The 130,317-nt window shown below is 49.3% G+C and overlaps 4 protein-coding genes and 1 pseudogene across 4 annotated transcripts; 2 read left to right on the plus strand and 3 right to left on the minus strand.

Moving 5' to 3' along the window:
* The first annotated feature begins 1,948 nt into the window (after positions 1-1,948).
* On the plus strand, positions 1,949-10,859 carry SSC4D (scavenger receptor cysteine rich family member with 4 domains). The gene is made up of 10 exons (XM_090276852.1): positions 1,949-2,111; positions 3,581-3,616; positions 3,863-4,168; positions 4,843-4,920; positions 5,702-6,016; positions 7,100-7,177; positions 7,735-7,809; positions 7,926-8,237; positions 9,147-9,224; positions 9,822-10,859. The coding sequence occupies exons 1-10, from the start codon at positions 1,949-1,951 to the stop codon at positions 10,136-10,138; spliced, it is 1,758 nt and encodes a 585-aa protein (XP_090132978.1). The 3' UTR covers positions 10,139-10,859.
* A 23,149-nt stretch (positions 10,860-34,008) lies between these two features.
* Positions 34,009-56,019, plus strand: YWHAG (tyrosine 3-monooxygenase/tryptophan 5-monooxygenase activation protein gamma). Its single transcript, XM_090276853.1, has 2 exons — positions 34,009-34,315; positions 52,628-56,019. Exons 1-2 carry the CDS (start codon positions 34,229-34,231, stop codon positions 53,282-53,284), a joined length of 744 nt encoding a protein of 247 aa, XP_090132979.1. The 5' UTR covers positions 34,009-34,228; the 3' UTR covers positions 53,285-56,019.
* LOC150009068 (large ribosomal subunit protein eL31 pseudogene) lies at positions 43,023-43,397 on the minus strand (annotated as a pseudogene).
* Positions 56,020-69,176: 13,157 nt separating the features above from the next.
* On the minus strand, positions 69,177-70,498 carry HSPB1 (heat shock protein family B (small) member 1). The gene is made up of 3 exons (XM_090279111.1): positions 70,048-70,498; positions 69,583-69,646; positions 69,177-69,489 (listed from the first exon to the last, which is right to left on the minus strand). Exons 1-3 carry the CDS (start codon positions 70,412-70,414, stop codon positions 69,300-69,302), a joined length of 621 nt encoding a protein of 206 aa, XP_090135237.1. The 5' UTR covers positions 70,415-70,498; the 3' UTR covers positions 69,177-69,299.
* Positions 70,499-79,825: 9,327 nt separating this feature from the next.
* SRRM3 (serine/arginine repetitive matrix 3) lies at positions 79,826-112,132 on the minus strand. The gene is made up of 14 exons (XM_090276854.1): positions 111,868-112,132; positions 105,651-105,752; positions 98,507-98,635; positions 98,332-98,409; positions 97,842-97,871; positions 97,326-97,388; positions 97,170-97,205; positions 95,454-95,504; positions 94,853-94,954; positions 94,330-94,507; positions 83,837-84,183; positions 83,249-83,473; positions 83,007-83,144; positions 79,826-81,210 (listed from the first exon to the last, which is right to left on the minus strand). The coding sequence occupies exons 1-14, from the start codon at positions 112,098-112,100 to the stop codon at positions 80,979-80,981; spliced, it is 1,944 nt and encodes a 647-aa protein (XP_090132980.1). The 5' UTR covers positions 112,101-112,132; the 3' UTR covers positions 79,826-80,978.
* Between the last annotated feature and the right edge of the window lie 18,185 nt (positions 112,133-130,317).

The raw sequence follows: 130,317 nt of genomic DNA on the forward strand, positions 1-130,317 counted from the left end.
CCATCAGACTGCTTCATTTCATGATTCTGCAGCAGCACTAAACTTCATCCAGTCATTCAATAAATATTTCCTGAGTACCCACCCTGGGCCAGGTGCTACTATTAAATAAGATCTGGTTCCTACCACCAAGGACTCACCATCTAGATGGGGAGATAGTAATAGTAAATAATAGCTACTAACTCATGGTGGGTTAGGCACTAGGCTAAACCTTTTATAAACGTTAGCTTATTTAACCTTGCAATAACTGTAAGAGGTAAGTGTATTACTAACCCCATTTTACAGATGAGGCTTACTTAGCAAGGCGAGGTCACACAGCTTGTAGTTGGTGGAGCTGATGCTTCTAACCATTGTGTTATGCTGCCTGCCGTGCACTTAAAGGGGCAGTTCAGGGCAAAAGGGGCACTAATAAAGGGTGCAGAGGGAGCAGGAGTGCTTTAGAAAGCCAAGTTCAAAGAGGGCAAGGAACAGTTAAGCCTTGCTTTGACCAAGGTTTCCAGGGAGTGAGGCAGGAGCAGGCTTGGGACCAAGTTTGGAGCTGGAGGTAGGCAGGCTCCAAGAGGCCCAGTGGGAGCTCTTGGGCCAGCCAGGACTTGAGGTCAGTGGGGACCAGGATCATGGGTTCTTCTCCCTCACCCTGGGCAGGGTGGCAGGGGATACAGTGCAGAGACTTGAATATTCCCGGTCAGGTTCCCTGGAAGCTGTGTGTCCCCGTACTCACATAGTAAGGGCTGACCTGACCTGCGGGCCAGCATCCCAGCAGCCTGAGAGTTTGGTGGCCTGAGGCCCAGGAAGCAGGGGTTGGGGGTTGGGGAGAGGCAGGCCCAGATCACTAGGGATCCCCTCAGCAAAGATTGGACAGTGACTCCCCCTCCTCACATCTCTCAACTCCCATCTCCCAGCTGTCTGCAGGCCAGGCAAAGGGAAGACAAAAGCTGATTATTCCACTGGGGGCTGTCCTGGGCTCCATGAATGGGGTATTGAAAATCCCATGCCCACATCCAGATAAGTTTTCATCCTCTCCACATCCAGACTCTTTATATGCCAGGGCCAAGGCACAGCCAGGAGGAGACAGGGTGGGAAGTGCTGTGAGGGGCACCCATGTCCTTGTACTCTCAATATAGCCCAAACAGAACCATCCCCTAAGCCAGCAAACTCCCCTGCCCCATTTAGTCTGTGAGGAAAGGGGGCACGAGAGTGCTTCTGGGATGCTGGTTACAGTGTGACTATTCACTGAGTTCCACATTTGAGTACTTTTTTATTTGTGTATTTCAATCCAAATTTTAACAACGACAACAAAAAATCCTCAAGGGGTTCCCATCCCAAAAAGGCAGAGCATCCCAAACAGCATTTACTGTCCCAGCCCTTTACCATCTTTGTGTATTTGTGAGTCATGGGAACTATATTTCCTTGATGTTTTTTATTTAAATTGACTCATTTCTTCTGATTTAAATTAATTGAAGAGTAACTTTATATTGTTCTAATAAACAGAAAATCAGGATTATTTGCCATAGATAAAAGGCATTTTTTAAAAAGCAATGAAAATAAAACAATATATGTTCATCTATCTCCCCCTAAATTTATGTGCATTACCCCTATGGCACGAACACCAGTCCTTGGGATGCACTGCCCTGGAGGATGAACTCAGCCCTGGGCACAGCTGCGTGGCCTGTCTGGGCTTGGGCCTAGGCAGCCCTCCAACCTCACCTCCCACCATTCGCTCTCACATGCTCTCTGCTCCAGCCTGACCTAACTCCTCGTTAGCTCCCATCTGTGCTCCCTTCCTTCTCATCTCCCAGCTGTTGCTCCTGCTGCCTCCACTCAGAATGCCAAATCCAAGTGAAAATGTCACTTTCCCCTGAAGCTCTCACTAGGCCCTTCCAGCTGAAAGAAGTGATTTGGGATTTCTAATTCCAGATGTTCCTGCTGTGACTTCTCCATCAGCTCCACGATGGAACCATCAGAAAGGCCACTGACTGACTGGACACACAAGGAAGCAGAAATTCAAATTGGTCCCCAACCAGATCAGAGCATGGGGTGGAGGCCTGGAGACAGGAGTACAGCCCCTGCACCCATCCCCCCAGCCCTATCCTTCCTCCTCCTCTTGCCACTGGGTGAGTGCTGTCCCCCTAACCCCCAACCATTTCTGTTTCTGGCTCTATTTTCCCAGCTCTAAAATTATGGTGGGAGGTGGTTTGTAAGTGAGGTGGTTTCCAATATTCTTTCCAGCTCTGACATTTGTCCAGGATTGATGACAGCTACGGGTCTGAGTTGGGGAAATGGAGGGCTCAGTGCTAGAGGTGAGGGACCAATGTACAGAGAGTATGGGCAGTTAGGGGCCATTGGAAACAGGGAAGGAGGGAGTGGGGGTGGGCTTATCAATGGCTGTTGGAAAGGTAGCTGGTAGAATAGATGGAATCAAGTGACCTAGGGACCATTCTAACTTAAAAAAGAAGAAACCAAGTCTCAGTTTCTTCATCTGTAAAATGGGTACCTTAGTACATGTCTCTGAGAATTGTTGTAACGATTCTCTGAGACAATGTATGTGAAAGTGTCTAAACAATACTCTGTGCAGAAGTGGGCTATTATGGAGTTTTCAATTTCCCATGCTAGGCCAGTTTCCTTGTTTCTGCCCCACCTGCCAAGCCATGTATACTCAGAATTGTATGGTGAAAAAGAGTGTGGTTATTTTGGTTGGAATACCAGTTCTACCATTTGTTGTATGACCTTGAGCAAGTTGCCTAACCTCACTAAGCCTGAAGTTTCCCCATCTGCAAAATCCTACCTATCTTATAAGTTGTCCTAATGATTAAGTGAACCAGGCCACATAAAGCAGTGAGCACAGTGCCTGACATGTACATACATGAGAGCTGATGCAGATGGACTCATCTAGGTAAAGCTTTTGGAACAATCATAATGAATCTCAAAACTAGTTTGCACACTTAAGGCAGAACTACCGAGCATCTGCTGAGTAACAGGCTCTGGGCAACACCGAGGTGAGACAGGCATGGCCACATCACCGGGCAGAATGCCTGGAAAGGGGCATGTATATGATGCCCAGGGATTCAGAGGGAGTAGAGAGCACTTAGAGCTGAGAGCTCCAGGAAAGCTTTCTGAAGGAGAGGGCTCCAAGCTGGGTCTTGAAGTCTCTAAAGAACTATAATGAGCAGCATTGGCCAGAACTATTCAAGCAGAAGAGACTGCATGATTAAAGTCCTGCAGACAAGATTGATGGCATATTAAAGAAGTAAGGTGAGACTGGTCAGGAGATATGAGAAGGCTTTGTAGAGGAAGTTCAGTGGCTGGGACTCCTATAAGAAATGGGGAGTCTTTGAGAAATTTAGCAGTGGAGTGGGATAAGCAAATCTGTATCTTAGGCAGATCTCTCTGGGGTGGTCCATGGACCAATGGGAAAGGGGTGAAGCAAGGAGACCAACTGGAACAGTCAGGGAAAGAGAAGATGAGAATAGTGAAGAGGAGGGAGATAATGGTAAGGACCATGGTGGGAGGGGAGGCTGTACTCCCAGGGCCAGGCAGCAAAGGGAGGGGGGGAGGGGCCAATGCTCTCCTCACTCTGTTTCAGCCAGTGCCCTACAGCCCACCCCACTGCCCTTTCCAGGTAGGTGCCCCTACTCCTTCCTCCCCCACCCCTGTCCTGACCCCAGGAACTCAGATGTTCAGACAGAAGACCTCCATTATTTGAGACGCCCCCAAAGGGATTGTGCCTGTCTCCCCGTTTTATAGAAAGTGAGAAATAAGACCTAAAAGGGACTGTTCCCAAGGCTCCCATAACTTCATGGAAAGGTGGGCCTCCTGTAGGTTGGACCCAGGGATCCCCCTGGTGCCAGCTCAACCCTCTCCACAGAACTGAGGCTGGTGGGGGGTCCAAGCCGCTGCCGGGGTCGCCTGGAGGTCCTGCACAGTGGCTCCTGGGGCAGCGTCTGTGACGATGACTGGGACGTGGTAGACGCCAATGTGGTATGTCGTCAGCTGGGCTGCGGCCTGGCGCTGCCTGTGCCGCGGCCCCTTGCCTTTGGCCAGGGCCGAGGCCCAATCCTGCTGGACAACGTGGACTGCCGCGGGCAGGAAGCTGCTCTGAGCGAGTGCGGCAGCCGAGGCTGGGGAGTCCACAACTGCTTTCACTACGAGGATGTGGCTGTCCTGTGTGATGGTGAGCAGAGCCCTGTGACCTAGGAGGGCAGTGTCAGGCAGCAGTGCTGAAGGCTAGATAAATGAAGGGGCTTCCCAGCAGTAACACTCTTCCATGTAGAAGACTGAGGCAGTGGCTACACTGCACGGTATTGGGGAAGAGCCCCAGGCTTGCTGTCAGAAGCCCTGGGCCCTAGTGGTGCTTCTGGTTCATCGTGTGACTGTGGTCAAAACCCAGCATTACTCCTTCCATGTAGGGCTTTGGCTGTTCCAGCAAAGCCCCCTTCCCCTTTTTAAAACCAGATGACTGGGATCAACACTGGCCATAAGTCCACTTGGCATAGTTAAAGTAGAAATCACTGAGAGGCTTTGATCTTGAGAGCAGTGGTTTTAATTTTCAAGAAAATCCCCCAGAAGGTTCAGAGTGTCTGATTCTGCAGGTCTGGGTGGGGCCTGAAAACTTACCTTTCTCAAGTGATGTGATGCTGCTTAAGAACTAAAAGAATTCCTCTAGGGCTACTGCTTTCTGGATGCAGAGGGCTCTTTCACCACTCATACCCCTGGCTTTGATTCTTTGTGTGGCCAGAGACCCCGAGGAGAAGGTACCTTAGGGATCCATGCCCTTCCACTCATACACCTGTGAGTGTGAGAATGAAAAACAGACAGATCCATTTGTCCTCTTCCCTTCCTTTCCAGAGTTCTTGCCCACTCAGCCCCCAACGAAGAAAGTGTTAACCAGTATAGTGCCCCCTACAACTCCCAGGAATGGGAATGGTAAGTAAGGGCAACGTCCAGGCCCAACTCAGTCTTAGGAGAGGGACCCAGGGAACAGTCTCAGAGACCGACCCTAGACAGAAAGGGAGGGATTACGGATGGCTAAGTTTGGTCATTCCCCCTCCCCACTGTGCCCCCTGTACCCCCTCTAGCAGCTCACCTGGATAGGGAAAGAGGATTCATTCCTGTGGAACGATAAAAACAGTCAACACAGGGTTGGAGAAAGTGAGAGTTGAGCACTGGAGCTTAATCTAATGGGAAAGTCAGATATGCACAGGAATACTGATAATGATGTAGAACAAGAAAATGAAAAGTAACCCAAAAAAGGAACAGAAAAAAGGCCAGGAAGTCCAGAAGAGGAAGAGGGTCTCATCCAACAGAGACCAGGCAGGGCTTGCTGAAAGAAAAGTTGTTGGTGCTGCACCTGGGAAGGTGAGAAGGCTTTCACTGCAGCCTTAAATGCGGAAGCAACACAACCTAGCCACTTACGAGAGCCAGAGCGTGGACAAGGGCAGGGAGGGGTGCTTTTAGGCCGGAAGTGACACAGTCAAAGCCAATCTGTCCACTGATTCCACAAACCATCCCCAGTCGGGGCTGTAAGGAGACAGTGCCTTGGGAGAGAGTTAGTAGCTCCCCCAGGGTTTTAGTTCTGGAGCACCGTGCGCTGTGGGTATAGGGCAGGCCTAGGACATTGTAGAAGTGCGCTGGATTGGGAGGGGTTGGGAGGCAGAGCCCTATGGGATTTGCTCCTTGCCCCCTCCCCTGTCCCCACCCTCACCAGGTGAGGGCAGTGTGCGCCTGGTAGGGGGCGCTGGCCCGTGTCAGGGCCGAGTGGAGATCCTGCACGGCGGCCTGTGGGGAACCGTGTGTGACGATGACTGGGGACTGCCAGACGCCACCGTGGTCTGCCGCCAGCTGGGCTGTGGGGAGGCCCTGGCAGCCACCACTAACGCCTTCTTCGGCTATGGCACGGGACACATCCTGCTGGACAACGTGCACTGTGAAGGCGGCGAGCCCCGCCTGGCAGCCTGCCAGAGCCTGGGCTGGGGCGTGCACAACTGCGGCCACCACGAGGACGCCGGAGCGTTCTGCGCAGGTGCGGGCTCCGGAAGTGCGGCGGGCCGGTGGGAGGGAGCAGGCTGTGTCCTGACGCAGGAGGAGCTTAATTAAGTGGGTCTTGGGCTGGGAGGGCGTTGGTGGCTGTCTGTGTTTCCCAGAGTAATCCAGGAAGGCCCCGAAATTACTTTTAATATCGCAGATCTGCTCTAGAAGTGCCTCAGAAAACCCCAGTACTCTTTGTGGTGAGCTCCACAGCTGTGCAATACTACAGTATTGCTCTACCAATATTCCAGAATTATAGCAGTATCCCAGGAATGCCTGCGGAATTTTCGGGCATGTTTTATGTACTCTTCATGGAATACTTCAAAGTAATAGAACTCTAAAACTGTCTCAGAAATACTCCATTGTAGCCCACGTATGTCCCCAGAAGTAGTCTGCACAGCCTTCTTTAATCCTGATGCTCTTATATTTCTCCCCACCTTGCCCCTCTCCATTTGAGAGGTTTTCTGAGCAAATACGAATAGTAAGGCCAATAATGGCACTTCACAGATGGATCCCACTCTACAAGATATGAAATGTGTGCCCATGCCTCACAGCAAACCCAGGGGCCATCATTCCCAGTTTATAGATGGGAAAGTTGGGGCCCAGTGAGCCAGAGCCATACCCATGGGTGTGCAGTGAATCCTGGCAAAGTCACAACTCACCTTGCTGCAATGCCTCAGGCATGCCCCTTGCCCTTTCTAGTCCTATTTTATCTGTAAGATAGGGATAATGAGTTTCATTCTGCAAGCCTTTCAGGACTATACATGGTCCTCCTCTGTGGGCAAGACTTCTGTCTCCTATTTTGGACACACACTGGATTTCTGAGAACTTTGGAAAGAAACGAAAGCATGTGTGAGAAAGTCCTGTATAAACTGTGATGTGTACACCTGTACAACGTGAATTACAACCATTGTCAAAGTGGGGCAGGCCTCCTGGACCTCAGCTGGGGCTAAGTCCCCAGCTCTAGAAGTAAAATCTTGTCTTCTTCAGTGAAACCCTTCTATCGTCCTGACAGCCCAAGGCTGACCAGGCACTAGAACTTTAGCCTCTGACCCTGCTCCCTTCTCTCCTTCTCTAGTCCTAGGCCCCCCAACTCTCACAGCACTGCCACCCTCAGCTACAAGAGAGGACTGGGCCTTGCACACAGAGCCAGAGGGTAAGGAGCCCAGCCTGAGCCTGCTAGAATGTTAGGGGCAAGGTGGGTAGGGCTGGGAATTGAGAAAGCTGTTTGGATCCACAGGAAGGGGACCCTGACTAGAAGGCCAGAGCTTGTGGCTAGATAGTAGAGATGGGTGAGAGAACAGAGGAGCTGGTAGAGCAAGGATAAAATCCAGACCTCTGAAAAGTTCACTAAGGTGGGGAAAAGTAGTAAGAGATTTCTTCAAAGCAAATTTGGAAACTGAGAGTCCTTGTGAGAGGGTTCAGATAAAGGCAGAATTAAGGATAGAAGTACATTTGAAAATTTGGAAATTATTCCATTGGGATTGAATTTAGGATAATGCCTGGAAATAGGGTTTGGTTCATTCTGATCGTTTCCTGATTTAGGACCCCACCAAGCCAATCAACATGGTGACTCTATAAAGTTGAGGCTGAGTGTGGGGTACAGGCGTGGTACAGTTGGGAGATCTCAGTAGGGTACCCAGCGCCCTGCTGGAGGCTTGGAGGCCTCCTTGTCCTCTTCAAATGCTCCATCTAGGTGCCCTGTCTCCGCAGCTACAAGACTTGGTGCCCTGCCATCCAGAGAGACAGCACTGTTCACCACAGCCTCCTTGGCTGCGGGAAAGAAAAGTAAGTGGCAGAGCAGGGATTCCATGCGGGGGTAGGAAAGGATGGGGCTGGGGCACTGCCCGGGAGCGAGTGGCTCCAGCCCAGCCCCTCTGGCCGCGGGCCTGTGCGCCCTGCAGGCGGGCGGCTGCGGCTGGTGGGCGGCCCGGGGCCATGCCGCGGCCGCGTGGAGGTTATGTACGCCGGAGGCTGGGGCACCGTGTGCGACGATGACTGGGATTTCGCGGATGCGCGTGTGGCCTGTCGCGAAGCGGGATGCGGGCCTGCGCTGGGTGCCACGGGCCTCGGTTACTTCGGCTACGGCCGCGGCCCGGTGCTGCTGGACAATGTGGGCTGCGCCGGCACAGAAGCCCACCTGAGCGACTGCTTCCACCTGGGTTGGGGTCAGCACAACTGCGGCCACCACGAGGATGCGGGAGCACTCTGCTCAGGTAAGGTCGCCGCGGGACGGCGCACAGGGGCGAACAACCGCGCGGGCCAGGAAGTGCACCGTGGGCCGGGCTGTGCGCAAAATCATACTGCTCTGCGGGCGGGATAAAGCAGGATTGGGGAAATGGGAGGGGCCGCGCCTAGGCACCCGCCGCAGCATGGGCGCGCGCAGGTGCATACGGCGGCATGGGCGGGACAAGGCAGGATCTGGAAAATGAGCGAGTTCGCATGTAGGCACGCACTGCAGCACGGGCGGGGTGGAATCTGTTGAGTAATGGGAGGGGCTGCGCGTGAAGACCCGCCGCAGCTCTGCAACGTAGGCGGGGCCCGAGAGGACGCGCACTCCGCAAAGAGGCGGAGCCCGCCCATCAACGCACTCCGCCGCTGTGCGAGCAAGGGCGGGGCCCGGGTGTGCGATCTGCCGCAGTGAAGGGCGGGGCACGAGGTGAGCGAGCCGAGAGCAGGGATGAATGCTGAAAGTCTATAAAGGGCGGGGCCGGGGCGCTATTGCTCTTCTGAATTAAGTACCCTCAAAGCTTTAATAAAGTAAGAGTTGATCAGCTTTCGGGAGGTGTGGGAGGAATAAGTGGAAAGGAGTATTCGCAGAGTCTTACGCATTTTAAAATGCTCAATTCATTGCTTGGTGTGGGAATTAATATCTTCATCCTGGTTTGGTGCCTCGGCCACAAAGGGTAGGGTGGGTACAAAGGATTCTGCTTTGGGACTCAGGGTGCGAGAAACACAATCACCATTTCTGACCCAAGGGGCAAGGAGCAGTTCTTCTTCAAGGTCCTGTGAAGTCCTTTATCCCTAGATCAGGCTTCGCTTGATGGGTAGGAGGTGATCTGGCCTCACGGAACATGTTCCTCAATGTTACAGCCACCTCTTTTTCTTTGTCCTTGCTGATCAAGACCCAGAGGAACTAGGACTGCCAGTCCAGCAGGATGGTTCTGAGACCACCCGAGTTCCCACTCCTCGGCCCAGGGACGGTAAGTGCCCACAAGCCCTACGAGGGAGGTAGAGGCATAAGGACCAGAATCAGGGGAGGTCACAACCTGGGTTTATGAAGCTCAGAAGATTTGTACCATGTCCTGGTACCTTTGTCCTTTTGTGCTCATCTCAAGTCTCATTAATAGAGGTATGATGTCCAGAGAGAGGCAGGTGGGTTTTAAGATAGAGGAATTAGAAATTTTTAGAAACTGGACCAAAATGAGGGGATAGGGCTCCTTTTCTGAGGAGAGAAATGAAAGAATTCACTTTTTAGCTGGGAGAGTCCAGGGGGTGAAGGGAGGCAATGATAACTTAAGAGAATACAATCACAGTCTCCAGAGAGTAGTCTTGGGGCTGAGGTACTGGGACTATGAACAGAGGACTAAGGAGAGAGCAAACACGGAACCCAACATGCTCAGAGCACTCTATTTAATAATCTCATTTGTCTGCCCTTGTCCACTAGCTGCCAGGGCAGTGCTGTGTCTCAGATCAACACCCTTTGCCCCTTGACCTCCTCTACCCCATTCCCTGGGCTTGCTTGGGAGTGGCCTGGCATGAGTCAGCACCTTCTATATTTCAGCTTTGTCCCCCTACAGGGCACCTACGTCTGGCCAATGGAGCCCACCGATGCGAGGGGCGTGTAGAGCTCTTCCTAGGACAGCGGTGGGGCACTGTTTGTGATGATGCTTGGGACCTGCGGGCAGCTGGTGTCCTGTGCCACCAGCTGGGCTGTGGCCAGGCTCTGGCAGCTCCTGGAGAGGCCCACTTTGGCCCAGGCCGAGGCCCTATCCTCCTGGACAATGTCAAGTGCCGTGGGGATGAGAGTGCCCTTCTGCTCTGCTCTCATATCCGCTGGGATGCCCACAACTGTGACCACAGTGAGGATGCCAGTGTCCTGTGCCGACCGTTGTGACTCAGCCCGCTCTGCAGACTACCTTTTCTGGGAACCTACTGTGGCCTGCCCCTCTTCTTTCAGGAAGTCTTCCTCCTGTGTTAACTGCAGTTCACTCAGCCCTTCCCACCCCTTGCCTGGGAGAGAGTCTGCCCTGGTGGTGTGGTCGTGCATGGGGCAGCCTGGCTCTATCCCATCAACTTATTGTGTGACCTCATCTATTATCAACTGTTGTGGGTCCAGTTCAATGAAAACTCCCACTTTCTGCTCAGCCAAAACAGAAAATCGGGGTTGGGAATGATTTCTAACTCTCCTCTTTGGTGGGGCCCCAGTTACAACACCCCTGATCCTGCCTTCCTGGAACCTAGTCCAGGAGGTTCAGGGGCTCTCTGAAACTGCGGTATCTCCCTTCCCCCCACCCATCTTGGGATCCCCAAGAAGAGGGAAGGCAAGAGAGGCCTGCAGCTTTTACCTTAGCCTGCCTGGGGCTGTAGAAGAACCTGGGTCGTTGCCCTAGTTTGTTCCATGAGGGCTCAGACTCAGATGGTGCTCGGCTGGACAAGGGGACTGGAGGGGCCAAAGCAGGGACAGTGGCCCCTCCCTGCAGCTGGAACCAGCATCTCTGATTTATGCTGCCCCCACCACAGAGCCTCCACTTTGCAATAGCAAAGAACCATGGGGGCCTGTAGCCACCCATTCATAGGTGCCAAGTCAATAAAACATTGTCCCCCCTGTCTTTTAACTGAGGTCAGTGTTTGGGCACAAGTGCATTGTTTGTGGCAGCAGGAAAGACTCTGGTGAGGACTCTCTGGAGGCTTGAGGTTGGAGGACAGTTCAACAGCATCATCAGAGACCTCTCTGAAGGCCCATCACATCCTGGAAATGCTGACTCAGTGTCAGGCCAGGAATGGCTCTGGAGGGTCTCCTAGCTCATTCCTGCTTTCTTTTTACATATAGAGAAATCTAGGTCCTGCAAAAGGAAGGGGTCAGCTCAAAGTCACATAGCAAGGTGGTAGAATTACTAGAACAGAAAAAATTGAGAGGAGGCAGGAAAGCAGATAAGGAGGACAGGAACAGCATTGGGGCTTCCCCAGAGGCTGCTTTGGGGGCACCTTACTTGCAGTTCCAGGGGCAGAGAACTAGGGGATCCTGCCAGAGCTTCTCTCAACCCTGAGGTCTTGCCAGTAGCAACTGTCTGGCGCAAGCCTCTGCCCTCCAGCTCCAGCCCACAGGCTCTGCATTAATTTTCTATAGCCACTATACCAAAAGACCACAAACTAAGTGGCTAAAAATACAAATTGATTATCTTATAGTTCTTGAGTTCACTAGTCCGAAATGGGCTAAGTTCAAGGTGTATGCAGAGTAGTGTTCTTTCTGGAGGCTCTGGGGAAAATTCTGTTTCCTTACCTTTACCAGCTTCTAGAGGCTGCCTGCATTCCATGCCTGCTCATGACTTCCTTCCAGCCAGCAATTACATCATTCTGACTGCTGCTTCTGCCATCTCAGTCGCCTCTCCTGACTCTTCTGCCTCCCTCTTCCATCCTGTAAAGCTTCTTGTGATTATGTTAGACCCACCTGGATAATCCAGGATAAGCTCTCCATCTCAAGGTCCTTAATTTAATCACATTTGCACAATTCCTTTAGCCATGTAAAATAACATAATCAGGAGCTCCAGGGATCAGGATGTGGACATCTTTGGGGGCCATTATTTTGCCTCCCACAGGCTCTAAACCTGGGTCCTGGCTCCCAGCCAAGAGGGAGGCAGATACTTTAGCTCCAAACTCCATCTGCTCTTGGCAGTAATGGCTTTGTCTCCATTTGTTAGGGAGCTCCCTGAGACCCGCTATGTCATTTGGAGAGATGAGGGCTGAAGGAAAAAAAGAAATGAAAGTGCTTAAGAATTCAGGAAGTTGGACAGGAATGCTCTAGCCACCCCACAGCACCCCTATCTGAACTCAGATGCTGCTTAGCCTGTGGTCATAGCCACTTCAGCAATACCCACGTTTGAATATGCCTCTCCTTTGTCCTCAGAAATATCACAGCTTTCCACCCCTTGAGTCCCCTTTCCCATCTAAACAAAGTGCTGTCATCAATGATCTCTCATTTGACGTTCATAGCAGCTCTGTGAGAGAAATAGTATTGTCCCTTTTTACCAACAGGGGAAACTGAGGCTCAGAGAGGAGAAATGACTTGTCCACATTTGTACAGTGGACCTAGGACTAGAAGCTCAGATTCTTGATGCCCACTAATACTGGTCACCAACATATGCAGTTCTTCCCCTTCCTGGCACATGGTAGATTTGCATTTCCCTGCCCTCCTGAAGTGAGGCGTGGCCCTATGACATGCTTTGGCCAATGAAATTTGAGTGGAAGTGTCTCCCCAGGCAGAAGCCTTTAAGAACCCTCACACAATTGCCAAATTCCCATCCTTCAAGGTGACCGGTGACATTCCAGGTGGTGGAGGCTCCATCAACCTGTGTCCCTAAGTGAGGGCCACCTGGAGCAAAGTCTTCATCGACTCAAGATGGACATAGAGAGTGAGTGAGAAATAAATATTTGCTGTTGTAAACTACTGAGATTGGGGGTTTTTCAGAGCAGCCTAACCTAACCCATCATGACTGAGACTTTCCTCTGGGGTTACCTGAAACCTTTTTTCCAGCCAATCATTAAGACTGGTTCTTGTCACTGTTTTCTTCAGCACATTTGGCGTTCTATGTGCGAGGGCTTAGTGGGATTGGGAGCGCACAGATAGATAAGACAAGGCTTTTGCCCTTGAGAAACTTTTGGAATAATTCAACAATCAGTTGAGTACCATGTAGTCTCCTGAAATAACCTGTCCCACTGAGAATTTTGTCACCCACACCTACATCTGGGTTTCCTTGTTTAGTACCAAACACTAGCTTAAGCTAGAAACCTGGGTATTATCCCTAACAATGCCCCCAAAACTAATTAATCGTTAAATTCTATTGATTCTATTTCCCAAATCTTGCTGGAATTTGTGCACTTCTCTCCATCCCCACATTTCAGACTCCAAGCACCAGCCTGGGTACAGCAACAGTGCAGCCTGGAGAACAGACCACATTAGCCGGGCAGGGACAATATGGACTGAACAAATGGCACAATTTTTGGACACTGTTCTTTGTTCTGGGCTTGATAAAGACAGTATTGCACTTTTTTCACAGCAGGACAGACAGCAATGAGACATTGGGAACTTGGGATAACCTTCCATTTCAACCACAGTAAATCTTGCCACATCTTCCCATATGTGGGTCCCCAGAATGCTTTTCTAGTGACTCCATGAAAGGACCCCATTTCCACCAGCAACATTACCATGGCTTCTTCCCTGTTTTCCTGTCTCGTAACCCATTCCCCATACCACAAAAGTTGTCTCATTTTTATAAATCTGATGGTGCCACTCCCCTGCTGAAACCCCTTCCTGTGTTCTGCACAGTCTTCCTGTCTCCCAACCCATTCCTCATACCACAGTGAGCTAATGTTTACAAATCTGATGTGCCACTGCTCTGCTCAAACCCCTTTTATGGCCCCCCAGCGCTCTTCCTCAACCCCTTAGCTCAGTTTACAAGGTCCTGCACAGTCTGGCTCTGCCTGTGTTTTCGGCATCATCCCTCACCACTTGCTGCCAGGATCTAGCCAGGTTGAACTACTTTCAATTCCTCTAATGTCTGGGCTCTCTTCCCACCAAGCCTCTGCACATGCTGTTCTCTCTGCCTGGAATAGGCATCACCCTCTCTCCTCCTTCCCCTCAATCAACTCTTATTTAGCCTCATGTCTTGGCTTTCATTTTCTCCAGAGGCCTTCACTAATACCACTCCCTCCCTATCTGCATCCTCTACCTCCGCGGTGACAGCACTCACTCCTGCATCTCGGCAGACTACTAACTCACCTGTACCCTCCACTAACCCAGGAGGCCCTGGAGGGCTGGGGCTGGGTCTGCTGTGCCCAACTTTGTACACAGGATCTCACACACAGTAGGTGCTCAAATAATATTTGTCAAGTAGGACATAAGCAGATATTTCTGGAGCACCTGTGTGCTAGGCCAAGTGCTGAGGCTGAGCTGCCTCCAATGCCCCAGCACGGTTGGAAACTCTCTGTCCAGCAGAGGTTTCAGGACCACGGCAGAACAAATTTATCCAGGACACTGTATTTTGTCTGGGGGGAATGGAAGGTTGCTAATCTCTCTAGTGGAGAAGCACGCAGAACTTCCGTCTCCCATGCCTTTTATTTAGGAGGGAATTCAGGAGATACAAGGTCAAAACTTATGAATCATCAATAAGCTTTCAGATGCTTGGGTTACAGTTGACATTTCCTGATTATAGATATCAATATAGAGAACACAGTGACCAGTCCATGTCAGGGTCTGCTAAACATCCTGATGCCATGCTGACATCAAGTGCAAGGCTTCATACATTTTTAGCTACAGACTGTTTATAGTTAACTAAGAAATAAGAAAAGTGGACCAAGCTCTAAAGCATAATATGCATTCTTTAAACCCAATTCCCATGGGAATCCTCTGCATGGCCTTCAGTCCTATCTGCCACACAGTCTCAGTTTTCCGCTAAGACTTAAAGGCCTCCCAGGGGCGCCTGGCTCATGGCTTGCACTACAGTTCCTGAAACCATAAGGAGTGGTGCTCCACAAAGTGCCATGCTGGACTTTAGGGCTGTAGAGCAAGAAGAGATGTAGACCAGGTTCTACCTTCAAGAGAAGATTGATGATAAGCCATTAAATCAATAGCCACGAGAATTGGACCTACTGATTAGTTCTATAAAAAACATAAAGGAGCCCTGGCTGCTGTGGCTCAGTGGATTGAGTGTCGGCCTGTGAATCAAGTGTCACTGGTTGATTCCCGGTCAGGGCACATGACTAGGTGGCACGCCAGGTCCCCAGCTGGGGGTGCATGAGCAGCAACCACACATTGATGTTTCTCTCCCTCTCTTTCTCCTTTCCCCTCTCTCTAAAAGCAAACATAAAGAAGGGTGTTGTGGTAGGAATCTGGTGTGTGGGAAGGCCTCTGAGGAGGTGAGGTTTGAGCCAGGCCTCAATAGTGAGAAGGTGCTGGTCATAAACTTTTGGCCATTCCAGGTCCTTCAGTGTGGGAAGTTAGCCTGACATGCAAAAGGACCAATGAGAAGGGCATTGTGAATGGAGCAAAGAGGGTCATGCTGAGATGAGTCAGAAAAGCTGGGAAGGACCAGACCACTCAGGACTTTCTATGCCATGGGAGGAGTTTTATCTAAAGGGAATGAGAATCCATTAGAAAATGAGTAATGTAGATGCCCCAGATGTCAACCTCTTGAATACCTCCCACCTCATTCAACTTGCTGAGAGCACCTTGTCCCTTAAGACTTAATTAAAAGGACCCAGCCAAGTATCTCCTATTAAAGTAGGATTCCTAGCATCCCTACCAAAAATCTCGGGAATTCTTAGGGAGCTTAGATTCTGCTAAGCACCCCTGAGTTTTGTTGATCTCTGAATCTCCTACCTGCTTTTGCTTCCTCTGTGACTGTCCCTTTTCCTGGTCACTGACTAAACTTTCATTCCAAAATTTGAACCAATTCCATGCTGTGCATGTAGCACACTTGGCTGTTGATATGGAGCAAGGGCCCAACATGCAGCTGAAAATTTAAAATTAGAAACCCAGTTTTGTTTTGTTTTTTAATTATCCTCACCTAAGGATATTTTCTTCATTGCCTTTTTTTTTTTTTTTTTTTTTTGAGAAACATTAATTCGAGAGAGAAGCATCGATTGGTTGCCTCCCATACACACCCCAGACCAGGGATTGAACCCACAACCCAGGCATGAACCCACAACCTTTAGGCTACAGCATGACGCTCCAACCGAGCCACACTGGCCAAAACTAGATACCCTGTTTTTAAAAAGCCCTTGTGTATTCTCACACACACATGTACACACATACTCCCAGATCATTTTCACTGATTTTTCTCTACTCTAGCCGTAAGGGTTACCCCAATGCTGGGACCCTCCCTCCTTTCTACCTCATTCCTTTCTTCTCATTCCTTGTTTGCAAACCATCTGACTCCCTCATTTTTGCTCATTGCTTTTTTAAAATAACAGCTTTATTGAAATATAACTCACATACTATAAAGTTCACTTATAATTCTTTTTAAAATTTTTGAGTTTATTGGGATAACATTGGTTAATAAAATTATATAGATTTCAGAGGTATAATTCTATAATACATCATCTGTATATTGTTAAAATTTACTCTTTTAAAAGATACAATTCAGTAGATCTTTTGTATATTTGCAGGGTTGTGCAACCACCACCTTCTTAATTCCAGAACATTTCATCATCCCCACCAAAAAAAAAAAAAAAAAAAAAAACCCTCACATCCATTCCCACTCCTTCCAGCCCCTGGCAACAACTAATCTACTTTCTGTCTATGGATTTGCCTGTTCTAGACAATTCATAGACATGGAATCATGCAATATGCTGTCTTTTACATCTGACTTTTTTAGTTAGCATGTTTTCAAGGTTCATCTGGGTTATAGCAGGTATCAGTACTTCATTACTTGTATTTATTTTTTAAAGAGTTTATTTATTTTTAGAGAAAGGGAGAGAGATGGCAATGTGTGGTTGCCTCTCGCCTACCCCCAGCCAGGGACCTGGTCTGCAACCCAGGCATGTGCCCTGACTGGGAACCAAACCAGCGACCCTTTGGTTCGCAGGCTGGCGCTCAATCCACTGAGCCACATCAGCCAAGGCAGTATTTCATTACTTTTAGTGGTGAAATTATATTCCTTTGTATGGGCTTACCAAATTGTGTTATCCAGTCATCTGTTGATGGACACGGGTTGTTTCCACCTTTTGGCTACTATGAATAAGTGCTATGAATATTCCTGTACATGTATCTGTTTGAGAACCTGTTTTCAGGTCTCTTGGGTATATACCATCTAGGAGTGGAATTGCTGGGTTATATGGTAATTCTATGCTTAACATTTTGAGGAACTGCCAAACTGTTTACCACAGTGGTGCACCATTTTACAGTCCCACCTACAAGGCACAAGGGCTCCAATTCTCCACATCCTTGCCAATTCTTATTATTCCCCCATTCCAGGGGCTAAAGTTAGTGTTATGTCCTGGTTTTGGTTTCCCTAATGAGTATGTTGAATATCTTTTCTTGGCTTATTGGGTATTTTTATACCTTCTTTGGAGAAATGTCTATTCAAATCCTATGCCCATTTTTCAACTGGGTTCTTGCTAATTTCTTACGCAGAACTGTCCAACTATCTTGTCTATAGCTTAGCCTCCAGGACTACCTTTCCAAAATTGTCCTTTTTGTTTTGCTCGTCCAAGCTGACCATTCTTATTAGAATTATGCAGCCAACCCATGAAACTTAAGTCGTTTTGTTTCCCCTCCCCGTGTGTACACTGTCACAACCTGAGATCGAGGTAAAATCCTTCTCTGATTTTACACATGAGGATTGAAGGATTGACCAGGATCACACAGCTAGCTAACTAGGGGACGGGATTTACACCCCGAATGGATAAACTCCAAAAAGCCACATACTCTGCTACTAATACTAATTTGTCTCTTGACCACCTGGGAGGTGTTTGTCATTACCTCCACTGTACAGAAGGGAAACCAGGCGCAGGGAAGCGTCCGTTTTTCTGAGCCACACAGAAAGCTCGGATACTAGGAACTCCCACCTCAGTCCAGGAAGCCTCCCTCCAGCGGCACCGGCTCGGCGGCCAGTGGCGTGGACCAGGAGGAGACGATGAGGACAGCCCTTCCGGCCCAGCTGGGTCGCGCCCTCCTGCTGAGTCACGGCGGTGCTGTGAGGAGGAGCCGGGCGGGCAGGGGAGAGGAAGGCAAGCAAGTAGGAGCCCGGCGGCGTGAAAACTGAAGCTCCACCCCTGGCCCCGCGTCAGCCTCCGGATTGGAGAGACTGGAACCTAAGGCAGAAGAGCCGCCCTCTCCGCCCCTCGAACCAGCCCTCCCGGGTGCACCCCTGGGATCCTTTGGGAGAGTCCAGGGTTCCGCTATTGGAAGGGCGGGGCTGGCCCACCCCTGGGCCCCGAGCCCTGGTGCGGCCTACATGAGGACGAGAAGGAGGGGTTGGGAAGAGCTCCCAAGAGCCTGGGGTGAAGGGGACCTTTTCTAGTCTGAGCGGCCGTTCGCAGCTGAAAAAGAGCGTTTGGCCTCCCCATTCGCGCCGGGCTGGGATCTTTACTCTAGCTTTCAGAAAGGAAGATTAATCTAGAAAGAGGCCTGTTAAAATTGCAATTTTCAAAAAAAAGTGTAATTAGAAAGGGGCGGGCCGGAACATTTACAGGCATGCGCACTGGACTGAGTTTAACAACCAGCTGCGTAGAGGTACCCCAGCAAAAGCGTGGGGGTGCGGGGTCACTGAGAATGCGGCCCCTGTGGTCTCCAGAGTTGGCCCCGAGGGCCTTTGAGATGTAGTCAAGGTGGAGAGGGTGGTATCTGGATCTCGGTGGTTTGCTTCTCAAAGTCAGGCAAGGCCTGAAGTGCCCACCCCTCTCTCTGGGCCAGTCTTTCCTCTACGCGCGCGCGCGCGTACACACACACACCCCTTTTCCACCTCTGCTCCTTATGTGTCTTTATAAGTTGGAGTTTATTTCACTCTCAAAAGACTACTTTCAGTCTTTCTTCCTTTCAGTTCACTCAGCTACTCAGTATTTGAGCCCCTTCCTGTGCCAGGCAGGGGGTGAAAATGCCCATCAGGGCAAACCAGGTCTCTGCTCTTCTAGAATTTACAATCTAGCAGGAGACAGATTAATGCGTACACCAAAGCCTGGTGAGAGTTGAGATAGGAAAGAACAGAATAGAGAGCTAAATCAGGGGCAGCTTGCAGGGTTCTCTAACTAATCTGGGGGAGGGTCCATGAAAAGCTTTTGGAAGAAAATAAAGAAAGGGAAGGGAACTTGTCCTTGTTGGAGGAATAAAATAAGAATTAGCTCTAACAGATTCAAGGGAGAAGGTGGATTGAGATGAAAGGAGAGCCTTATAGGCTTAAAGATTACCGGCATTATCCTGAGGGTACTAGAAAGCAGATAGACTCTTAAGAAGCTACACCATCATCTCTCGAGACGGACGGCTGCCGACGACGACTAGAAAGCTAACTAGAAGGGGTTTTAAAAAAGATTTTATTTATTTACTTTCACACAGAGGGGAAGGGAGGGAGAGAGAAACATCAATGTCTGAGAGACACATCCATTGTTGGCCTGGCCCCCAACTGGGGACCTGGTCAGCAACCCAGGTATGTGCCCTGACCAGGAACCAAACCCGTGCTCTTTCTGTTCACAGGCTGGGGCTCAATACACTGAGCCACACCAGCCAGGGCTAACTGAAGGGTTTTAAGCAAAGGAGAAACATAATAGTATTTGAATTTTTAAGAGATTGTTCTGGGAATCCTGTAGAGAAGAGATAGCTATTAGTAGGAGAATGAGATGGAAGCAGGGAAACCAGGTTGGAGACTCGTCGTCGTCGGCAGCCGTCCGTCTGGAGAGACGATGGTGTAGCTTCTTAAGAGTCTATCTGCACCGCCGAGAATGGCTGTGCAGTCCGACTCGGGAGTGACACGGTATATGTCTCCTCCCGTGTTGAATCGACATCTTGCGATGTCGCTGGAGTGTCCTCTCCAGTGAAGCTGAAGCTACAGAGCCTGGGCAGGGTGATATGGAGGGTCTGCTGTTGCCCATGCAGCAGACCCCCCCTCTCTTCGCAGCTGAAGGGTCCAAGGGAAAGACGGAGTCAATACAGCTTGGCTTCAGGTGCGCCGCAGGAGTTGCCGGTGTTGACTACAACGTCAAACCGCCTTAGGGACTCCGGCTCCGGATTTTCTGTCGGGGTTTACTCCCTTAGCCTTTCCCCTGAAGAGGTATGCCGCAAGGCAGCGGAGGTTTTTTGGAATCAGAGTTTTCCTTCTCTGATGTGCCCTGACTGGAAGATCGAACCAGCGACACTTAGCTCGCAGGCCGACGCTCAATCCACTGAGCCAAACCAGCCAGGGCCAGTTTAGAGACTACTGCAACAATACAGGGAGAAATGATAATGGTTTGGACTTTGGTGGAGGTGGCAGAGACTTTGAAGAGACGATGAATTGCTGACCTGTCCAAAGAGGGCTCTAATGCCTCTGGAGACTTAGAGTGGCACTCCCTCCCTGGGGCCCCATTTATTTATTTGTTCATTTGTTCTCTTATTCAATAAATATTTGAGCACCATTCTGGGCCAGAAATTATGCCCAGTTTCCCAGGGAGAGGGGCTACTTCCTGACACAGTCAGGGCGTGGAAGGGAAGGGGTAATGTCTGCAAGAAGTTGGTGCAGACTTCACTGTGACCCCACAATCGCATAGAGTTTGGACATTGATGTGGGGGTTTCTATGTATTCCAGCTCTCACCAGGGCCTCACCTCATCTCTGCTGCCTGCTAGCCAGAGGTTATTATTTCTTATTGGCAGATAGAGAAACTGATGCTCAGAGAAGGGACTGACCTGCCCAAGGTCACCTACCCTGAGCTAGAGGCAAACTTGGAACCTGGATATTTGGGCTCCTACTGGCTTCTCTTCCCACTGCAGTCTGGCTGCCCACATTTGGTTGTTTCAGACTCAGAGAGCCCGTCCACCACTGTCAGGCAGGAGAAACTGCAGACAGAGGGGCGCCTGCTCTCTGCCTCTCTGTCCAGCTCCAGCCTCAAGATTGCTATATTATTAGCAACAGCCCACACTTGCGCAAAGCTGCACAGCCTCCTGCTTGCCAGGGAACTTCGCATGCTATATCTCATTTGCTCCATCTGGTCATACTGGGAATTGAAAATTATTATCCCCACTTTACAACTGAAAAGACTGAGGCTTAAAGACACAACTGTATACAAATTTGAACTCCCTTGAGGTTCAAAGACACATAACTAATATGTATCCATTGAACTCTGATGCCCTCCTACTGTGCTGGGCTTGATGGGAGACAAAGATGAATGGCATCTGGGCTCTGCTCCAAAGAGGAGACAATCTATAGGGATACAATGCATATACATTTCTGGCTCTTGTATAAGATCCCAATGTATGAGGCTTAGAGGTAGAAGTAGCTCCTAGTAAATGTCCTGAGAAGGTTTCTGGAAGAGAAAACATTTAAACTAAACTGGAGTTGAAGGCCACAGATTTAGATAAGCCAGGATAGGGTGATGGGTCCCCTCTATTTCTTCACCCAGTGTCCTGGGCTTTCCCTATCATGACGTATTACTTATCTCACCTTCTAGATTTTATGCACCTTGTAGGCACTGCACAGTTGAATGAATGAAAGGGCAAATGAGTGGCGGAGAGGCAGGATGAGACCAGTGTGCAGGTGACCTTAGTGATCAGGAGAATGTTTCAGTCCACTTGTGGAGGGCTACCACCTGGAGCAGATCCCTTGAATGGTTAGGACAGAGGAATGAAATAGATCCTTTCTTCCTTGTTGTGATAGGGCTTAACACTCAACATAAGGGTTCAGTGCTGGGGTTTGGGTGTGAGGGTAGGTAAACAGGAACCCTTAATTGGTGGGATTTTAATAATTGTGCAGCCCTGGGAGCTGGGGTCAGAACCTACTCTAATGACTCATCATCCTCAGCCCAATCTGCTTGGCCAGACTTTTAGAACTACCATCAAAGGGTGCTGGGAACAGAATCTGTCTATTCCTTCCAAGTTCTTTTTGGACCTAAAAGACATCCTTAACACCTCAGGCTATCCAGGTTCCTGTCTCTGTGGAGCAGGTGAAAATGTCAGGATCACTGACAGGTGGGAACCGAGACTGCAGGGAGCTCAGTGGCTACCAAACCTAACAGCTGGTGAAAGGCAGAGCAGGGGTTCATGCCTACAAAGCAGCCCCTCCTTGGACCTCCTGCTGCCCTTGAGGAAGTTCTCAGGAGGCATTCCTCAGCCTGCTTTGGTCAAACAGGGTTACCTGGCTGGGCTTTCTGCAGCAGGTTGTGTAAGTGGAAGAGATGGCCCCCTGCCTGGCCTGGCAGCCTCTGCCTTCCCAGAGCAGTCATCTATTTTGTACTGACTGGGTCTAGCCCAGGAGCTCCCAGGATGAGCTATGGGCACCTGGCCAGCCTGCTCTGTCTCCCTGTCTCTGTCTCAGGCAGCCTGTCTTCCCATTTGACCCTCTGGCAGATCCGTGTGTGTGTGTGTGCGTGTGTGTGTGTCTATTGGGTCTATGTCTCTGCCATTGTATGTCTGTCTCTGTCATTACCCTTTTCTCATCTGTGGATTTGTTTGTTCATTTGTTTGTTTTGTTTTGTTTTTTTGTTTTTGTCTGCCTTAGAGCATCCTGCCTACCCAGGAGTAACCTTCTTCTTCCCCTGCTCCAGGAATAAACCCAGGACATCCAGCCACACAGGAATCATGGTTGCCTCTACTCTACCTGCTGCATCTCCTCAGTCATCTGTTTGACCCACTAGATGAAAAAATTACAAAGCATGGGAATACTGAAGTTCATGCTCCAATTTGTTTAAGGCCTTGGCTACCTCTTTCCTTGTTATGAAGCTCTAATTGTCTTCATCTCACAGAGGTGGAAGTGCTACTCCAGAGATCAGAGTTAGGGGAGCAAGATGTGAGGGTGGCAGGGCCTCTGTGCCAGGTAGAACTGAAAGGTGTGAAGGTCCAAGCCACTAGCTGCCCTACAGGCTGGGCTCACCAATTTTTTCCACATACTTTGGGTCTCAGGCCTTGTAGCTCTATGAACCATCCCTTTGCTCAAACAGCCCATGGCATCCATGCATGGCATTCCTGAGGCTTTTGGCCCCTGGTTGCAGTTTGCCTCCTTTTCCAGGTCCTGCCTCACCTGGGGGGATTCCAGCATCCATAAGACATAGCATCTCCCACCAGAGCCTCTCAGGGGAACCTCCTCAAACCTGGGACTCAGCCTTGGCCCATGTCCACTTCCCAGAATTTTCTGTGGGACTTGGGGAGCCTCCCAGAACAGTGACACCTCACTCTCCTGACCCTTTGGCATTCTCATTTCCCTGATCCCCCCTCTACTTGTTCTGTGTCCCTGAGGCCTCCATCCCCTGACCTCTCCTGGATTTTATTTTCCCCACCTCACCTGTCCTTGGACAATTTTGGCAGTCACACCTTTGATATACTGGGCTCCCTGTGAGGCAGTATAGTAAGAAGCTAGGAAAATTCCTTGGCACCCTGGCTGGTATGGCTCAGTGGATTGAGTGTTGGCCTGCAAACCAAAAGGTTGCAGGTTCGATTCCCAGTATGGCCCAGGTTCCCCAGTGGAGGGTGTGTAAGAGACAACCAATCGATGTATCTCTTGCACATTGATGTTTCCCCTCCCTCTCTTTCTCCCTCTATCCCCTCTCTCTAAAAAAGTAAATAAAATCTTTTTAAAAAGAAAGAATGTTCCTTGGCAAATGCAATAGGGAAACTGAAACAGATAGCTGATCAAACTTATAGCCTGATACAGATGGTCATCTCCTTAGAGGTAACATCTAGGCCTCAGTTATATTTCAGCTGCAGGCCCAGAAAAGCAGCAGCAAAACCAGATTGGCGACACTGCAATGACTAATGACCCCTGCCCTGGCACTGACCTGTCAGTGGAGACCACAACCCTAAAAAGACATACCTGGAAAACTGATGATTATTCTGCTGAAACCCTCCCCTGAGACCTCCCTAAGATTCCCCACCTGCAAGAGAGACATAAAAACCCTCAAGATAAAGGACCCAGTGTCAGCACCTCTCCCTTCCTTCTCTTCTTCCCCCGAGGCATGCATCTCCTAAACTCTGACGGACCCCATGAGACTTGCAACCAGGGTAACAATGGGCAGTGGCAGCTTGTCCCAGGCTAACATTTCCCCCATCCCAGAACCTGTCTCCAAGGCCCCCTTTTCTCTGACTTCCCAGTGAGCTAAAGCACCTCTGCCTTGGTGCATTTCTTTCCTATAACATTTTTAGAGAACCAAAGCAGCCCAGCTTAGGCTCTCCTGTTGCTTCTTCTATGCTAAGCCCTTCCTTGTTTCACTATCCCCAGCTTTAATAAATGTACCTTCATAATCACCTGGACTCATGTTGTCAAGAATCCATACACTACTGGCTGGCCCTAGGCAGACCTGCTCCGTCCAATAACACCTGTACCCCAGTCCCTTGGCCAAAGCTAAACACTGCCTGCTCTGGGTGGTCTGACCTCCACCTGCTCAGCTCCCGGCCCCACACTATGCAGAAAACCACTGGGCCAGGCAGATGGAGGTCCTGTGGGTGTGGCCTCCAAGCCCAGCTGGTTTTCAAATGACAAGCCTTTCCGCAGTTCACTCCCCTCCCCTCCCCTACCCAGAGATTCCCTCAAACCTTCGACCTGCTCAAAGCCTCCTCCTCTCCTCTTCCCATGACTTGGCAGATGACTTCAGCTTCTCCTTCTCAGAGAAAGAGGTTCTCAGGAACCTCCCTTATTCCCACTTAGAAGTCCATCCCACCCACTTTCCATCCCAGCAGACTCCTACTCCAGGACTCCTGACCCCCACCCCACCTCAATTCATCCACGTGTCCCTTCCACCTCCCCCATCCTTACAGCCTCTCTTTGTAAAGACTTTTTCTCCTGAGCATTTAAACAACCTCCATCCTCTTTCAGACAAATAAAACTCTCCCTCTGCCCTGAGCCACCAGCAATGTCAGCTTCTCCCTCCATATCTAACCATTAAATTACCAATGAAAATAGTCATCTTCAAATCCTAATTCATTACCTCTCTACCTTCTGCCATTCTGAACTATAATTGGGATCCTCCCAAATTGCACTTACCAAGGTCAATAGAGAGACCCTAACTCGTGAAATGGCCTCCTTTTCTGTCCTTACATGAGTTTTCTGGAGGCATTAGGCACCTTGGAGCACCATGAGGACTGGATGGCCATATTCTTCTGTGATCCCTGAGTCTCATAGACTCCTGGTTTTCTTTCTTTTTAAAAATTATTTATTTTATTTATTTGTTTGTTTGTTTATTTTTAGAGAGAGGGGAAAGGAGAAAGAGAAGGAGAGAAATATTACTGTGTGGTTGCCTCTCACTCACGCCCCCAACTGGGGACCTGACATGCAACCTAATCATGTGCCCTGACTGGGAATCAAACCAACCACACTTGGCTCACAGGCTGACACTCAATCCTGGTTTTCTTAATGCAACCTCTAGGTCTCCTCCTGAGCCCCTCTTTCCTGGTTACTCCCACACTTCACCCTCTGCTCATTTATACTCTCCTCAGGCCCATGGGCCTACTCCCACTGAGAAGTCATATTTCTATGTCCAGACTCAACCTAGACATCGCACTTGGGTTTATTCTTTCACACTCATTACTTCCCAAACTGAACCTGTCATCTTTCCCGTAAACCTGCCCTATCTAGGAGAATGGAGCAGTCCCTGTCCACTCATTTGCCCAGGAGCAATGCTAATCATCTTCCTTGTCCCACAGCCACCACTGCTGCTCTAACCCAACCCTCACCATTTCTCACAGGGGCTATACAGGAACTCCCCCAAATTTCTCTCTTCCTCTGGTCTCCCATCCAATCCACCAGCTGCCCCAGCTGCCATAGCAACTGTTCTAAAATGCAAATCTGACCCCATCTCTCCCTTGCTTAAAATCACTTCTGATTAAAAAAATCTTAAGGGCAGCATCTGGTCCATTCTGAGATTCCCAATTTTAGTGCCTCTCAGGACTCGTTTGTTTACCCTCCTCTCCCCTCCCCCTAGAACCCAGGAAATCCCTGAGATGTCATAGATATCCAGGAAACCCTTACGATATCATTGTGAGATAGCCTGATCTGCACAGGATACCTGGAGTTCAGGTGATTTTAACGAAGACAAGAATGTGTAAAGGTTTTAGTATTTACCCAAATGGCTGGTGGATCATTGCTTCCTCATTTTGCAAAGGAGGGACAGAGATCCAGAGAAGATAAGTAATTTAAGGTTTTTCAGCAAGTCATTACATTCTGTTTATGTACCAGACCCCTGAATCCAGCATGGAAAGCCACAGCCTTGGGCAGTATACCCGAAAACTGCTGTCCCTCCAACTCCAGGAGGGCCTTGGCTTTGACTCATCCCCCTACAAACCACATTCCTTCCCAGTTCTATGAGTGAGTAAGTCACTCACCTCCTCCCTCTCTCCCATCTCCCATCCTCCAGTTTCATCTGCATCCTCCCACGGGAGACATTAGAAATAAACCCTGCTGTGGATAGGGAGTCAGACCTGCCTTTACTGGCTCTGAAAGGGGGCCAACGAAAGAAAAAAAGAAGAAAGAAAGAAAGAAAGAAAGAAAGAAAGAAAGAAAGAAAGAAAGAAAGAAAGAAAGAAAGAAAGAAAGAAAGAAAGAAAGAAAGAAAGAAAGAAAGAAAGAAAGAAAGAAAGAAAGAAAGAAAAGAAAAGAGAGAGAGAGAGAGAGAGAGAAAGAAAGAGAGAGAGAGAGAAAGAAAGAGAGAGAGAGAGAGAGAGAAAGAAAGAAAGAAAGAAAGAAAGAGAAAGAAAGAAAGAAAGAAAAAGAAAGAAAGAAAGAAAGAAAGAAAGAAAGAAAGAAAGAAAGAAAGAAAGAAAGAAAGAAAGAAAGAGAAAGAAAGGAAGAAAGAAAGAAAGAAAAGAAAGAAAACCTCTCCACTGAGATCATTCTTCTGGATGGTGAGATGAGAAACAGGAGACATATGAGCCTCCTCTATGACCCAGCACCTCTGCTTCCTAGCTGTGTGACCTGGACGGGTTACTTACCCTCTCTGTACCTTGAATTCCTCATCTGAAGTATGACTTCCCTGCTGCCTAAGTAGCGTGGGGCCAACATATTTGCTCTTCTGTTTTTCTCACTTATTGGCCTTTCCTTGTGATCTGAGTGTTAGTACTGAAGTGAGGACTTAGGGGAAGGAGGACTAGGTCCTGAGGCAGCCTTGATGTAGGCCCTGGTGCCCAGCCTAGATTGGGGATGGCTGTCCTGGGTTGGCAGCCAAACCTCCTCTAGTCATGCTCTTAGGCCTTGTATAACCCTCTGGGCACACATCTTTCAAGTGTATTTGTGTTGGCAGGGAGACATCAAGAGCTCAGTAATGCATGTCCTGACCATCCATCTCTTTTGTCATCTCTCCATTCCCACCAGGCATTATGGATGGAGAAAAGCACATGCTCAAATCGACTCTCTGCTCCTGGGGAAACTGTCCAATGTGGAGACAAAAGGCTTCATATATCTTCATATCTTCTGGCCTCAAATGTAAAAGACTGTTGGGGAGAAGGGTTTTCCTTTTTCTTGTAACACCAGAAGGCAAAATGAGGAACACTGGGCAGATGGGTCTGGGTATGTGAAAGCTGTCCCACAGCGGGAGGGAGACCTCAGGAAATAGTAACTGCCTGTGGTTGGAGGGGTGCTAGCCCAGGAGATGGAGAGATGGGAGTCCTCTCCTGGAGGAACAAGAGTCCTTCTGCCATCCCTTCCAATTACCAACCCCAAACTCCAGGGAGACAAGGAGGAAATCTGGCTGGCTCTGAACCTAAGAAGGCAGTTCAGGCCCTGTGCTCCTGACTCATCTGTATTCGCTCAAGGTTTGGCATGGAAGGGGTGCCTTTGGCCCCCGTCTGTCCCCAGGCTCAGAACAAAGAGTCGGGCTGAATGTCTGTGCCTACATCCCATCCACTGATACAACCTGGGCTCCTGTCTGTCTGCTGTGTCAGCACCAGCATTCCTATTATATGACCAAGTGAGATTTGAACTCTGGAAGCATTAGTGCTGAGCTGACTTGGTAGAATGGTCAACACAAGAAAATGCTAGTATCCTCACCTCTTCCAGTCGGCTCTCAAAAGGCCTCATGGACACTCTACTTCCTCTTCAGGCAAACCAGCCTGGACTCCTTCAGAGTTGCCAGGGCCTTTTGAGGTACCCTGGCAGACCACTGGTAGTGGAAGAATCCCCCAGAGACCTTTGAAAACATACAGTTCCCAGACCCCATTGCTGGAGATTCTGGCCCTATATGTTGGAACTAGGGCTCTGTATTCTAGACAAACGTCCCCCAGGTATTGGAGGACTGCGATTCACAACCAGGTTGAGAACTGCTGCTCAGTATCATCTCTGATTGGCTAGGCTTCTGGCCTGCTTATCTGCTGGTCCCTGATCCCTGATTCCTATTCCGCCCCATCCAAACTCAGCTCATGTCATCACTGGACAGTTCCAGCTGATGGAGAAATTTCTTCCTTAAAATGAGCTGAAACTGGTGGCTCTCTGCAGCCTGGAGTTCTCTAAAACCGAAAAGTACTGCTTCACTCCATGTAGTTGTAGGCTGCTACCATCCCCTTCACTGTGGGACTCCTATGAGTCATGTGCCCTCTGTTAGAGTTCCAAACATCGGAACACTTGCTTCAGACCCCTCTACCAAGTCAAGGAATACATTCATGTCACAGTCTGATTCAGAGGGCAGGGTGGAAATTTATGTTTAAGTTGCAGTGGGGAACCTGAGGTCCAGACTGGTGAAGAACTGGCTCAAGGTCACAGCTGAGTTTGGGGATTCTAGTCTAAGCTCCTCTGCCTTGGAACGCTAGTCTCTTGAGAATGTGGACAGTTTATCTCTTTGAGACAGTACCCAATTTTTTTATGAGATGGACATTCCTTTGGTGTATTAAAATTTGAAGTTGGCTCTTTATAGGGAAATATAAAGAATTTTAAATCTCTCCTTTCTCTCTCCCTCTTTCCAACCCAATCAGTTTTAGGGGATCTAAAAATCAGACCTTAGAATTAGGGAGGCTGGTTGGTGAGAGATGGTCAGCCCCATGTACTTAGAATAGAGAATGTCTGTGAGTCATTAGCCCATGTCAACAGGCTCTCTATTTTATTTTATTTTTTTAAGATTTTATTTATTTATTTTTAGAGAGAGGGGAAGGGAAGGAGAAAGAGAGGGAGAGAAACATCAATATGTGGTTGCTTCTCACGTGCTCCTAACTAGGGACCTGGCCTACAATCCAGGCGTGTGCCCTGACTGGGAATCGAACTCGTGACCCTTTGGTTCGCAGGCTGGTGCTCAATCCACTAAGGCACACCCAGGCTCTCTTTAAAAAGGTTTTTATTTATTTGTTTTAGAAAGAGGGAAAAGGAGGGAGAAAGAGAGGGAGAGAAACAGATGTGTGAGAGATACATCAATCAGTTGCCTCTTGCACACTCCCAACTGGGGGCCTGGCCTGCAACCCAGGCATGTGCTCTAACTAGGAATCGAACTGACCACCTTTTGGTTCACAGGTGGGCACTAAGTCCACTGAGCCACACCAGCCAGAGCACAACAGGCACTGTTTCAAAGTCCAGTGTCTGGATCCTCTCCAAGGTCATCCTTTCTGGCTGTGGCCCTTTTTGCTCCTGGGATCACCTACAGTTCTGCTTTCTTGAACTTTTGCCATAAACTTGGCATAGCCACTTGTTCGGGGCAAAATCTTTCAAGTCTTACTCAAGAGGTAGGACTATCACTAAGTCAATACTTTCTCGAAGCAGAGAGGCTTTTTCATTGAACAGAACTTCCCTGAGCACCTGTTCCATGCCAGGCTTGGAGCTCAGAGGTGACTCTCGTGGATCTTTGTCTTTGAGGAGTTATTTGTAAGACCCCAGGGGAAGATAGACTTATAAACATACAGGTTCAAAAAGGAAGTCTATACCCTGGAGCAGGGAGCAGTCAGTTCAACTCATAGTGTCTGAGTCTGAAAATTAGGAGATAGGAATTGAATGGGGGCGGGAGTAGATGGAGTTCTCAGCAGAAGCAACAATTTTTGAAAAGGCCTAGCGTTGGAAGATGACCTTGCGTGCTTCGGAAATGTCTGTGCCCTGTGTGCAATGCATCTGGGGAGATAAGCAAGGGCCTCAGGAAAGGCCTGAATTTCAGGCTAAGGAGCAGGGACTTCGGCCTGTATGCAAGGGGAGAACCATGCATGGCAGTGCCAAGGCAAGGGAAGGAGAAGATCAGATGTACATTTGGAAAGATCTTTCAGATCTTTTACTGGCGAGGCTGGGAAGACATTGAAGCAGAGTAGTCAAAAAGCTGTTGTTATAGGTTGGAAGAACTTAAGAAGCATCCATCCAATTCTTTAACTTGTAATCTGAGGCCCAAAATGTTAAAGTGACTTGCTCAAGGTCACCCAGCAAGATTAATAGCAAAGCCAAGGCTTCAACTTGTGGGGTCTGCCTCCCAGCGCAGGTGTTCTCCACTGCCCAAGTATCCTCAGGAACAGAGGTAGCCTACTGAGATTTCCCTTTTGTCCTTTGCCTCTGAATCTGTTGTGTGCTCTGCCCCTACTGCAACCAGCCTGCGAGGGCAGTGAGAGGGAAGTGTTCCCAAAGGACAAGGTGGGGAGCATTGCCCATCTGCTTCTGAAGCTGGAGCTACTGGTACTGCCCCTTCACCAATCAGGGAGCTTTCCTGCAGCAGGAGGAAGCCAGGAGCCAGGGGATGGGGCTGTAGTGATTTATGACTACACAGAAACAGCAGGACATTAATGTCTCTGGGTGGCCTGGTTGTCTGCCAGCTTAGCCAGAGAGGATGCTTCTAAAGGTCATGTCCTCTAACACTGGAGGTGAGGTGGATGTTTAGCCATACAGGATGCCTGCCCAATGCTCTTGTGTCAGGTCACCGGAGGGCAGGACCCCTCATTTCCTAAGCACATGCCAAGGGATAGATCCTCATCATCTGGGCAGGAAAGGGTATCCTTGCTACTGGGAGTCTAGAAGATCTGCCTGGGTTTGAATTCAGACTCCTTCGGTCACCTTTGGCTGGTCACAGAGCATCTGTGTCTCAGCTTTCTTTTCTAAAAAACAAGGATGATTCTGAGGCTCTCAATCCTTGGGACTCAACCATATTATAGGTTCTTAGGTACAGATCCCCTGTTTCCACAGCTGAAGAATGCCAATAGTTTTCCATTTCAGAAGGGGAACGTTTTGAAGCTAGAATTATGATTCATCACAGCTGGGTGGAGCACTTAGTTCCTGTTTGGTTTAATTTGTCACGTCAAAGGAGGGGAAATTGAGACCCAGAGAGGAGACAGGCCTTGCACATTGAGCTGGAGGCCAGGCAGAAGCCATAATGCTAGTTCTCCAAATCCCAGCTTCAGGTTTCTTTTAACATTGCCAGGCAGTGGCAGAGGAAGCCAGAATATTAAGCCATTTGTTTTGTATAATGTTACCATCCCTCTGAAGCAGGGATTGCTGGGCTGCTGCAGCTTTAAGCCTAGAGCAGTGGTTCTCAGCCTTCCTAATGCCATGACCCTTTAATACAGTTCCTCGTGTTGTGGTGACCCCCAACCATAACTTAAAGCATAGTGATTAATCACAAAAACAATATGTAATTATATATGTGTTTTCCGATGGTCTTAGGCGACCCCTGTGAAAGAGTCGTTCAACCCCCGGAGGGGTCGCAACCCACAGTTTGAGAACTGCTGGCCTAGAGTCTTAATAAAAAAATTAGAAGGGAAAGGACAGTAGGGCCAGCTCTGCACTGCACCATTAGAAGGAAGCCTTGATATGGAGACTACAGATATCATCACCGTTTGATATCAGAACATCCTTTCTTTGCATCTGCTTGACTTTTCCCAGATTTGACATGGATTTTTTTTTTTTTTTTTTTTTTTAATGTACATTGGACTGGTAGGGGAAGGAACTGAGGTGGAGAGGTCAGGACAGCAGCCTGAAATGTGCCAGGAAGTTCACAAGATTTAGCACTGACATATTTAATCCACATGTAGACAAGCAGGGTTGGCTGAGAAGGCTCATTCCCACAGAACTGTGATGCCCAAGTTAGAATAGTTCAGGCCTGGCCTGCAGGGAGGAAAAGAAAGGAAAAGGAAGGACTTGGAGAACAGTGTTGCATGAGACAGAAGGAAGTGAGAGGGTTTATACACTAGCAGGACTGCATTTTGCTGGGTGGTGGAGCAAGGAAAGAGGGGCTGGATCCTATGTTGGAGAAGCGGGAGGAGAGAAGCATTCTAGATTTTCTCTTCACTCAGTGTATCTCCTCTACTCCTGCCAGAGCAGTCTCCCTAAAGTGTTTTCATTTATTCATCTTTTTACTATGTTCTACATATTTACCATAGTACCAGGCACTATGCTGAGCACTGAGGAGGCAATGATGAAGAAGACAAAACACAAATCTCATTTTCTGCTCTTGTTAAAATCTTTCACAGGCTTTCTATATATTTCTGAATAAAGACTTCACTCCCTTGCCTATCATTCAGAGCTCCTCATGTTCTGGTTCCTGACTCCATCCTCAGTCCCACTATCACTCTAGGCAACAAACACCGGATTCTTTGTCTATCAATATATATGTCAGGGAAGAACCTACCTCTGAGTCCTGCTGCCTGTGCTCTCTGTCTGCTCTCAAACTCAAATCTTATGTGTCCTTTAAGGGGCTGGGTTGCAAATGTTACCAACTTCCCTAGAGAAGCTTTTCAAAGTCTCTTCTTATCCACCTCAAAATAATTTAAAATTTTTTTTAGCACTTAGCACATTCTAAATTCCTTGAGGATACTTCACACATTCTAAATTCCATGCCCTCTTCCCCAACTATCTAGCATAGAGTCTGGAATATTCCCTCAGAGAAACTCCTTTATTCTAGATTCTCAAACACAGTACTTAATATCCCCTAATTTATATTTTTACTCTTTATCACTTTCTAACATACTCTACATTCAGGGGTAGGCAAAAGTAGGTTTATAGTTGTGAAGTGTGTGAAACAGAGTTTACTCTTGTATTATTATTATTGTATTATTTATTTGTACCTACTTTTGCCCACCTGTATTTATATCTTGCCTCTTTTGGGGAGTAGGGTTTTTTTTGGGGGGGTAGGGTTGTTTTTTGGTCTTCTTTGTTGTTCACTACTGCACCCCATTGCTTAGAACAGTGCTGGAAAATTGTAGGTGCTCGATGATACCTGCTAAATAAATGAAGTAAATAAAATGTGCAATGAAAACTATAGGGTGTGTGAGCTACGTGGAATGTCAGAAAGGGAAGCACAGGAACAAGAATTTGTCAGCTTGACCTCAATGTGTATGTTTTAGGTGGAGAGGACTAGTTAACCCCAGATACAACCCAGTGTTAAGCATATAGTAGGCTCTTGGCAACAGAACTGAATCTTTAACACTCAAACCTGGAGAGGAAGAAGGGGATCCCCAGGTGTCAGCTGGTAGACAGCTGCATCCTTTCTGTAAATTAACCAGTATGCCTGGCCAATACTTGTCCTTTCAAGTTTCACCTCATCAGGTCCAAGAACATTAAGGTGGGGTTGGGGAACTGGAACCTTGTGGGGGAGGGTAACAGTTTAGTTCCCATTGTTTAGCACCGTAATTCAACCACTCCGGGGGCATCACCTGGGCAGTCTGGCTCTACACCTTTGTCTGCTACTTTATCCAGGAGACAGGGTCCAGGGCTGAGGCCCGGGCTCGCCCCTTGTAATTTCCTGGAGATTATGGGGCGGGGCAGTGAATCAGCACTCGCTCGGATTGAGGCAGCTTTAGTCCCCGCCAGGGGTCCCTAGCGGCCCCCGGCGGCAGCGAAATTAGAACCTACCCCCTTCCCTCCGTCTGAGCGCTATGACCACTGGGAGATGTAGTGTTGACCGGCCCTTTGTCCTTGATTTCTAAAATGTTCGTATCACCTCGCCGGAGGGTTAACTACAACTCCCAGGGGCCCAGGCAACAGGGGCCTGGCAGTGCGAGGGTCTGAGGAGGTAGGGGTGGGGGCGTCTGGAGAAGCTGGGGCGCAGGAACCGGGGTGAGGTGAAGAATGGGGAGCAGCGGCGAAGAAAGATACACCTAAAAGACTTCGGCCAGCTGAGTTGAGAAGGAGCCCGAGAAGCGGAAGAGCCGAGACGGAGGCTGGGCGGGGTGCGCAGGTGGGCGGGCCCTGTGCGTCACGCGGCGTGGGCGGGACCGCAGGGGGTTGTCCTCCCGCAGCACGCAAAGCAGCCGCAACCGCCCCACTCCTGGTCCCGGGGTTGCAACTCCAGCCGCAGGCTTATCGCCGCCGTAGTCTCTCGAGCTGCTCGCTTCGTGGGTCGGTCCCTCCGGCACACGGGCTCCAGCCGCGCCGCAGCTGTCTTCCGAGCCTTCAGGCTTCCCCGGTTTTCTCGCCCGGCCCTACTCAGCCCGCGAAGATGGTGGACCGTGAGCAACTGGTGCAGAAAGCCCGGCTGGCCGAGCAGGCGGAGCGCTACGACGACATGGCCGCGGCCATGAAGAACGTGAGTTTCTCTTCCCCTCCCCCCTCATAGCTCCAGCCTCTTAGCAGACGCCAGCCTTCGCTTGGACAACCCGGGGACTAATAGCCTGTCGCGACTGCAGGGTTGGCCGCCACTCCTCGCTCACTAAGCGGACGGGGACGGTCCCAATAGCGAAGAGCGACCCGGGTTATGACGCGGCCTCTCCCCGAGAGTCCCTCAGGATCGGCGGCACTGCCTCCGAGGCCCTCCCCGGCCTAGGGTTGGGGCGGAGTCTTGCAGGGCTGATCTCAGAAGCGGGGTCTCCAGACCCGCGTCTCCGGGGAAGCTGGGGACCTGAACGGGGGCCGTGCGCATCCTTTGTGCCCCACTTCCCCTCCTCCCAGCCTTGGTGTGGGGGCGGGGGAACCGCATGGATGCGGTTCCTCTTTCTCTCCCTGGTGTCTGGGCGGCGCCTTTCCCATTCACTCAGCATGTCTCCAGGTTTCCTAACTAACCCCCCCATCCCTAAACCTTCCCCGCTGCGTTTACTTACAGATCCTGTAGAACCTTCCTGGGAAAAATGTAGGCTTCCCTGAAAACCTGGGCTTAGTGGTGCAAAATCGAAAGCTTCCTCACGTTTTTCTTAACAAAAGGCTCCTCTTTCTCCATTTCCCAAAGCAAATCCTCGTGCTTTTAGGAGCGTTGTCTCTCGCTAGCGTTTTCATTGATTGTTCTCAACACGTCATCTCCATTTTTTCCTGATGTTTTGTATTGAAACGGGTAGGTATCGTCTTTAAAATAAAGGTTGTGAATTTGTCTGACTGGTTCAATTCGTGACATGCTGTTTGTTTTTAAAATACAGGAACACATCTGTTGAAATTCCTATTAAGTTGGAAAAATGTTCTCTAATCTGTTACTGCAAACAAAGCGGTGGTGGGAGGCATATCAAGTCATTCCAGAAGATTCTGCATTTGTCATATTGCAGAGAGCCTAGAGGAGGTGGAGGTTGGGAGGAGTTAGTCTAAAGGGGAAAAAGAATTTTTTTTTGTGTGTTAAGTACATCTGAGGCTTAAAACAAAAAAACTAGTGCATCCTTATGCTGATGGAAAGGGAATACTGTTCTCCAGAGTTGTCTGCAGATTCCTGCCTGTATTGCACCATTTTTTCAGTAACACTGTATTTATCTAATGGGCTGTTAACGAGTTTCATATTAGAGGAAGGGGAGGTATTGAACATTATTAAATGAAATATGGAAAATTGATCCAATTAATGATTTAGGTCTCCCACTAGCTTAATATTTAATTTCCTGCCTTATGTAACAAAGGTATTAAAATGCATCTCCAGTGTGAAGTGGTTTAAGGAGTGTACGTTGCACGTTAAATCTTTTAAATGAAGCAGTATAGGTATTACAGATTACTGAACAACTTTATGAGTTCACAAAATACTGATGCCTTCCTATTTAAGCTGGCAACATGAACAAAAAAATTATTTTTTCTTAAGAGAACTGGTTATGAAATCGGGAGCATCATTGAATTACTGTATTGCCACAGCGCTGCCTTAAGACATTTTAAAGCTCAAATGGTATAGGTTGCACTTTTAATAGTTATAAATATTGGAATTATATTTAGTTCATGTTAGTTAGACTTCTAATTTTTCCATACTTAAAGTTTCACAGAAAAGCGAGTGACCTCCCGCCCATATTCATAGCAATCCAGTGATGTCACACACAATGACACAGAGGCTGCAATGCACCTAAGGGCTGGTAGGGAGTATGCAAATGGCATTTGTCCAAGGTAATGCAGAAATTAGTAGATAAGCCAGGTAGAATTGAGCACTTCATCTTTTCGCTGGACAAGGATTGGCACAAAAAATAAGAATTTAATTTACCCTTAGACATCCAAGTCGGTAACCTCCAGATATTCCTATTTCTAGTCTTCTCATAGTGTGTGTAAGATGCATTTGTATTTTTCAACATTCATCTTGCCATGATGGAATAAAGATAGAAATTTTAAACGAGTACATTTTATGATCGTAGTGTAGGGACAGGCTGTATACTTGGGTTTATTGCATATTATTAACTTGGTACGTTTTAATAAAAACCTTTAAAAATTTATGACTTCCTAATGGGTCACTTTCAGTAAATGTTAGGGAATGAGAATCTTAAAAAACACTAGGTTCGGATTTGGAAAAGTTCTCTTGCTGTATTTATGCTTCTGCACTTTAATGGAGTCTGGAGGAAAGAACAGTTTGTAAAGTAAAGCAGATCTTTTTTCAAACCTGTTTATTGTGACTTTGAGGAAGATTTACCTTGAACCTCATTTTCCTCATCTGTAAAATGGGTTAATACCTATCTAACTTGAAAAAGTTGTGAGGATTAAATAAATGCTGGAGGTGATCAAAATGGTAACTATTTATAAAACTTTGTTTTTTCCTCTTACAAAAGTCATCGTGGAGAATTTGGAAGATACTGGAAGATACAAAGAAAATAGTCTTAGATGTTAGAGGGATTAAATTTATTTGCATTTAATGAAATTATTTTAGTAATACTGTTGGGACCTGTGTAGAGTGGTAGTTGTATCTAAGTAGCCAGGATGGCAATAACACACAGTGTTTTGAAAAGGAGGAAAAGAGGGAAGTGTGTTCCTTTAAGACAAATGTATAGTCTTGCATTTAAGGAGAGAATGAATACCTAGCTGTTTCCTACTGGTTAGACAATACTGTCTTGTTCTTTGGATTTTAATGCCTCCTGAGAAGTTAATATTCTAAGGAAGCTATTGGTACTTGCCTGGGGTTGGGGGCGGAAAAGAAGTTTCTGAGCTACTAATTTTGTTGAAGTCACTGGGTTAAGTAAGTAAATTCAGGTGTATGTGGGGGGGGGCATTGGTGGCTAGAGACTATCTTAATTATATTTAATATTTTTTCCTGGTAAGAGTCGATATACTTTTAAAATTCTTATTATCTGAAATACTCTTGTCTTTCCTACTAGCTCTTCCAGGAGGCTAGATCAATAGCCATTATCGCTAATGCAGTAATGACACCTCTGTAGATTCTTCAGAGATGGAGTTCTGCCAGCCACTATTTTAAGTCGGGTGGTTTCAGTTATTCTCTTATTTGGGGTGGAAAGAATACAGATAACGGTTTGCTTTTTATGTGTTGTCCTTCACAATGACTGCTTTTTGTAATTACTAAAAAATTGAAATAAAAGATGTTGCTAATTGTACATCCTCATTAATCCTTTGGATTAACTGCTGACCCTGGGGCGGGGGTGGATTTCATCCCTTAGTACTTGGAAGCACCTTTATTACACCAAATTCTAAATTACTAAAAAGAGTGGAGAAAATTATCTTGCTTTTATTGAGGTAAAAGTCACACAACTAACTGTTTTCAAGTGTACAATTCAGTAGCATTTAGTATGTTCACAGTGTTGTGTAACCATCCCACCTCTAGTTGAAAAAATGAGAAAAGGATATCTTTAAGAAGTGGTGATTTCAGAACATGACTGATTTCGGGCTGTGTCAATAATAGGTGCCCACAGAGCAAAGCCAGAGGTAATCAGTATCCCTTTGTCTTTGTTTTCTAACTTCTGAACCTTTTCAGCATAACTTTTGAAAAGGTACTTAGCTAGGTTTGTATTTACATTAAAAAAGAAAAAGAGCTTAAAAACCATATGCTACTCACCCAAATAAATAAGAACAATTTACCTGAAATCAGAGCAGACTATTAATATTAACTATTTGGAGATCATGGACATTTTGCTTGTGTTCTTAGGAATTATTTTCCACCCCAAGGCACACTTTGTTATAAATGATTCCCCTGCTGTGTGGCAGTAGCCACCTAGTGAACACTGCCATACTGAGAGTGGTGAGAAATTCAAGCATAGGATTCTTAACTGATGTTAAATATATTGCTTTGATGATTCTGTGGCTGCCAGAAGCTTCTCACCCCCATATCACTAGCCCTTTTATCTGGCAGGGCATTTTTCTGTATTTCTACCAGATTTCATGGATGTGAAAGAAAAACAAAGACCACTTTGTATATTTAATAGTTGGGGGGGGGGTTACATATAAACTACTATCTTTTGTCTTATTTTCTAAGCTTTGTTTCTTAGTGTTTGACCAGACATTTGAAACTAATTATTAACGGTGGGGGACTATATATGTTGTCTTTCTAAGCTACTGGTACCAGCTACCTTATGGTCTTTCCTCTCATAATCATTTTTCTGTTGTCTTCCCCAATTCCATTTTAGGTTATCAGCTATCATTTTGGTTTGCTCTCAAACCATATCTTAAAGATTTTATTAAGAGGGGAAGGGAGGGAGAAAGAGAAGGAGGAAAACATCAGTGTGTGGTTGCTTCCTGCATGCCCCCAACTGGGGACCTAAACCCACAACCCAGGCATGTGGCCTGACTGGGAATCGAACCCACAACCGATTGTTTCACAGCCCAGCGCTCATTCCACTGAGCCACAGCACCAGGTCCATATCTTTAAATTGGCACTTGTAGAGATCCTTGAAATTTTGATTTTACTAATTTATGAATTTGAATAGTTAAAATGGTGACATGAAAAGTAATCAACAAAAATTCCCAAAAGAAAACTTTTAAGATAAATGGTTAAATAACTGGTTTGGTTCCATGATTTTGCAGAAACAGTAAATACTGTATATCTTAAAGACTGCATAAGATTTTTTTTTTCCTTTTAAAAGAACTGTTAATAAAAAATTTTTTTTCTAACAACTCTTTTTTTTTTAAGTCTATTTTATTGATTATATTGTTACAGTAGTTCCAATTTTTTCCCCTTTGCTCCCCTCCGCCCAACCCCCCCCCCCCACAACAGTCCTCCCCCAAGTCCATGCCCATGGGTCGTACATACAAGCTCTCCCACTTCACCGTTTCATATATTCTTTTTAAAAAAATAATTAATTATTGTTAATAAAATCTTTAAAAAATAAAAGAACTGTTCAAGTCAAAGTCAAATATTTGTCAGCCTTTAACTTGTAAGGGTGTGTACCATAGATGTCAATTTTTCTTTACCTGAGTTGAATACTGTTAATGTGCCAGAAAGCATCAGTAGGGTTGTGAATAGGTAAACACAAATTAGTGTTTCTACAGACATAGAATTTTTAAATTTTACTTTTTAATTACAGTTTATATTTAATATTACTTTGTGCTAGTTTGGGGTATACAGCATAATGGTTAGACAATCATACTTTACAAAATGTTCCCCCCAGTATTTCCAGAATCCACCTGGCACCATAGTTATTACGATATCATTGAGTATATTTTCTGTAGTGTACTTTATTTACATCCTCAACATATATTGATATTTTTTAACATGACATTTAAAATTTTTACAAATAAACTCTTTATTCGTCTTCTTAATCTTTGGAGCAACATCTTATTTCTTGGAGAGATCTAAAGCCAGATTTAGTGAGTAGAGCCTAGGTGTAGTGTCTTTTCTTAATTCTGTTACTAGAACAGAAGTGTCAGAGCTGGGAATATTGACAGTGACATCAATGGGCAGCTGAACATGTAATGACAGTATTAGCTCAAGAGGAATCCCTTATCCGCCCGCACCCACAGCTGAACGTGAAAAGCAGCTGCAGTGGTATAGAAAAGTGAGAGAGAAGGCTCAGAGGTAACAAGACGAAGGCTTCTTAAAATGTAGGTTTGTTTTGAAAGAGGTCATTTAAATTTTATTAGCTTTCTGAAAGGAATTATAAATATGGCAGTTACGCTACTATTTAAATAACCCAGATCTAGAAAACAAAGTTGGCCTGTGCTGCCAGTACTTTAAAGGATGCAGAAATAAGTTTTTCTTTCTTTTTTTTTTTTAACCGAATTGTTTTACTTCAGTATCATTCAGTTCAATGCAGTGCTCCTTGTGTAGCACTAACATGGAGTGTAGTGAGTGAGTATGCCTTGCAGTGGCCGCCCACCCAGCATGGATAGTAGCCACACAAACAATCCCGCATTCCCTGCCAGTACACCTTTACTTTAGGCCTGTCTGGTATGGGTAGACTATGGTGGATAGTTATTTTCAAATCGTATTCCACTCTTCACATATGAACTACATCTGGTCTTTTCTAACTACATTTGTGTAGCAGAAATAGAAATTTTAAAGTTTAGTCCTGGCTGGTGTGGCTTGGTTGGAGTGTTGTCCTGTAAACTGAAAGGTTGTGGGTTTGGTCTCAGTCAGGGCAGGTGCTAGAGGCAACCAATCAGTGTTTCTCATATTGATGTTTCTTTCTCTCCCTGCCTTTTCCCTCCCTCAAAAAAGACAGAAAAGAAAAAAAAACTTAAAATTTAGATACTAGATTTTTATTTTAGGCTGAAAATGACCCAGTCTAGAAGGGCAAGGAGAACTAACAATAGGAAAATAGGAACAGTAGTAAAGAGCATTCTGAAGCAAGCGAAGCTAGTGGGAACAAGTGAGTAGGGAAGGAATGTTTTAGAATAGTTTTGGTATCCTGTGTTTTTTCTAAGGGAGCCTGATTTTTGGAAGGCTATCATCAATAGGACTGACTATTGATGAACATGCCTGGCTTTTAGGATGTTAAAAATTTGGGATGGTGCGGGGGGAAGACAAGTATTATCACCATAATAATTCCCCATGGAGGGATATTGCCATGGTGTCTTTTTCTACAGGTTTAGGCTTGCTTTTACCTTGCCTTTTCCTTTGACATTATTTTAAGGATATTTTTTTCTGTCATTAGTATATTCAATGGCTGAATAATCCTTTGGCTGTGTCAATTTAATTATTTTTTTTCACATTTAGGCTGTTTTCAAATTTATAAATAATACTGCCATGAATATCTTTGTAGCTAAAGCTTCCAACGGTTTATATATTAGGATAGAGACCCAGAAGTAGAGTTGCTGAAAGGATAGCTAAGAATGTTTAAGGATCTTGAAACCATCACTAATACTAAAAGTTTTGGAAACTGTAATTGTTTCAGTGGGTATTACATACATGTGATTCAAAATTGAAGGATACCCCACTGCTCTTTTTATCAAGAAGAAAAATAAAATGAGGTTGAAATGGGGGAAAGCTTGACTGCTACCCTATTTGTGGCAGGTGTCCCTTTTTTCTGCTTTCTTTTCGTTGGAATGATTGCCTTAAAACTAATATGGAAACCTTCAAAATATATACAAAATACAAGAATGGTATAATATATAGCCAGCTTCATCATTTGTCAGCACATTGGCCAATCTTGTAACTATATGCATTTTCCAACTCTTGTGCTACTTTGGGATTTACCATCTTGTAGCATGGCTTTTTATCAAATTTAAATTACTCCTATTTGCCACACATACTCAAATTGCCAACAAGATCTCTTATGTTCAGATTTGGCAACCTCAGTGTAGTTTCTTGCTTAGAGCAATTAACCCAGATGGCAGATAACTTAAGATTCCCTTAATTTTTAAGAGGAGTGCTTAAGTTGACATTCCAGTGCTTCTTGCCCCTCAGCCTTTACTCTCAGGAGGGGTTGGTTGAAAGGCTGGGTGGGTCAGTAGTGTGAAGAGGAAAGATGATGGGGTGTCTGTAGGTTAAAAGAATAGAGTTCTGTCATTATATTACACTATGTTCTTGCTTCCTTTTTACTGCCCCCATGTTTTTTAAGGATAATGTGGGGAGATCCTTTTGTCAGTTCTAGCTTTTATCACTAATCTGATAGAAGAGCTAAAACCCAATTGGTTTGTTGAGGACAATGTGAATAAACTTTTGTTTTTGTTTCGTTTTGTTGCTTGCCCAGCCCTTTTTTTTTTTTAATCTCACCTGAGGACACTTTTTCATTGCTTTTAGAGAGGGAGAGAGAGAGACATCAGTGCAATAGAGTCGCATTGACAGGCTGCACTCCCTTCCCACCCCCTGTACATGCCCGGACTGGGGATGGATGGAGCCCAGAACCCAGGCATGTGCCCTGACCAGGAATCAGACTTTTTGGTTACGGATGATGTTCCCAGCTGAGCCACACTAGCCAGGGCACCAAGTATTTTTTTTTTAAATCACTTTGCCTTAATGTTAGTATACTACTGGGGAAATCTATGTATAGATATATGTTTAGTGTACATACTAGCAGTCAGGGCCCAGACAATTGGGGTTCGAATCCATGCTCAGAAGTATGAAGCTGACCAATGTAGTGATACCAGTGATTTAGGTGGATGTGCTGCCATTTTATTTATTTTGAAGGTCCTGCAGGTAAAGACATTTAGTTTTTAGTTTTTTTTTTAAGACTATATTTTGGGAACTTGATTCATTTATTGAGGAAGAAAGGGAAAACAATATGGTAAACTTGAGGTATAGTAATGGGTTGAATTTTAAAACTTCCATACAATATTTTTCTATTGATGTTACTTATTTTTAAGTTTTTTAGATGTATTATTAGAGAACTGGACTTGTTCCACTTATTTTGCATTCATTTGTTGATTGTTTTATGTGCCCTGACTGGGGATGGAACCACAACCTTGGTGAATCAGCGATGCTCTAACCATTAAACAACCCAGCCAGGGTGTGATATTATTTATTTAGAAGTATGTCTGGCATACAGATTCTCAAAAACACTGAATGAATTATACCTAGTTCTTATTTTGAGTATATAGTATGTTTGAATTTTGATCATGTCTTTTCTCTGTTTATCAGCTGGCTGGCCATATACACATACTGTACATACATAGGCTATATGTACGCATTTTTATTTTATTTTTATTTTTATTTTTTGTGTTGTTTTATAACTTTATTTGACAATCAGCAGTTAGTTCTCATCCACATTAACTGTTTGTAGATTTTTGCAAGTGTTAACAGGTATGTAGGTGACCAACGTATAGAGCTTGTTTGGTGAATCTTCATCCTCATTACGATTTCTGGACAACCGCACCCCGATACAGTATGGGACATTCCTTATTCCTTTGGCCCAGGCAGCTTTGTTGGGCCTGGTGTCAATGCGCACATCTGGAGTTCCCATCTCCTTCATAGCAAACCTCCAGATCTCTTTGAGTGCCCGAGAGGCACACTTGTTGAAACCCACTCCATGGATGCGCTTGTGGATGTTGATGGTGTACTCTCTGGGCTCTACTTCGTTGATGGCAGAATGGCCCTTCCTCTTGCCACCCTTCTTTGCAGGAGCCATTATGCCGGGCCCAAGTTCTGTAAGCATATATTTTAAATAAATGATCACTAAAGACTATATCTTTTGTGAAAATTGGGTCAGTATCATTATTTACTGTGCTGTTGTGGCGCATAGCATTCCTCTGACCACAATGAAAACTTAACATTTTTTAGTATGACTTTTTTTAGCTATGTTTTGTAGAATTCTGAACTAAAATCTTTTTGGGAAGATAGAGGATGATACGTTACAGTCTTAGATAAAATATTGCGATATAGTTTGGCATTTGTCACTTAAGCATCTTTATGTACTTTTCCCACTTAATTTCACAAAAGATTTAGAAAGTGGTATTCCCATTTTACAGGTGGAAAAATTTTATTTGCCTAAGGCTTGAGCTAAAATTTTTTTTTTCCGTAGACCTAAGGCTCTTTTAAATGTTTTCAGAAAGAAGTCAAAAGGTAATGTGTATAAATGGATGCAGGTGATCTTTTAACTATGACCTCACTGGTTTACTTTCATTAATTTTAGTAAATGGACCTTTGGTTGCAGAAGCATTAAGAATCCTTGGAACTCTACTGCATAGTTAGTGTCTTCATTTAGTTGTCCTTGAGAGGGTCATTGTGTAGTCTCAGTTAAAATACACAACAAATTTCCTTGAGAATAGTCCTAAAATAGTTCAGTATGAATGTAATCTGGTTTCTTTAGAAAATATTTGATCTATGATTGTGGATGTTTTAAATATCATTTTTAACAAAGGAGAACTTACGATTTTTAACATGAGGATGTAATTGCTATAGCTTTGCCATTGGAGTCTTACAGGTATTTCCAGGAGGTGAAAGACTGCCACTCAGAACTGAATGAAAAAATATACCTTACTTGAAAGAAATGGGAGGAAGCTGTGACCTTTTTGTACATGAAAAGTAATATGCTCTTGTGTGGAAACATGTTTTGAGGTGATTTGGGTGAAGATCAAGGAAGACAAAAGATGCTGAATTGAGTATTTTGGAGATGGTCCTGGCAGGTGGAAGAAGTAAATAGTACTGATCGAAAATCAAAAAGGGAAGCTAAGAGTTGTGATGAAGGATTATTGAACATTTGTGGGAATATTTATTCCATACATAAAAATGGAAGTAAGATTAGTGCTGTGGAATTAGAGGAGGACGTTGACATCACACTTGGCATCAGAGGAGATTTCCTAGAGGAAATGATGCCAGAACAGTGTTGCAAGGGGGAGGCGGTTTGAGGAGACAGGGAAAGGTTGGAGGAAGGAATGTCCAGACAGAGGGACTATCATGTTTAGCTTTGAGATGTACAGAGTAGAATCTGTTGCATGGTTCATTTAGTCACCTTTGGTTACACTCAGGGAATACTGCAGTAGTGTGTATTTGAGGGAATATTAGGAAATTAGTCTAAAAAGGTAAATGGGTCAGTTCATGAAGGGCTTTGTAGAGTTTTTGTTTGTTTGTTTTTAATCCTTACCTGGGGACATGCCTGTTGTTTTTAGAGAGAGGGTAAGGGAGGGAAAGAAACATCAATCGGTTGTCTCTCGTACGTGCCCTGACCTGGAATCAAACTTGTGACCTTTTGGTTTACGGGACAAGGCTCTAACCAACTGAGCTACACTGGCCAGGACAAGTTTGTGTTATTTTTAAAGCTATGAGGTGTCATTGAGGAATTTTAAGTTGAAGAGAATCATAATCTGATTTTTGGTCTGGAGAGATCATTGGCAGCAATGTGGAAATTGAATAAGAGGAGAGTAACAGAGGGAAGGAGACTGATTAGTAGAGTATTGTAGTCTGAGGGCTGAATTAAGTTCTGGCTTTTAAGAATTATTCACAGTGGTAATGGGATGAGGAGTGAAAGTATGTTAAAGAAACGGTAACAGATACAGTACATTCTCACTTAATGTCATTAGGCTCTAACGAAACCATATTTAATTATCGCGGGTTTTTTGCTATATCACAGGATTTTGCGGTACTGTATATGTAGTTAAAGTTCCGTAGGTTTAAGAACATAAGTAGTGTTTATAAAAGTGTGGAAAAAGTTAATAAGGGAGTGGGAACAGTTTATAAGTGTGTGGGAAGGGTTTATAAAGCCTTAAAATATGTATAAATACTAAAATAAATGTAAGATTCCTACTTTGTGGGTTTTCATCCATCACGGGGGTTCTAGAACGTAATACCCGTGATAAGTGAGGGAATACTGTACAGTACAAAGGTCTGTCTGGGAAAAAGTCCAGCCATTGTTAATTTAAGGAGAATGGTTTGCTCGATGTATCTCGGACATTGATGTGATGTTTCTCTCTCTCTCTCCCTTCCTTCCCCTCTCTAAAACTAAAGTCTGTTAAAAAAAAAAAGAAATTTGAACTTGAGCTAGTATCTAAGAGTTTAGAAGAGGGAAACATCAATTTTGTTTCTAAGCAATGCATACAGTGCTGGAAGATAAAAGCTTTTCACGTTTTCCAGCCCCCTTGACAGTACACTTTGGGGGCTGTATTTTAAAAGTGCGGCATTCTTACAATATCAACAATTCAGTGACTGCTTTGAAAAACATTATCTCCCTTCCCAAATGATGCATATCTCACATCTTTCCACATCTTTGGACACGGAATTTTTATTTTTATTTTTTTGCTTTTTAAGACCTTTAAAAGTAGTGTGGTTGTGATCTCTGTTCTAATGTAAAATCACAGATTAATTCTCATACAAGTCATTTTGATCTTAAGGGTTTTTTTAAAAAAATCTGATTTAAGGTTTTATTTTTATTGAATTAGAGAGGGAGGAAGAGGGGCTGGGGGAGAGAGAAACATCAATTTGTTGTTCCACTTATTTAGTACCTGTATTCATTGGCTGGTTCTTGTACGTGCTCTGACCAGGAATTAAACTCCCAACCGTGGCATAACTAACCAACCAAGCTATCCAGTCAGGGCTTTCTGATGTAAGGTTTTTAGAGAATCCTTACTTTCCTTTGAGCAGACTTCTTAGGTTAAAGGCTTTTCCCTGTTAAGTTTTTCAGTGATAGAGAACACCTGGATATGTTCCAAATGTGGTTTAGTTCCTATAGCTAAAGGTGATATCGGCATTTCATAACCCCCATGTTCAGTTTGTTTGAGGCAATTAGACAAACTTTACAAATTGCTCCCTTTGCGCTCTGCAGCCAGACTTCATTTGCAGTAGGAGAGCTAATGGTATGTATCATACTGGTGAGGTAATTTGAGCTTTAAATAGTTGCTGGCTCTTGAAATAAGGACAGCATGATTTAGGGGAAAGGCCAGAACTCTTTATCTCAATGGGCTTAGGCACTCTGGCTTCCCCTTGCATGGGAGACGTCAGTTATCAGGTTGCACTAGAGACTGCTAGTCTTCAGTATCTACACATTCTGTGAATAACGGCTAGAGTCCTTTGGTGTGCGGGCCTGAGGCCTCCGCTTGTTTAAAAGCCAGTCTGGGGAATTTTTTTAACTATATGACACTAAAGTTTATGGAAAGAAAGTGATGTGAGGTAGGTAAGGAAGTTTCAGCTTAAAATAGAGTGCAGGATGAAATGGAGAAGGGGTACTTGATATAGGAAGATAAGCTAGGAGGTTATGTAAACAATTTAGAGGCCTCCTAGATGAGAATTAAAATGAAGGAAAATTTAGTGTATTCTCAAAAGTAATTGCTGACACCTCTAAAGCACTTGACTGTGTCAAGAACACTATCTTTTGTCTGGTATAACCTAACTATAACCTTATGAAAGAGGCAGACATCTGTTTTATAGATAAGCAAACCGAGGGCCAGACAAATGAAATGTTTTGCTCCCAAGGTCACTTAGTAAATGCTAAGACTTGGAAAAACCCTCTCTCCTGAGATATTTGAATATCCAACAGAAATCAAGAGGAATGTCAGTGATCTGAGAGCTGAGAATAGTGTCTCCCAAGCTTAGAATATATAAAGGACTGGGTATGAGATGATAGGCCTCCTTATTCAGGAGCAGTGGTGTTTCCACAAGGTGATGTGGTAGGAGGGCCATGGAGGAGAAAGCACCTCTGTTTCGGGTTCCTTCTGCTCTGAAGTCCAGTACACCAACCCCTAGTCTCCCACTCTGGTCATAGCATTTAGGTCATGTCTAGTAGAGGTACTATTCTCTAGCATTGTAATGGAGAATCAGTAATGCATAGTATAAGGTTGACATAAGAAAAACTGGTAACTTTAGGAATTATTCGAGTGTTTATTACTTGCTGGATATTTGGGGAGAATTAGCAAAACATGATCATTCAAAGAATGAATTGCAATAAACTAATATGATTTGGTTTACATTCTGGTTTAATTATTTCTGAGAGTTACTATTTAAATTACACAATCAATTTTACTAAACATAACCCTTTGCCACCCCACCCTCTTTATAAAAGTGGAATACATACTAAGTGTAAGTGGTTCGTACATAGAAAACAGTCTCTTGACATCGCAGCACTCCCTCCCACCCAGTCCCACCCCCCATAGTTTAGCAGATCCTTTTGGATTATATCCCCCCTACCCTTCACATCTTTTAAGTACTATGAAGTAGGTGCTATGGTCAGTCTACACAGGGAAGAGTGGGGCCTCAAGAGAGTAGCCAGTGTAACTGGGGGTGGAAGGAGAGATGGGGAAGATTTTATAGGGACGTTAGTATTAACTTGGTTCTTGATCATTGTGTAAGTATTTTCCAGGCAGGAACAGTGGAAAATATTCTAGGCAAGGGCAGAAGAACAAAGAGCAGAAGCATGAAGTTTTTGCTATGAACATGTTACATCTGGAGCATAGGCACAAGAGTGTGTGAGGCGAGGGAACCACCTACTCTGCCGTGAACCTTAGGAAAGAGTAAATGATCTAGGGTTCCTTACGTTGTGACTTAGCCGTTGACTTAGTACAGTAGTCCTTTTCTATATAGAGGGATTTAAAAAAATATAATTATTGCAGACTTTTTGCTGTATCGCAGGATTTTGTGGTACTGTATACATATGTTAAAGTTACGTAGGTTTAAGAGTGTAGAATATGTTAACATAAGTAGTGTTTATAAAAAGTGTGGAAAAGGTTAATAAGGGACTGGGAACGGTTTATAAGTGTGTGGAAAGGGTTTATAAAGCCTTAAAATATATATAAATACTAAAATAAATGTAAGGTTTCTACTGTGCAGATTTTCACCTATTGCGGGGATGTCTAGAACGTAATACCCGCGATAGGTGAGGGAATAGTGTATACACCAGTTTAGAAATGATAGACAAAAAAATGTGACCTCAGAATAGGAATAAAAAGTAAGGGCTCTATCCTTGTAAAATTTTTCTGTTTTGTACGGTTGTCAGACACTTAGTATATATGGATGGCTCTGGTAGCACAGAAATCAAGTTACATGAATGTATTGTTGATGACTTGATTTAATTTATTATGTTAGCTTCAGGTGTACAGTACATATAGTGGTTAGACATTTATATCAATAAGGAAGCTATCCCACTTTGATAAGTCTAGTCCCCACCTGTCATCTACATCATTTATTACAATACTGACTGTGTTTCCTATGCTGTATGTTACATCCTCATGACTGTTTCGTAACTGCCAATTTGTACTTCCTAATCCCTTCACCTTTTTCACCCCACCTCTTAATTTCACTTCCACCTGGAAACCATTAGTTTATTTCCTGTATCTACGAGTTTGTTTCTGTTTTGGTGGTTCATTTACATTTTACTTATATTCCACATATAAGTGAAATCATATATTGGACTTTCTCTGATTTACTTCACTTAGCATAATACTTTCTGGGTTCATCCATGTTGTCACAAGTGGTGGGATGTCGTTCTTTTTTATGACTGAGTAATATTCCAGTGTATGTATGTAACACTTTTTATCCATTCATCTGTTAATGGATACTTAGATTGCTTCTTTGTTGTTACAGCTTTTGTTTTAAAATTTATTTTGCCTGATGTAAGTATTGCTATTCAACCTTTTTTCATTTCATTTCATTTGCATGAAGTATCTTCTTCCATTACTTTCTTGTCAGTCTGTGTGTGTCTTTCAATCTGAAATGGGTCTCTTATAGGCAGTTTATGTATGGGTCTTGCTTTCTTCATTCAGCCACCCTATGCCTTTTTTTTTTTTTTTTTAAGATTTTATTTACTCATTATTAGAGAGAGGAAGAAAGGAAGAGAGGAAGAAAGAGATTGAGAGAAACATTGATCAGTTGCCTCTTGCACAGCCCCAACCAGGGACCTGGCCTGCAACCCAGGCATGTGTCCTGACTGGGAATTGAACTGGCAACCTTTCAGGTTCGCATGCTGGCACTCAGTGCACTGGGCCACACCAGCCAGGGCTAGCCATCCTATGTCTTGATTGAAGCATTTAATCAGTTTACATTTAAAGTATCGATAGGTATGTGGTTTTTGCCATTTCATTATTCCTATTTTTTATCTTCTTTTTTTTTTCCCTTAAATAATTCTTTTAAACATTTCTTCTGGTGAACTACCTCAGCTTTTTCATATCTGGGAAGCTCTTTATCTCTAAATGTTAGCCTTGGCTGGGTAGAGAATCTAGATGGTAGGTCCTTGATTTCCATCACTCTGAATATTTCTTGCCAAGTCCTTTTGGCCTGCAAAGTTTCTGTTGAGAAATCAGCTGACAGTCTTATGGGAGCTCCCTTGTGTGTAACTATGCTTTTCTCCTGCTACTTTTAAGATTGTCTTTTTGTCTTTAACCTCTGGCATTTTAATTATGATGTGTCTTGGTGTGGGCTTCTTTGTGTGTATGTTTCCTTTGCCAGGTTAGGGAAGATTTCTGTCATTATTTATGCAAATAGATTTATAATCCCTTGCTTTCTCTTCTTCTGTTATGTGTATGATGCAAATGTTGTTACTCTTGCTGTCCCAGAGGCTCCTGTTCGGGTGTTTTCTACTACCTTGTGTTCCAAATCACTGATTTGATCCTTTCCTTCATCTTATCTGTTATTGAGTCCATCTAATTTATTCTTCATTTCAGTTATTGTATTCTTTATTTCTGACTGGTTCTTTTTAATGGTCTCTAACTCTTTGTGTAAGTTCTCGGTGAGTTCATCTCTTTTTCCCCTAAATTCATTGAACATCCTTATAACCAGTTTTGACCTCTGTATTTGATAGATTGCTTGACTTCATTTTGTTTAGTTTTTTCTCTGGAGTTTTGTTCTATTGTTTCTTTTGGAATATGTTTCGTTGTCTCATCATATTGGCTGTCTCCCTGCATTTGTTTCTAAGAATCTGGTAGATCTGCGGCATCTGTTAGTCTTGGCAAGGTGGCCTTATGTAGTAAGTGTCCTGTGAACACAGTGGCTGGCAGAGCCTTCCTGTTCACCTGAGCTGGGTGCTTCAGGGGTGCCCCTTGTGTGGGTTGTATTGTGTCCTCCTGTTGTAGTTGAGCCTTGTGGCTATTGGCATGTCAGTGGGATTAACCCTCAAGCTGCCTGGCTCTGGGGACTGGCCATAACTATAGCAGACGAACTGTTGTGTAGGGACTGACTGCACAGAGTAGATTTTGCTTTGGTGGGGGTCTGGTGCCTACTAAGTCCACTGCTTGGGGGTGTCATTTTTGGAGCGAATTGGGTGGTGGTACTCTGGTGCAATCTGAAACTAGCCGGGCGTGTTGGTTCTGGGGCTTTTGGGGAGGGGCTCTGGTGCAGGCCAAGGTCATTGGCTGCCTGTGTCCAGCTCGGGGCCACCTGGTAGGAGCTACAAAGTGATCTGTGGTTGATAGCTGTCTGCTTGGGCTTGGAGGTACCTGGGACAGAGGCTATGCTGCGAACTGAGGCCAGATTCCACTAGAGCTGGGGGCCTCTCAGCAAGAGGTACAGGACATACTGAGGCCAACTGCTACTTGTTTGGGATTTGTGGACCTTTTAAGAGATTTTAGGAAGGTCCGCAGCATAGGCCAGGGCCTGTAGCTTGCGAGGAGCATCCTGTGAAAGAGGTTCTGACTGATGCACAGGTTGGGTGAGGTGACATCTCAGGTAATCATCAGGGCGAGGCCAGCAGTGGTGTTAGCTAGTTTGATGGAGACTCAAGATTTGGTGCCTACCTGGGAAGGCTCAGCAGAGGAACAATGCCACCTGCCAGCACTCTGTCCATGCCAGAGCTGCCCCTCCATCCTGTGCCCTGAAGCCAGACAGTTCAGTTTCCTTCCCGTATGTCCTTGGTGCTTTTTGAGCTGCTGCCCCAGCTCTGAAGCTCAGAGCGAGCAAGTGTGTCAGCAGTAAGTCCATGCCAGGGACTCCAGCATCCCTTCACCTCACCGGGGCTGAATCCCCCTGATTTTTACAGCCAGATATTATGGGGCTGGGATTCCTTGCTCCTCAGAGAGGACCTCGGCAGCCCAGCTATCCCTCCGGATTCTTAACTGCCACAATTTAGTTGAATTTTGGTGTGGTCATGGGAGGAGGAGGTGAGCACAGCGTTCGTGTAGTCTTGCCATCTTGACCAAAGTTTTCAGTGTGCTGTTGCTTTAGTTTTCTCAGGACAATTAGTTCTTGGGATGATTAAGACCCTTTAGAAATGCCTGTATTGAAAGAAGTATTAATTCCTATTGGCCACCTCAGCACAGAAGCACTTTGTTCACCTCTCCATTCTTTTGTATTGCTAATTGTATCAGTCAAATACTGTTTGTGTTCCCCAAATTGCTGAAATCTCCGTGGTTAGACTGTTTCATACCTCTAGTTCTGACTACCCCTCTCGAGGTTTGTAATTCGTGTGATCTTAACACAAGAGCAGAAAAGCTTCCTTGTTTCTCAAGAGTCTGCTTGAAGTAGATTGTATTCTCAACCAATACTCAAAATAGTCTCACCCAGAAGGCGTGGAACTGAAGTTTAGCAGACAAGGCAAGATTAGAAGGAAGCTGTCATACTGTTCTCTTAAGAACAGAATGGGATATAAGCCATCTACAAAAATCCCTAGGAACATGAGAGAGCTGTTAACCTTTTGTCATGTAGATCAAAATTTGATATATCATCTAATAGCTAGACTTGACAGTTCCTTCATGGACCAGCTTATGTGATAGGTCTGTGTCCTTTTATGCAGGGGAAGCAAGGGTTCAGGCACCACTGACCCAGCTGTGATTATTTTTTCCCTGCTGCTCCTTCCATCCACTCTCCTTCCACACATTCACACAGCCTAACTTCTCTGTTAATCACTTTAATCAGCTGGTGGATCTGTTTGTGTTTTTTAGTGACATAAAGATATGTTTAACCCAACTGGCATAACAACTCTTTTAATTCTTTTCCTCTTACTAGGTAACAGAGCTGAATGAGCCACTGTCCAATGAAGAGAGAAACCTTCTTTCTGTGGCTTACAAGAATGTAGTTGGGGCACGCCGTTCTTCCTGGAGGGTCATTAGCAGCATTGAGCAGAAGACTTCTGCAGATGGTAATGAGAAGAAGATAGAGATGGTCCGTGCTTACCGTGAAAAAATAGAGAAGGAGTTGGAAGCGGTATGTCAGGATGTGCTGAGCCTGCTGGATAACTACCTGATCAAGAATTGCAGTGAGACCCAGTATGAGAGCAAAGTGTTTTACCTGAAGATGAAAGGGGACTATTACCGCTACCTGGCTGAAGTAGCCACTGGAGAGAAAAGGGCGACTGTCGTGGAATCATCTGAGAAGGCCTATAGTGAAGCCCATGAGATCAGCAAGGAGCACATGCAGCCTACTCACCCCATTAGATTAGGCCTGGCTCTTAACTACTCCGTTTTCTACTATGAGATCCAGAATGCCCCAGAGCAAGCGTGCCACTTGGCCAAGACCGCCTTTGACGATGCCATTGCCGAGCTTGACACCCTCAATGAGGACTCCTACAAGGACTCCACTCTCATCATGCAGCTCCTCCGCGACAACCTAACGCTCTGGACAAGCGATCAGCAAGACGACGATGGTGGAGAAGGCAACAATTAAGGCCCCCCCGCCCCCCAGGTGGACTGGCAGCGCACGCTGATGCTACTACTGCAGTCTTTATTTTTTTCCCATGAGTTGGGGTCGGGTGGGGGAGGGGAAGGGAGGGGTGACCTTCCTAGGGAGAAACCCACGACCAGTCCTGTCTTTGATCGCCTCTTTGACATTTTTGCCAAAATACCACTAGTGGAAAGTCAGGCTAGCTGTGCTGGTATTGGAATAGCAGCCTCACACTGGCATATGGACTGTTCTGTAGATTAATGCAAGTGGAGCTGTCTGTCTGTAATTTAACTTATTGGTAGATAATAGGATCTTAAGATGAAAAGAAAACTTCAATGGAATGGCCCTCATTCAGTAAGTTCTGTGGTTCCAGTAAGGATTTTTATGTACATATGCTCTTGTCTTAAGTTTTGGGTACTTTCTATCTCATCTGTTTTAGCTGTGCATTTTTTTCAGGGTGTACTCTACCAGACATGGAATAGTTTAAAATCCCAAACCTGACAGACTCAGAACATAAGGTATATTTATCCTTATGGTTTAGGCCTTGCTAGTTTTCTGAAGTTTCTGATTAGTTGACAGTATTAACACTAAATTGCAGTTTACAGTGTTTCTACATTACAGCCATATGTAACATCAAGCCATTGACTGTATTTTTCTTTGCTAGTTATTTTGGCTTTACATCCTTATTCAGCCTTATCCAAGTTGGTTATCTCTCTCCTAGGCCAAAGGCTTGCCTGAGGAGCATCAAAGCTACTTTAGGTTTTGGTTAATAGGTGCTTGGCGGGTGGCTGTGGGGTTTTTGTCTTTCTTTCCTCTTAACTTAAATCCACCACAAAAATTATTAACCACTTTAATAGAAACGTTAAACACCACAAAAAATAGAGAAAATTCAGGTCTGTATGTCATTTATTGTACTGATATTTTCAGAGAAATCCTGGTTTGTGAGCTGCCATAGCTCCTTCCTCAGGGATCACACTGCCGTATCACTCCCCACTTGAGTCTTCCCCGCTGCACCGTATCTTGACATGACTCAGTTGAGTTGAAAAGCTGTTGGGTTGTAGAAGCTGGGTGGTCATTTTGAGAAGTTTGTGGTGCAGTGTGTGAAAACTCAGGTGCAAGAAGCCTACTGGTAGAAAAATCCAAAAGGAAGAGCTCTATTCATAAGCATTCTGTCCAATTTTGGGAGCCTTGTGTGTCCGTTTTCTTCCCTGAAAACACTTCCCAGTCAATTGTTATAGGAAAACAACCTAAAGTCATCATCAGATAATAAATACTTAACTTCTATTTGACCAAAAATTTTTCTATATATATATTTTTCTCTTTAATGAAATCATAGAAATCAGATTAATTTCTTAAGCAGTTATTGCACATTTTAGAATTGAAGGAAACCACATTGCTGTTTTCACAAATATGTCTTCAGTTAGCCATAGGTCCTTCATTCTTGTTTTGGATAAATCTGTTTGAAAACATGATCTGTTGCATGTGTGTTCAGCCTTTTTTATAAGATGGTAACAATGTGAACTCCCAAGATAGGTAATGACACCAGGCTTGTTTTCTTTGTCTAATATAGGCAAGGAGAGGTTTAAGTGATGATTGAGGAAAACTGACACTTGCTTTTTACTAATACCAAAATTGAGCTTACGTTACAAAATGAGTACATTTAATAGAATCCAGGTAACAGTGAAGATAGAATGGTAATAATACTCTGTAACATTGCACAGTTTACCCAGCATGACTTTCCTTAGAGGGTCCCCTTCCTACGCTAGAGTGAAAGATCCAATTAACCAAACCCCACCAGAAGAACTAATAGAAGAAAGCCTGACAGCTTTCTTTTACCATTACAGGGCCCTAAAGTCAGTGCCATGGAAGGGAAAAGATTGGGGGGGAGGGCTTTCCTTAATTTATTTTCATGTCCAGTGAGCAGTGTTGTGTCCTTGTAGCATTTGGAAATGATTTACTGGAATTACAAAACCTATATGTTTTTTGAAAAATTTCAGCTTTGGCTCTGGCTGCTTTTTAGAATAATGCAAGATAAAATCATACCTGAGGGCTGAAAATGAAGAGGGAGTGGGAGACTCGATATTTAAGCAGCTTGAATGGTTTCTTTTCTTTATTTTTAAAGAAATGCACTTGCCTATGATACTGTCTCTCTGGTGAAATGATTACTCCTCCATTACTCTATTGATACAATATTGTGCATGCTAGTGTTGTATTTCTATACAGTAGCTTGAAATTTATTAACTTATACTGTAGGTGTTATGTATTCCTATGACAAAAAATTAAGTCTTCAAAATTTTTAAAGTTTTTTTTTAATTTAATTTTTCCTTTTGGGGGTAAAGTTTGCTCTACCAAATAGTGATTGTAACAAATTGATCTGTTTTGGATGTTGCTATAGTGACATGCAGTTATATATTTTGTTTTTAAAGGGGGGGGGGTGCAAAAGAAACACCAGTGTGAGCTTAATCTTAATGTCTGGTGTTTGTCATGGTGAAATTATAACTATTACAGTGTAAGAGAACATTGAATATGTTCTCTGAATGAGCCTTTGTGCTTTTTGTCATGTTATGCAGTGAACTATTTTTAAGGTTTAATCAGTGATTATTTTTCCAACTCCGTGTTTCTCTAAGGAATTATTTCACACACGGACCATTCTTAGCAGTTTTCCTCAGTGATGGAATATCATGAATGTGAGTCATTATGTAGCTGTCGTACATGAGCAAATAAACTTACAGATCTGATGTCAGTGCTACATAGTTTTTATTTATTGAGTTTACTTTTTCCTTTGCTGGGAATTTTGAAGGTTTGATTGGTTGTGTGTTCTCTCCCCCTTCCCCACTCAAAAGAATGAGGTTGGATTTGTGGGTGGAGGCAAAACAGTAAATTATAGAAAGCATCTATATCTGGGAATCAGACCTGGGTTTATTGACCTTGGAAAATCGTTGCACCTTTTGGGCCTTCATTATTTCTCCTACAAACCAAGTTCCTTCAACGAGATCTTTGAAGGTGGCATACAATTTGTGAGAAGTGCAAAGACCTTAGTTTGAATCGGCTCCTTTTGATCATTGGACAAAAAACTAAACTTCTGAGCCTTGGGGTGGAGTGGGGTGTAAATCTAAATGAAAACTGGGTCATGTGCCTGGTTCAGTATCTCTCAGGTGCCCAGTATTGTTGGAGATCTCATTATATGTGTTAGCTGAGATGATTCTTTGTACTTACAAATGTTTCTACATATATTGTCCTAGGTATTTTAGTCCTTCTGAGGTGGTCAGCAGCCATAGTTGACGTAGGCTGGCCTCTCAACAGCCTGCTGTTGCTGATGGCAGCTGTTAGAATGTGTTCACCACCTGAATCGCATCCCTGGGCGTGTGGGGTGTTCCGCATGAGCAAGGCTTTGTCTACAGGAAAGAATGTGAGGGCAAAGGCTTTCCTCCTCCATCAACTTAGGCGTGCTCCAGCAAAGGGTGTGGGGTGGGGGCTGGTTCACACAGGGGAAGAAGATGGCTTTTATTTTTTGAAAAAGTGTAATTCATGTTTTAGGAATAATACTGTGTGTGACTAGGTTTTTGCCTATATAGTGAGTGAATTCACCTGTGAATTCATTACTCAGAACCACTCTGAGAGTGCCACAGCAAGTATAGCTGTGGAAATAGAAGTGACCGATATGCCTAAGGCCTTGCAACTTGCAGATAAGCCCTCATTGGAGCCCTGCTCTCTGGCTCTTCTGAGCTCTGCCTGCTAACACCAGGCTGTTTCCACTCAGCCTGGAGACTCAAACTGAGCAGCAGCCGAGTTCAGCCACCTTGACTGAGTTTTAATGTGGGAATTACTGAGGTTAGAGAGATGAACCAGGCATCTTGCTAACAGGAAAGTATAGATATGGGTGAGATCAGAAGAGTCTAGCTTATTGAAGGTAACAGGTTCACCAAGGCTTGTCAGAAAGAAGGGGTAGCTCCTGGAAGTTGCTATTCTTAGACCCTTGTTCCTTCAGTGTGACTTCCCATTACCGGAGCCTGGAATTTGACAGGAGACTGGAATTTGCCCAGAGGATATCAACAGACATTTAAATTTCTCTTGAGACAAAATGCTATCTGTTGCATTTCTATCCAGTTTTAGGGGTTCCTTAATGTGATTTTCAAACTTTCATTTCAGGAATCCTTAACACAACTCTTACATGCTTTTGTTTATGTGGGGTGTATCCAAAACTAGAAACTAAAAATACTCATTTAAAAACAATAAAAACCCATTATATGTTAAGATAAATAATTTCATGAAAAGTAATTTTTTTCCAAAACAAAAAACAAACAGTCGCATTAATTTACAGTTTTGCTGATCTTAGTAGAGCTCAAGCTGGATGCATAGCTGCTGCTTCTGCATTCAATCTAATGTGTTATGTTGTTTGAGTTGAAGTACTTGAAAAAAAAAGTCTGGCATCACACCAACCAGTAAGTAGTTGGAAAAGGATGGCCCTAAAGAGCTGAGGTTAAGAAAATTCCAATTTAGGAATTACATGATGCCTTGAGTTAGGCATTGAGGAGAGATCCCGTTCCCCAATGCACTTGAAAACAACATATTACTGATGGTGTGAAGCAATTAAATAGCGGCAGGAGAGTAAATATAAAGGGGTAAATAATCCGCTGTGCTTTGGGCATCACAGAGGACAGTTCTGCATTCCTGTAACTTCGTAGGTGGAGTGGAAGGCCCATAAAATGAGATTTCGTGGCAGGAAACCTTTTAGTGTAGCAGGTAAGTTGCTGTTCAGTGTGAGTGTTTTCCCTCCACTCTATTTATGTCATTGCCACATGCATTGGCCTCTGTGCCCGTCAGCTGAAACTGCATATTGACTGCTGATCTGAGTGGCTAAGAATGGCAGCTACCTCCTCTTGGGTACACTGTTCTCAAAGTAAGCTTGGAGAAACAATCTGAAAACTATCTGGGTAGCACTGTTTTCTATTTCTAGGAGTTGACATTAAGTGGTCACCAGCCTAATTGGAACATTAAAATGTGGGGTATCAGAGTGCTAATTAGCCCACTGATTAGAATTTTCCAATTCTGGTATGGATAAAGATATATGTGGTTGAGTCGGAATGGCCACAAACCCCACCTAATTTATCACAGATACCTGTGGTCAGTGAGGAGCTGGGGCAAAAGTGACTGGGTCACCCTGATGAATACTCAGTACCAGGGTTTAGGATTATTGGCATCTCATCTTCATACTTAATCCATGTCTGGCAAAACAAAATGGATTAGGATTTCCCAATTTACATAATATTCTGAAATGACAATTCATAGTGTGGAAGAGGAAAGTCAATAGAAAGTTATTTGGGGAAACTTGTTTACTTGAATAGGTCATACATGCATGTTAAAAATACAAAAGGATACAGTCTAAAACAAGTTTTTATATTGTCTTTGAGCTAAGAATGTTACAGTTTTAAAGGGTTGTAAAGAAAAGTGCAAAAAAAATGTGTAGCCTATGGAGGTTAAAATATTTACTCTCTTGCCAGTAGTTTGGAGACTCTTGGTTTATCAGTAACTCTCCTATGACTGTATCCCTAGCCACCCATTTTCCCATCCTAGAGGTAACCACTGTTGTCTATTATCTTCTGAGCCGGGCTCAGTTTAAAATAGTAGACTTAACCGTGGCTTTGAGATAGAAGGATTTTTGCTTTCGAGCACTAAGTGACTCTTGGATCATAAAAGGTTTCGCCTTATGATTTTAACTGTGGGTAAGTGGAATTTGATGGACCCAATAAGTGACTTCTTGAATTACATTTAACCCCAATTTAAAGGGTACCTAGCCAGGTGATACTGGCCATTTAACCCCCAACCCTTTATTTTGAAAAATTTTGAAGATAAAAGGTGGAAAGAATGACACGGGACAACCAAATACACTACTTGATAGGACAGTTTACATTTTGTCATTTGCTTTATATTTGTCTTGTAGAACCATGAAAATGACATTTTTTGTAACCACTCCTACACACATCAACTAAGACCTAACTGAAATTCAGTAATTGGATTTCATTATTAGGTTTCTTTAGCCTCTGTTCCTTCCATCTGTCTCTTATGATACTTTTTCAAGAGACCAGGTCAATTGAATGACCCATGTCTGGATTTGTCCAGTTGTGTTCCTCCTGTGTCATTTAATTTGTTTTCCATCCCTGTTGCAGCACTTTTTATCTTGCATAAGGATTTTACTTTGTCCCTCCATCGAGTCTTAAGTTGCTCATATGGAATGGAACATGGCTGGCCAGGGGTCTCCCAAAAAATTAGGTGGTCTTAAGTAGCAGCCAATACCAAGGCCTGTTACCTGAACCTATAAATTTGTGAACAGGCTAGAGGGAGTGCCTGCCACCCATCTGGTTTTCTTAGTCGTCTTGACTAGGGTGTTTTGTCTCCTCAAAACCCTCTCCTGCCTCCCTTGGATGGAAAAAGTATTAGGTAGGTGCCCAGTGGCTTTGACTCAGCAACCCATGTCACATGCACTCACTTGGCCAGGTGGGTCCTGGTGACCAGTAGCTTGTGTTGGGGATGTGATGGAGTTCTCAGAAGCAGGCAGGCGTGCCTGAGAGGCTGCCTTCATGTTGAATCTACATCCATTGACTGAATCTAGGTTTGTTTTAACACGACTTGGTGTTAACTGGCTCTTCCCACCATGGTGAGCAAATAACACTATTACTACTTTTTGTCTCTTACACGGGCTAAGAGACATCAAATCAAAGCCTGTGTCTCTCTTCACTCTCTTAGCTTGAAGCTAGAGTTTTAGGGATGGGGTTTTAATGGTTGGTCAGTTCTTTAAAGCCTGATGGGAATCTCATCTTGAATTTTGTTAGGTTTGTTATGAAAGTATATTGCCTTCCAAAAGTTCCTGCCTTCTAAAATAATGGAGTTACATTATTATGGTTTATAGGTGTCCTTGTTTGCTCAGTTTTAAAAACACTCCTTTTGGGGAATGTAGTGGTCCTTCAGTGATAAGTTAGTTCTAGGTTGGGGAGGGTTGAAAGTGGGAAAACTAAGACTGAAAAATAAAATCTTTAAAGATTTTATGTTTATTTTTAGAGAGAGGGGAAGGGAGGGAGGGAAACATCAGTTGATTGCCTTGTACATCCCCAACCAGGGACCTGACCAGTAACCCAGGCATGTGCCCTGACCAGGAATCGAATCAGCAACCTTTTGGTTTGCAGGCCAGGGCTCAATACACTGAGCCACACCAGCTAGGGCTAAAAATAAAATCTTCAAAAAATTTTTTTTCTTTAGCTTAGTGGTGACAAAAGCCAAAATGAACCTAGGTAACAAAACAAAAGCCTTGGCCAGTCCCTCCAGTCTTCAGCACCCAAATGTGTACCAGCGACAATTGATCTGGCTGCCCCTGTTCTATTCTTTGGGTTACTGAACTATTTGCAGGGCTATGGAGTTGGGAGGGGGTGATTTAGCATCAATCCTGGACCAAGTCGGGGCTCTGGCACCGCCTCCACCTAGGTAGGCGCCTGCTTTGGTGCTCCCATCCTCTGCTGCCCCTCGCTGGGCAATGCCAGCTCTGCATGCAGCTGGTCCTTACGGACGGAGCCCCGCCCGCCCCCTTTCAGCTGGGTTCTTTCCTGCAAGCATTCTCACTACACAGGTTTGGCTGAGGTCCCTGGACATCAGCGCCATCCAGCCCCGTGTGCCATCCCCGGGCTTCTCAGGTCACTCCCAAACACCGGGGCCCAAAGGGAAGAATTTTGCTGGCAGCGTGTGCCCAAGGGCACACGGGCAAATTGGCATGAGTGAGCTGCAAGGCTCTAGACGCCCACATGTCGTGTACTGCGGCCCTGATGTGCGTGATGCCCCCGCCACAAGACTGGGCAAGCCTCTGCTCTGAAGAACGAGGAGCTCTGAGGGGAGGTTCCAAGAAGGCCAGACACCCGTACATGAGCACAGACACGGCCCACTTTCCAATCGCGGGCTTTGGAGAGAGCCAATCAGAGGCCAGTCTGTTCCGCTCCTCCAATGGTTGGCCTGTTGCTAGGACCTGGGTTCCAGCGCCAGGATCTGCCTGCGCGGCTCCCTTTCCAACTCACTCCAACCCAGCCCTTCCACTTCGGGTGGGGCTTCATGCTCTCTTTTTAAATCTTATTGGCTCGGTCTCTGCCTTCCGTCCACCACCATACCTGTGCGCCTTTGTCATCCAGAATCACCTGGTCTGGGCTCTTCAGGGAGTTATAACGCGCCTTATACGGCGTTAGCGACATCTACTGGCGTTGTCCGACTCCTTGGTCCGTGGAAGGTGCTGGTTTGGGAGGGCGAATCAGCCTCCCGCTGGGCCCTTGAGCCTTTGCTGTGCTTGGGCTTCTCCATCTTGACGCGACCTATAATGTCCTGTGTAGGTTTGCTCTGCTTTTTCACCTACACATCTCATTCTGGAACCAGCCCAAGGAGGTCAGCACTATCCAGTATTGCAGGGAACAACAGTTGGAAGGGTTCAAAGGGGGTTGATGACTTGAGTGTGTTGGGTTCTGTCACCTCAATCGCTGGTTCCGTGGCAGAGCGCTGACTCAGAGGACAGACCTGCCGTCCTGAGGACCCTGAGGCCAGCTCTTGCTTCTCTTTGGCATTCAAGGTCCTCTGGCACAGCCAGGTCCCAGCCTACCTCTCTGGCCTCATCTGCTGCCTGGCCTCAGTTCACAGCCCCATCCCACCCTCCTCTGTGCATGTGCTATTCCCCCAATGGGTGCCCTTGCTTTCCCCGCATTCCTGGATAGGCGCTCATAACTTTGAATTGAATGATGGCCCTCCAGGGCTCTCCCCCAGAATCAGATGTCAGAAATGTTAGGGAGTGCAGACCCCCGAATCTCTGCCCTTCTTATCTCAAGTAGACATGTATAATCTGAGGTCTGAGAGGGGAAATGGGTTGGTTTCCCGAGTGACAACTAAACCTAGATTTAGGACTTGATAATTTTCAGTGGCTACTCACTGTTTAGAAAGATGAAATTTCTGTCACTCAGCAATGTCGTTTTCCAAATGATGGGCTGTCTGTGGCAGAAAGCTTAAGAGCTCAGGATTTGAATTCTCATCCTGCCATGTCCTAGTTATATGGCATTCCTTAGCCTTTCAGTATGTCAGTTTCCATATTTACAGAATGAGAATAATACAGTCTACCTCATAAAAACACCTAGCATTGATCAGGTACTTAATGTGCTTAATGACCAGACACTGTTCTAAAGGCTTCATATCTATTACTTCATATAATCAGCTTCATTTTGCAGAGGAAGAAACAGTTTCCCAAGATCCCACAGCAAGCAAGTGGACCAGTGGGGACTTGAGCCCAGGCAATTTGACACCAGTGGCCAAAAGCAGAACCACAATCCTCTTCTGCCTCAGGGGTATAGGGTTACTATGAGAATTTAATAAGCTAAGGAATGATTGGCAGCTAGCAGGTGCCCAGTACATGCTAGTTGTGATTAATAACAGAAACATTGGTCAATACCTATGCACCAGGGTGGGGCAGGGGCTCTGGCTCCAGACCTTGCCTGCCAGACCCTCAAAGGCAGAGGCAGGGGTGGCAGTCAGGGGCTGGGTCCTCTGGGAGGGAACTTCCAGGAGGCTTGTGGGCTCTCAGAGACCAAGGTCCAGAGCAGAGAAAAAGACATGGTAGGTGCTAGGCTGGGACTGGGGAAGGTGTCAGTGTTTTCCAAGACCAGGTCTGCCCCCATTTCTGTTCTGAACCTGGTGGACCCAGAACTTGGACAGAGCTTCCCAAATGTTCTGATGTCTCTGTAGAGCACCAGGCGGTAGTCACTACCTGTCCCATCTGGGCCTAGAGGAAGGCAAGGGGCAGGGAGAACTCCGATGCCCAGCCTTAGGGCATTCTGCAGTGGGCAGTCTCAGAGCTTGCCTTGGCATTGTTCTAACCCCCAGGCAGGAGGGGCCAAGGCTTCCTTTCTGGAGTTGACCAGTACAGTCTGAGGCCTGAGCTGGCCAGGCCTACTGCCTGCTTGGTGGGGACTGATTACTTCTCCAGGACGATTCTTCTCACCTGGAGAACATTGCCTTGGGGCTCCAGAACCCCTGCTGATGGGTTGGCCTGTGGGACCACTCACAGGGTTCCAGACTTTCAGGCTGGTCAGGCCTAGGGAAGAGGGTCTTCGGAATCTTCAACAGAGCCATCTAGGGAATTGTATGAGAATAGCTCTGTGACCATGACTCATAGAGAGAGGTGGAGGGTTGGTGGGGAGAGGGCACAGTGACGTCTCTGGTTATTCATTCACCTGCTTAAGTTCTTAATCTCCCTATACCATTGTCCCTCTGTGTCTGAACACAAACTTTCCTTTTTTTTTTATGGTAAGAAAATATTTATTTTTAGAGAGGGGAAGGGAGAGAAAGGGAGAGACATTGATTGGTTGCTTGCCTCTCCCACCTGCCTCAGCCAGGGACCAGCCTCCAACCCAGGCATGTGCCCTGACAGGGAATCAAACCCGAGACCTTTCACTTTGCGGTATGATGCCCAACCTACTAAGTCACACCAGTCAGATTTTAACAGCCATCTCTAAGCAGACTTAAAGGACTCTTAGGAACTCATCTTGTGGAGGCGAAATGATGTGGGAAGAAAAGGGTTACCCAGACCTGCCCTGGGGTCAGGGCCAAGACCAAAGCCTACCTCCTGAATGGCCCTTGTTGGTCCTGCAGAGAGCTATCCTTACCTCGTTGAGCACCCCTGGGACATTGGCCTTCCTACCATTGTTAGGGGACTGACCCTGAGCAGCCACCAGTCTTCTTGATTGCCCTTTGTTTCCCTTTCTGTACCACACTGTCAGGGTAGGAGGGGTCTTAGATCCCGTATTAGAATGGAATCTGAACCCAGAGCAGGGCTGGACCCCAATCCATGCCTCCTGAGCACAGCTGCTCCTGCCCCCTCTATTCATTATTTATTCCAAGCCTTCCACGCAGGTTCAGGTTCTGCCCTGATAACCCTGGGGGTGGGTGTACCTACCTTCCACTGAGGCTGTCCTTGAACCACCAGCCCTGCATCTTGATCATGATGGATCCACTGCCCTTAGGCTGAGCAGGGTGGAGTGCCAGACTAGTAGGTAAGCAAGGCTGAAAGGGAGGGTGGGAGGCGGCCGTTATGCTGCAGGTACCCCTCCCATGGCTGGTCAGTCTTCCCCAGGAGCTCCAGATACAACCTTTTCTCTCTGGGCAGGGAGATGGAGCTCTGGCCCTCAGTCCGCCCCTCAGTTGAGAGGGAGGTAGCAGGGTGGTCATCGAGGTTCTTCCACTTCCATGCTTCTACTTGACATCATCCAGTGATTCTGCTGTTGATGTGAAGCTGTCCCTTCTTAGCGAACCCTAGGATTCCTGACACTTTTCATCCTGCCAGCTCTCCCAGCACAACTAGTGGTTGGTAGAGCTATCAAATGAGAAGCTGTGAGAATATGGTACATCCTCAGGAGACCGGGTTATATATAGACAGTGAAGACCAAAGTCACCTGGCCAGGTGAAGCAAGAGGAGGTGGAGGACCCAGAGCTTTTGACAAGATGATTGTCCCAGGTATGGCGTTGAGTTCCTGCTTACTGGTGGGTCTCCCCCAGGGGACCCTGTGCTCCCTAGGGCTGGCACATGAGGATATTGGTTGATGGACAGATAGTACACTTTGGGAATGGGAAACATATGTTGGGCCTCTCCATGTTCCCCAGGGCCACTTCCCTGGGAGAGTAGCATGAGGGCAGGGCTTAGCTTACATTTTACCTCGTGCCCAATTCTGGCGAAGACCAGCCCAGGTTTGCCCAGTTACCCTCCGTCACCCATGCAGCTTCCTCCCTCTCCTTTCCTCCTTGGTTCTGGGCTGGCAGCTCCTTGCTGCTGTGCATATCTGGGCCTGGGGCCAAGCCCCGGGCTCTGAGTCTGTCCCAAACCTTAGGTCCTACTGTGTGCATGTGGAGGTGGGAGTGGGGTGCAGGGAGTCCAATGTAAGGCCAGCTGATAAGATCCTGACCATCTTGATTCCTGCTCTGCCCTGGGCTCTACCAGGATAGGATAGGGTTGGGTAGGGCTTGCGTAACTTCCAGAAAGCCAAGGGGTTTGGGGTCTCAACCCAATGGCCAGTTCCTGGCCCAAGGCTCCAGTCTTGGCTGACCCTCCTCTCCTTTATTCCTTTGGCAGCCTCTTCCTCATCACAAAGGCTCTCAGGCCACACCCTTTGGACCCAACACTGCAACCTCTGGGCAACTTTTGCCTCCCACTCCACCCCCTCCATAGAGCAGTCTGCACCTGGCAAAGCCTAGGTGCAGGGAAATGATGGTATCTGGAAACAATTCACTCCCCCAGAAGCCAAGGTCTGGGGTCTGCTCAACCTTAGAGAAACAATGAGGGCAGCAAGCCCCAGGTAGTGAGTCACAGCCTCAGCAGATCCCCACCTTCCCCCACCCGCTCCCCAACACCTCCCCCTCCAATCCATCACCACACATGGCAGAGCCCGCTGCTGCTACATCAGGCTCCTGGTCCCCTTTCCCCCTCTCCCTGGCAGGACACATGCCCACTACCTCTCAGCAGCACATTGCTCCCTCCCTCTTGGCTGGCTCCTACCAACCACTCTCCTTTAGGATATGGGACCTGTTTCTAAAGCAGAGATGCTTAAACCCTTTGCTGGCACCATAGACTCCAAGACAGGGCCCCACCACCCTCCCTCATTTGCCCTTGCTTGCTCTCTCCTTCACTTGTTGCTTCTCCTCCAGCCTGAACATGCCAGCCTTCCAGCCCTTGCCCGTGCTATTCCCCCTTGCCTATCACACAAGCATCACTTCTGGATATCCCTTTGCCTGACTCCACTAAGACTCCACAGCATGCCCCAGTCCCTCTCTGATGCGTAATGCTGCTAGTCACTGAGCTGTTTCCTTCACTTGCCCCCTTGAGAGCAGGGACTTGGACTGACTGGCTGGGTGCTGGGCCAGAGGAGGTGCCAATAGGGAGGACAGATTTCACAACTGGGAGGCAGAGAGAAAAGGAGAGACCTGGGAATCAGCCTGGAACTGAGGGAGGCTTGTAGCTCTACAGACTTCTGGGAGAGCCAGCACCAACCAGGGGTGACCAGCAGCCACAGGGAATTGAGGTCCTTCCTCATCAGGGACTGGAGGGAGCCTTCCTCACCAGCCTGGAGCATGGGGCATTTCCTCTCAGACACCCTTTGGCTGGGCAGAGGGGCCCAGATGCCAGCATTCATCAAATCAAGGCCAATACCCGATTCTGCAGACTTGAGGACATCAGAGGCCTTTAGAGAAGGACCCACTGATAATCAGGGAAATGCCTGGAGAGGCTTGGAACTGCTCCTGTGTCACAGCAGCAGTGCAGGAACTCACCAGGTCTCCCAAAGCCTAATGCCAGCTCTTCCCAATGGAGACCCCAGACCTGAACCAGCCAGCCCTGTCTGGTCTGCCCAGAGGTGCTGCCTCAGATTCCACATCTTCCAAGCTGAGCTCCAGGCATAGGGCTAGCCCACCTCAGACCTCCTCTGCCTCTGCCCTTTGTGTAGCCCAGGCAGGCTACAGGAGGAACATCTACCTGTTTCCTCCTCTTCTACACTAGTTTCCTGTGGAGGCTGGGGCCTGATCCCTTTGCAGGGAGTGAACTCCTTTTCTCCCACCTCCCCCGTGCCCCAGATGATGGCCTGGGCCCTAGGGACTTCAAAGCTTCTGCCCTCGGATCCCATCCTATAGCACTTATGGCAGGCACCCCAGGCACTGACCCCTGCCTGCCCCAAACCATGGCTCTGGACTCTGGGCCTGAGACCCCTCGAAGCCCTCTCCAGGCCATTTTGCAGCCCGGCTCCCTTGAGCAGCTGTGTGGTCCCTGGGCTCAACTGCATCCCTGTCCTCCTCTTCCTGAGGTCCCACCAAGCCTCAATTGCAGAACTTTAAGCTGTGGAACACCCCCGCCCCCCCCACTCCCCCACCCCCACCAGCCTCTCCTGCCTGTGGCCACACAGATAGATGTCCCTTACCCCTCCAGGGCTAGCTGTGTGGACTACAGCAAGTTTCTTCACTTTTTGAGGCTTGTCCGTGCCCAGTTCAGAAGGACTAACCACGCCTCTTCCTAGGGCTGATGTGAGGATTACCTTGTCAAAGGCTTGGCATCAGCTTTCCCACACTTCAAGGGCACTGGGAGAGGAGCTGGCAGCCTTGCCACAGCTCTGACAAGGTGGGAGGATGAAGCCACACCTCAGGGGGCCAGGGCCATCCCATTGCCAGCCACAGGGTTGCTAGTGATCAAAGCAAGGGTGAGAACTAGACAAGCTGACTCTGGGTTCTGGCCACGGGGGGTGGGGGCGTCCAGGATACACCCGAGATGTGGAATGTGTGTGTCTGGAAGAAGGACGGCAGATTTAGGAGACTGGAGCTTAGGAAACGAGTGAAAGGTGGCAGGGTGGGTTCAGACCCAGACCTGTGCTGCCAGTTGGGCCAGCACAATCCTTGGTTCATGTGTTTATTTCCCTGTTGGCTTCCCTCCAGGTCTGAGACCTGCTTTGGCTTTATTCCGCTCCATATTGTGGTATCCCAACAAGGAGCCCTGTACCAGAGAAGGGAAATGAGAAAGCTGGGCAGCATCAAGGGTGGTGTGTGTGTGTGTCTATGTATGTGTACATGCATGCATGCCCAGGCCCTTCCCTATGGGGTGCTGCTTCTCTCAAGCACCGTGAGAAAGCAGGACTGTGGGCTTAAAAAAGAATGCAGCCCTGGCTGGTGTGGCTCAGTAGATTGAGTGCTAGCCTGAGAACCGAAAGGTCACTGATTCGAATCCCAGTCAGAGCACATGCCTGGGTTTCAGTCCAGGCCCCCAGTTGGGGGCGTGTGAGAGGCAACTGATGAATGTTTCTCTTCCCCTCTTTCTCCCTCCCTTTCCCTATCTCTAAAAATAAGTTTGTTTGTTTTTTTTAAAGAAAAGAATGCAGGAGTACCTTGCCACAGCCTCAGGCTCTGGCACCTTGTCCGTGGAGATAGGCGTGTGGTCTCTCAAGTTCTTGAGGACTTGAGACTGGGCTCCAAAGCCTCCATCTGCTTTCTCCCTTTCCTAGGTCTCTCTGAACCCTCCCTGGGCCAGGTGAGAGGCTGGTGGGCTGGGCAAGTGCAGACTAAGGAGAGGGCCAAGCAGTTGTAACTGTTCCTGCCTGGCCCAGTCAAGGCAGGCCTTCCTGGAGCACTACCTACCTTCCCTGTCAGGGTCTCTTCCTCAAAAACGTAATTCATTCTCTGGAGAATTCCCTCAGGCCTGAAAGCCCAGGACCCACCCTGCATGCATAAGCATGGGGGGAGGGGGAATGGGTCCTTTGACTAGGCCCACCTCCCCTCAGAAAGTCACCACGCCTTCCATACATAGTCCAGTCCCTCTCTAGGAGGATAACAGTTATGAAGTCAGTGACAGACTCTGAGCTCCCAGGAAGTTCCCTTCCCCAGGAATCTCCTTCCACCTGACCCCAGCCTAGGTGTCCCTGAGAACCCAAGTCTGGGCCTGGAGCCTCTCCTGGTTCCCCTTTTATTTTTATTTTTTTAAGACTTTATTTATTTACTTTTAGAGAGAGGGGAAGGGAGGTCGAAAAACAGCGATGTGTGGTTGCTTCTCATTCATCCCCAACCGGGGACCTGGCTCACAACCCAGGCATGTGCTCTGACTGGGATTCAAATCGGTGACCTTTTGGTTTGCAGGCCAGCACTCAATCCACTGAGCCACACCAACCAGGGTGGCTTTTGGGGTTTTACTGGACACTGGGCTGGAGAGCAAGGCTGTGCCCTGTGATGGATACCACTGTACTCACAGGGCCCAGCATGGGGCTTGGCATGCAGCAGGCCCTCAGCAAATATGAGGAACCTGTGAACCAGCAAATGGCACCAAGTCCTAGGCCTCCACACACACCAAGGTCTGAGGCATTGGTAGGAAGTTGCTTTGAACTTTATTTGAGAAAAACAGAACATAAACATATCAAAAGGGCATACAGGCTGACAAGTAGGGGTGGTCAGTGATTGCAAATGGGGGTTTCAAAGCAGGTCTAAGCCATTACTTGGCTCCAGACTGCTCAGACTTCCCAGCTTCTGGGCCCCCAAGCTGGGCACGAGCCTCGAAGGTGACAGGGATGGTGATCTCTGCTGACTGGTTGGCTGGCTTGGGCATCGGGGCCTCCACGGTGAGCGTGCCCTCAGGGGACAGGGAGGAGGACACCAGGGCGGGGTCCACACCAGGAGGAAGCCTGGACATGCAGAGAGAGAGAGGGGAGATGAGTCACACACAGTGAAAGTCACCGACCCTCCTCCTGCCCCCCAGCATCTGGCCCAGGACTCACGTGTATTTTCGAGTGAAGCACCGGGAAATGTAGCCGTGCTCATCCTGTCTCTCTTCGTGCTTGCCTGGGAAGGGGAAGGAGGTCAGAGACTGAGCGAGGGGCCGCCTCTCAAGCCAGCCTACACCCAAACACGCCCCACCTGGTGGCCTGGACTCACGGCCAACTCACACTGGGGTAAGGACTCGGGAGCCCCAGGCTGTCCCAGGCCCTCAAAAGTTTCTGGGAACTTTGGTTTGCCTGGTGCACACGCCCCCTCCACGGACCGGAATAGTGGCAGGAACAGCTCTGGGGAACCGCTGGAAAGGCGATTCTTCCTCTAATTAAGCATTTTTTAAGGCTGAAAGTTCCCTTGGGAGCTATCCGCACCCCCTATTCTGAAGAAAGGGGCACAGGCCGGGGATAGGACAGGGCCAGGCTCCCCACCCTGCCAACTTCATCCCTGCAGGGCCGGGGTGGGGGGCTCACCGGTGATCTCCACCACGCCATCCTTGGTCTTGACCGTCAGCTCCTCGGGGGCGAAGTGGTTGACGTCCAGGGACACGCGCCAGCGGTCGGCCGTGTGCTGGATCTCCGAGATTCCGCTGCTGAGCTGCCGGCTGAGCGCGCTGCTGTAGGCGGGCGCGGCCACCGCCCGCGGGCCCTCGCCGCCGGCGGTCAGCGGGCGCACGTAGCCCGGCCAGCCGCTGTGGCTGAACAGCTGCGACCACTCCTCGGGCAGCCGCGGCATTCCGAAGGCCTGCTCGAAGAGGCGGCTCTGGATTGGGTACCAGTCACGGAAAGGGTCCCAGCTAGGGCTCCGCAGGAGCGAGAAGGGAACGCGGCGCTCGGTCATGCTGACTCGGCTCTGTATGTCTAGCAGACGCTCCGAGAAATGTCGGGCGCTGGAGCCAGCAGCGCTTTTAAAGGGTTTCAGCCGGGTATTTTTAGCAGGAGGTGCCTCAGTTCTCTATTAACGGCAATGACTCGTTGTGACAGCTCCTCCCCCTGCATACCGGGGCGGGGGCGGGGCGAGGAAGACTCTACCCACCTCTGGAAACTTCTCTTGTTAAAAAAACACGAGCGTCTGGAGCGCCGGTGCTGATACAGTCCCCACTGCTGACAGTCGTAGGCCGGGGCGCTGAAGCACTGGACCGCTGCCCGTGAATAGTCCCAACATTTTATCCGGGGAGACAAAGCTGAGAGAGGCTGAACCACTTGCCCCAGGCCACACAACTAGAAAGTGGCAGAGCCAGATTTGAACCACAGGGTATATGTGATAAAATGTCTTAAGAAGCAGTCTGGTGTGGATTTTAGGAGTGTGAGCTCTGGAGCTAGGCTGCCTGGGTTCACATCCTGGTTCTGCCACTAACTGGAAGAACTTGGGCGAGTCAGACCGCGTGTCTCAGTTTCCCCATCTGGAAAATGGAGATGATGATCATAGGCTTACATCAGTGGGTTGGTATGAGAATTCAGTGACTTAATGCAAGCACAGACTTTAGCCTGGGGCCTGGTACGTGATAATTATTGTTATTATGCATCTGGAATTGAAGAGAGGGAGGAGGAGGGGAGAGTATGTACCTATCCCTGTTGCAGGGGCAGTGGCATGTATGGGCCTGGCCATTTTCCCCCTGTCTGGAGCAGTGGGGGGCTGGCCCAGGTGAGGAACCCCAGGTCCAGTGCTGAGAGGGAGTCAGGAGGAAGGAAGGTTATTGTCAATCTCCACATTATATCTATGTTGTGAGCACGGGAACATCCCAGGAAGGAGTCACACACACATTTGTGTCTTTCCACAATGCCAGGTTCATTAGGGGACAACTCTCCACACCAATAAACCGATAGAGTCACACACAAATTACAGAGAGGGGAGTTCATGCGAGCAGAGCAAGTGTTCAGTGTAAAGTTCTGGTCACTGGTGACCGTGTCTGCAGGTGGAGAGGCAGGCATCCCTCTTAAACCAGGCTACTACAGCAGCACCACAGTCCAGTGGAGTAGCAGTTTGGCACAGCTCCAATCGTGACCTGTGGTATAGCCAAGCTCCAGCACTGGGTGGTCAGAGTTCTGAGTTCTTATAGCCCACAAGGGGTGGAGGAGGTCCCACTCAAACTGGTGTCCAGATGGAATCCTTTCCTCAACTTGTGGTTTTGGGCCTTCCAGGCCCCTCCTAAGGGTGTTCCCATTATCTCGGTCTTGACCTAGCACTCTACATAACTGTCATGGCTGACAGTGACTCCATATTGGATTGTCAAATATGCCCAAAAAGTCTGCTCTGCATTTGCTCTATACAATCTGTTTTTCCTTGAGGACAGGGAACCTGAAATGTGGCAACCTTAAATCTAGTCTGGGCTTTGCCATTGACTTACTATGTGATTTTGTTACAGAACCCCTGGGCTGCTCCAATTGAAACAGAACCCACAGGCTCTTTAGTTAGGGGCCCGATTGCCTGCCGCCAAAATTACAACTCTCAATACCAGAGTTTAGTGAAAAGAAAAAGAATTGTTTATTTAATAGTTGTATAGATCTAATTATTTGCGGATTTCTGCTGTTAAGTCTTATGTTCTTTAAAACACCCATAAACACATATCATTGCCTCCCCCCTACCAAACCAGGCTAGTTTTAGAAAAGTTAGAGATACCGTTTCCCTACTTTCTAAACACAGTTCAGCTTTACCAGTAGCTGCCAATCATTCAGTTCTGACTGGGGAGACCTTGTCTGTGTTATGGTGTCCACCAGCTTTTAATCCAGAACCTCGTGGATTCTTAGCCTCCTTGTAAACTGCATGGTTAGTCCTTTGTAATCCACATGGAAAGCCTTCCTTTTCAAAGCAGCAAGGTAAGTCCCTTCCTTAAAACTGCATCGTCAGTCCCCGTTAAATCCACATGGTCAGCCTTGTTAAAATGTCTGCCACTTATTTTTAAATCCCTGACTGCGTCCTGTGATGCAGTGGGCATGGCACTCAGTTCTGACCATTCACAGCACCTCCCACAGGCTCTGCGTGCTTTTTCCATACCATCCCCTGGGCCAAGACCCCTCCCATCTACCTGAGGGCTTGGATGCATTAAAGCCATTTTGTATAACAAAGACACTAGCCCCTAGCCTCAGGCATGTGAAGGCATCCTGAAATCTGCTTCTTTCTCCCCATTCCCCAGCTGCAAACTGTGGGGTTTTTTGGACACCCCTGTTTCTGTAACAGGTTGGGGCAAGGCCCCTCCTTTCTCTAGGCCTCAGTTTCCCTTTTTGCAAATTATGATCACAAATCCCCCTTTTTTAAAAAAAAGATTTATTTATTTTTTGGAGGGAGGGTAAGGAAGGGAGAAAGAGAGGGAAATTTTGATTAATGTGGATTGGAAGATCTCAAACTGAAACACCCACTTCTTCCCAGGCAAGCAGTTACTCTTAGATCTTGGGCTAGATCACGTGTCTCTCTTTATTTTCCCAGCTTCTCCTTTTTCAAAAGCAGTGACTGTGTAAGAATGTAATATTTAATAAAAATATTTGAATTCATACGTCAAAAAAATACCATCCCCACTGACTTTTCATGTTGAGATAACCTACAACATTCTGACACTAAACTTTGAGAGTTATTTTTATTTTATTATTTAATTTTTCCAGACTAATTCTTCTCTGGGACTTTGTCAGTGTCCTTCCTGATGACTGTGTTCTCTGTCTTTCTTCTGCTCAAGAATCTCTTCTTTTGAAGATTTTATTTATTTATTTTTAGAGTGAGGGGAAGGGAGGGAGAAAGAGAGGGAAATATCAATGTGTGGTTGTCTCTCTTGTGTGCCCAACTGGGGACCTGGCCCGCAACTGAGGCGTGTGCCCTGACTGGGAATTGAACCAGTGACCCTTTGGTTTGCAGGCTGGCACTCAACCCACTGAGCCACACCAGCCAGGGCTCCCTTTTTGTTTTTGATTCCTACAGTACAAAGGGAGGTGGGGAGTGGCTCCAGCTTGCTAATATTTTTTTTTTTTTTTTTTTTGGTGATAAAGGAAAGGAGTCTTTATTCAAAAGCTACACAATTTTGGAATAACAGTTTTCCATATGCATTAGTCACTTATGCCTATTCATGAAGGCTAACATCTTTAGTTGTAGCTTTAATCACTTAAACCTATCAATTAAGGCTAAACTCTAACACCTGAATTCTCCTATCATTTTCCCCTGTTTTTAATTATCTTATTTCTATAGGATTAGTTTACAAACTAAAACAATATAAAATATAAAAGCTACACAATTTTGGAAGGAAGGCAGGCTTCTGCCTCACAGCTCGTCCCCTCTAAAACACCCAAAGAAGAACAATCCTGCCACCCACTGCCAGGCCAGTGTCAATCCTAGGCTGCACCCAGAATTTCTTCTCCCATCCAAAATCCATCCAAAATACCATCCTTCGGGAAGCACAGGCAGCTGCAGCACAATCATCCAGGCATCCTCGAGAATGAGAGTTGCTAAATCTTGCTTGTAGCCAGAGGCCTGCCCCTTGACCCTACCTCCTACCTGACCACCTATGGAATCCAGTCCCCAATCTCCCACCTCTGGGAGAGAGTGGTGCCCCTAGGCTCCTGCCATAATCCTACCATTCCCTCTTTCCTGCCTTCATAGGCATGACCCTGGCCCAGCCTGCCTTCTCCTGATTTATGTCCTATTATCCCTCCTTTTTAGATGAGGAATAGGTTGAAAGGAACTGGCCTGCTATCTGCTGTAAGACACCAGCAAAGCAAGCCTCCTGCCTCTAGTGCTCAGGGCTCTTACCCTGAGGGGCTCCTTACTTGGAGTTCCCCTAACGCCTCTCTTTCTGAGACCCACTCTGCTTGTTGTCCCTCTCCTGGGGCCGAGGCTATACTCTGTCAGTTCTGTAGGAGGCCTTGCTCTGCACAGGACACTATTGAGATAGAACACTTATGTCGATGAACTAGGGATACCAAGTCTCATGTTCTCTCTGAACCTCAGTTTCCTCTTCAAGAGAGAGAGCTCCTGAATGCCTTTCTTTCTTACCCACTTGCTCTCCATCAGGAAAGAGCTGGGCTGGGCCATGCAAATCTGAAGTCACCTCTGGAGGGGCTTCTGAGCACCTGGGGCTCTCTTAGGTCAAGTGTGCAAGGTAGTCAGGACCACTGCCCTCTGCCCCATCTCCCTTGTTGGATCATGTCATGAACCTAGTGGATCACAGTTGGGAGCTACAGGCTGCTTTACAAGGGTCTCAACTTCCAGAAGCCCCAGGCCTTCACTCCTTGGCACTCCCAGCACCACCCATCCCCAGCTCTATAAAGGCAGGATGAGATCAGGTGCTAGGGAGGGCCCTTGTCCCGCCCTGCCTGCCCATGTTGGCCCAGGTGCCCCACCCTAGAGGCATCTGTCAGGTGTAGTCATGGATGCTTTCAAGTGTGGTCCTGCCAGGCCCAGCCATGTTTTGGGTGGAGGCTGCCTGTCTGGCTGCCAGCACTTTGTAGACACAAGCTCCCTTCATCTTGCTTGAAATTAGGTGGGAGGATCCATCCTGCTGCCCCAGCTGGAGGAAGTTGTGTAATCTGAGGTGCAACAACCCCAGCACTCTGCCCACAGCGAGTGGAGGAGGCAGAATGGAGAACTCACAGTCACCTTTAATGGACCAGTTCTTAAGGGACACAGGTTACCCTCCCTATCACAAGGGAGGAGACATGGGTGGCTCTGGGTCATGGTAAGAGAAGGTGTGGGAGAAACTAGGTTTTGGGGTCAGACAAACCTGGGCTTAAATCTGGGTGCTGCTGTTCATTGGCCTGGTGACCGATCTGATCCCACATTTCCCCATCTGCAAAATGTGGCTAATAATGCACCTATCTTGTAGGATTGTGGTGAATCTCAAATTTAATAATGCATGTGAAGTGCCTGGGTACTCAGTAAGTGCTAATCATTACTGAGGAAAGAGGATCTTTAATTTTGCATATTGAGACTTAGACTAATGAGAATTACCCAGTTGTATACGCTTTATAGCGTATAGCGCGTCCAAGTATCTTATCAGAGTCCCGTTATTGAAATGAGGACACCAAGAGTCAGAACTGCCCAAGGTCACAAAGCTGGAAGGTGGTGTGAGGTATTGGAACTCAGGACTCCTGACCCTCTGCCCTGCAGGGGAAAGACTTCCCAGACAGTCCAGGGAGGGCTGTGGTCTGTGGGCTTCTGGGTGCAGGGTGCTTTGTTCAGCCAAGGGTTGCCTCTCAGGACAGAGGGTTGGGACAGACTCTCTGGGGTCCCTCCGGCCCTGACCAGATGCCGTTCCTCTAGAAGGCTGCACCCCTGAACCCAGGCACAAGGCTTAGTAAAAGAAGTAAGGGCTGGATGTCAGCCCCCACTGCCCACCTGCCCAAGTGTTCTTTGATGATCATCTGCTGGAGCATTCCAGTCACTGAACTGCCAGGGGTAGTTTTTCTGGGATTAAGAGGACAACTAACTCCACCCCAGGGATTTCCCAGAAGCCACGGGTTGGGAGGGGTGGGACGTGAGGGGATGTGGGCATTGCGGGGTCTGTGATTTCTTAATTGGAAGGGCTCCTCCCCTGATCCCTGGTCCCAAAGTCTTGGATACTCTGCAGCAGCCCCAAGACCAGCCTCTCAGCTTGGCACTGTGTCTGAAGCCTTGGCCACACTAGCCACACCCATGGCTGGCCTATCCAACTGTGGCGGAGCCAGCACCTCAAAGAAAATTCGAGAATATTCAAGCAGCTGACAGAGCTCCCTGGAGAGGCCTGGGGGCTGACACATTGCGCCTGTCACTGAACCTGCTGGGAACTGAAAATGCAGGCGGTAGTAATTAGAGCGCATGGGGGTGGGAGGCACCAGGTCTTTCTGGAAGTGTCTAGACACTGATCCTCTAAGAGTCCAAGTCCAAAAGCCCATTTCCAGCTTGTCCTCCCACTTGGCCCCTGGCTTCTAGCTGGCCTTGGGGTCACCTCTACCCCATCACCACTGAAAGGGTGCCAAGGAGGGGCCAAGTGAAAGCGGATTTATCCTCTGGCCCCTATGCCCCGGCTGTCCAGAAGAAAGAATCTGTATAGCTTGGGAGTCTCTGACTCTGAGACCTTGGCTAGCGGCCAGGTCCCGTGACTCATTTTCTTCATCTGTACAATGAGACCATGGGACTGGATGTTCTGTAAGACTCCTTCCAGAGCCATGAATCAACAGTTTCTCCTCCACGTCCCCCCTCCTCCCAGGTCCCCTACATTGCCTGCTCTGCCGTATAATGCAGCCAAAAGGGGTGTGTATACAGTGAGTGGAAGGGAGGGGGAGAGGAAGGATGTGTAAATGTGGCACCCTGTGGTCATCGTGGAGGTAGGAGGCCCTATGGCTGGGCACCCTCCCCTGTCCTAAGAGCCTTTCTCAGGTGGAGGGGGGCCTGGAGAAGGAAGGGAAGGTGCCTGGTGATAGGGCCAATTTCTGGAATATGCCCTCAGCTGAGAGAGGCTGGTGAGAGGCCAGGGGGCTTCCAAGAGTATCTCAGAGAGGCAAGGGTTGGGGAGAGGGTGGGGCCAGCTGGGACACCCAGACTGGGCATGTGCACTTGTGACTTGCTTCCCTGGGTCTAGGGCCGCAGGAAACCAATTAAGGAAAACAGGACAGAGGAAAGCCCTATCCAGCTGCCTGGCTGCTGTATGTGTTGGTAGGGGGAGAAAGATGGGGTTGGGGGTGTCCCCGAAGCCCCCTTTTGTGGAAAGAGACCAGGAGAGAACCTATGGCAACCCAAAGGCTCACATTCTGGGAAGGTTCCCAGACCCCCATCCCATTTCCCCGTCCTTGTTACCAATGCAAAATTGGAGTTTCCTGTTTTCCTGCCTGCCTTCCTGTCAGTGTTTTTCCCTTTTCCTAAGGTACAGAGAGCAAAGGCTGAGCCTAGTCCGTGGGAGGGACAGGGGCTTGCTACCCCAGTACCCTCCCCATCTTTCCCTAGAGAACGGTGAGGACCAGAGCTTCAGGCTACCAGGCTGACTTACTTGGACACTCCCCCAGGACTCTCTTCTCTCTGTTCAGGCCTGTTTTGTGCCCTTCCTGCCGTACACAAACAGGCAGGTTTTTTTTTTTTCTTCCCCTTCCTCTGTCGCCCTCTAGTGTCTTCCTGCTGCCAACACACCTTGCCTTTGGGCCCTTGCCCTCCCCTCACGGTTTCTAGAACTGCTCACTCCCTGGCTCTCTTGTTTACTCATTTACTCATTCGACAGACACTTCAAGGGTGCCTATTTGGGGGGTGGCAGAGACCAATTAGGCATGGGGAGGGCTCCAGAAACTCACAGATTTAGGGCGAGAGAGACCTGCCAACAAACACTGGAACAAGAGCTTAAGGCAGGCCTTCAAGGCAGAAACGGACCCAGCACTGAGGGAACCCAGAGGCAGGAGTGGCCACCACAGCTGGGGGCCAGAGGCTCTTCGGAGTAGGGAGCAGCTGAGCTGAGTCTCCCCTGAACCTGTGGAGGTGAAGGAGCATTCCTGGGAGGCCCAGGAAGGAGGGTCAGCTGGATTGGGGTGTACCAGAGTAAAGCGAGGTTGGAGGGCTGGCAGGAGGAAGGATGGCTATTCTGAGTGGAGCCATTCAGAAGCCTTCCAAGCCCCATGAGCTGGTGGACTTGATCACAGGATCCAGGGTCCACAGGGAAGAAAGTTCTGTTTCATTAATTCAATACTGTGTCCTCAGAGCCAGGGACTGTTTGGCACACAGTAGGTGTTCAATAAATCAGTGAATGAAAGGTTGGATCTGCATTTTAGATAGAGCAGGATGGATTGGAGGGGGCAAGAGGTGGGCATAGGAGGTGTGCTAGTGAAAGGGCCCAGGATTGTTGGGCCAGGAATGGAGGAGGTGGGGCAGAAAGGGAAGAAGTGGTACCTCCTGGGGGCACCTGGCTTTGGGGTGCAGGGAAGAAGGGGTCAGGCTGAGCAATGAGGAAATGGAACAGGGGAGTGGAGAAGGAGCAGGTATGGGCTCAGAGTGAGATAGGCTAAATTTTCATGCCCACCTTTGTGTTTCACGGCCCCTGCCCGGGAGGTGGCATCTCCGGACCAGGGTCAAATATGTGCTCCTTGTAGCCCCAAGAGCTTGTCTGAGGCCCAATTTTGCTGCACTCTGTAAAGGGTTAAAGAGACAGGTGCTTCTTTGAACAGCCTTCTCCCATCAGAAATAGAGCCACCAGTCAAAGGGCTCCTCGGGTGCCCCTTCTAAGTCAGAGGGAAAAAAAACTGGAGAGGAGGTCATGTGCTGACACAGCCACAGGCTTCAGGAGCACGGCCTCCATGCTCTGGGGACCAGGCCAGACCTAGGACATCTGTATCATGGCTGACACAGATGGGAGGTGGGGACATGTCAGATACTTCCTCAGCAGAGGTGGACCAGGGGCCTTAAAGGCTTAGTAGTGTCTGTGGGATTCAAAATTGCATGCTGAATTGTGGGCACGTGCACATCTTCTGGAAAAAGGGTTCCCAGCCTTCACCAGATTCCAAACGAGCAGCTGATTCGAAACCAGGTTAAAATCCACACTCTGAGAGAAAAGAAGAGGAGGAAGAGGAGAAAGGGGGAGGGGAGGAAATTTTGTGTATTTGTTTAGATCTATATAAAAGAAATACAATGTAACTGTTAAAAGAAAAAAACAACACACTACTCTAAATCCTCTTTTTCCGGGCCCCATCCTAGTGCCCTGCCAGGACTGGTGGTAACTTATCAAATACTTGCTCTCTGACAGTCCTGGCACCTCGCACTCTCAGGACAGTATTTCCTTTCAGCTACCTCTCAGCCCTGTCACACAGCTGGGGAGAGTGAGAGCCTGGATTCACAGTCACATGATGCTCCAAACTGTGTTCTAGCCTGTTCTGGAACATTCCACATATATGGAGGGTCCTGTGTGTTGGCCCAGTGTCTCCTCCCGCTGCCCCACCCCCACTCACTGCTGAAGCAAGATGGGGTGTGGGGGTTGAGGGTAGTGGGGATGATCTTCCTGGGTCCCTGTTTTTCTCTCCACTAAGCAGCAGGCTCTGCAGACTCCTGCACCAAGGCAGGGGGATGGACTTGCTGGTTTCTGATTCCTTGGTGCCAGTTCTCCTCCCTGGGTCCTGAGGAGTCTGAGCCCCTCATTTCTTAGTGGAAAGGACTCCAGGACTCCATGCCCTCCCCATACTCTCCAGGTACCCAAATCCAGAGGCATGGTCTTACCATCTGCCCTTTGGGCACTGAGTGTTTTATTAGAGTCCCAAGTTTTATCCGCACCGCGGAAAAAAAGGGAGTGGAAAATAGAGAGGGGGACCCCAGACCAGATCCCTCCCCCCACCGGAACCCAGGGCATCTGCCCTATTGGGCCAAGGAAGACTTTGTGAGATCCCTGAGGGCCCCAGGAGGAGGGGGCTGGGAGCAGCAGAAGAGGGCTGGGGCCACTGTTTCCTGTCGATGCCCCAGGCCAAGGTCCTCAGTCTAGATCCTACCCTTTCTTCCAAGGGCTATAGCACCCTTCTCTGGGAAGCCTTGGCTGGCCACCTCTCCACCAAACCCTGAGGAGTGAGTGCTCCCTTAGGCAGGCCCTGAAGCCCACATTATCCTATGCCTGTGACTCTGTGCTGCCATCTGGCCCACGTCCCAAACAAGGGGCTCGTGGGGACACCAGGGCCTGCTCAGTCATCAGGCTGCATTGCTTTTCCCCTCTTCTCACAGGCTCTTCCTCCATCCATCTCTTTTCTCTTCCACCTCCTGACCTGAACCCCTTTTCATCTCAGTCATACTCAGTTATGGTTTGTATGTCCCATCTCTTATCATGCAGACGGCCTGGTTGGTATGGCCTTGGCCCAGCGCATGGGGTGAGGGCTGGAGGGGAGAGACTGGCCTAGAGAGGAGAGGTGGGACCGAGAGTGAGCTCCCTGGCCCCTCCTGGCACTCCTAGGCCTGGAGAAAGGGTTGGGAGGCTACGGGGCCAGCCTCCAGTCCTTAGCCAGGGCCCTTCTGCAGCCAGCTCAGAAGGAAGCCGCTCCCCAGCCTTGATGGTGGTACAAGGGTTTGGCCATTCTTCTTTCTAACTAATATCTTGCTTGTTCTCCCACCTCCTTGCCTGCCTAGTGAGAGAGAGGAGCCAAGGACCATGTGCAGGGGGTAGGGGAGGCTCCCAGGACTGGCACCTTCAGAGGTGTCCCCGGGTCCACTGAGCTGAGATCCCCAGCCTGGGGAGCTGGCATCAAGCAGGAAGGGGGGGACAGGGTGATCCCTGTGTTCAAAAAGGCTCTTTGTTCCCTGGACATGGTTGGTGGTCAGGATGTTCTAGAAGTAGCAGAACCCAGCTCCTCCTTGTCTGCAGGGCACCCACTCTCATGGTCTTCCCTAGCCCTGGGACTTCTTTGCAGCAATAGGGTGTAAGCCCCACCTCCCCCATGGGTTCTGGGGCCTGACCCCTCTCTTCTCACAGGGGGCACTAAGCTGGGTCTCTAAGGGCTCAGAAGCCCCCACTTTCTGAGCTGCTCCGGCTGTGGTAGCTGGGACTGAGGGTCCGGGAGGGGCTGCGCGTGCGGCTTCGGGTCCCACGACTGTGGCTGCTGTAGCTTCCGTGGCTGTGGCCTGGACTGGGGCTGCGGCTGGGGCTGCGGCTTGAGTAGTCACTGCTCAGGCAGCTGGAGGAGGAGGAGGAGGGGCTGGGCCGGTAGTAGGGGATGGGCCTCTTTCGGGCACTGCCAGGAGGGAAAAGCTGATTACAGGCCATCCAGGGCGCTGAGCTCTGCCCATCCTGGGCCCTCGCTTGGGCCCCGAACCCCTCCTCAGCAGTGGCCAGGGCTTTTCTGCCTCCGATGCCCCTGAGCCCTGGCCTCAGAGTGCCCCCACCAACAGGGCTGGACAGTTAGTGGTCACTTGCCAATTTCATGTTGATCATTTTGTTTTTCCTCACTTGTATGCAGGGAAAGGGGACCGAATCTCAGCTTGACCTGAGCAGGTGCTCAATAAGTATTTGTTGAATGACTGTAAGTTTCAAATATAGACAGTTCACATCAACCAAGCTAAGCAGTGGCTTCTGTACATGGAAAGGTGTGTGTATATGGCCCAGCTGTGCTCCTCTGTTCCCCACAGAATGGAGGATTCAGGTTTTTCAGGTCACGTAAAGGGAACGAGGAAGAGACCCCTGGCCACTGCTGCCCATGCCCACAGCCTGGCCCAGGCCCACTGCCCCCTCTCCTTACTATGAGCTACCTCCCGCCAGCCCTGGAGTTAGTCTGAAGCCAGGAGACTGTGACCCAAAGAAAAGAAAAGAGTGGTTAAGGGGAGGACAATGCCCCATCGCGTGGGGTTAATTCTGAGGAAGAAAACAGGTGTACGTTAGTGGGAGGAGGAGGAGGCAGCCTGGGAGAGGGGCTGAGGTGGGTGCCAGGTAGGAGGTGTGGGGTCTGCCATCTTAGGACCCCCCTCATGGGGGTGGAGTGTGTCACCTGTCTGGGGGGGTGTCCCAAGCCTCATGGTCTGGCCTCTAGCTCTGGGGTGAAGGGAGGAGGAATGTGGTCATCAAGGACTAGGAAGGGCTAGTTGGAGAATCAGGCCATGTGAGAGCTGAAAAGATGCTCAGGGAGGCCAGCTTACTGTTTGGACATGGGAACAGTGACCCAGAGAGGCCTGCTGATCCCGCAAGGCTGCCCCGTGAGGCTGTGGCAGAGCTGGGCTCAGATTTTTGCCTGAGGCTTTCTTCCTGATGTCGGGGGTCTAGGACTTCCAGGTGATTTTTTCAAACACAGACCATCAGCTCACCTGGAGACCCAGCCCCAGACCCTCCAGTCCTGGCAGAGAAGCTCTGATCATGGCACAGCCCCCTGGACTGTGTGAGGAAAGTGGGAGGGTGAGGTTTCTCCCACAGCTGCCCCAGAGATCAGGCTGCTGTTGCCCCCTCCTCCAAATTCCCCAAGGGGCTAGAAGGTGAGCAGTGAGGTTAGTGAGAAAAGGAAAGGCAGACAGACAGTTGAACAGAGCCAGATCAGCTCACATGGGCATCTCCCCTGCAGCCTGTGGAGAGGGGGTCCACTTGGCCCCCGGGCTGGCCACAGGCCACTCAGCAGGCTGGACCTTGAGATGAAGGAGAAAAGGAGACATCATTGCCAGGAGACGAATGTGGGGAGGGAAAGAGGGAGGGAGGGCCTCCAGGAGGGATGGCTGGAATCTTCCAGAACTTAATTTCAGGTTTGCAGCTTTCCACTCAGATTTCCCCTCCCCTCCTTGGGCCTTCAGGCCCCCACCGGAGACCACTCCCTCCTGAGGCCTTCCTTCCCTCGAAGAGCCTCCACCTTCGTCTCTGAGTCCCAACTCCTCCCCAGCACCACCAGTTTTAGACTCTCTCCGCAGTGAGCCCTCTTCCTTTTGCTGGACCCCCACCTCTTTTCCTTCAGCCTCCCCCCCGCCCCCCTGGGCTAGCTTCAGTCGGTCCCCCGAGGAGGTCCTAGGGGCCTTCACCTCCTAGTCCCTGGCCAGTCCCCTGGCTGCTCCATACCTGGTGATGCGCCGCGGCTCCATGAAGCTGGGCGAGTCCCGGCGCCTCTTGCGGATGGGCGAATAGCTGCGGGAGCGTCGCCGGGCGCGGGCAGCATCAGCGTCGGCGTGCCTCGCGCGGCCTTCGGCGTCCTTGTCCCTGCGGAGTCAGTTTGAGGTGAGCGCCGGCGCCCCCCCCCCCCCCCCCCCGTCCCCACATCACTCCTTCCCTGCACCGCCTGGCGGCACCCGGCCCGCACCTACCGGCCCAGTGGTTTCTTGGGCGACGGAGAACGGCTGGGGCTGCGGGCCCTCCTCTCCGCCGAGCGCGAGCGGGATTTGGAGGGCGAACGGCTGGAGCTCCACGAGCGCGGGTGGGGGCCAGGGCTGCGCGACGAGCTCTTCCCCTCCGGGCCGCCGTGCCGGCTGTGCGCACCCGGGGACGGGGAGGTGCTGGCCGGCCGGGCGCGCGGGGGCCGCTCCTTGGCCCTGGAGGGGGGGCAGGGGGACAGGGGGCTCAGCTAGGGAGAAAGTGGGCTCGGTGGAGGGGAGGGGGCTCGGGAGGGGCAGGGGTTGATGCGGGAGGAGTTGAGCGAGGAGGGAGGGGATGGGTTAGTGAGCGGGAGGAGGTTGTGTGTGTTGGAGGTGGATGGTTCCTGGAACGGGAAAGGCTTCCTGGGGAGGGGAGAGAGATCAGTGAGGAAAGGGGTGTTCCGTGGCGTCAAGGGAGAGTGATCGGTGAGTGGGGAGGAGAGTGGTCAGCGAGGGCAGAGGAGTCGGTGGGGCGCTGCTCCGTGGGGAGGGGCCGTGCGGGCAGGGGCGCTCCTGCTCCCTGGGGCCGCGTCCACTCACCGTTTACCGTGCCCGCCGTGGCCTCGCTCCGAGCCGGGCTCGGGACCGGGGGCGCCGCCGCCGCCCGAATCGCTGCTGAGCGAGCGCGACGAGCCCCGGGACGGCGCCGGCCGGCCGCGCCGGCGGCCCCTGCGGTGGGGTGCGGACGTCGGGGACCGAGAGCGCCGCCGCCGCCGCCGCCGCCGTCGCCGTCGCCGCCGCCTGGCCCGTCCGCCCGCGGCGCGGTCTCCTCGGCCCTGCGACGACGGCACCGAGCGTGGGCTCGCGCTCTCCTTCCCCCGCACGGGCGACGTGGCTGCGCCGGCCTCCGCCTGGTCGCCAACCCTGGGCGAGGGCGCGCTGGGCTTCTGACGGGGAGAGAGGCAGAGAGGGCACAGCGGGGGGAGGGAGCAGGGGAGGGAAGACGGAGAGAGGGGACAGAGAGACAGAAGCAGAGACAGAGAAACGAGGGGAGGCGGAGAACCCAGAGGAGAGAGGCGGAGGCAGAGGCAGAGTAGACGGTGAGCAGAGACAGGACAGGTAGGGAGGCAAAGACGAAACGGAGACGAGGAATCCGAGAACGAGAGGAAGAGACAGGATAGATCAAGAGAAGGAGCGAGAGATGGAGGGCGAGAGAGCGGGTGGGTGGGGTGGGGGGAGAGAAGGAGAGGGCGCTTTCACCGGGCCCAGGCCGGAGGCTGCCAGTCCCGGAGCATCGCACACACGGTTCCCCGCGCCTGCCCTGCCTCTGCCTCTCCTGAGGGTCCACCTTCTGGCCTCAACAGTGCAGCTCATGCAAGGTTCTCAGCATGCAAAACACAAGAGGGACGGAGCGGTGAGGGCTGACAGGGAGGGGCTCCAGGACGGGCACGGGGCTGGCCTTGCCCCCCTCCAAGGGACGGACGATACCGGCAGAGAGAAGAGAGAGGCCGGGCACCGGGAGGCCCGACCAGGGCCAGCCCAGCAGGCCAGGCCCCCCAGCGCGTGGGGTGAGTGAGGACATGGAGGGGGCACACGGCACACAGATGGGGTGGGGGCGGGGCGGGACAACTGAACTCAAAACTAAACCGAAGAAAGGGAAGAAAAACAGAAATAAAAAAACAAAATCCACAAATGTCATTAGATACCAAAATCAAAAACAATGTCTTAACTCCTGGGGAACTGACATTTTTCTGTTAACATTTTTCTTTCTTTGTTTTCCGGCCCTGCAGAGACCTGTGGAGCTGTCAGTAGCACCCGACTGTCTTTCTGTTTCTCTCTTTTCTTTTTCTTTCTTTCTTTTCTTTTTTTTAAGTTCTGATTTTTTAAGTCCCTCTTGGTTAACGTCCACTTACCAATAAAGTGGCACTTCCTCCTTTAGTAGGTAAGATGTGTAAGAGAAGGGAAAAGTGTGGTAGCGTAAGTTCATCATTAGATTCACAAAAATGCAAGAGAGATAGAGAGAGAGAGAAAAAAACTCAACCACCCCATTCTAGGCCTAAAGGAGGCCACACTGCCTCTGGAGGAAGGACTGGTAGCGCCTGGCTCCTTGGGCCTGAGCAGGCAGGCAGGCACCTCTTGGGTGACCATGACCATGACAGCTGGATAGAGATGTCATATGTTTTTCCAAAAGTGGAGTTAGGACACAAGGATATGGATACAGAAAACCAGACAGGACATCTGGTACTTTCAAAAGGGCCTTGGCTGGGAACCAGGGTCCCAGAGCCTGCCACTACCTTACTTGGTGATCCCCAGCCAAGTCACTTCCCCATCTTGGGCCTTAGTTTCCCCATCCACAAAATGAGAGTGTTGGGCTCTGCTTCCTGATGTTCCTTCCAGAGCAAATGTTCCAAGATTCTCTGCATGCCCCTGACCACCCTTTCCATCCCTCTCCCTCCACAGAACTGACCCTCCTCCTGTCCTTGGGCTTCCATCTGGTAACAGTTTATTACACTTGTCTGTTTATAAGTCTGTCCATCACTCCCACCCCACCACCAATCACCAGCAACAACTTGACTTTGGGTACCTCCAGGGCAGACTTGGTGTTGAATTCAGCTCTGTAACCTAGGTTTTTATCACAGAATTTGGCACTTAGTAGAGCTTCGGTACTGTTTGCTGAGGAAGGAAGAAATGCCCTTACAAGAGCCAGGGCCAAACCAGGGAGTCTTAGGTTGGGGGCAGAGTCTAGGCCAAGTTCTTTTGACAGGCTCCTGGGATGAGAGAACAAAATCAGCTGCCACCCCTCTGGGTACCTTGCTGCCAAAAGCTGGAAGGAGTGTGTTGTTGGCATGGCCCTGGTACTTCGTGCAGGGGTTAGGGTGGTGCCAGGGTCTTTCTGTACAAGCCCGGATCCATCCCTGGCATGAAGGTAGAGCCAAGGAGTCAGCCCCAGGGGTGGAGAGGCACAGCCTGCTCACAGCTGGTGGCTGAAGTGATCAATGAATACCAACCACAGAAGGTGAAACAGCTGACCAGAGCCCCATGGGCCATGAAGACCTCCTCCTGGAAGAGCCTGGCATCTCTCTTTGGAGCATAGGCAGGCATAGGTGGGCAGAATAAGTATTACCAGGTACCAAGGTACCCTTCTGAGCACCCTGACCCTACACTAGGAGAGAGGGAGGCTGGGTCGCTCAGCCACGGCCCCTCTGAAATGGCCTTTCCATCCTGAATAGACATTACCAGAGACCCTTGGCTCCCCAACACAGATGCCATCCACCTCTGCCAGTACAGCTCCCAAGCCCTGAGCACTAGGTTCTGTCATCCAGCATCCTTTTCCTTCCAGAGAAGGCAAATGAGAAATAACTCTCCAGGTTCCCCAAATGTCCAGTGTCTTTTTCTATTCCCTGAGTTGTCAAAAAGTGTAGAGTGAACAGATACTAGGTGGGGGAGTGGGTGTCCTGGCAGCTAATGCATAGTAGCCGACACTCAAGGTGATGCTGGACCCTGCCTTTATTAAGCCTTTGCTTGCTGTTTTTCGGGGTGAGGTGGCAGCAAGACAAGTGGTAAGAATACTGAGCTTGGGAATTCAGACCTGCATGTGAATTTTGCTCCAACCCAGACTCTGGATCTGAGTCACTACTTCTGACTCCAGGAAAAGGCCAGCAGGGTGGGGAGAAGACCAAGGGCTATGATGTCCCTCCCCACAGGCACTGCGGGGCCCTCTCTACTTCCCACTGTTGATCTGGGAGTATTAAGAATAAAAAGAGCCTGGGTTGGGTGGATGCACACCCCGCCATGCTGCTGTCCCCAATCATTGAGGCGCAAGTCCCTGGACTGTACCCCTTGTACTGATCTGGACCCTGGCACGTCTTGAAGTCCAAGCTCTTTCCCATTTCCCTCTCACCTCTTCCAAGCCAACTGGCTGCCATAGCCCAAGAAGATAATAATTGGCAAAGTGAACACACTGGGATCAACCCTGATGTGAGTTTGCTGTGAGACCTTAAGAAAGTGACTTAACTCTGGGGCTTCAGTTTCCCCATTGGTAAAATGGGCATAACTGGGGTCTTTCTGAACAGGGTGGGTCTATTCAGGGGCTGAGAGGTCTTTACAGAGAACAACTGACTCATTGCTCCCTCAGAGACTAACAGGGTCAGAGCAATGCAGGAAGGCATGGGGCCCCATGGCATGTCCCCCAAGTGCCAGGATGATGGAGGGTAGGAGGAAGATGTTATAGGTAGGGTGGCATACAGTGCCTTCCCTTGGGCAAAAACTCCTAAAGCCAATCTCACCCTTATCTATCCACTGCTCCAGAAGCCCTCATGAAAGGGTCACCAGGATCCTTCCAGAGGGTGAGCCACATCCCCAGGAACGGAGGAAGATACGAGCCCAGAGACCATGGGATCTCATTGCCAGACAGGACTGTGGTGGCCAGGGACCACCAAACGTTTCTGGAAGCCTGTTCTGTGTGAGTCCTGTCCCTCTTGCCTGGAACCGTTCTCCCCTCTTCCCTTTCCCCACTCTGTCTCACAGCCTGGCTAATGCTTATTTCCCCTCTACAGTCAGCCCAAGGCCACCACCTCCAGGAAGCCTCTCTTGAGCTTCACCCTGTGTCAGGTGTGCTCCTCTATGAGCCCACAGCCCCTTGTTCCTTCCTTCAGTGTGGATTGTGCCAGGTCGTGCTGGGGCTAGGGCTACCCTGTTGAGCAGAACTTCCCATCCCTGGTTCAGCTTTTCCCCTCTCATAGTTCTGAGTGGTCTTTCTGTCTGTCCTCCAGCCTGGCAGGTGAGGGCTGTGAACCCAGGTCTGCCTGACCCTCTCTGGGCATGGACACTCAGATAAGGCCTGGTATGGAGGTGTGCTCAACTAATGCTTGCTTAGTGTGTGTGTGAATGAAGGAAAGAATGAGTGAGTGTTTAAGACTTCACCTGCCTCTGAGCCCTGCTCCTAGGGGCTCCTCTGGTCCTTGGTACCACCTGCTGCCTGACATCTTTTTTTTTAAGTTTCTTAATTGTTTTAATGAAACGTTACCTCAGATTAGATTTATGTGATACCTAAAAAGCCATTTGATTCAGTTAATTTGGAAAGAAAAATATACAATGGTATTGGGTGATCATTGACTTCCTATTCAACATCTTTTCTTTTTGCTTATGTAATAAATTTTTGAGGTGAAAAAACAATGGGAAGAGAGTAGGAAGGAATAGCGTGCTTGCCTGATCCTGGTATTCTTAAAGACTAGAATAAGTGAGCATCTGGAACAACTATCCCCTCCAACTCAGCATGTGAGGATCCTGTTTCTGGGAGTGTGGTCACATCACCCAGAAGGTGGGGCCTCCATTCCCCAATCAGACCAGCAGCGCTTTCTCCCTCCGTGAACAATTTCCTTGTCTGCCCTCCTGGCACCACCCAGGGTTGAAGAACATCTAAGTGGGTGAGCTTCTGAGGATCTGCCCCTGGGGTCAACATGGGGGAGATGAGGCCTTCTCTTTTCAAAGCTGAAGATGGAGGCCCAACAAGGCCTCACAAGGGTTGGGATGTCAGACTTCTGTGGCTGCTCCTAGGTGGGACATCAAACAGTTTAAAGGGCAGGGATGTGGAGCTGGCATTCCTGAGGACCTACCTCTGACATGCACCCTCAGTGTCTTTAGATGAGCACTGGGCTGGAAGTCACAAGTCCCACCAAGCCTAGTTCTGCCCTAACCTTCAGGGTCTATGACCTCTACTGACTATCCTTTCTGGATCATTCTGCACATTAAGCTCAAATTCGGAAGATGGAAGGATGCTGGGGGAAGGAGCCCTGTCTAGATTGGGTAGTGGTCCAGGGAGAGGGTGGTTAGCAGAGAGTTCCTTCTACCCCAAAATTACCCCACAGAGACTTTTCTAAGTAGGCCCTCTTAAGTCCCGTGTCTAGTCCTGGCCAGCTCACCCCAGCACCCAAAGTTAGCTACCATCACACCCCAAAGATGGAGCTGTATGTAGGGTTCAGCCCTGGTGTCAGCTGCTGCCCCACAGTCCTGTGGCTCCCACCCTAAAGCTCCACCTGCAGCCAGCGCAGGACCCACAGGAGCCCGGCAGACCCCAGAGAGGGCGACAGGGCTGTTTCCCCAGGCCTGACCTCAGCCAGAACTTCCTCCAGGATCTGGGAGCCGAAAGGCCCAGCACAGGCCCTTCCACCAACAAAGGCTTATTGCCCAAGTGGGCCCCAGGGGCTGGCAGGGGTGAGGGGTGAGAGGCTTAGCAGTTACTCCAGACAACAGAAATCAAATTGGCTCAACCACAGCATAGAGTTCAGGAAGGGAACACAAACTTGGAATGCTAAACCACACAGAAATGCATTCAGACAACAAAATGAGAAAGAGAGGGCATGAAGGGGATTGGGAGGTGGGGCTGAGGTGGAGAGAAAGAAGGAGCAGGGAAAGTGGAAAGGAAGGAAGAATGAACCAGAAAAGTTGTTGAAGGGAAAAGTCAAGAAAACCAAACGACAAAACCAGGAAACACAGCTTTGTAGCTCATTTGGAGAAAATGCAAGTTACAAATGAGTAGTCACTAAAATAAAGAAAGGAAAGGGAAAGGGAGAAAACCAACCAGAACGAGACTGAGAGAAAGAGAGAGAAAGAAAACCACATTCAAACCAAGCAGAGTGGCAGGGCTTATCTGGAGATGGGAGCGAGCGAGCGCACAGCTGAGCTGGGATACCTACCTTCTCAGTGGTCAGGGACGGGAATGCAATAATAAAAAAGAAAAGAAGGTCTCCGCATTGGGAATGCAGAATGGGGAAAGACAGTGACTCTAAGCTATGCTCCCCCTGTGATCTGGCATATGGGCAGCCAAGTGTGGCTTTTGGTCTAGTCCCTGGGATGGCTGGGAGCTCCTGCCCAGCCATTACTGTTTGCTTCCCTCACACCCCAACAGGTTCCAAAAGCCCAGCTTTTCTTAACTCTTTAAACAACAGAAAACCTCCAGAGGGCATGCAGGAAGCAGCTGATGGAAGCAGAACCACAGAGTGGGCGAAGGAGTGGCTGGCAGCCTGGGGAGATAGGCCCATTTCAGTGGAGAGATGGAGAGAAAGAGACAGAGACACAAGAAGAGAGACTGACAGAGAGAGACAGAGATAGAAAGAGAAAGACAGAAACAAAGGCAGAAGGAAATAGAGAGAAAGGTGGACCCCGCCAGAAAGAAAGAAGCTGTTTAAACAAGGCCAATCAGAGTTGACAGATGGGGTGAAAGGGGAACTTCGCATTTAAAAGGGAAGACAACCACAGATTCAATTTGGAGGACTGATCCTGTCTCAAGTCAACCTTACTTCTTCCCCCCCCTGGCTTCAGTACAATTTTAACAAAATTCATTCCTTCTCCTTTCTGGTTTCATCCTGGAAGAAATGCCAAGATGCCCCTTCCTATTCTGACTGCCCCACCCCAGCCATGGTCACTGGTCTTTCCTGGGGGTGTGGAGGAGAACCTGGGATGAAGCAGGTCAGGAAGTGCGGTGGGCTCCTCTTCTGGCGGTCACCCTAGGCTGCCTATTTTGTGATGAAATTCGAACCAGAAGCAGAGGCCAGAGAGAGCCTGGGGATCTTGCTCAGGAACCATCTCTGGCACTCTCAGAAAATGGTGAGGCTTCCCTCAGACACTTCCAGTGTTAGGGACGGGTGGAGCCAAGGCAGGGGCTGCAAATCCTGCACTCCCTATCTGCCCAATGTGCTGGGTTCTGGGCTCTTCTATCCCACATCATGTGACCTTGAGCAGCTCCCTTTGTGCTCTGTGCCTATGTCTTTCTCCAGGTGTGAGCTGAGAGGGCTCAGGGCTCCCTCACTATTTCTTTCTCCACATGTGTGAGCAGTGAGAGCTTTGGAATCCCTGAGCTGCTAAAGCTGCAGTCACATAGAGGTGCACTTATGCAATACCACACTCACCTATCCCCTGGTCTTCATGTGGGCAGGCCTCAGTGTTGGGGAGTTGAGAGAGCTGGGAGCCTGTCACCAACATCTGGAGAGGTCCCCAGGGGGAAGGCATGAGCTGAGACCCCCCAGCATCCACCTCCCAAATTCTCCTTCTCCTGCTCCAGTGTCCGGGAATATGCTTCCATTGACTACCAGCTTCACATCTTGGCTGTGGCTGGGGGTTTTGAGGTGAGAGAGTCTCCTTTTAGATCTACCCCTAAAATGCTGTGTGACTTGAGCTGGTTGTTTGATCTCTGCGTGCTGCGTAGAGCAGTAAGCAGCCGAACCCAGAAATCCCTTTGTGGGGGTTCAGCCCTGGCCTGGGATGTTGAGAGCCAGCATCCCACTGGCCTCAGTTTCAGAACCAGGATGGATTTTTTTTCTCTTGCTTGGGAGTATCTGGCTTTGAAGCCCTCAGCTGAGCTAAACTCTCTCAGGCGTCTTCAGTTCCCTGTTCCAGGGCCTCCTGAGGACTTGAGGCCTGGAACGGAAGGTGCTGGGCAGCCTTCTTATACTACACAGAACTGAGGAGAGAGAGGAAGCTCACTGCTCTGGGAAGGTCCCTGGGTGAGTGCAACAAGTGTCTCCTTCCCAGCTTCTCTCCAAGGCTCCTTATAGACAGGGACACATAGCACAATTTGTACCACTTTTGTTCATTTGAAAGCTAAGGCAGCTCCACCAGTGCCCTGGGCCCAGGGGTTGAGGGGGGGGATGGCTGCTGCTGCAGATGTGACAGAAGCTGTTGGCATGGGAATCAGTTTTTAAGAGTTATCTTCCCTTTTAAATTCTGATTGCGAAGGAAAAATGAGTATATAGAGATAAGTCTATGATTAATGTTCACTTGAGATTCCAAAACCATTTCTGCATTAGGAGGAGAAACTCCCACAGTACAAAAGCAAAATTCTAGAACAATAGAGAAGATAGAAAAAAACCCAGAGAGATAGTTTGCATTTCTGTACATTACAAAAGGGCGGGGGGATACAAAGAAAAACAAAATAACAGGAAAAGTTACATAAACTTCCCCACCCTCTTCCCTTGCCACTAAAGGAGAAATGGAATCACAATATTACCACATTTCAAATGGGAGGCTAAAAAAACAAAAACAAAAACAAAAACATAGACGGGGTTAAATGGTGAGCTTTTCTTTTTCCATTTGTCTCTCTTTTTTTTTTTTCAAAGGTAGAGTCCAAGAATACCACCCCCAATGCTTTTCCCAAGAAACATTTTTGTTTAATGGCAAAGTCTATGACCCCATTTCACTTTTAGCAAAGGCTTTATGGGCAAGGAGGGGCTCTGCGTGCAGGTGAAAGGCAGGAAATGTTCAGCAGTCCCTGATCGCCCAGATCCCAGAGGGTACTGAGAGGAGTGGGGACCATGTTTTGTGAAAGTAGTAACAAAGTGCTGTCTCCTAGAAAACTCTCAAGGTAATGTCAAAATGGAATCCCATTTTGGGAGGGAGACAAGACTGGGGTGCTGCCGAGGCTTTCTCCCCAGGCCGGAGGCTAGGCCACCTTCCCTGACTGCTTGCTCCTGGGGTCTCCCTCGTTTCTGTAGCCATTTCATCTGTACATGCCCAGGGCTCTTGTGGGGGCTATTGCTTAGGTGTCCAAGGCTGGGGAGGGAACCAAAAGTGGGAAGGGGCCTCCTTCTCACCCTGACTTGAAAGAACATGCTTCTCTGTAAACTCTGGGAAGGGATGTGGCATGAGAATATTAGGGCTCCAGGCCCATGGAGGTGGAAGGATGCCTACGCTGGGCACCATGTCTCAGACCTGTCCTTGTCCTGGCTGCCCGCAGCTGCCTCTGCATGCCCTCTCCCACACCCAGGGACAGGGTCACCCACAGATCCAGGGACATTGGTGTGATCATCCCCACATGGCTTGACCAGACCCCTCAGAGCTCAGGAGCCTGGCACCCTGTCCAGTGAGGCAGTTTCCAGACAGATAATGTCCTTTAACAAAAATTAACTTTGAGACCAAGAGCCTTTTGTCAGGTGCCCTTGGCTTTCCTGGCTGAAGCCATGGACTAAGGGTATTTGAGTAAAGAAAGGAAGTGAAAGGAAAACAGCCAAAAATCAAAATGGAACTGACCAACATGTACATGTTTGCTGCTGAGACCTGAGATCTGGGGAGAAGCAGCTCCCCCCTCCCTGCTGAGACTTCTGGGCAGCCTGTGGGTCTGGGGGGAGGGAGGGAACCTGCAGACTGCCCACTCTCCCTTGTGCCCACCCAGTGCCCCTGCCAATGCTGCAGTCCCTTCTCCCTGTACCAAGATCAACAAATAAAAGTGGGCTATGGGCCTCCCCTGGAGCCTGGGAGAACCCCTACCCTGGTTCAGACCAGTCAGCTGTGAGCTCCTACAATCACGACACCTGCTTATGGGGCTGAGGGAATCTGGGCCCCTCCTGGAGAATGGATGGGGACAGTTTTGGGGTGTTGCTATTGTGGTCTCCCAGGGAGCAATGGGTACACTGGGAGGTGCCTTAGGCAGGATGGAAAGTGGGACCTCCAGGTTTGGGACACCTATCCAAGGGAAGGCAGTGCCTGGGAAAGGCAGACTCTCCCTGGAGCAGGGACTTTAGAAATGCAGCTCTGTTGTAGCAAGGGCACTAAGATGGGGGAAGGAATCTGAGAGAAGGGGAGGGGCTGGTGAGGGGGTTGAGGGACAGAAAGCCCTCTGAGAGAGGAAAAGAATTTGATGAAGAGAGCCAGGAATCAAGGCCCAAGTGATGCCCAGGGGAGTCCTGTCTCTTGAGTCCTGTTCCAATGGCCACGCCCCCTCCCCCCTCAATACGCCTGGGGGAGGGAGGCAAGAGATCTTGGTTCCTCCTTAGCTCCTTACCCAAATGGCTGAGTGTCTCTGTGGTCAACCTCTGGCCTTCAGTTTGCCAAGCTCAAGGGTGGCCCAAGCCTGCAGGCCCCCCACCCCCGACCCTACCCCAGGACGCTAGGGCCAGGTGGGCATAACAACCAAGCACTCCTGGCCGCTCCGGTTCAAGGGAGGGCGGATAGGAGGGGGAAGAGGCGGACTGATGGAGGCTGACAGCGCCCCCGCCTGCTTACACACTCACCGCCCCCACCCAGCAGCGATTGGCCCTGTCCCGGCGGCACGGCGCAGCCCGCGCGGCGCGGGAACCCTCCGCAAAGCCAGGAGTACGTACATCGGGCGGGCTCTCCGCCGAGCCCGGGCGGCCCCTGCGCACACCGCTCCGCTGCCCACTGCCTCCGTTCTGTTGGGGCGACGCCCAGCTGCTGCCGCGGGACAGGGAAGGCGATCGGCTCCCGCTGGACCGCTGGCTGCCTGTCCTCCGACCTTCGTCTCGGTGCTTAGGGCTCTGCCTGGGGGTAGAGGACACGGGTGGAGTGGGAGGGGGGAAGCTGGCGTGGGACGTCCCTCTACAAGAGGCCGCTACGCTACCGGCCCTCGAACTGGACAGGGAACACTTCTATTTAGAGAGCAGGCCTCAATCCTCACCTTGCTTCGATTTCTATGCAAGGTCTGGGGCGCCAAGCCCAGTTCCAGGCTGGCACTGGCACTGCCTCGGTAAACTATCCGCTGATTGATCGCTGTTCTATCAGCCCGGCTCCTCAGCCTTTGCGGATGTTTAATAGGCAAGCCCCCTCCCTCCAGGCTGCAAAGCTCAATCACACATACTTCGAGGTTCCCAGTGGCCAGGGACCTACCTGCTGGGTGATCTGGAATCACTGCCCTGGGAGGAGAGTGAGGGGCTGTGGGAACTTCTGCTGCTGTGGCGATGGGACCTCCGGCCTGGAGACTCCTGTGGCCTGGGAGGGAAATCAGCCTGTACCTAGTTCTGTTTGACCTCCCCTTGGGGGATCCCTGTGAAGGCCTGATGGAAATCACTGCTAACCAATATCCTTTTCCCCAGACTCCTACAAAAATAACTCAAAGCCTGTCCACACTGGTGCAAAACCCAGCTAGTCCCTGTGGGTTATTTGTGGGAATTAGGAAAAGGCACCCTTTTCTCTAGATGGTCCAAGCCCCTGAAGACCTCACCAGTCCCTCAGCTGTTGCTCTTGTTACTCTGGAGAGGTGCAGGGGGATTACAAGGACTGAGCTTGAAAAGACCCTGGGCAGTTCCAGCTCTGCCACTGACCCATGAGGACTCTCGGCTTACTCTCTGGGTCTGAATTTTTTCATCTGAGCAATGGGTACAAAATGAACCATCTCTGAGAGCCTGATTCTGTGATCCAGACGGCCAGCTTTGCTGTGTGGGGAAGGAAAGAGGGACTGAGGGGCTGCAGAATGTGGGAGAGTGCTCACCTCTTCCTCTCTTTGTTCTTCTCTTTTCTTTTGCTCTTGGGACTTCGAGATCTACAGAAAGCAAAGGCTAGGTGACAGCACAGCCTGAGCCAAGCAGAGGAGGGTGGGGCACCGAGCCCTGGAGCTGGGCTATGCCCAGGTGTGGACCTGGGATTTGTTCTTTTCTCTGACCTGAGCCTTTCTGGCAGGTATGGAATTGCCCATCCCACCCCACTGCTTGGGTTTCTTCCACTTAGCCAACCAAGCCTGTTCCTTCTCTGGTAAGTCCTGGACCATGACCTGGGCCCTAACTGCTGCTCCCTCTGAGAGTGCCAAAGGGTGAAGTGGCCACAGACCCAGAAGGGAGGGTAACTTGCCCTTATCTTCTGGCATCAGTCTTGGGATAAGCCCTTCTGATGAGTTACTGGGGTGAGGGTGGCCCCTCCACACTTCATTTGTGTTCCCTGTGCCCCAGATCTTCTCAGATGGAACCCTCCCAGCTTTCTGGGGTAGGCTTCACAGCCCAGTCCCTGCCTTTGACAAAAGGATTGAGAGCCTTATGATTAGCCCTCTAAGCTTTCACCCCATGCCTGGTCCCATAGATCTCTCAGCCCCACCCTCCCCTGATGCCACCAAATTCTGGTTCAGTCCTTTTAGTCCCACACAGGTGCTTTCTTCTGACCAAAAATGGAATGATGCCAATAAATACTGGAAGGTGTTTCTTACAGGAGCAGAGCAAGTGGGGAGCAGGCTTGGGGGGTGAGGCAGGGGCAAAAGTTTGGGTCTAGAACCCATGTTACATGCTTTGTGCTTCAATTTCCCCATCTGGAGCTACCTAGCCTAGCTCAACCACAGGTCCTTCCCAGGACTGTTGGGAGCTGTACAGAGAATCTGTGCAAGCTGATGGGGCAAGAAGGGGCCAACATTGGCCTGTAAGAACTGGGGGAGGGGATGGGGTAATTGAAGGGGGTATTCATTCAGGCTTCTCTCCTACCTGGCAAATGGCCATGGGCAAATTCCCACTGCTGGAATGGAGCTGGGGACTCTGCCCCTCCTCAGGGCTTCTGGAAGGCTCTCGTGCCAACCATGGGGAATGTGACTACCCCACATTTTCCCCTCTGTGCTGAGTGCTCTACTTTCTCCACCCTTGCTTCTGTCTGGGCTCCTGCCTTTCACTTCCTCCTGTCCTCTCTCCCAATCTACCCTTAACAGGTCACTGTCCTGCTCGAGCCCCATGCTAGCTCTCAGCCCTGCCTATGTGGAAGTGAACTCCATAGCAGTCAGGCTTGTTGGGGGCTGGTACCTGCCCCTGAGATACCCCACCTCTAGCCACAGCCCATCCACCCTATCTCCTACCCACTGAGGCATCCTTCTGCCTAGCATGCCCTTTTCCCGCAAGTTCGGAGTTACGATGCTTCTGCCTTCTTAACTGATACCTCTATGAACACACCTGTTGGACACTGGATCTGCTATGTAGTCTGGAAATTTTGGGGGTCTCCTTGTCAAGGCTTACTCATGGGGCAGGCAGGTAAGGATTGCAAACAACTGGCCTTCATCTTCCTCCCCCCAACCCCAGTCCCCTGCCTGGTTCTCAGAAGTCCCTGGAGCAGAAGGGTGGAACAGGGCAGGACCCTCACAGCTCCTCCCATCATGACCTCCTTTGGGCTTTGGCCTCTGCAGGGGGGCACTAGCACCTCTCCATATCCTCCTGTCACACCTCCACAGGGCACCGCTCACCTGTGCCGTCTCTTCCTCCTGGACCCAGAATCAGACCTGTAGGGCCATAAAAGGGTACTCTTGAGCCCACCTGGATGACTCAGGGACACCTGAGCAGCACAGCTTTGGTCCTGGGCCCTATGGAAGTGAGAGGAGGTCCCAGGGGAGGAAGGGTACCTGTCTCTGCGGTGCTTCTTCACACTCTTCTTCTTCTTGCGCAGGGGTGAGGAGCTCCCACAGCTGCAGACAGAGGGATGGGAGGTGGGCTCCAGTGAACTGGGGCCTGGGAGGTGGAGGGACAGCTGGAAATGACTATGGGAGGCTGGATACCTGGGGCAGCAAAGCTAGACAGGGGTTTCCAGGCCGTGGAGGTGACTGCCTGTTATACAGAGTGAATGGAGGCCCAGAAGGTCGGCCATATCTCTAAGGGTAGTCGGTGAGCTGCCTGTGTTGTCCCCTGGTCACCCTTCTAGTCCCCTTGACATTGTAAGAGGACAGTTTCAAACCCAAAGTGCAGAGGCTGTGATGGTGGGATTCCTGGCCACTGTGGGGAAAAGCTGGTGGTGTCCAAGGTCCAGGCCCTGAGATGCCAGGCCTCCTGTCTCTGGAGGATGGCCCTGGAATGTCACCCACCCACAGACTCCCCCCCCCCCCCCCAGCCCCTCCTGCTTCTTGCCGGCTTTCATCACTGACCTGCACTCAGACTCTAGTCTCCTCTTTTTGCTGAGGGCCAGGGGAGAAAGAAGGACAGACAGTTGGATGGGGTTAGTTGGGCCCCCAGACAGGTGCCAGGGTCTCATTCAGGACAAGGGAGGGGGAACCACAGATGAGACCCTGCCAAACCCCTCCTCCCCAGGCCACTCACTCTGTGGCAGTGAGGGCAAGACTGCTGGGGAAGGGCAGAGGGGCACCCATCAGGTGGACCTAGACAGGGCGGGGTTAATGTGTCCAGTTCTGGGGCCTGGAGCGGGTGATTGCCAATGTTGGGGACTCAATGAAGGGAGGGGACTTGGTGGAAGGGGGTGCTTAGTGGGTTGAGGGCAACACAGTGAAGGGGAGAAATTTAATAAGGGCAGAGGGGCTCAGAGAAGGCAGGCTCACAAATGCAGCGTTGGGTCCCTGCAGACACCTGGGGGGACCCAACGCGCCCCTCCCGCTCCCTGCCGCCAGGCGGCGCTCTCACCGGCCCCTCCGGTGGCCGCCTTTCTTTTTCTTCTTCTTGGGAGGGGGCGACGCCGAGCTGCTGGACCAGTGCTTGGTCCTAGGTGAAAAGGGACGGGGAGGGGGCGGGGCGGCAGTGAGGGGGAGGGACCGCCCCCCACTCCGCCCAGTGCACCCCCGCCGCGTAGGGCGCTGACCTGTACCCCCGGTGCCCACGGTAGCAGGCGGCCGGGCAGTCGCAGTCCACCGGACCGTCGTCTTCGTCAAAGGGCGCGTACTCCAGGCCCGGCTCGACTCCCTCAGGCAGCCGCGGGGTCTCCGCCACGCTGCCGGCAACAGGGAAGCTCAGCACCCGAGCTCCTGGGCGGGCCTTCCCTGTGCCCCTTTCTCAGCGCAGCGCCCCAGCGCAGCGCCCTGGGCCTGGTCCGCCTCGAAAGATCCAAGGTAGGCGGGGAGCGGCCAGCTCTGGGGTCTGCAGTCTCGACCCCTGGACAGTCAGGCGGGAATTTGGGGAATCCAACGGGGAGCCTTTCTTACAGCTCCCCCACACCCTCCCCGACCCCCAGGCTTAACGGTGTCATATTTTGCAAAAGAGAAAGACGAGCACTGAACCCTTCCACCTCTAATTTCCTATTCCAAGTTCTCCCTCTCTCATCATTGAGCCCCCTCCTCCTGAGTGAGGCCCCTCCCCGCACTGATTCTTTGTCCCTTAGTCCCGTTCCTTGCGCCCTCTCACCCAGCCCCTCTCTAAGCCCACTCCTCCTCTGCAGCCCTCCTTTTCCCTCACTGAGCTCCCCACCCACAACTGATAAGGCTTTCCTTAACCCTGCTGTCCTAGACCCTGAGCCGCCTCCCCCTGCCCCTTGCCCACCCTGCTGTCTCCCTCCCTGCACTTCTCCTTCCTCCAGCCCTGGCCGCCTCTCTGAAATATTCATAGCTTCTCCTTGCCCTCCTCTCCTCAGCATCCAGCCTCAGGAGGCCTCCTTGCTCTTCTGCTGCTGCCGGCTGTCATCAATCACTGCCTGGCAGCAGCAGGCACAAGCCCCAGCGCTCAGCCTGCCTTGGATGCTCCCCATCCATCTTGCAGAGCGCTCTCTTCCACTTGGCCTGGACCCAGTCCTGTCCTTGCTCCTGGCTCAGGAGTCCCCAGCCTTCTTCTGCCAGATGTTTGCACCCTCTGGGCACTTCAAAGAAGGATGCTTTCTTCCAAAAGGTAGCTGGGCTTAGGGCAAGCACATGCATTTTGGAGCTGCAGATGTGCACTGTCTCTGAGTCACTGTGTGACCTGGTGCCTGTTTCTCCCCCTCTCCGAGCCTATTCTCCAAGATGAGAGTGATAACTGTGTTATAGGGCTGTTGGGAGAATTCACTGAGGTAACGGGTGCTGTGCAACTTTTTTTTTTTTTTTAATGAGCAAGCCCAGAAGCGACCCTCCAAAGGCCCAGCTCCAGCGTGGTGGCCCCCCACCTTCCATTTTTCATTCCATGCTGGCTCAGACAGTGCCCCTTCTGCATGGAGGCTCAGCTCTGGTCTTGGCATAATTACCATCACTCATGGGTGCCATTCACCTGGCTCATTCTTTCCCTGCCCTGAGAGAGGGAGGCCAGGACTTGAACTGGATGGCAGAATATTAAAAACATAACATGAGCTTTGGATTCACACAGACAGGTCTGAATCCAGGCAGGACCAAACTCACTGAGCCTCAAGGTCCTTATCTATCAAACAAGGAAAAGGACACCCCAGCTTTGAGGCGAGGATTAAGTGAGATTCTGTCTTTGAAGTTCCTTTTGGCCCACACATGGTCACCACTGTTAGGTGGGGAGCCTCTGACACAAATCAACACCTCCTCTTGCAGGGAGAAAAGCGTCTGTGACACTTGAAAGAGGTACAGGACAAGGAAGGCAGACCACAGCTACTGAGGGAAAAGAATTTCAGGGTCACATCTCCAGCAGAGCACCCACTGATCTGCTAATCTCGAATCTCAGTGCCATTCAGTTCCTGAACACCAACCCTGGCAGCCTTCAAGTCATCCAGGTGAGACAGGAGGCTCCTCTGGTGAGATGGAGGAGAGGCTGTGTCATTTCCCACCCCCACAGAGTCAGACACCCCACATCCCTTCACTCAAGCCTTTGTGCTCTTCCCCACACTCCTCTCCCTGAAGGCAGAGGCCTCCCACCTCCTGGCCCTGGCCCTGGCCCTGAGGTCTCCAGCTCCTCAGCCTAGTCAGCACTCCACCCTCCCAGGGCCTGTCACCCCACACAGCCCACAGCCACACAAATGCCTGACACACAAGACATAGTCTTTAGCAAAATTCATGGGCACTCCAACACTGTGTGGGTAAGCCAGTGAGAGAAGGGGCTTCCGTGTATCCAGACACAAAAATGAGGACAGTTATTCACACAATAAAATAGCTGAGTTTGGGCACTGCCTTCTGCAGGGTCCCTTCCTTGCCTCCTAACATTCCAGCCGAGCTAACCACTGAGTCTAGGCCTCACTGAGCCCCTCTTTCCCCTCACTGTGCCCTCCTTACTCTGTTGGCCATACCCACCAGGGACATGTTTCATTCCCTCCTCTGTCCCAAGGACAGAACACCCTCCCCTCCACTGCATTCTCCCTCTGGGGCCTTATCATTTGGCTGCTCTCATTCTTCAGTCCCTCCTGAAAGGTTTACTTGAGAGCAGGCATAGGGTATGAGTAGCAGGCTCAGGAAGAAGCACAAAGGTCTCAGAACCTTCTGGTAAGACTTGTCCTGGGAGTTCTAGGGATATCAATAGAAGTAGGCTATGATCTCTTTTGCTAGTTTTGTGGGGCTGGTACCACTACATCTGCTTCGCAAACTCAGGTTTTCCTATCCTGCCTTTCCTGGATGGCAATATCACTAACAATAATGTTTTCTAATGCTTAAAGAGTTCTCCACTGTTCACAAATCCCATGCAGAGCCACTTAGAGAAATTGACCCACCCCCCATTTGCAGATGAGAAAACCGAGGCCCAGAGAGGGAAAGGAACATCCTTTGTCGTTTTGAGACCTTTGAGTAAAGAGTGTAAGTTCACCTGTGCACTTGGCTTGGAGAACTCATGTGCAAACAGGACAGCCCTTGACTTAGCTGGCTGGGCTTCCCGGCTGTAGATGTTAGCTCAGCTGTCCAACTCCCTACTTTATAGACACAGTTGTGGGAGTGTGTACTGAGCTCTAGATTTGTTTAACATTTCCTGCTCTTAAGTTCATGTTTGTGATCTAGTTTACTTCTCACTACGTCCATGGAATATGCAGGGGAGGCATTCCACCCTGTGACAGAACAAATCAAGCCTTGCAGAGCTGACCAAAGCAGGCCCAAAGAGTCCACTGCAGAGGGACCAAGAACATATTGAGGTTGAACACAGCACAGGATACATGCTGGACCAGCTACCATGGGCAAGGTTCTGACCTGGGAAGAGATCGCCTGTCACATGCTCCTCTTCACGCCAGCAGTTTTGCTAATTAACTAGTTCTGTTTCCTATTAGCCAGGAGCATAATGGCCAATTGACAGATGAATGAGTCCAGACAGAGGAGGGGCAGATCCCAGGCAAAGGCTCTGTCCTCTCTGCTCATTCACTCAGCTGGTGTGCCAGGCCTGCCAGGGGCCTGGAGGGGGCGGTGGGGATTAGCAGTGGCGGGAACAGGGGTGTCCTATCCTCTATCTTCTCAAAATGCCTGGCAAGAGTATGACACTGTGAACATTATAATTACTAATGCAAGTGCCAGATACTATTTTAAGCACTTTATATGTATTTATCTCATTTAATTATTTAATGCTTACAACAAGCCTCTGATGTGGGTACTGCCATTAACATTCCCATATTACAGATAAAATAATGAGGGACAGAGAGGTCACACTATGCATAAAATTAGAGGCATAGAAAAAAAGGATGAATTTGCTCACTGTAGCTTATGAATTTTGTTTTCTATAAACCCTCTCTCCCAAACATTTGGTTTTATTACATGACTGTGAAGACAATTATTCTTAAAAGTTGTCATTGACTGTTGCAGTAAAAAAACAAACCTACAGCAGCTACAAGAAGTAAAGGAAACATGTATTCCAAAGAAGAGAAGGTTTTACTTTTATCCTGGGAATATGTGCAAAGTGGTTTTTAGAGGCAGCCTTGGGTGATGGGGTGTTCTGAATCTGTGCAGAAGGACTATAGGGTGTTTCAGGCTAAAGGCCCAGTTTGAGAACAGATGTGGGAGTATGAACATGCAGGGCAGAGCGGGGCATTGCCAGCAGGCCAGGCTGGCTGCTGTGTGACGCTAAGAGTGGGAGACCAGGCTGGGGCTAGTCTGTGGAGGCCTTGAATGCCAGGCCAGGGAGTCCAGACTTGACTGACTGGATGATGGGGAACCCACAGGTCTCTGGCGATAAATATAGGTCCCCACACCAATCGTTTCTAAGGACAAAAGCTTGTTCTCTCTCCATGTCTGTGGGACCTCACTCCTCATCTCCATTACCTCTCCCCAGAATAGAGTGCCTCCTGCCCCACTGTTTTCCCTGTAGTTTCACCCATCTGATCATCTTCCAAAGGGGAAAGTTCCCCCACACCTGTCTAACCACATCATACCTCTCAAAACCTTCCGCTGGCTCTCAGCACTTACAGGATCACATCCAGATACTGCAGCACTGTGATGTTCTCACATCCAGGATGGAGGGCAGACTGGAGATGGGACTGTCACAAGACTGTCACTCAAGCCAGTCAATTAACTTAAGGAAGAAGGATGATCCCTGGGAATAAAAAGCCCTGGGAGTGGCGCTGTCCCTGCTCAGACGTTTCCTGAGGGCTCTTACAGTCCATAGAGTTAAAAAGTTAAAATCAGACACACACACACACACACACACACAGACACACACACACAGTGGAGACCCTTCAGCTGGCTCTTCTTTGTCATCTTGCTCTGAGAGGGCATTGAATTTCTCCACATCTCAAATTACAGTCTATGAGAGGGTGTGGGTTATCAGGGTCAGGAAGCCAAAGGCATGAACAAGGGGACTGCTGGGTGGGCAGAGGGCTTTCTAGACTCCTTGAGAGAATCCTACAGTTGGCAGAGAGGGTGGGCATACCCAGACAGAAAAGAATGAGCTGAGGTCAATCTAGTGCTCGCCATTGCCAGGCCTCCCTGCAATCATGGGGACTGTGCTTGTTACGGACTGAATGTTTGCCCCATATTCATATGTTGAAACTCTAATCCCAGTGTGATGGTGATAGGAGGCAGGGCCTTTGGGAGGTGATTAGGTCATGAGGGTGGAGCTCTCATGAATGGCACTAGTACCCTTATAAGAAGAGACAGGAGCGCTAGCTTTCTTTCTGTCATGTGAAGATATAAGAAGGTAGCAGCTGACAACCCAGAAGACATTCCTCACCTGAACCTGATCATGATCTCAGACTTCCAGCCTCCAGAACTGTGAGAAATAAACTTTTGTTGCTGATAAACCACTCAGTCTATGGTATTTTTGTTACAATAGCCTGAGCTGACTAAGACAGTGGTGGGGATCATCTGTTAGTGATGCATGTCTGCTGTGTGCCAGTGACTATTCCTCACACTTACATTCGTCATCTCATTTCATATCCTCAATAGTGCTATGGGGTAGGTTATACATGTATAAGTAAAGAGGTGGAGGCCCAGAGAAGTTAAGGACCTGCTTAAGTCACACAGCTGGGGTGTGGTGGAGCTGGAATTCATAGCCCCTAGGGTTACTGTCGAACTTCAGGGCTTGGACAGGTGGAGTGTCTGACACGAGAGCCTGTGCTCTCCCTCCACTACCCCACGCTCTGAGTTAAGAAGTGAAGGTCCACAGGGAAAGCATGCACAGGACCCATCTGCCACCCCTCTGCCTCAGGCCTTGGGTTCAGCACCACAAACAGCTCTACCCAGCCTCTGAGAACCCAGAGTGCACCGTCAGCCTCAGCTTGCTATAGCACTGTTTGGAGTGCTATTTTCACACCAGTTGTGCTGCCTGACCTAAAAGAAGCTTTCTGGTCAACCCCCTTCTCTGTGTAAAGGTGGAAACTGAGGCTTGGAGCTAAGGTCATAGTGGTGCCCCAGGATCCTATCAAGTCTATATTCTCCCCTGCCTCCAGAGCAGGAGTCCTCCCTGATAGTCAAGTCTTTCAGACACTGCCTCTTCCAAGGAGCCTTTTCTGACTGACAACCCGAGCCTGTCCCCCTCAGTTCCCCACCTGAACATGCTGAAAGGTTCAAGTGGCCACATTGTCAGGAGTTGCCGGTAATTTCTGGTTTCAAGTTTCAGGTCTGTGATTCTACACAGAGAGCAGGAGGCACATCTCTCCTCTCCTCCCAGCTCATCGCACTAGCACAGGGTTAGGCATGCAGCACGGATCCTCAAGGACATGTCTTTTGATGATGGTGGCACTGCAACGTTCCCATGGAATACCTCCTATCGTGCTCCAGTCCTTAAGTGCTTCATTCATTTGTTCATTCATTCAAGGAAAGATAAGATCAAGACTACTGGAAAAGTCCTACAATCATTCACCAATGAGAGAGCTCCAGCTGTGGAAGGGATGAGATCCCCCCAGGGAGACCTCCGGGGCCTCACTCCCCAGGAAGAGACCCAAGAACATGACAGAACCTTGAGGGGACACCAACATCTGGGAAGTGGGCAGGGATAAGGGAGATAGTGGAAGCCATCAGAGGGGCGGGAAGAATTCACAGAGAACTGCATCTTGGGAGCAAAGGGGAAAAGTAGGTTTCCAGAAGGGGAAGCACAATGTTGGCACCTGTCAGAGAGGTCAGGCCTGCAGAGAAGCCCTCCTGAGGGCCCATAATACACCAGTGTTCCTCCTGTCCTGTGACAAGTGCAGAGATGTGACACCCCCACCCCCAGCTCATGCTCTTTCCCTTAAAGACTCTGGCTATGCTAGCAATGGCATTTGGTGCATCGGTTCTTACTTTCCAGAGTGCAAGTTTACTCTGGAGGCTATCATATTGGTGGTAAGAGTTAAGGCACAGGGACCAGCCTGGAGTCACACTGTCAGCCTGTGACAATGCTGGGGTCAGAATATTCCTCAGGTTTCCTGATTTGCAGCCTGTGATTCCCTTAGCTGAGATCTGGGCTGCCTCCCCCAGGGAGCAGGAGCAGGTCCCCGGTAATGCCCGGTGCCCAGCAGCCCCTGCCTTGTGCCTGGACCAGGCTGAGGCTTCTAGTGGACAGAGTCCACATCTCTCTCCTTATCTTCCTTGCACACACCACCCCCCAAACCCAGAAGGAGCATCTGGAAAGACCCCTCTGCAACCCAGCTGTTGCCTGAGCTGGCACCCTCCCTTCCCCTTCCCCACATGGGCAGCACTCACATGTGGCCTCCAGACCGGTCCTCCCTGGTGAGCATTCCCTCCTTCTCCATCAGCATCTGCCGGAAAGTCCTGACCTTCTGTCGGGTCTCCTCCTCAGAGTACCTGCAGGGGTGCAGGGAAGGTGAGGGCTGCTCTCTTAGCTCTGGTTCCCTTCCTGCTGTGCCTCTCCTCATCCCCCAGCCCTCAGTCACAAGAGCACTTTCCAGCTTGATGTGATTTCTCCAAGCAAGGCTTCCAGCGCTGGGGAAGCTCAAGGCCTGCCCAGTTTGCACCTAAGCAGCCAACCAACCAACTGAACGAACAAACCATCAGCCAAACAAACAAATAAACTAAAGGAAGATTTGTTCTCAGAGGTGAGGAGACCAAGCAGGTGAGGCTACCCCTTCCCCCTGGCCCTCCCCCCTTTACCCTTGGGCGGGCCTCCCTCATATATTCAGGTTGCAGTCACTCCGGATACATTTTAGGGAGAAGTGAGAAACCAGAGCTTTTTCTGCTTTCCTGGCCTCAAGGACATCTGATCCTCACAATAGCCTTGGGAGGTCCTTAGGACATCCCATCTCTGTAAGGTCAAGGCTACCAAGTGGCTTGCTGGGGACCCCAGTGTTAGATCCATTGTTTCCCTCTGTAATGGCGGGCAGTGGGGTGTGGATGAAATCTGGGCCTTGAATGGAAATCCCTCACTTCTCTACTCCCTTCTCCCTTCCTCCCTGATCCAGGTCTCAGGTTAGGGACCAAAGTCGAGAATTTTCTACCCTGGGGTTAGTCCTCATCCTCTCTTGCTGCACCACTGTGAAAGCTGCTGCCTGGGCCTTTCAGCTCCTCCCGCGTTTCACCCTCTAGCACGTGTCCATGCTGCCCAGGTAGGGGTGGTCTTTGTTCACCCAGCCCCTTGCCCTGCCAGGGACCTAGCAGTATTGAGTGGCTACTGCTGACTGAATCTTGGGGTCCCTGGCCCTCACCCTCTCTCCTTCCTGGACTGCAGGTCATTGTCCTAGACAGAAAACGTGGTGGCAAATACAAAGGGGGCCCTGTCTTATCTCTGTCATCCATTTACCATTCACCCTCTGTCCATGCTGCAGGTCCAGCACTCCCCACTCAGTCTGCTATGAAAATAGCACATTGTTCCCTCTTAGGGACCCATATCCCTTCTTCTTCCTTCTCTCCTCAATCCGTCTCTCCCCTTCCTCAACAAGCATGTGTGGATTGACCCTGCCTTTTAAGAGAGCAATTTCACAGTTCTTTTCAAAAGTCTTAAAAAACAAACAAACAAAAAAACCCAACTCTCTTTGACTTATGAATTAACTTCCAGGCTTACCCAGAGAAAAATCATGGCTAAGCACAAAGATGTGAATCATAGGATGTTTACAACAGCATGGATACCCTCTGACCAGGTTAGGTGCTGATGTTTGTGTTTCCATAGCAACCTGTACTTCCCGGATTCTGGCAGGTGGTTCATGTGCTAGTTGTTATCTGTTGACTCCTCTGTATTCTGTACTGGCCTGGGAGTTCCTTGAGGGCAGGGACCCTGTTTGTCTGGATTTCCATTGTGTCCCCAGCACCAGGCACCTTGATTGCACATGAGGCACCAAAATTTTTGATAAATGAGTGACTGGTGATGGAGAGGCATCAAAAGGTTTAAAGGCTGGATTTTTATTTTGGAAAGATGGCTTTGGTGACTGTGTGGCTAGAGGAGAGGGACCTGAAGGCAGGGAGACTGGTATTGGGCTACTGCAGGGGTTCAGGCAGCAGATGGTGAAGTCAGAGCTAGAGAGTGGGTCTGAGGATGGAGGGGAAGAAGTGGACAAAAAACTGTCCAGGTGGGAGAATGGCTGGAACTGAGGGACTGATTGAACACATGGCGGGTATGAGTAGATGAGGAGCATAACTTTTCAACCAGATATCCTCTGACCCTTAGCTTGGGTCTGATCCTCTCCAGGTTCAGGCACTGGTGTGGCCCATCATAGGGAGGGTTGAATCCTGACTGACAGGGGGAGAGGCTTATCTCTCCCAACTCCCCACCCCCACCACAGGGAGGATGTGTGTGGGGTGGGGGGGAGGTAGTGCTCAGGCCATACTGTACTGACACCTATAACCCAGCTTCACCAAGCTCTGGACCTGGGTCCATGGTGTCCACCTCAGTCCGTATTTAGCATTCAGCTTGATTGTCCTTGTCCTTGTGTATTGGGCAGTGCAGCACCCTTGGATGGCTGGGCTGGGCTGGCCTGGTGCCCAGGAAGCAGGGATGGTGGCCTCTCTCTGAGCAGTGGAGGCACAGAAGAACTGTTCTCCCATCTCACCTCCTCAGGACACCAGCTTGTCATTGTCACCAGCACAGAGACAAATAGCATAGGCCTTTCAAAACTGCTCAGCCCCTGGCTCATTGACCCAGGGAAGGGAGACACAGGCTGGCTGGACCATTGTCATGGAGCTCTGGTGGGGTTGGGGAGGAGACAGCCCAAGGGAATGACTGGGTCAGATCCCCAGTTGGATATCAGGGCCAGGGTCCAAACCCCACATTGGGGGGTTATGGAGCATGTGAGGCTGGGAGATGGGTTTCATTAGGACGTGTGCAGGGACTTGGGGCTTATCCCCAAGCCAGCAGGTTTAAGGCAAGCTGACTAACTCCAGCCCTTGTCATTGAGGGACTGGGGGTGCTGGACTGAACCAACCTGGAGGCTTGGGGATGACCACCCTATGCCCCAGGGTTTCATGCTGGGGGAATCTGGGGGCCCAGGAATACATCTGACTATTGGGCAAAGGGGTCTTAAGTGTGACCACCACCTCCCAGAGTCCACTCCCCCCATACCTCTTGAAGTCAACCCTCTCAGGGAGGCCAGTGATTAAGGGATGAGTCAGGAGAACCAAGCAGTCCTATGTTTTAGTCCCTTCCTCCACTTTCTAGCTTTGTGACCTCAGATAAGTCCATATACTTCTTTTAACCTTGGCCTGTACCTCTGTGAAAAGGCCCATAGAACCTGCCTTTTAAGGTTGTCATAAGGATTAAGGGAGATATAAAGCTCTTTGCACACACATAGTAGGTGTCCAGTAAATTGTAGCGAATGAGGATTTTTTGTTCCAGAGTGGTGGGAACAAAGAGTACCAGGTCAGGAATCACCTGGGCCTCTTCTCTCTCCATTCCCAGTAGGCAAAGGTTGAAATGGAAGGGAGGCTGGTACTCGAACCATCCACCCTCTGTGGAAGTGGCAGCATCTGCAACTCAAGACCATGCGGAAGGCCTGGTTGGCATTGCCACAGCCTCATACTAGAAGTCAAGCTCTTGAACAGAGGTGTGGGAATAGGGACGACAATGATGTCTGTCTCCATTGTCTACTCTCCACTGTACGAAACGAGGTGCCAAATTTGTTGTTGCTTTGGGGACTTCCTGGATTGCCCTTTGGGGCTGGGGTGGGATGAGGAGACACTGTATTTTAAAAGAGGTCCCCAGTATAGAAAGTGTTTCATTCTGCCTGTCCTCGCCCAGATCCAGGGCTCCTAGATAATCCTTTCCTTGGTTGTTAATTTGTTGATTTCATTTTCCCAGTAGCTGTGAGGGGGGTGGATGGCCTCACTGTCCCTATTTTATAGATGAGGAAACAGAAGAGGGAGAGGGGGAGGCTCCAAGTTCCAAGCTCAGCGAGGGGCAGCACCAGCTCTGCCACCACCACCATTGCCATTGTGCCCACACAAGAAGGGGCCTAGGTAGGGGATATTTGTGGCAGGGTGCGGTATCATACTGTGTAGGCTGAAGGCTCTGGCTCCACCCCGATGGTGACTGCTGGCTGCACAAAGAGGCTACCTTGGAAGGTGACTCCAAATGCAGCATCAATCACCAGTGCATTAGCCGGCCATCCATCAACATTAAGGAAGGGATTGCTTTTTAATGGGGCCAAAGAATGCATGTTCCTGTGACTAGTGGGAATATTTGTCAAATGTCTGAGAACCTGGTAAATAAACGCGAATGAACCAGTGTTCCTAGAAATGGATATTAATGACTGAATTTGATAACAGGGCAAGGGTCCCTAGTGTTTGTGGAGCACTTTCTGGGAACTGGCTGCAAGCAGAGGAGCTCTATATATGTCTTCATCCACAGGAGCCTCAGAACAATTCTGGAAGTCAGTTGTCCTTATTTTACAGGTGAGTAATTGTGGCTTGCCTCAGGTCACAGGCCTGGATTTCAGAGTGGCCGTGCCCTTCACCCATGAGGCTGCCACTAAGAGATGGAAGGGGAGGGGGATGGTGACTAGAAAGCATCTGCAGTGATGGCCTTGGGCAAGGGGAAGGGGTGCTGACTGAACATCTGGAGACCTAGTAGGTGCTTCCCAGAGAGACATAGGATCCTTGATGCCTGGGGACTGACACCAAGGACAAGACCAAATGCCATCCCTTCCACCTGAGGCTGCCCTCATCTGGTAAAGACCCTCCCAAGTGCAGAGAGGGGCTGTGGCCCATGGAAGAGGAGGAAACTCAGCCAGGGGGAGAAGGCTAGTGGGGAGGGAGAGGAGCTCCCTGAAGGAGGTGCCTTGGAGTTCCCTGAAAGAAGGGCTCTGGAGGGAGAGCTTTCTGAATGGAAGGTTCTGTGAAGAGGAGGGGATTCAGTGAGGGGAGAGGTGCTCAGGAATAGAGTGGGGATCTGAGGGAGGGAGGAGGCAGTTTCCAAGAATAAAGCCCAAAAGGCTGGCCTGCTCTCCTTTGTCCCAGTCATCCCTTCAGTTTCCTAACAACACCCACATTCCCTTCACTCCTGAACTCAACCAACTCAGGATTTGCAGGTTTAAGATCCTGGGGCTCTCTCTGCAGAAGGATACTCCATCCTACCCCCTACTCAACTCTGCCCTGGGGATCTCATTTCCTTTTTCCACATCCACCTGTTTTCAGCTGCCAGCTGGAAGCCTCCTTTTTGTCTGTTTTCAGGAGTCCCCTCTCTGCAGAGACCCTCCCCTCCCCAACCTAGTCCCCAGATGGAGGTGAACACCAAGTCCCTGTGTCCCATTCTTTCCCTTATAAACAGAGCAGGTGGCCCTGGATCCAGGCCCAGCCTTGGCCTGCCTTTCTAAAGGCCTTCCTGATGGCTTTCCACTGGTGACTGTCTCTGTTTGAGCCTCAATGTCTTCTTGGGCTTCACAGGGACAGTGAGCCATGTCTTGGCTGCCTATTGAGGAGTCCAAAAGGCATGGATGGACAGACAAAAGTATGGTTTGGAAAAACTGCTGTGTGCAGGTTGTCTGCCCTGATTTGGTTCAAGGCCCGATCTCATGCACTGGCATTTCTGATTTCTCAGCTCCCTGACAGTGTATGTCTGATGGGTGGGCCTGCTCCCAACACTGTCCCCCTCCACAGCTAGCCCACGTGTTTCAAAGTACTATGCTCAAGGCAGATGCAGAAGGGAGCCTTTGGGACCACCAGCTTCCCTTGGAGCTGCACAAATGGGTAGGTTTTGTTCTGTTTCTTCGCCTTCAGCTCCATGTGTGAGAGCTGTCCCATCTCCTCTAGACTTGTGAGGGAAGTCCCTCATAACCCCTCCTTCTCAGCCAGACAAACTCCTACTCGTCCTTCAAGGTCCATTCAAATGTCTTCTCATTTCAGAATCTCTCCTCTGAGCTCCTGAGACACTTGGCCCTCTCCTGTCCTGTCCTAGAACCATGATGAAGTTGGTTGTTAACATGCTTGTTTCTTTCCTGACATGGGGAGGGACTTTGAGGAAGTAACTCAAATCCAACTTTGGGTCCCAGCACTGCCCAGCACTTGTGTGCCCCTGTGACATATTCTGAACTAGAGAGGGTGAAACCTAAGCTTCTGTCTGCCAGCAGAATTCCAGGTCCATTGTGCTTTCTAATCTGGCTGCAGCACCTGCTTGGCAGAGTCCAGGCAACTCGATCCATCCATTTATAGAGGCCTTGAGTTGTCACTCATGTTTACATGCTTCTCTCCCCCACTGGACTGGACTGGATATTTTTGGACGGCATGAATTGTGTCTCCTTGGCTTCTGTGAATCTGAATCCAGTTCAGAGCTTGACATAGAGTGTTCAAGACAGTTTATTGGTTGATGGATCTGGGCTTGCAATGGTTCCCTTCCGACTGGGTGAGACTCCCATCCCTTGCCTGACTCAGCCCCAGGGCTCGCCACAATTGCTTGGCTCCGCCCTCCGCCGCAGCCCCGCCCCGTCCGCGCCCCAGCGCCCGGTCCTGCAGCCCCCTTCCGGCCCCGGGGCACTCTCACCCCTGCTCCTCCATCATCTCTTGCAGTTCCATGCACTTGAGCTCCACGCGCCGCTTGCGCTCGTGGTCCAGGATCTCACGGTGCGCGCGCTTTACCAGGCCTGGCTCTGCGGCGCGCATCTCCTCCTCGGCCCGAGGCCAGTTCCCCGAGGAGGCGGCCGGCTGCGGGAAGCCGTTCGCAGCATCGGGCGGGGACGGCATGCTGGCCGCCCCGTTGTTAACGGTCGAGGACATAGCGGCTGTCCTTGGAGCCGCTAGTCCTGGCCCTGCGGGATAGACACAGACACGAGACAGAATGGTCACTTCTCGGCCACCGGCTAAGCTTCTCTTTGCGCGGGTTAATCCTGGAGATTTAAAGGTCCACTCATGGTTCTAATCCGCTTCCCCTCGGGCTGACAGCCGGGGTGGGTAGCGGGTTTGCACCTCTGGGTCACACCTCAGAGCATGAGCAGGGATTGGACACTGGGCTTTCCCCCATCTGTAAGGTGGATGAATGCAGGCAGGCAGGCAGGACTATAGATGGTCTCTAAGTGCCCTTGGCTGGAAATGAAGTCATTTTCAGGGGCCTAGTAACCATCTAGGGCAACTGTCTGCCTTGTACCAATACCTGAGCCTGACCACCTAGCCCCTGCCTGCACACCTGCTTGCAATTCCCCAATTAATCGGTTCAGGGGAAAATTTGTTAGTTTTATTCTTGTTTTTCTTTCAGGCTCAGTTTAAACCCCCTCGCATCCCCAAGACATGCATTGTCCTGGCTCTGGCTGATGGGATCACAGACCACATGTGCTCCCACCTCCCAGTCTGCTTCCAGGGCCGCCCTGCAGAGATGGGAAGACAGAGCCTTCTTTGGGCTTAGGGACATTTCCACCACAGGTGCAATTTTCAGTTCCCACTTTGATTTGGCTAATTTCTCCAAAGCCAGCAGTCCAGGTGGGGACCTGATACAAATTGAAGCCCACAGGGCTGTCCCCTCCTTTGTTCTGAAAACACTGCTTCTGAGGATGTGACCAAAAGTGGCACTGACACTAGCTTTCCAGGCAGCCACATCCTCCTACAGGCTCAGGGAGTCAGCATGGCTTGGGAGGTAAGAAGTCCTAGCTCCACACTAGGCCCAAAGTAGAGCATGTGCATGCATTTGTGCTGGCACACACATGTGTGCATGCACAAACGCATGCACATCAAGGACCTATCTTAACAGAGGGAGGCACCTCCTGAGCTATTTCCATTTTCTTTCTCCAAGGCTCTGCTAGTTGCTAAGCAACAGGGAGGCCTCCTTTCCAGGGAGTGGGATGGGAAGGAGGGAAAGGGTGGAGGGAGGTGGGAAGAGAAGAAGAGATTGGGCGTGTCTGGACACCCTGGACAGACCTTCCCTGCAACACAACCCCCAACACACACACCCCTTACTAGCCTCAGAGTGATGGGGGTGTGGGGCATTCAGAGCCACAAAAACTGGAAGGCAGAGAAGAGAGGGGGACTGTGAGAGGCACTAGAGGCTCTCAAGGGGACAGAGTGACAGTGATGATGAGAACACAAGCTCCTTTATCTGTCCATCTTCTTAAGTCCCAAGTCCCTGGCTTCTAGGTCAGGCTCCTCTACTCCTTGCTATGTGACCCTGCCCCTTTCTGAACCTCTGATCCCCACTGTGCCTGGGAGCATCATCCAGACTCTTCAGGAGAGGAGAGGTCTTGGGGGTTTACAGACCAAAGCTGTTCTTTTAACCTCTTTTCAGCCCAAACCCTGCAGGTGTCCTGCCTGTCTCTCTCCCACTTCTGTACCCCAGCTCCACCAGGACTTCTCCTGGGGTACCCCATAAGCACCACCCACTCCCTAGCCCCCAGGCAGAGTTCTGAGAACCCTGCTCCCCACCTGCATCGGCCATGGTGCTTGGCTCATGGGTAATGTCTCCATATGTTGGTCACCTGAGCCAGGGACATGGAGATTGGACACCTCCACTGCCCTGGACCACTGCAGCTCACCTGTCATCAAGTTTGGTCCCTCATCCCTTTTTCCCAACATTGCTCATATTTATTCACTTCATTCCCTCCCATTAACATCTCAATCCAAGCCCTCACTGTGGCCCACTCTGGCCTCAGTGTCCTGCCTGGCCTCCTGCCCTCTGTCCATCCTGCATCAGCATCCTGGGAGATCAGTCCAGGAGCAAATCAGATGTGTCATGCCCTGATTAACATCCCCTAGTGGCTTCCTGTCACCTTGGTTTAAAGTCACAACATGGCCTGCCTTTTGGTCTAGCTGTAACCCACCCCTTCTCAACAGATTCTGCATCTTTTTTGCCTCCAGGCCTTTCCATTTGCCTCTCCCTTTCCCTGGGACACTCTTCTCCTGACTCCTGCATTTCCTTAAAATCACTGCTCATAGGCATCACCACCTTCTGGAAGCCTTCCCTTAGCCCTCTGGCTGGTGCTGCCCGCCCAGAACCCTTACCACTCACTGTAGTCACTGTGGATTCATAGGCCTGGTTCCCCCTGGGCTTGGGGCAGTTTAGTCTTTTGCTCCTCATGCCAGCAAAGTGCCTGAGCAGGTGGAGCTCAATGCAAATGGAAAACAATTACAATGGGAGGTGGGATGGAGGAATACCGGGCATGGTTCTCAATATAGCCTGCAAGATCACTTCATGTTTTGCCTTGTGCTATCTCACAGCTCATCCCTTGCTACACCTTATCCTGCAACCAACATCCAGCCCCTCCACTTTTGTCACCTGTTCCCAAGCAAGCATTCCGTTCCTTTTGCCCATGTGCTTTTGTCCATGTGGTTTCCTGGTGCTGGAATACCCTTTCCCCTCTTTTCCAACTTCTACTCATCCTTCAGGGCTCAGCCCAATGCCACCTCCCCTGGGAAGCCTTCCCCACTCTGAGGAAGGATGAGTCATTCCCTCCTTGACTCCCACTGCTTTTGTCCTCACCTCTTTAGATACTGAGGTTCAACTTGTTTTCATCTGACCCGTTCTAGGTTGTGAGCTTTTGAGGAGAGTGGACTATATATCCCTTAATTCCAGCTCCTCAGAGCCTCCCAAGCATCTGGCAACACAGAAGACACACTGACGGTGTGGGGAGAATGTGTGGAGAATGTGCTCAGGCCCAGCGAGAGCTGTGGAGCAGCCAGGTTCTTGGCCATGCTGCTCTGCAGGCTCACCCTCCAATCTGGGTGAGGCTCTCCAGCCTAGAACTTGGCGCAAGCTCCTCGAGGACAGGGGAGGAGAAGATGATGGGGACAGTTCTGAACATACTCAGATCTCCAGATCCCGAAAAATTCAATCTCCAGCACTAGGACAATGTCTGAGTGAAATTGCTAGGCTGCTGGGGGCAACCTTTCAGGAATGACTGAGAAGGAAAGGAGAGGGGTGTGAAGGTACATGGGGCAGGTGCAGTTTTTTTTTTTTGTTTGTTTGTTTGTTTTAGATTTATTTTTGGAGAGAGGGGAAGGGAGGAAGAGAAACATCAATGTGTGGTTGCTTCTCACATGCCCCCAACTGGGGACCTGGCCCACAACCCAGGCATGTGCCCTGACTGGGAATTGAACCGGCGACCCTTTGGTTTGGAGGCTGGTGCTCAATCCACTGAGCTACACCAGCAGGGCTGCATCCAGGTAAGGCAGAAGTTGGTGGATTCTACCAACTCCTGATGAGTTGGAGGGTGACAGGCAGGAATCTGAGAAAGGTTATTAAAAGGATGTCCCTTGAACCCATAGTGGAGGGGCCAAGGGTCATCACACACTGAACCCACTTCTTTCCAAGTTAGGGTTGCAGAACCAGCGAACCAGGGAGTTATTAATACTGCAGATCCAGAGTCTCTCTTTGAGGCATCTGACATCTTCTATGGAATCCTTGTGAGTTTTTATAAGGCAAAGAAACATCATGTTGGTGGGAACTAATATTCTGTGCTGTTGTAACTGGTAGATGGATTGGCCTATACTCAATAGAGCTAATTAATAAGTCAATGTCACATTAGATGGAGGTATTTAGTGGAAGACCACTGATCCAAAATGTTCAACATTGACTGGATGGAACTTAGACAACCTAATGATCATATTCACTGAGGACACCTCCTGGGAAGCCTCATAAATTCAGAGTCAGGATCTAAAATAACTCAATAGACTAGAAAGATGGAGGAATCTAAGAAGGTGAAACAGGATAGTGAGAAATGCCACATTCTGAAGCTGGGACCTAAACTAACTTTCTAAAATTGTAATGGGGTAGAGACAGTTCAGAAGCAGTATATTTAGGAAGGACTTAGGGGTTTTCAATGGTCACAAACTCAATCATGACGTGGCTCCCAAAAGTGCATGTTAGCTTATGCCACATCAACAAAGGCATGATGTGTAGAATGAGGAGGCGACAAGAGTATACAGGCTATCAGAACCCCTATCTTTAAATATTTGCAGGATTGTAGAGGGTGTAGGCCAAACCTGGCTGAATCTGCTAGGAGACTTGTAAGAAGTATGTAGGGTTGCCAGATTTGGCAAATTAAAAATACAGAATGTAAAGTTAAATTAGATTTGAATTTCACAAATTTCATGTTTGGTACATACTTATACTAAAAAAAGTATTCGCTGTTAATCTGAAATGCAAATTTAACTGGATGTCTTGTATTTTATGTGTTAATATTACCTGGGACTAACCCCAGACCTACTGAGTCAAAACCTCTAGAGGTGAAATTGTTAATGTTCCCCAAGAGATTCTGGTATAGACTATGGACCAGCCACTGGGGGCCCTGTCAGAACAGTGGTTCTCAAATTTCATCAGGTCTCAGAGTCACCTGGACAGCTTGTTAAAACACAGATGGCTGGGCCCAACCCCAGAGTTTCTGACTCTGTAGTAGATCTGGGGTAATGTCTGAGTATTTGCGTTTCTAACAAGCTCCCAAGTGCTGTCCTTTGACCACACAGAGAGAGGAGCAAGGCCCTAACCAATCTGTTCCACTGTCACTCTGTCCCCTTCAGAGACTTACCAACTACTGGCCTTTGTTCCTGAAGACAAAGCCAGAATTCCTGCAGGGAAGTCATCTAGAGTCGTCGTCGGCAGCCGTCCGTCTCGAGAGACGATGGTGTAGCTTCTTAAGAGTCTATCTGCACCGCTGAGAATGGCTGTGCAGTTCAACTCGGGAGTGACGCGGTATCTGTCTCCTCCCCTGTTAAATCGACATCTTGCGATGACGCTGGAGTGTCCTCTCCAGTGAAGCTGAAGCTACAGAGCCTGGGCAGGGTGATATGATCTAGAGTGAACTTCAGTTAAGTCCAGGACAGAATTTTTTCCCCCTAACAATAAAATCTTAAAAAACAAAAAACTAAGCAGTTCAGTTCATCTCAGGATGAGTGAGTTCCCCATTACAGGAACTGTTCAAACAGGAGATAGATACTATATTCACTCAAACACTTATCCAGCATCTACTCTGGGCCCCACCCTATGAAAGGCTGAGGATTTGAAGATGGACAAGACTCCATCCTGGCCCTGTGGGAGCTCACAGGCTGGTTTGGTAAACCAACAGGTGTAGTGTGATAAAACAGAATTTGAAGAGTGTCTGCAGCTTTGCCTGGTTGGTCAGGGCAGGCTTCCCAGATGGGGTGGGATGGGCTGGAGGCAGGGATACCAGGGCAGGTGAGGCCTGAGCAGAACTCAAGAAATAGACAGACTTGGAGGATGGGACTGGATGTGGGGTGGGGGTGTGTGTGTCTTAGATGACACTGGCTTGGGTGACCAGGTGGATGGTGCAGCCATTTGCTGTGATGGGGAACATGGAGGGCAGATTGAGAATATGTTAAGGGTGAGGGGCTTGTGGGGATCAAGCAGGCAGATATGATATCTAGAGTCATAACCCTAACCCTGACCCCAACTTGCCAATGTCCCTGGGGACACTGACACTGAGTTTCTTTGAAGGCAGAGCAAGTCTTTTCTTTACTGTTGGTTGACTTGAGACCCTGAGCAAGTGTCTCCCCCTCTCTGAACCCTTGTTTTCCCACTGGACGACATGGGCAGTGGGGGCTGATTTGAGAGACCCCACAGGTCTTTTCTTACTCTGGTAATACTAATTACATATGTATACTGCCCAGCTTTCAGCCACCCCCTTCCTGCTGATGTAGCCAGTGACCAGAGCTCAGTCCTGAGGCTGTCCCCCAGCCCTGGATCAGGTCCCAAGAGCAAGCCCAGAGGCTGGGTCAGCCAAACCCTTGTGCAGATTAAGTCATGCAGACCTAAGTGGTAAAAAAGCGAGGTCCCTGATTTCCAAGCCTCACGGCTGAGCCCCTAGGCTTGACTGCTACTCTCAGACCCAAGGCTGGGTCCCTTGAGCAGACCTGGCCAAGGACAAGATGGAAGAACCTGGCTGCTGGTACTTGCGAGCCCAGCCTTGCTGGTAGAGATTAATTGATGGTGAAACAGTCTATCTGTACTGCAGAGTCCAGTCTGCTGACAGGCATGGAGGCCTGACAGCTAATGAGATCATCACTCATCCTGGGGCTCAGAGGGGTGTGATTCTCAGATCAATAGTGACCTGGCCAGACCTGGGGAAGAGTGAGCAGTGGACAACATATGTGTCTGAGGGGGATGCTGGGCCTTGCCCTGGGGAACCCTGGTTTGAATGGGAGACAGGGGATATGCTCTTTGGGAACTCATAACCTGAGTGGCCTTGTCATGTGACTTAAACTCCATGCCTCAGTTTCCTTGCCTGTAAAATAGAACTAATAACAGCACCCTCCCCAGAGGTTTACTGTAAAGTACAAATACATGTGAAATGGTATCACAGTGCCTAGCATGCAATGAATGTGTCATACATGGTACTGGTGGTCATTGTTATTATCTGTCAGTGGTGATTGTCCTGTTTGGACATGGTGGCGTGAGGAGTCCCTAGACATCCAGGGGAAGATGTCCTGGGGCTTTTATATATAAAAATAAAATTATACAAAGTTCTTCATTAAAATAGCTTAAATAAATTTTCTATCAAAATCATGGATGTGGCATTCAGGAGGCTGACATTGGGCCAGACTTGGGAACTGTCATTACATAGTTAGAGACTGAGACTGGAGCGTGAACAAGGTTGTTGACTCTGGCAGGAGGAAAGAGCAGAAGCAGGAGCTCAGGGCAGGGTGTGGGTGTCATTCTGAGGAGCTGCCTGAGGGGACATAGGCTACTTTCCTATTGCTGGCCTCAGCAAACTCCTTCCCTTCCCATCTCACTCCCAGCACCCCATGGCACCTACCCAAGGGCCCCCTTTGCTCCTGGGGCTCAGAAGCCTCTCTCACCAGGGGGCAGCACTCACTCCCCTGGGGGCCCCTTTCCCTGCCCCAACCTGGCGAGACCTACCTATCCAGTGATACTGCCAGGACTCAAGGCCTCCACACCCTTGAATGTACAGGTTCCCACAGCTTGAATTAAGCTCTCGATCCACAGCCACACACAATTTAACTACAGTTTTGCTACTAAGGTCTTTCTGTTGTCTCTCACAGGCCCAGGAAAACAGGGGATGGGGTGGGGTTGGCAAGGAGCACTGGATTTGGAGTCAGAGGACTTGAGCTTGAATTCTGGCTCTTCCACTTCTGTCTGGCGGTCAGCGAGTCATTAAACTTCCTCAGCCTCAATTTTCTCATTTGTAAAACCAATACCCCTTACCTCACAGTGTGGTGGGATCATTTAGTCTTTGAGTGGCAAGCTTGCTATGAAGACAAATTCTAATCACACCCTCTTCCCACACCCTGACCTGGTGCTGGGGGAGCAAATAAGATCAGAGAAGGTCAGCTTGGCCTGGGATGGTCAGGGAAGGCTTCACAAAGGCAATGGTGTTTGAACTGGCCCTTTGGAAGATAAGTAGCTCCATGTAGGTTAAGGGGAAGTCTGGGTGGGGGACAGCATGGGCTGAAGGCAAGGGCAGGCAGGGTTCAGGGCCCTGAGGCTAAGAGTGCCAGGGTGGAGTGGGATCATGATGGGGAGCTGCCTTCTTGCGAGGTAGGGGCTGCGAACACAGTGTGAGCCCTTCCAGAGAAAAAGCTCAGTGTGTGTGACAGGGTGGGGAGGGACGTGCCTCCTGAGTTTCCTGGAGGAAAAAAAATTCTTTGTAACTCAGAAACATGATGAAACTCACAAACACACATGAAACCATGGTCTTTGTATGAATGGGTGTGCAACAATGGTTTGTCAAGATATTTTGTCAAGCTGGGAAAGAAAACCCATCTTCACTGTGTCCAAGGAAGCCTGCTTCCGTCCCTGGCACTGCAGCCAGGCTGAACCTGTGATACCGATGTGTCCCCTGGAGCACTGGGAGAAGGGACCCTCTTGTCAACTCCTCTCTTCCCTGTGGCCCTCCCCATGCTCCCTATGCTCCCTGCCCAAGAGAGTGGGGCCGGGGAGGTAAGGGCTACAGGGTGGGGAGAAAGCCCCTCAGCTCTAGGGGCGGGTCAAACCCTCACATCACAGCTACTCAGCAAGTGGCCACTCGGGCCCAGCAGAAGACAAAGGAGAGATGGAGGGGAGAAGCAGTGAGGCCTGTAATGCAGCAAGATAAGTGCTGGGATGGGGGACATGTAGAAACATTAACCGAGCTGGGTCTGTGTGGGGAGGAACATATCTGGGAGGTCTTCCTAGAGGAGAGATCTTGAAGCATAAGTAGATGCTGTAGGGACAAAGAAAGGAGGAAGGATGTCTTGGGTAGAGTGTGGGGTGTGTGTGAAGAAAGAACAAAGAGGAAAGAGGGAAGAGCATGAGCTTGTGCACAGCTGAGCACAGTGGACAGGAGGGGACAGAGGAGCTAGGCTCCTGCATGCAATAGGGAGCCAGTGAAGGCTGTTGAGCTGGGGAGTTCATAGTCAGATTTGCATTTCGGAAAGGTGTTTGTGTCTTCACTTTTGCTGGCCCCTGCCCTTTAGAGAGAGGTGTGACTCTAACTCCATATCAACCCAGTCCACATTAATCAAGGCAGACACAAAACTTAGAATGCATTAATAAATAGATTCAATGAAAAAAACAACCTCAGGACAAATGTGTACAGATCAGAAAGTGGCAGAAGAACCAGCCTAGGTTCAAATCACTTACTATGTGCCCTGAAGTGACTTAACCTCTGGGCTCAGTTTCCTCATTTGTAAGATGGTATTAATATAAGTAACCCTCTTAGGATTTAAAGAATTAACTTTTAGTTAAGGGTACTCACTAAGTTCTATGTATAAGTGTTAATATCTAGTATTACCATAAACAATGTCAACCAGTCTAAACTACTACAGACATGTGTTAACCAGTGAGACATATAGATCAGTATAAATCAAAACAGATCAAGTAGATAATTTACCATTACAAATCAATACCAACTTACGAAGGCTAGTAGGCCAACAAGGTCACTTTCCACAGATACCAACCCACATGAACCAGTAGAAACCAGTATTCACTGGTAAGAAAATGCTGCAGAGTGAGGCCTGGGAGGAAGGCGCTGGGACAGGCTGGCAGTGAGAGGGTTAGCCGAGTGAGCTTCCTCTCTGCCTCCTGGGGACTCTCTCGGGAGGGCGGGAGCTGCTGGCACTGCTGCTTGTTACCCAACCCTCCAGAAGATGCTGTGGGGGAGGGAGGAGAGAGGGAGAAATGCTGAAAGCCTTCCTTTCAATTATTCAGCAGCCAGAGCTTCCTGCCGCCCCTGTTGGAGCCAGAGGAAGTCCTTGGCCAGAGTCCCTAGGCTGGGTCTGGCTGGGTTGCTCGAGTTCTGGTTCCAGGAAGGGCAGGCAGCTTGGGCCGCAGAGGTGCTGGCACCACAGCCTGGGCCTGCATCACAATGCTCTTGGTCCCTCTCCTGCCCTTCTCTGTCCAGCCCCCTGCGCTGGGCCCAGGGGTCCCTGTGCAGGGCTTGTAGCTGTCTCCTTCCCTGCAGTCTCAGCCTGTGCTATGGAACGGAGGTGCTGGGACTGGCTACATTCCCGGAGTCAAAATAGGGTATCCAGGGCAGGCAAGGGAAAGAGGGCACTAACTACAGGAGAAAGCCCAGGCAGGTTAGCTGACACCTGGGTCCTGGGCATCCTGTTCAGCCCCTGCTGGTCTCGGACATATGGCACTCTGCTCCACCCAAGAACACACTAGTCCATGTGTTCCATCTGCCTGGAATGCTCTTACCCTTCCGTTCGTCCTACAAGACTCTGCTTAAGCATCACCTCCTCAGTGAAGCCTTGCATGACCTCCACTGGGGGACACACCTCTGCTGTGCTCCCAAAGCCTCACCCTCTGGTTGCCACTCTCAGCATTTATCTGGTTCTATCAGGACTGTTTGCTCCCTGGTCTAGTGAGGGCTCTCCGAGGGCAGTGGCTAGGTAGCCTCCATCTTCATGTCCCTGGTGCTCAGCACAGAACTTGACACAGAGCAGCCATCTGTGAACATTTGCTGAAACCCAGACGGTGTTTGCTCTGATGGCGAGCTCTGGGGACCTCAGTGAACTGAGGTCCCACGTTACCGCTCTCAATATGCCTAGACTTTGTGTGTTGATATTTTCACGGGACACATTGTCACACACTTTGCAAGCCCTGGAGTCCAGCTCTGTCTCTGAAGGGTTAGGGTGGGCTCTCCTGGCATTCAGGCTCCTGCCCATCAGCCTAGGGCTCCTTTTCTTGTTCCTTTTGGCTCTGATTTGGGTTCTCACAGCAGAGAATCTGAATGGTGGGTTCTAGGAACAAGAAAGTCTCATTTGTCTGCTCCCTACAGAGGGGCAATACATCTAGGTGAGAACACTACAGACCACTGTAGCCCAGGACAGGCCACGAAGAGCCTGAATCCGACTGGATACATCAACAGAGGATGGTAGGGAACTCGCAAACCAATGTAAACCAGTAACATAGACCAGTGGAATAGAGCAGAACATGCAATACTGGTCACTGAAAATATAAACCAGTTCCACCCAGTATACAGACCTGTATAAACCAGTACTGATACCAAATAAGCAAGTAGTATTTTAGTCTCCCCTGCACTCTAGTGGAACAAAGGAATCCCTGCCCCCACTTAGCTCATTCTGCTCCTATTCTGGGTCCTCACTGGCCTTCAAGGAGCTGTAGCCTCCTGGCCAGGGAGCAGGTAGCTTCCTCGTGGCTGCCTGAGCTAGAATAGAGACTTGGGATGGAAGCCCGTGAAAGGACCGTTGTGTGGCTGAGCTGTCACTGATGGACATGTGCTCCTGTGTAGGTGGTGATCTCTGCGTCCTGGGAGGGTCCAAGCCAGATGGCGTTGGTGGTGTCTTGGGGAGGGCCACCTATGTATCAGGACTCTACGCTCTCTGAGGACCCACCCATGTTGGCCTCTGGGGCTGACCTTGGAGTGAAATCAGAGGAGCCCATATACTCCCATCAGTTCCATCATTCCATTTTCTTCCTTTTCCTCCCCACCAGGATCCAGTCCTCCCAGGTGTGCACCTGGGAGCTGGATTGAGGAAAGGTAAGATGAGCTAGAAGCTCAATAACCAGATCTCTTTTCCTTTTGGGGCCTCAGTGTCCCCACCCGGATGACATGTCAGTAGCCTGGGGCCAGGGTAAACCTGGGCTCTGAGTCCGTGACAATCCAAGACTGAGAATAATCAAAGTAGGGTGGTGATGTGTCTCCTCAGGAGCTATCAGCAGGAAGGGTGTGCTGGACAGACAGATAAGCAAGCCCCTTCTATCCACTGGGGCAGGTGACAAGAGAAACCAGGGGCAGCTGCCTCCACTGCCCACACAATCTCATTATGGAAAATTCCCTCTATTGACTCAGCTCTAATCAAGCAGGCTGCCCTGGGCATTCCCCCCAGGTTTCTGCTGGGCTGGGAGAGATCAAAGAGAGCCGAGCTGGGGGCTGGAGCCTCAGCTGCCATTCTCATCGATCCAGATGCGCCTCTCGTTGCTAGGCAACAGTCTCCAGTCTCTCCTGGTCCTTCTTCCCCCAGGGGCTGCAGGATAGGGAAGTTAAGGGAGGTCGGGGGGAAGACCCCACATTCATTTTCCAGGCTTTCTTGTACCAAGCTAGAGATCTCTGTCACCAAGTGGGGAGCCCTTCCACCTGCCCAGGAAGTGCCTCCCCCATTCTGGAAGTTTGATCCTCTCATTAAAATGGACCCCTTTCTCCTCTCACATTTGTATTCATCTCTAGAATATTCAAAATCCACACCTCCTCTGCTCCATGTAAGCACTCTCTCAGGAATACAGACCAAAGATTCATCAGAGAGGAGAGGCGACCCTCAGGGGGTCAGTGACAAAATCAAGACGAGACTGCAGGCTACCAACTTTCAGCTCAGCGTTGGACTAGATGTAAGAGCCATTTAATCTTGAGAGAATGGCTCTGAAGACAAATCTACACTCTCAATTTTGAGTGGGTTGGCTTTTTTTTCTTTTTCCAAAACGTAGGATGAATTTCATAGTAGATTTTCTCTTTTTTGTTTCAAGTGTTATAATTTAAAACTGTAAGCTGTGCTTTAAAACAGACATAAAAATGTACTATGGGTTTTGGGGGTTGAAATTGACTAAATAATGCAAATCTGATCATTTTATCACAGTCTAATATTTTGCATATTTTATCCACCTGATACTGCTCATCTGCCCCCTTTGTAAACTGAATATATACAATTCATCTCAGCAGTTGTTATGTGGTGACCTATTTATATCATGGCTTATTTAGGATTTTAATGTCTCTCCCCCTCCAAGGTCTTTATGGCCCTTGGGGATAAAAAGTATCTGGCTCCTTCCTCATCAAACTTTTTTTTTTAGTGCAACTAAGGGAGAGGGAGAGGTGATGCACTGTCTGAAGTGTGAAGAGCCAGAACTCTGCACTCCAAGGACCTAGGCCTGAGAACTGCTGAGAAGTGGACAGTCCCTGGGCAGCAGTCCTGGTGTCCTTGGTCTTGCCACTGCCTGCCACCTGTCTCTTCCAGCTCGACAGCACAGTGACAGCTCCTCCCTGACTCCCTTGCCCAGCCCCAGTCACACACTTCAGCTCTGAGAGGCACAGCTTCCCAGGGTCCTTGACAAATGGTAGCCAATTAATGTCAATTAATCTGATTAGCCTAAATAGTTAATTAAGCAGTTAATTAAAAACATCATTGACAATAACCTACAATTCCTGAGGGACTGTGGGTGGGAGGCATGAATGGTGGGGAGGGGGTGTTTCTCCTTGCTCTGGGAAGGGGCGAGCCCCTTAAGGTTAGATGGAAGTCAGGGCTGCTCCTGTGGCTGTGGCTCCTCCCAGCCCCACCTTGCTCTGCCATCAGCCCACAGAATCGCCATCAGGTTGTCCAGCCCTGCCCCAACCGCAAGCTCTCTCCTGGCCCCTGGCCAGGGTTGAGAGGGTCTGAATTCTATGGGAGAGGCTGAAGCTTAGCAGAGCAAAGGAGGGAGAAAGGCCTTCTTTCTGGGAAACTTTCATCCTAAAATCCCAGAGATTAATTTGGAACTGGCCTTTGCTGCCGCCACCCCCACCCGGACCACACAGCTCACAGCTTACAACTCCATTAAGATCAGAGACCCCCAAGCTGCAGAGCAGCGTTGGAGGGGAACTGTCATCCTTAAGCCCATCCTACAGATGAGGAAACTGAACATCTCCCATATGCCATGCACTCTGCTTACACTGGGGACCTGCAACCATGAATAACACAGAGTCCCTGCCCTCAAAGAACTCCTAGTTTGGAGCATCACAGAACAGTGCAGCCTCTGACGTCCTGCCACATCTTAGCTGGGTGATGCTGGTGGTATGCCTCAGTACCTTCCACTGTGACCTGGCTCCGTCACAGGATGTGAGGACTAAATGAGTTAGTACATATGAAGCCCCGAGAGCAGTGGCTGGCACATGGGAAACACTAGATGAGTTTCATGAGGATTAATAAGGGAGACGGAAGGGTAAACAACCAGCCAGGCTAGAATATAAAAGGGGCCAAGAGAGAAGTAACACTGGGTATTTGTGGGGTGGGGGGCACAGAGGAGAGGGCCTGGGACAAGAATTGCACAGAAGACATGTGAGCAGAGTCTGAAGTTCAAGGAGGTAGAGGAAGAGGAAGAAGGGAATCCAGCTAAAGGAAACAGCAGGTGCAAAGCAATGAGGCACCTGTTCTCAACTCTATCATGTACAGTCACCTAGGAGCTTTTAAAACTGCAGACTTGGGTACCAGGAATTTGCTTTTCATGGAACGTTCTAGAATTGCTGAAGCAGGTCTCTGCATCCAGAAACAATGACTGCTGTGGTTCTGGATGTCCCAGGTTGGGAGGAGCCAAACTGCAGTAGGAGCAGCCCCAGGCCATGTGATTTGTGTCCTGAAAGCACACTGCAGGCTCCCCTGGTCTCTCCATCTGTCCAAATCATGCTCGTCCTTTGGGGGTGACCTTCCTGAAACAGTTCTGGCTCTGTGCTTACCTGCTTGAAACATCCCTTGGTTTTTCTGCTGCCTGTAGGAGAAAGGTTAGACTCCCCTGCCAAACACTAAGGCTCCTCACGAGGTGCCTCTCTCTCCAACCTCGTCTTTCCCCCCTCAGGCCAGGCCCTGATTCTCCAGCCACTCTGTTTCCCATTCAGATTCTCTGCTCTGATGCTCTTTCCTCCTCCATAGTTCTGCTCATGCTGTTCCCTCTGCCCAAAGTGCTGTTCCCCTTTTTCTCCCCCTGGCAAACCTGTACTCGTCCTCTGAGGTCCATCTATAAATACTGGCTCCAAAGTCACCCAGGCAGGCAACTGTCCCACCACCACAAGTACCCAGCAGCCCTGGGGATGTTTCCACATAACCCATATTCCATTTCAAAACATCCACCAGTTTATGAGCCTTGTTCCTCACTAGACTGAGGGTAGTTCCTTCCTTTCTCCAGTGCCTCCCACAGGGTTTGGGGATGACAATGATAATTGAGCTTTTCAGTGCAGAAAATATTGGATGAATGAATGAATGCTTTCTAATGTATGAGAAGCAAGGGACAGAGGAAAAGAGAAATTGGGAGGCAGAGAGATGTGCTGGAAACAGTAATGGGTGGGTCACAAGGATCAAGAAGCACATGTCAGAACATGCCAAACACAGAGGTGAGCCAGGACTGCCCAGAGCATGGCCTGCTAAGTGTCCCAGCTTCCCTGCCATCCCAGAAGGGATGACAGGGCTCCTCTGCCAGTCCTGAAGCTTACCCACCCCAGCCTGGGGTTCTCTGTCTGACACTGAGGTCTGTGCCAGCAGCTGAGACAGGCACAGAGGACAGACTGCCTCACTTGTCATCCTGTCCCTGCTCTGTGGATCTTTCTTTCTCCCTAAGGGAACACCCCTGTCAGATCTCCCAGAGGAGAGTCTCCAGTACCTGTGCCCTCTCCCACTCTGCCATCACCATCTCCCTGGCCTCTCTGTCCATGGTCTCTTTCTCTCCACCCCCTTTCCCCAACAAATGTAGACAGAGTAGGCTTCCTAAAGTGCACATCTGTTTCATGACACTGCTCCAAAGCCTTCCATGACTCCCACTGATTTCCAAACAAACTCCTAGCTCTTGCAGTGGTTTTTCAAGATCCTTCCAGACCTGACCCAGCCTGCCACTCCCCCTGGCTGCCCTTTCTTCCCAGGAATGTCCTCTGTGCTATGACTACACTAGATCATTCACTGTCCCCTTAGTTCACCAGAACTCTTGTGCTGTTTTCCACACTGTTCCATGGAGTGCCATGCCTCTGCCTGCTCTGTTCTGGTACCTTCACTGTCATTCTCCAAGGCCCAACTTCAATGCCCCTCTCCTAGGAGCTTCCTCTGGCTGCCACATCACTGTGGACGTCTGAGTCCCAGCAGAATCTCAAAGGTTGTCACTGTCGGTTTCCTCATGCCTCCCTTTCCCACTGCTCTGGGAGCTCCTCAAGGCCAGGGTGTCCTCAGTGCTCCCACTGTGCCCAGAAAATAGGGGGTGCTGATAGATGTTGACTGTGTTGTCACACACTCACATGACCATCTCTGGGGAGTGCACTGGGTATTCTCCTTCCTTGGAGCTTTCATACCCACTGCCTGAGATGCTTCTCATGGCACATGTGGAGGAAGGTATCATTGTGCCCATTTTACAGGACAGGAAAAAGACCTGGCTGTGGAAGTTGGGGCTCAGATGAGATCTAAGCCCAGTAGATGGGCAGTTGTCTGATTCCCAGTTCTGAGCTCTTTCTTCTGAGGTCTTATTGGATCCAAACTCTTCCCCTCCCCAGGGGATGTATGACTTCCTCACGCTCCGCCTCCCCCAGAAGCCTTGGCCCTACCCACCTTGGTGCTGGCAGCAGGTAGACTGAGGAAGCAGGCCCACCTCCGTCCCTAGCTGACACAGTCACAGGCCCCACAGTCAGCCTTGCCAAGGGAAACTGCAGCCAGCAGACCCTGAAGGTGTGCCCCTCCCAGGAGGGTAAGGGAGGGGCAAGGTTCTCCCTGCAGCTTTCACTGGCTCCCCAGGAAGCAACTCCACCCATGCCCAGCCTTCACACGGCCATTAAAAGAAAGCTTTTTGAAGAATCTTTAAAGACATCAGAAAATTCTCATGATAGAGTACAAAAAGAGGATACTGGCTCCCCACAACAGCATGTTCCCAGTTATTTAAGTCTGTGTATCTGTGAACACATGGTCAAAATCCTGGAAGGAAATTCTCCCCTTGCTTTGTTCACAGTGGCTATCTTTGAGTGGCGGGACTACTAATGATTCCTATTTTCTCTTTGGTTTCGCCATTTCTCAAGTCTTGTACAATAGAGATGTGTCATTTTTCTAATCAAAAGACTTCATTGAAACTTACTTTTACATGTCTCCATCCTGAGGATTTCTGGGGAGGTGTTCAAAGCCACAGGCTGGCTATACTCAAAGCTAGAAACTGGAAGGCCAAGAGCTCCCCACCACAGTAAGCTGCCTGTACCCCAAGGTCTGGTTCACTGGGCCCATACTGCTTCATGGGCCTCACAGGCCCCGGCAAGATGCTAAGGGACCAGTGGCACTGCCCGCCAGCTTCAGCTGGCACAGAGGCCTCTGCAGTGGGCAGCAGGCCAGGGTGGGGGCAGCAGGAGGCTGAGGACAGGCTGACTGCTGAGGAAGCAGTGCTGCAGATGGATGGGCCAGCTGCCTGGCTTTTGGTGATGGGATGGGAGATCCTGGGGTTTGGGGGCTGCTCTGGAGCCAAGGCCCACATGGCTGCTGAGGCCTTCCTCCCAGGCTAAAAGCCAGCTTGGGCAACCTGGAACCGGCACACCTGCCTAGGCCCCCTGAGAGCTCCATTGTGGGTGACATGGAATCAACAGGGCTTGGCCTCTGGGGATGGAGCTGTTTCCCTCCTGTGCTCATGACCCAGAAGGAGGTGAAGGGGCAGAAACCCAAAGGTGTCAGCAGGCACTAAGCCACAGTGAAGATCTAGACTGGGTCTGGCTGCGGTCTCTAATGAGCCCTTGCTGTTGAGGGCCCTCTGCTCCTCTGGGTCTCTGCCCTCTCACTGATCTCTCTGTTCCCTCATCAGGCACCTCCCAACCCCCTCCCTCTCTGAAACCACACTTACTGAGAGCCCTCTCTCTGACCTTTTCTTTCCTCATTAAGCCCTTCCTCCTCTCTGAGCTTCCCACCCCTTCACTGAGCCCAGGTGTAGGAAATAAGAAGCAACTTCTCCATTTCTTGTCTGGCTGCTCCTCCCCACTGGGCCTGGACTAGTTGCCATACCGACCCACCCCCTCTGCAGGGCCCTGCATCCTCTCTTTAGAGCATCAGCTGCAAAATCCCTCCCTGCCCCCAGACTCCATGAATAAGCCTCAGTCACCACAACCCTGATGTTTTCCTGGACAAGAGGCCTGTGCAAGTGTGTGAGGGCCTCTTGGACTCTGGCAAACAACTCTGGGAGGTGTGCGCAGGGCTTCAGCCTGGGATCTCCAAGTGACCTAGTGGGCCTCTCCAAGTCATATTTTCCCCCTTGAGTTAAGACCTCAAGTTAGTGGGTGGGAGGGATGGGTGCATTTTAAATCTCAGCTCCAATGAATAAATCAAACCTGAAACACTGGAGATGACTTCTATTTCTGCTGATGGAACCACAGGCTTCCCAACATACAGATTTATAGAACAGAGAGATTTTAAAATCTTGGTGCTGGCAGGGCCTTTGGGGTGATCTAGTCAAGCCCTATCATTTTGTGGTTGAGGACACTGAGGCCCAAAGAAGGAAGGGAACTGTTCAAGGTCATACAAGAAGCCAGGGTCAGAGATGGCTCCAGAAACAAAATCTTTGGACTCCTGTCCTAGAGCCCTTCAGTCACCTCTAACACATGCCATCCTCCAACTCCCACTGACCCACTGTGCCCTGGTTGACCCTCCCTCTGGCGAACCTGGAGAATTGAGGACAGAGTGGTGTTATGGAAGCCACACTGGTCCCCTGAGGCAGGGCCAGGGTTACTCCAAGACTTTGCTCCATGACCTTGGGGAAGTCGTATCACTTCCAGGCCGTGTTTTGCTCCTCTGTGAAAAGAACCAGGTTATGTGAGCATGAAATGAGATCATTGTAAATGAAGTAGTAGGTCCA

This window comes from Furipterus horrens, unplaced genomic scaffold, assembly GCF_987537825.1.
Source record: "Furipterus horrens unplaced genomic scaffold, mFurHor1.1.pri manual_scaffold_5, whole genome shotgun sequence".
NCBI lineage: Eukaryota > Metazoa > Chordata > Mammalia > Chiroptera > Furipteridae > Furipterus > Furipterus horrens.

What these genes read in the sequence shown, in the direction of transcription:
- SSC4D (XM_090276852.1), top strand. Translation starts at nt 1,949, where the DNA reads ATGGAACCATCAGAAAGGCCACTGACTGACTGGACACACAAGGAAGCA. An exon ending in TGTGGCTGTCCTGTGTGATG is followed by an intron (nt 4,169 to 4,842) that starts GTGAGCAGAGCC and finishes CTTCCTTTCCAG; the next exon opens with AGTTCTTGCCCACTCAGCCC. An exon ending in CACTCCTCGGCCCAGGGACG is followed by an intron (nt 9,225 to 9,821) that starts GTAAGTGCCCAC and finishes GTCCCCCTACAG; the next exon opens with GGCACCTACGTCTGGCCAAT.
- YWHAG (XM_090276853.1), top strand. Translation starts at nt 34,229, where the DNA reads ATGGTGGACCGTGAGCAACTGGTGCAGAAAGCCCGGCTGGCCGAGCAG. An exon ending in TGGCCGCGGCCATGAAGAAC is followed by an intron (nt 34,316 to 52,627) that starts GTGAGTTTCTCT and finishes TCCTCTTACTAG; the next exon opens with GTAACAGAGCTGAATGAGCC.
- HSPB1 (XM_090279111.1), bottom strand. Translation starts at nt 70,414, where the DNA reads ATGACCGAGCGCCGCGTTCCCTTCTCGCTCCTGCGGAGCCCTAGCTGG. An exon ending in TGGCGTGGTGGAGATCACCG is followed by an intron (nt 69,647 to 70,047) that starts GTGAGCCCCCCA and finishes TCCCCTTCCCAG; the next exon opens with GCAAGCACGAAGAGAGACAG. An exon ending in TGCTTCACTCGAAAATACAC is followed by an intron (nt 69,490 to 69,582) that starts GTGAGTCCTGGG and finishes CTGCATGTCCAG; the next exon opens with GCTTCCTCCTGGTGTGGACC.
- SRRM3 (XM_090276854.1), bottom strand. Translation starts at nt 112,100, where the DNA reads ATGTCCTCGACCGTTAACAACGGGGCGGCCAGCATGCCGTCCCCGCCC. An exon ending in AGACTAGAGTCTGAGTGCAG is followed by an intron (nt 97,389 to 97,841) that starts GTCAGTGATGAA and finishes CTCTGTCTGCAG; the next exon opens with CTGTGGGAGCTCCTCACCCC. An exon ending in CGGCGGAGAGCCCGCCCGAT is followed by an intron (nt 84,184 to 94,329) that starts GTACGTACTCCT and finishes TCTCCCCGTCAG; the next exon opens with AAGCCCAGCGCGCCCTCGCC.